The sequence below is a fragment of the Phodopus roborovskii genome, unplaced genomic scaffold, assembly GCF_943737965.1.
Source record: "Phodopus roborovskii unplaced genomic scaffold, PHOROB, whole genome shotgun sequence".
Taxonomy (NCBI): Eukaryota; Metazoa; Chordata; class Mammalia; order Rodentia; family Cricetidae; genus Phodopus; species Phodopus roborovskii.
The window spans coordinates 3,672,705-3,816,883 of record NW_026125543.1 but is presented as its reverse complement, the minus strand read 5'-3'; the positions used below and the strand labels follow the sequence as shown (position 1 = coordinate 3,816,883).

The following is a 144,179-nucleotide window of genomic DNA, read 5'->3' as shown; positions in this document are numbered from 1 at the left end:
ATGTCTTAGCTTCTGATTTAGACATTTGGCCTTCAGGAGTCAATTGAAGCAAATTAGTACTTTCATGTCAGTTAGTTTTGTGTTCTGTGAGTTTTGTGGTAGTTATCTGTTTCCCCCCTCTCCAACCTCTGCTAACTTTTGTTTACTTACTGCCTTTGTGTATCTGCCTATTTTAGAAACTGCAATACAGGAACTATATAATAATCATCTTCTTTGTGCCTATCTTATTTGTACAGTTCATTGGCTAACCCTGAATGGCCTTTGCCCAGCAAGGATAAAGACCATATTCTGTCCTGAAGTGAATTGAACTGGTTACACCATGCCAAAAATGTCATTGTGGGAACCAGGGGCCACCACAGAATGTTATCTGTCTCACTTTTGCCTTCCCAGCCCCAAGATTCATGAAGAGAAAACAGGACCATAGTATTTATATAATGGGAAAAATGGTCCATGCATGAGAAACATTATATTCTCCCCCTAAGAGGATTTTCACCCTTTTTCTACACTGAGCCTCTACCAGGAATCATGCTGCTGGGTTAGAAAGGAGCGGAGACTTCATCTTGAACACAGCCCTCTCACATCAGAACCCATTGCTGAAGAGACCTTTAGACAATATTCTTTCTTATTTAGAAGATTTCTTCCAGGGGTCAAAACAACTGAGAAGACACAGGTAAAGCACACCACAATTGGAAATGTTATTAAATACCAACAAGAGTAATGACAAACATGCATACTTATTTGGAAAGATTGGAGGAACAAGGAAGGAAAGAAACAGAAGAAAAATGGAGAATCTCTTCCTGGTGGCAGAGCCTCGAGACAATGTCCAAGTGGACCTCATGAGGAAAAAGAAAAAAAGGACGGACATACCATCAGCTTCAGAGCTCAACTGGCCAAGAAAAGAATGTATTTGGGGTCTGCCACATCTTTGCATCCTTCAATACCTTTATCCATGTCAATGATCATTCCATTGAAGAAGCCATCTGCTGTGCAAGGGGTGGAAAATGAGAGAGGTTGGATGAGATTAATTCTCCCTTCATGCTGCCAAATTAGTTTCCCAGTGTCCTCATTTCTCTTGCTGTGCAAACAAACAAACCCTGATGAAAAGCAACAGCATTCATTTTAGCTCACAGCTCTAGGCTTCAGTCCCTCGTTAAAGGGAAGTTAGAGCACAGGAGCTGTAACCCAGCAGTTATGTCATGTCCACAGGTCAGAGCAGAGAAAACTAAATGCACTTATGCTTAGTACTCAGCTCACTTTCTCTGCTCTTATACAGCCTGGGTCCTAAACCAAGGGAATGGTCCTGCCCACAATGGGCTGATTCTTCCACCTCAGTTAGCCCAATTAAAAAATCCCCAGCATGGCCACAGGTCAACTTACTGAGACAGTTCTTCATTGAGAATCTCTTCTTAGGTAATTATGGGATTTTTGAGAGCAAATAAAAAAAGTCCAACAAGTAGAATATACAACAAATGGACAACCTGAAGGAGTTGACTAAGGGTTGGCAGTAAGTGTCTTTTCCTGCCAAGCTATCTTGCCAGTGCCTCTGACCTCATTTTTGTTGACCAAAAATCGTGTAACAGAACAGATGAAAATGAATCAAAAGGGTCTGGGAAAATGTCTCAGTAAAATACTTGCCACATGATCATGAGAACCAGAATTCAGAAACCCTAGCACACACATAAAAGCTTGGCACAATACACCCATCTATAGGCAGTCTCTGTAGACCTTTGCCCAGCTAGCCCAGAGAAAATGACTTACCAATGGGTGTTTTTAGATTAGGCTGTGCCCTACTCTAAGTTACTCCACAGCGTAGGGAATACTAGCAATTATTTTCTGCCCATGCCTTGCCTGAATAGACTGTATTACAAGTATCATTTTACGCCATTTTGAATGTGAACATGGAACAGTGGTGGGCATGTACTCAATACCATCTGTCTGACACTACCCACAAGATACAGACTGGTAAATAACTTATTTCTAAAAGAAAAAATGATGATACCCTATAAATTTATCAGAGTACATGACCAGACTAGACTCACATCAGGAAAACCAAGCCTGACAACACCAGACTGAGACAAAGGTACAACCCTGTCCCCAGACCCCACAGAGAAGAGGACAGCTTAGATGACTGCCTGCTTTGTGCAGAGAACTCCCAGCTCAGTCCCCAGTGTTGATGTCACCTACTCAAATTGGTGCCTGAACAGCCCTGTCCATCCGTGCACCCATTCATTAGCCTGGATGGACCCTCCTGCCCTGAAGCTCCCTGGCCTTCACTGTCATGAACTTTGCTTCTGAAGCTCAGCGTGACTCTCAGCATGTTACCAGGGACATGGTGACTGAAGCTGAGAATAAATGAGGGGGAGAGGGTCCATCCTCACCAACCTTCAAACCTTCCAAACCCTAGGTAGCAACCTAACAGTAGGGCCCTTACCTAGTACCTACAGGGCACAAATTAATCCCCAGCCACCTAAACTGAAGAAACAAACAGAACAAACATCAGAGCAGGTGGTCCCTTGTTCCTGCCCAGCCTGCTGTCCACTGCCGTGCATTTAATATACTTGTCTTTCTGCTAATGAAGGGGGTGGGAGAAGCAAATTGACGAAAGAAAATGAACTCATTTACAGTTGGGATAAAGTGAGGCGAGAAAGACATTCTCTCTGCCTTTGCTGACCAGGAAATACCCATGTGTTAAGTTTTCAGAAGAGTGTAAGCAAAAACCTTTCCCTTCTTGCTAGCACGGCCTGCTGCTTCATTCCTTCCCTTCCTCCCGCATGGGATTCCCGTGGAAAATTTCCTTCTCTTCGGTCCCTGGTTTCAATAGTCTGACAGATGAAGGGAGGAGGGCACAAGTGTTTCTCTTTGGAACACCTCATCCTTTGCCAGGACCATTACACCAGCATTCAGTCCTGGGAGCTGGCCTATTGACTGAATTCAAATGTATCCTGGATCTCCTCTCTCCCTCCAGTTTTAGCATCCCCATGGTGTGGTCTCTCTTACATCTTCTGGCTGGATTGCTGGAATATGGTGAGGTTTTTTGTTGTTGTTGTTGTTTGTTTGTTTTATTATTAAAGTAATATAGAAAGCATGACTCACAGCAGCTTGCCCTAAAATCCCTCCACAGCAGCCATTCAGAAGGCCCTCCTGGCTCCCCTCCCCAGGCTTTCTTTCGAACTCTTGTCTGAAGTCCTCTGAAGTTGGCTGTTTCCCACTTCCCTCCCCATCACTGGCTGCACAGCCCTTCACTAAGGAAACACAGCTAGCTTTGCTAGGCTTCTTTGAACTCATTTATTCCAAACAGCAGAACAAAGCCAGCACAAGTCACAGCACAAAACCCATTTCAAAAAGGAAGGGGGAGGCTGCAAACATGTGACAGATGATGCCTTTTATTTAACCGGGGACACAAACTCACTGAGAGGAGGAGTGTCATTGTCCTCTGAAAAGAAGATAGATGTCACATCCCAAGCTGGAACCCCTCCCCCCCAACCCCTGCCCAGTACCTCCCCCAGCTGATTTCCCCTTTTGATTGATCTATATACTTTTCTGACTCTGGACAGGGATAAAGATGGAGTGAGAGATGCTGAGGCAGTCCACCAGATTTTCTTCTGGAACAGTAACTTTGGAGCTGTTTTAGAAATACATTTTATGTTACAGACAAGTTTATTAGGTGCATACACTCTCATACAACTGAAATGAGAGTTTAACAAAGTGTGACTTCACCCTCACTATCAATCATTTTTCTATCCTGCATGTATCTTTGGAAAATGGCACTTGGCATCTTTTAGTGTTAGTTACATATGTACAGATAAGGTGAGAAGAGGTCCAGAACTTGCTGGAAAATGCCGGGGAGAAGAGATTGGGGTTCAGTTGGAAGGAGATTGGGCTGTAGCTGGGTGAGAGGCATTTGAAAAAAGATTTGAGTATTCTCTCCAATATTATATATTTGATGTTCTCTATAATAAAAAAAAATTTAATGGAAAGAAAAATATTGGTTATGCCCTCACTAAAACAGCTTCATAACCCACTAACAGCCCCAGAAGTGAAGTTTGAACACTACCTTTTGGAAACTGTGGGAGCTGGAAAACATAAAATAGATGCAAGAAGTACACTAACGTCCAATTTAATCTATAGCCTTCCTTTCCTCCCCCAATAAGGACTATTTTCTTTTAGTGTTGAGGGGTGGATATTTGTCAAATGTTTCTGAAAAGTTTCTACATCCTGACAAGCCTCTCCACTGATGCAGCAATCCAAATCAGACCACATCAAACCGAATTAGAAAAAGCCCATGTTTAATGGCTACAATGCTCCCAGATGGCCTTCCAGTCCCCCAGAGAGGAGATGGGAAAGAGAGACTGGAGAAACACAAGTCTATTTGGAGGGCAGTTTAAATGCCCCATAGGAGTGGTCTTGAGCATCTTGGGGGAGGGGCCATCATTTGGCAGGCTTTCTGAGATGCAGCAGGGTTTAGAGGGAGATGGGGGAGGGGACTTGGGTAGAATTTCCACCATAACATCCCAGGCTCTTTGGGTACATGGATGCCAGGGCCTGGGGTGAAGCTTCCTCCATAACAGTTTCTTCCCCTTGGGGCCAGCTTGGTATTAACTGTCACTCTTGAGGGAAAACCCTAAAATAGAGAAGCAATGTCCACCCCAAAGATCAATGAGTAGGGATACAAAGAAATGACTAGAAGACTGACCAAAGTTTTATGTGGTGTTGATTTTGAATGGGGAAGTTTAAGATTTTCATAAAAAAACAGCCCCATAAAATAGTGTGGATCCTATCTACTATAGTAACTATGCCTAATGGATGATGTTAACCCTATTAAGAATGGATGATAGCTGGACAGACATTAGAAGAACTTGGTTTTTGAGGCTATTGTGGGGCTATATAGTAAGATCCTGTCTAAAAAAAAATTGTGTGTCTGGTATGGTGGTGGTAGTGGTGGTGGTGATGGTGGTGGTGGTAGTGGTGGTGGTGGTGTGTGTGTGTAGGAGTTAATATTAAATGGTAAGACCATGTTATCAAGGTGCTGAATAGAATATCCTTCACCATGTTTCCTCTCTCTACTCACACTGCCCTGAGCTTCTGCTCTCAGCCATGATTAAAGTCTAGACATACAATTCACTTCAGAAGATGAAAGTATGCATAGGAAGTAGCATTTCCCTTCTAACCAGGTATGTCAAGTTGAAAATTGGAACTAACTATGACACTGGTACAGATACCATTGATTTAGCCAGAGAAATGTCATTTCAAAAGCTTTGAATGCTTGAAAAGCTTTGAATGTTTACAAGCAATCTAACAGAAGTGGGATGCACTATCATTCTATATTTTTAGCTAGTGAGTTATTAAATATCCAGTTTTATAATACACCAAATGTGGACCTGTGTAAGATTGGCAGTGGCTCCTATAACAGTTTGCATTTGCCATTTCAGAACAAGAGACAGGTTATTATAATTCATTAGTGTAGTCTAATTTACCTTTCTCTACTTTGTTCTACAGATGGTCAAACCCAACATGAGATCCTGAAAGACTTCCAAACATATTTTGTTTCATTTATTCTAACACAGAGCTTCCAAGCAGCACTCTTAGCAAGAGACTCTCTGTCTTCAAATAAGGGTGGAGTGTCACAAACCAGAATCTGAAAACTTCTGCTCTTACCCTTTCCAACTAAGTGGATTGAGTTATTATCTTAGAGAATGTTAGGCAGACTCGAACTTGCAGAATAAGCCTGACCAATTGCCTATTTTTACACAGTCCAGGAAATAAGAGTGATCTTCAAATCTTTAATGGTTGAGGAAGGGAAGACAATATTTAGAGAGGTGAAAATTATGTAAAGATCAAATTACAATGTAAAAGTATTTAATGACATGGGGAAGTTATATGGAACTCTAATTCTAGTACACATAAAGTATAATTTGGAACATAAGCAGTGAGTCTGTTTACAAGTCATCTAGGCATTGCAGCCAAAGAGTAAAGATGAGTATTAGCAGTAGAAACAATATGGCCCACAAAGCCATATTTACTATCTGCTCCCCCCTTTTTTCTCTCATGTAATATATCCCAAACACTTTCCATACCATCCACTCCTCCTACCCCTCCCACATTTCCCCTCTCCCCCAGATCCACTGCTCCTCCATTTCCCTTCAGAAAAGAGAAGGCTTCCTAGATATAGCAACCAAATACAACATAACAAGATGCATAAACCCTCATACCATGGCTGGGTGAAGAAACCCAGTAGGAGGAAAAGGGTCCCAAGAGTAGGCAAAAAAGTCAAAGATACTCCTACTCCCACTGTTAGGAGCTCCACAAAAACTGTCAAGCAAAACAACCACATAAATATAGAGGACCTAGCTCAGACCCATGTAGGCACTGTGATGGCTGCTTCAGTCTCTGTGAGCCCCTATAAGCCCTGCTTAATTGACTCTGTGGACCATGTTGTCCTGATGTCCTTGTCCCCTCTGGCTCCTACAATCCTTTCTCTCTCTCTTCTGTGGGGTTCTGCCTAATGTTGGCTGTGGGTCTCTGTATCTGCTCCCATCAGATACCAAAGGAAGCCTGTCTGATGATGACTGGGCTAGGCAGCCACCTGTGGGTATAACACAATAACATTAGAAATCATTTCATGGGCTTTTTTCCTCCCAGTCATGTATGGTTCCATCCTAGGTATCTGGGCTATCCAGCCTCTGGTTCCTGGCCATACAGGAAGTGTCTAGCATAGACTCCCTTTCATGGTGTGGGCCTCAAGTTAGACCAGTCATTAGTTGTCCATCCCACAAACTCTGAGCTACCATTACCCCAGCACATCTTGTAGGCAGGACAAATTGTAGGTCAAAGGTTTTATAGCTGGGTTAGTATCCCAGTCCCAGCAATGGAAACCTTACCTGGTTATAGAAGATGGTCCGTTCAGGCTCTGTTTCCTCCATTACTAGGAAAGCTCCATAGGGTCACTGCACTAGGTTTCCACATAACCTCCAAATATCTCCTAATTCCAGTCATCTCTACCTGTACTCTCTCTGCCCCATCCCTCCTCCCTGACCTAATCCATCCTGTTCCTATCCCCACCCACCATCAGTCCACTCTAAAAACCTATCCTTTTTCCCCTTCCCATGGAGATCTATGCACACCCCCATTCCCCCACCCACTGCTAGAACCTTCACTATTACTTAAATTCTCTGGGTCTGTGCATTGTTGTGTGAGATCCTTTATTTAGCAGCTAATCTCCACTTATAAGTGAGTACTACCATGCTTGTCTTTCTGGGTCTGGGTTGTCCCAGTTGAGATGTTTTATTCTAGTTCCATCCATTTGCCTGCAAATTTCATGACATCATTGTTTTGAACAGCTGTGTAAATGTATCACACTTTCCTTATCAGTGCTTTTGTTTTGGGACATATAGGTTGTTTCCAGTTTCTAGATGTTATGAATAAAGCCACATGAATAAATTACAGTTGAGTAAAGTGTTCTTGTGGTAGGATGAAGCATCTTTTGGCTATCTAAGAGTGGAAAAGGGGATCTTATGGTAGATTGACTCTCAATTTTCTGAGGAACAGCCATAGTGATTTCCATGGTGGCTGTACAAGTTTGTACTTCCACCAGCAATGGAGGAGTGTTCCCCTTGCTCCACATCCTCTCCAGCATGAGCTGTCATAACTCATGTTATTGATCGTAGTCATTCTGATTGGTGTAAGATGGAATCTCAAAGTAAATACTTTGCATTTCCCTGATGATTAAGGATATTGAACATTTCTTGAAGTGGTTTTGGGCATTTGAGATTCCTCTATCGAGAATTCTGCTTGGATCTGACCCCACATTTAAATTGTATTACTTGGTTTATTGGTGTATAGTTTGTTGACTTCTTTATAGATTTTGGATACTAGCCCTCTATCGGATGTGGCATTAGTAAAAAAGCTTTTCCTATTGTGTAGGCTGTTGTTTTGTCTGTTGATGGGAGTATCCTTGGCCTTACAGAAGCTTTTCAGTGTCATGAGGTCCTGTTTATTAATTGTTGATCCAATTTATTAATTGACAATCTTAATGTCCATGCTATTGGTATTCTATTTGGGAAGTCGTCTCCTGTCCCAATGCATTGAAAGCTATTCTCCACTTTCTCTTCTATCAGGTTCAGTGTATCTGGATTTATGTTGAGGTCTTTGATTCCCTGGGACTTGAGTTTTGTGCAGGGTAATAGACATGAATCTATTTGCATTATTCTACATGCTGATCTACAGTTAGACTAGCTTGATTTGTTGAAGATGCCTCCTTTTTTTTCCCATTGTGTATTGCTGGCTTCTTTATCAAAAAACAGGTATCCATAATTGTGTGGATTTATGTCTATGTGTTCTATTCAAGTCCATTGATCAGCATGTCTGCTTTTATGATACCATTTGCTTTTTATTACTATAGCTCTGTAACATAGCTTGAAATCGGGGATGGTAATATTTCTGGAAGTGCTTTTATTACTCAGGATTGTTTTAACTATCCTGGGGTTTTTTTTTTTGTTTTGTTTTGTTTTGTTTTGTTTTTCCACATGAAGTTGAGTGTTTTCCTTTCAAATTCTGTAAAAGTTGTGTTAGAATTTCAATGGGGATTGCATTAAATATGTAGATTGCTTTTGGTAGGATGGCCAATTTATGTTAATTCTACTGAGCCATAAGCATGAGAGATCTTTCCATCTTCTGATGCCGCCTTCAGTTTTTTGTTTTTTGTTTTTGTTTTCTTCAAAGACTTGAAGATTTGTTATAGAAGTCTTTCACTTGCTTGGTTAGAGTTACCCCAAGATATTTTATATTATTTGTGGCTATTATGATGGATGCTGTTTCACTGATTTCTTTCTTAGCTCTTTTTTCATTTGTATATAAGACAGCTATGGACTTTTTGAGTTAATCTTGTATACAGTCACTTTGCTGAAGATGTTTATCATCTGTAGGAGTTCCCTGGTAAAAACTTTTGGAGTAGCTTATATAGATTATATTGGTTTATATATAGATTGTCATATCACCTGTAAATAATGATACTTTGACTTCTTCCTTTCCAATCTGTATCCCTTTGATCTCTTTCAGTTGTCTTATTGATCTTGTTAAAACCTCAAGTACTGTATTTAATAGCTATGGAATGGACAGTTTTGTCTTGTCTTCTTCCTAATTTTTCCAGTTTATTTATTATTATTTTATTTGCATTGATGTTTTGCCTGTAAGAGAACCAAATCCCCTAGAATGGAGTTACAGACAGTTGTGAGCTGCCATGGGGGTATTGGGGATTGAACTCAGGTCCTCTGGAAGAGCAACCAGTGCTCTTAACCTCTAAAGCCAGCTCTCCAGCCCTTCCTGATTTTAGTGGAATCACTTTCGATTTCTCTCCATTTAATTTGATATTGCCTATTGGATTGCTGTCCTTTATTATGTTTAGGTATGTCCTTTGTATCCCAGATCTTTCAAAGACTTTTATAATTAAGGGATGTTGGATTTTGTCAAAAGCTTTTTCAGCATCTAGTTAGATGATCATGTTTTTTTTGTTGTTGTTTTTTTTTTTTTTTTTTTTTAGTTTTTATTTCAGTTACTTTATATGGTGGATTATATTGACAAGTTTTCATATGTTGAACCATTCCTGTGTCTCTTGAATGAAGCCTACTTATAATTAAGTGGATGATCTTTTTGATGTGTTCTTGGATTCAGTTTGCAAGTATTTTATTGACTATTTTGCATCTATGTTCATGAGGAAAATTGGTCTGTAATTCTCTTTCTTTGTTGAATCTTTGTGTGATTTGGGTATCAGGGTGACTGTGGCCTCATAAAATGAATTTGGCAATGTTTTTCCTGTTTCTATTTTGTGGAGTAATTTGAAGAGTATTGGTATTAGCTCTTCTTTGAACGTCTGGTAGAATTCTATGTTAAAACATCTGGCCCTGGGCTTTTTTTTTTTTGGGGTGGGACATGGGAGGACACTTAATAGCTGCTTCTATTTCCTTAGGTGTTATAGGTCCAGATGATGGCTATGGGCTCCTCTGGGAAAGTCATGGAATGTAAAACAGATCCAAGTGTGGGATAAGCTCCTAGAGGAAAGGTCACAATTATCTCTATCTAATCTCTGCCTCTGTCTCTCTGTCTCTGTTTCTCTCTCCTCAGTAGTCAGATAGAGGACCATTTTGGTGTATAGTAACTATCTTTAAAGGGCTTTTAACAAACCCAAACGAGGCACTGGGTGGTGAATGGAAGTTACTAAAAAAATGTTAAAGGTCCAGAGTATAATTAAAATTGCTATCTTTAATACCATTAAATGATATTGTCAACTTCTGTATGTAACCTAACATCTTTGTAACTACTAGATAAATCCTTTGAAACACACAGATTCCTAGATTCCACCAATAACCCCAAAGCTATCCAAGGTATAGAGTGGAGATTTCTCCAAAGCTATCCAAGGTATAGAGTGGAGATTTCTCCACTCTGCTCTAGTCTGCCTACCTGACATGCCCACCAATATATTTGCAAAGTGTGTTGGCTTATGACTTTGTTCTGTTACCATAAAAGCTTCACGAAGCAGCCATCACATTAGAACATAGAATTTGTTCATGCCCACAAGCACCCATATTTAGCTCTAGCATAAACTACCTCTTGTCCCCTTTGAAGTGAGAACTGTTTCTTCCTCTGTTGCTCACCACCTGTTTTTAGACAATGTCTTTCACTGAATCTGGAGCTCATCGATTCAGATAGATTGGCTGACCATCAAGCCCGGGGACTCCAGTGCTGCAATTACAGATGTAATCTATGGAACGAGGCTTTTTATGTGGGTGAACGTGTTCTGAACCCTCATGCTTGCATAGCAGACTCCTTACCAACTGAGCCATCTCCCTTTTCCCTGGTCCCCAGGTCCATCTTCTTAACATCACTGCAGCTAGAATAGAGGGATTTCCTATGAGCCGTTTTATATCCAAGTTATATCTAAATTAACTCTTATGGGAAGGAATGATGATTTTTTTTTCAATCTTGTCATCTTTTGAATAGTTTACATTACCATCATGTAATCGTCTGGCAAAAATTATGTAGCAGAGTACATGCCAAAGAAGTAAAATTGAATCTGTAAAATAGCCACGTTTTTACCTGAAGTAATAGATTCCTCTTTTTGTTTTTTTTGAATATATAAATTTAATTAATCCAGCAGCATTTGTTTTAGCAGTTGTTATTTCCTCAGCAGTCAAATGATACAAAGACAATATAATACCGTAAAGTATCCAGATTCTTTCTATGCTTTCCATCTTTTCTTTTTATTTATTTAATTTATTATTTTACATGTCGATCCCAGTTCCCTCTCCTGAAACGTCAACCAAGGTGCTTCCTCCATGTTTCTCCACATCACAAGGAACTTTTACATCTTGCGGGGGGGGCTCTACAATGCTTCCTCCCTCCCTCCTTTCACATGGTATTTTAAATTCCAAAGTAAGGAATTATGATAGTCTCCTCTCCTAAAAAAATAAAAAAAAGAAAAAAGAAAAGGCAGCATTTGGGGAGTTTGATTCCTAGCACCCACATGGCATCTCACAACCATCTGTAACTCCAGTTCCAGGGGATTCATCTCCCTCTTCTGACCACTGTGGGCACCTATGCAGATGCACAGATTAAAAACATTAAAAATAAATATTTTGTTTAAAACCAGTGTTTTGACAGAAATTGAGAAGGGGGTCCACAGCTAAATGAGGGATCCTATTTTCAATGACCTCAAAAAACCAGCTAGTGTCTACCTAATAAAGGGACTGAAAAATTAATTTGAAATCAAATGCATTATTAGTCTAACATTTGGGGACAGTGCTATCCTGTGTTGAGTTAATGTGACTTTAGTTTTTTCTGAACATCTAACATGGATGGACACGTTGCATTCCCTCATGCCTAACAATCCAGTGTGCATGCCATGAATTTCAGTGTTTTCCTGTTATATACACCATTTTCTGCTCTCATGGGAACATAATGATTTAATTATGATGAACAAAGTCTCTTAATTTTTTGTCATTCTTCAGCCTGTTTCAAATCGGGATATTTTGTCCTAGAAGATTCATTTTAAAAATCACTGTTTTGAGTTTTTCATTTGAGTTCCATTTTAAAGTCTTTAAATGAATTTCTGGCTCTGAATAATGGTAAATCTTCCAACAATTCCTGAAATGATGTTACCCATACTTCTGTCTATTTATGCAAACCAGTGTTTTTAGCACTAACAATTATAAATCAAATTATCAATCAATTCTGAAAAGATATTGAAGATTCTCTAGGCTGTATTAAATATTCAGCCAAAATTTAATTCTTACAGAAAAAGATATAAGCACATCCATTTTGGTCTAATGTAAATCTGCCCTCATCTTTACTAAATGGTAAAATTATATATGCCAAATAATTGCTTTAAATAAATTTCTTTATGTTTTATTTGTATACCTATATGCCCAGAATCATGTAGAAATGGCTTAGGCTACTGCGGATCATAAGTGGGGCAATTTTAAGAGGCCCTTACAGATTTTAATCCCATGCCTGTCTAATGCCTGCTCAAAGGGAGTAAAGTATCTCCACTGTCTGTACATGGAAATCTCCACTCTTCTTCAGCCTGGCTACTGTTCAGCTTGGTTTGATTTGGTTTCATTAAATGCAATGAGCAAAGCAGCACATATTTTCAGGTTCAATAAACTGTCAAAGCAATGCTTATTTTCCTTCCCCATGTCTTTCTGATGAGAGCAGGAGATTAAAAACTAGTCAGGAAGTTTAGGGCTGGAAATCCAAAAGCAGCAGCTCTAGAAATGGCCATGGTACTGTCAACAGTTCCTTCCTCACTGGAGGCCAGAACAGAGTTCCAGTTCCTGGTTTCTTCCTATCTCTCTAATAAGAGAGCAATCTTGCCTGGGAGCTATACATGCTGAGTGACCCAAACTGAGAGGAAGAGCTCTCATGAATGCGCCAACTGGACTAACTGTCCTTCATGCTTTACCCAATTTCTGTCATCAGTCCTATAAAACATCCCTAGACCATAAGCTCAGTTATCCCCTATTCCCTGGCACCTGCTCCAGTACCACAGAGTTCTGGCTTCTTTCTTTCTCTGAAATGTCTTATAACAAAACTTCTTTCTAAAATTCAGCACTGTGATCCGTAAGTTTCCTTCTTCACCCAGGTTAACAGAGAAAGCATCCACTGAACCCAAGTGTGTCAGTGTGCGTGTGCGTGTGTATGTATGTATGTATGTGTGTGTATTGTGTGTACATGTTTATATACATGTATGTGTGTATGTCTGTGTGAGGTATATGTAGGCATGCATCTGTGTGTACATGTGTTTATGCATGTATGTCTGTGTGGGGTGTATGTATGTGTGTGTCTATGAAGGATATGAATGTGTGTGTATCTCTGTGTATGTGCTTCTGTATGTGTCTGTGTCTATGTATGTGTCTCTGTGTTTGACTGTGTGTGTGTGTTTGTGTGTCTGTGTCTGTGTCTGTATATGACTGTGTGTATTGTCAAAGCCTGCCTGTTGAAGGAGGGAAGAATTTTCAAATATCCTCCCAAGAATACAAGATCTAATCTTAGAATTGAAAGCCAACAATTTGCATGAGTTGTAACTCCAGTTATGTAGTGGGACAAAATAGACACAAAGATTAGCATAAAAAAGAAACCCCTGACAGAAAAAGTGGGACCTCCCATCCACCAGGGCTTTTATATGAATAAGAGATAGCATGTCTGAGAAAATCCTGGGGTAAATTCAAGTGGGGGAAAGACAGTGCGATGCCAAGGATCTGTACAGAGGTCATGACTTGTGACCCGGCCCCAGTGAGCGTCTAACCTCTCTCCAGCCCTGGCTCACTTCCGTTCTTGGGTGTGCTTTTCTCTCTTCATAGACTACCTATATTTTCACCACTACCCATGTATCCCTGTTGTACTTCATTCCAGTACACAAATGGATACCTTCAGATCTTCATGTATCCCTATAACACATTTTTTTTTGCAAAAGATTTCCCTTTATTTTTATGTGTATGGATGTTTTGCCTGCATGTATATGTGTACCACAATGAAGAGCCCAGAAGACAGAGTCATATCCACTGGGACTGGGGTTACAGGTGGGTGTGTGAAATCAGATTTTAGTCCTCTGGAAGAGCTGCCAGTACTCTTAATCACTTAGCTCTTACACTCTTTCTGCTTCATCTTATACAAGCCACGAGAGGAGGGCTTCAATAAAGATATCTCACTTAGAACTAAGAGTTTCAAAGTTTCTCGTTCTCTGCATCCTTTCCAGGTGTGGGTCTCTGTACTTGTTTCCATTTGCTGCAGGAGGAAGCAGACACATTTCTTAACAATCAGTCCCTCACATCACAGGGGTTGATACTGCCACCTGAGCAATGTAGACAAAGCAGCTCTTAAGGCTCCTGCTTTCTTCCATTTTGTTTGAGACAGGGTTTCTCTGTGTAACAGCCCTAGCTGTCCTAGACCTTGCTCTGTAGACCCGACTGGCCTCAAACTCACAGAGATCCACCTGCCTCTGCTTCCCACGTGCTAGGATTAAAGGTGTGCGCCTCCACTGCCTGGTTACAATATTTTTATTTCGATATATTTGACTATGTTTCTGTTTCGGAAAATCAGAATACTGCCTAGAACTGTGAGAGCCACTTGTAATTCAGATTTGTATGTGATGGCTATTTTGGTTGCCAACTTGACTATATCTGGGATTAACTAAATCCTAGAAATGGCTGGGCATACCTATGAGGGGTTTTTTCTTAATTAAATCATTTGAAAAGAGAAGATCCACTTCTAACCAAGATCTTTGAGGTGGGAAGACCCATTTCCACTCTAGGCCACACCTTCTGCTGGCAACCTATGTAAAGTACATGGAAGAAGAAATCCCTGCTCTTTGCCTGCTCGCTCTCATTCTCAATAGCAGCCCATTCCTTCACTGGCATTACAGCCCACTTCTTTTGGGTGCCAATGTTTACTGAAGACCAGTTGAGACATGCAGCCTCATGGACAGAACAACTGCTGGATTCTTGGACCCTCTGTTCATACCCAATCATTGCTGGATTAGCTGGACCACAGCATATAAGTCATTCTAATAAATCTCCTTTCTGTATATAGAGAGTTTTGTTCTATGAGCTCTGTACTCTATAGAACCCTGACTAATACTAACTCTGGTTGTACACAGAGTTTCTAACATGGATGTTTTTTCCTTTTTCTCTCCTGTGAGCCAGGCTCACTCATCCAGTCAGCTGGCTCCATGTGCACCAACTTTTCTCAGTCCCTTTCTGGAAAACCTAAAGAAGTTCAGCTACTCTTGCTGTTCAAATTATTCTTTTGTTTATTTGTTTCTGAGACAGGGTTTTTTTATGTAGCTTTGGCTGTCCTGGAACTCACTCTGTAGACCAAGCTAGCCTCAAACTCACAGAGATCCACCTGCTGCTGCTTCCCTGAGTGCTGGGATTAAAGGTGTGCACCACCACTTGGAAGCTCAAAATTTTATTGTCCTATGATTAGTTTCACTTTATTATGTTTTGTTTAAAAAATTGGTTTAAAAACTGAAGAAAAATGCTTTATGACAGGTTTTCAATATCTTTTTCTTTCTTTTTTCATTCTTTTATTTATTTATTTGTTTATGGAGGGGGGTGTTTCAAGACAGGGTTTCTCTGTATTGCTTTGGAGCCTGTCCTGGTCGCTCTGTAGACCAGAATAGCTTTGAACTCACAGAGATCCGCCTGCTTCTGCCTTCCCAGCACTGGGATTTAAGGTGTGTGCCTCCAGTGCCTGACATGACAGGTTTCCAACATCTTAAGACAAGCAAAGTGAAGTGGACTTCTTCTTCTTCCGACCAAGTGAAATAAATATGTGTGAAAATTATTAATTATGATGTAACTGTGGTCCTTATTTTTATAATAAATGGATATAAGAAATCTATAGTGGACTTAGTGAGGATGGCTGGGTAGTAGAGCCTTTAACTAGCATATTGGCATCCCCAGATATGGTACACACACACCACTATGTAATGATAAAATATAAATAGAACATGTTTATTTTTTTTTCTACAGAGCCCTCTGGCATAGAATCTTGTCCTACCTAGAAAATGAATTTTAAAGTCTGTAGGCAGGATGAAAGCTACATTTAATTTACATACTCTATAAAATAATCAAATATAGTATTCATATCTTTGTTTCTAAAATTCTTTGTGATGTGTACAAGATATAGGAAATACAATGAAGGCATAAATGCCAAGTTTGCACAAATGTGTTAATTCCATTAGGAGGAGAAGCAAATAAGAACTACAATATGCGTGCAAAATGCAACTCTTTTGAGTCTCATTTCCTTTAAATACTACTAATGATGATGATGTGTAGAGTAGGCACTGTGGCTCCCAGCAGACACTGTAGTAACTGAGAAGTCCTGCTCAGATCTCTTTCCACATTGTTCGGTCAACCAAAGCCAAAATCAATATAGTGCCAGCTCATTTCAAAGGTACAAGCATATCCCCAATGTTTCAGAACAAGAGTCAACTCAAACCTCTAGTGCCAATAGTCCATTTCTTCTCTTGCTTTATATATAATTTTCTATTATTAGCGATACCTCTCAGTTAGTTTTACCAATGGTCTGAGATAGGACTTGGCAAAGACAGAAGACACTTTCTTTGTCATTTCTTCCTGAAGTCTCTCATTCTCCTTGAGCACTTTGAAAGGTGACTTACTCTGGTTCTGTCTTTCCTTTGTTGACTTCAGACTTCCCTCTATCTCAGCCTCTTGTGTGTTTTATAAACAGTGAGAGAACAATAATAACAATCATAATTCTCATCTGAACTAGCCAGCTGTGGTGGAACATAGTTGATAATCCCAGCAGGGGGATGGTAAGCCTGGGGCAAAACCCATCTAAAATGAATAATAAAACAAAGTCACCAGGATTGGTGTACTTTTTAAATTAAACTCTGGACTTAGTAAAGGTAATCTTACACATTCCTTGGGTGCCAGAATTCCACAAAGGAGCAGCGAACCTAGTGTTTTAGAATGGATGCAATTTTATTAGTAAAATATCATATGTCTAGAAACAACATAAACTTAGTAGTGGAGTTGTGTTGAAGAAAATCTGGAGGTGGGGGTTCAAGGCAATTGCCAGAAGCCCAAGAACAGTGAGTGGATCAAGATGTCTGCAAAACTAGGAGCCCAGATTGAAAAGAGCACACTGCCCTCAGGCTCAAATGGATTCTTGAGAACATAGCCTGAAATCAGTCTTCACTTTGTTTACACTGAAAGTAATCAGCCATGTCTGAGGCCTGTTTCAGGATAAAGTCCACAAAACTAGCAGGGATGAAAGTCTAATTAGTGCTTTTCAACTATGGGAAAAAAACCTGAATAATGTGAATTCCTAATTGTTCAATTACCTATAATAAAGTTTTATAAAACTGGAAAACAATAATATATGGTCTCAAGCCATTTTTGATCCTTTAGGAGTCACAAAATGCTTCCTACTAACTAGAAGGATACCCTGGATGGGTACTTTTAATATATTAAACATTCAAGTAACCAGAGGCAATCCTCCATTAGACCAATATTCTTTTGAAACAGGATCTCTGTAGTCTATGTGGGAATCCACATTGTGATGTGTAAGTCACATTTGCTATATAAAAGAAATGCTTGAAAACCCAATCCATTTTAAAGATTTATTTTTGCTACTTTTCAATTATGTGCATATGTGTATGCCTGTGGGTGGATGTATACATCTTGGTGCTGGTTGGTGCCCAGGGAATGTGGAAGAGAGTTAAGTGTCTTGGATGTGGACTTAAAGGAGCTTGTGAGTCACCCAACATGGGTTCTGTAAACCAAACTCAGATCCCCGACAAAAGCAGTATGTATTCCTAACTTCTGAGCCATTGTTCCAGCTCTCCAACCCATTCCTACATATCATATAGGTCAAATTTTGAATTAAGGGGCAATAAGCTGATGCACAAGCAAAAGAAATATGCTCTAAAACTAAGAGGAAAAGCTACCAATCCAAATGACCCATAGGAGTAAATATTGGACTACATAGAAAAGGAGCAGGGTGTTATAAAAGGACCAAAAGGAAATGTTGTCACAATAATTAAATAGATGAGGAGTATAGCAAAAGAATAGACACTATAGAAAAAAGAGCCAAATGGAGATTCTATATCTGGTAATGGAATATCATAAATGAAAAATTACTAAATAGTACTGAAAACAAAGAAAAGAGGTAAATAAAATAGAAGACAAATAGAAATGATTAAATCTGACAGATGAAAAATGACCAAAACAATGTATTTTTTAGGTTTATTTTAATGTTTTATGTGTATAAGTGGTCTGTTGTACGTATAGGTGTGCACCATTCACATGTGCCTGCTTTAGAAGGTCAGAGGAGAACATCAGATTCTCCAAGACTGGAGTTAGACAGTTGAGAGTTGCCATGGTGGTTTTGGCAATTTAATCCAGATCTTCTACACTAGCAACAAGTGTTTTTAACCACTGACCCAACTCTCCAACCCCAATCAAAATAATTCCTAAAAGGTCTTAGTGTGGTGAAAGGGCACAGATTTGGAGGGGGCAGGGTGAGTGGGTGGGTGAGTAGATGGGAGAAGACATGGGCAGGGTTGCAGGGAGAGAGGGGGGGAGGAAATGATACAAATACAGTGCATATATATGAATGTTTTAAAAATTAATTTAATAATAATAATTTGAAAAAGCCTTAGTGGCTTATAGGACAATATTAACATTTCGAACTCATGTAATAAGAGTCTAAAGAGGCAAAAAGATCAATAGTTTAAAATGTTATTTTAGAGTTTCAAGAACTTAAGCAAACTCCAAATATACACAATGAAAATCACACATAGAAATATCCTAATCAAATGATTAAAGTCCAAAGATAAAAAGAAAAATCTTTAAATTAGCTAAGACAAAAGACATCTCATACAGGCATGAAGCATCACAAATGACAGTTTATTTCTCACCAGAAAAAAAAGTAAAGAAGACAATTGGATGACATATTTAAAATGCTAAATGTTAGTTTGTACTAAAATGTTAGTACAAACATTGTCGTATATACAGCACTTGAGAGAATCTGTCACTAATAAACTTGTAATAAAAGGGAATTAAAGGGAAGTAGCAGTATACAGAACTGTCAGTCTATATAGCAAGGAATGAAAAACACAATTCGTAATAAATATATTTTAGAGTGTTTTGGTTTGGATCTTAAGTGTGCAACAAAGGCTCATGTGTTTCATTTGATCCCTAATGCACTGAGAGAGTGTCTTTGTGAGGTGATTGACTCATGAATAACTCTGTAGGTGACTGGGAGGATGTAAGAAGCCTTAAAGATGGCCTTGAAATTATTATTCTTGGGTAGTACCATTCTGTGGGCTGTGGTTCTGGAATGAATAAAAAGGAGAAATGGAGCTGAGCAAAAATTATTCAATGTCCTCTGACTTCTAATTCAAGATACTGCATTAGTCAGGGTTCTCTAGAGTAACAGAACTTACAGAATATCTATCTATCTATCTATCTATCTATCTATCTATCTATCTATCTATCTATCTATGTGTACACACACACACACACACACACACACACACACACACAGGATTTATTAGTATGCCTTCAAGGCTGTGGTCCAGCTAATTCAACAATGTCTGTCTATGAGCAGAAAGTCCAAAAATCTGGTAGTTCAGTCCACATGGCTGGATGTCCCGGCTGGAATTCAGTAGATGCTGGAATCCAGAAGAAGAGGCTCTAATGCCAGTGAGAAATGGCTTTTCTATCAAAATGAGAGAGGGCAACAAAGAGCAAAATCTTCCTTCTTCCATGTCCTTATATAGGGTTCCTATAAAAGAAGGTATGGCCCAAATTAAAGGCTTGTGTCTACCTCCTTCAGATCTGGATTAAAGGTGTATATCTTCCTACCTGAAGATCTAGATTAGAAGTAGATCTGCCTACTTCAAATTAGCAAAAATCCATCAAAGGTGTGCCCTTCAGTCTTGAATTTTAGTTAATTTCAGATGTAATCAAGTTGGCAACTGAGAATAGCCATCACAGACACAACACGAGCAGCTGTCTACTACTGCTGCTATTTCTTCCATTGCATGATCGGTGTATCCCTTGGAACTGCAAACCAAAATAAACCATCCCTTTCCTAAGTTTCTTTTTGTTAGGTATTTGATCGCAGCAATAGGACAAGTAACTGATATATCTGCCACAGCAGATAGCATAATATTAACTAAATGGGCTGATAGGTTAAGATGTAGAGAGTAATGCTTAGAGCAACCAGTAACAAAATATAAATACATATCTGTATTGATTAGCTTTAATTATCAGTTTAACACAACCTAGAATCATTTGGGAGTAGAGTTTTACTGAGGAATTAGTTAATTCAGTTTGGCCTGTGAGCATGACTTAGGGGGAGTGTTTTGTTGTTCATTGATATAGGGAGGCCCAATCCATTCCACCACTTCCTAAGCAGGGAATTCTGAACAGTGTAAGACAGAAGGAAGCTAGCTGAGAGAAAATAAGCAAAGAGAATATCTTTGCTCCTGACTGTAGATGTGATATGACTAACTGCCTGAGTTCCTGCCTTGACTTCCCTGGAATGCAGAATTATAACCTAGAATGGTTAAGTTACATAAACTCTTTCCTCCCCTAACTTGCCTTTTGTAAGAGTACTTTACCATAGCAACAGAAGTGAAACTAGAACAATTTCTAAATAGAATACTTGAGCATATTTGATATGAATTTAAAAGAATTTAGAAAATAGATATAAATACATAATAGGTATAAAATTGTAGCTGTCTAGACTGTTCAAAGTTAATGACAGGCTTAGTGATGATCTGTGTTTTAGGAACTGCGATGTTTATGGTAGATGTAATTAATGCAGGAAGCAAGCAGACTTTTTAGGGTGAGGGTCTGCAGTGTGTCGGCACTGTCTGGGCAGGAGCCTGTCAGGAATCCATAGTAGACTTCTACAAAATCCAGAATTATCTGTATCTCTACTTGATTCTTGCCTAAATTTAAATATGAGAAGTAGGTCCAAGAAATAGGATGCTTACCACAAATCCCAAAGGCCTGTGCACCCCTCCACACACACATAAATAAATGATAAAAACATAAATAAAATTTTGAGGACCATTGTCATAGAATTTCCTTCTGAGGTTTGTTTTGAATATATATTAGTGATGTAGAGATTTTAATGTTATCAAATCTTTCTAGTTAAATGTGTTTCCCTGAAAACATGACTAAGTTTGGCAATGCTCTTAATTTTATTACATTTCAGACACAAAGTTTCATTTCTGGTTTTTAAAAATATCTTTTCTTTATTCTTTGATAATCTCATATATGTAAACATCATACATTGATTTGACCCATCCCATTCTCTGACCCACCCCATTCTGGTTTTTAAAAATAAATCTGCATGAGGAATCACTACTCAGGTCTTCTATTTCTTTCTGTTATAACACAAGGGATGTCTGTCATTAAAAATGATTTCTGAATAACTAGAGTTCAGATTATAAACGTGTTTCTTATGAGATGTTCAGTTGGCGTTAAAATCTGAACACAAGCCTCTGACTCATGCTTCTTTCTATTACAATGAAACTACAACCCACTGATTTAAAATAGAATGTTTCAAGGCCAAATATTTTATTTGGATGTATTTGAAGGGCTAAACTATTTCTATTGAAACTGTCTGTAGGCAAACATTCCCAATATAAAACATCTGTTCAGGTCATTTCTGGTTAAAGACTAATGTTTGCATAAGGTAGAGAGGTCTGTGGAAATACTGTTATTCTAAGTACAATATTTCCATGATGCTGTGTTCCTGAAGTATGGTGTGGTGTTCACCCCATTAACATGGGGTCAAATAGCCCCAACATATTTGGTAATATGTATGTCTGCAAATATGTAGACCCGACTTTCTCACGTTCTCTTGTTTTGGGAGAGAAGGATGGAGATTGGAGGAAGTGTAGGTTGGACATAGTTACAGAAACATCATCTTCTCTGAAGTAGATTGGTGCTGTCAGGAGAAGACACATCTCATTGTCATTAAAACATCTTAAATGATATATATTCTGTAAATCTCTGAAGTGTTTGAAGACCACCTGCCTATCTAAAATATTCTGTTTGACCTTGAGAACACACCTAATATGACTACAAGTTTTATTGTAAGAGGTGACTATTGACCTGCATTTCTTTATTATCCAAGATAGTTTGTACAATCACTTTCAAGGACTAGAAATTTATATTACATTGTTAAAAGAGCTATATAGGTACAATACTTTGAACAAGAGTAGAAATGTACGTGCAATAGGCCTAACAAAAATAACCTTAAATTTGTATCAATATACAACAATCCTTATCAATGTAAAATATTTGACTGGTATTTGTTTTTTTGGTTTAAAAATAGGTTCAATAATCTACCCTTTTATCCTATCATTTCTATATCCCCCCCTTTTTTTCTTTTCAGAACAAGATCTCTGAATCTAATCTTTGTTTAGCTTTTTTCCTGACCATTACTAACAATAACTTGAAACCAACACCCCCCCAAACAATGACAAATATCTGTAACTCACAGAATGACCAAAAGCCTCCCATCCCACCTCTTGGGAATGTGGGCATTAAATTCTTAAAATTACTTCCTGTTCTCTGGGATCAATGGTATCTTTAGGGAACCCTGGAAAAAATGGGATAATTGTCAACTTCTGGGAGAGCTAGCTGCATCATCTGTTGTCCAGTCCCTGTATAATGGGAAAGTGCAGGGCTTATCTCAAGTCCTGGATAGAGTAGTCTGTGAGGCTGGACCATCTTAGCTGGCCACCTTTAAATCGTTCTGAGCAGTTTGTAGTCCAAGCTGACCTTCAGTAGAGCATGAGACTCTTAATCTCAGGGTTGTGGGTTTGTTACTCATGTTGGGAGCCAGAAGATTAATATAATTAATCTTTATCAATACAAAGTTAATAGTCAGAAATCAAAGCAATAACCTGAGAGATCAGAGAAGGAGGGGAGTAGCTATTAGTTACCCTGCATAAATTTCTGTTCTGACTACTTTTGATGATGAACTGTGGAAGAGTAAGCCAAATAAACCTTTTCCTTCCCAAGTTGTTTTGGTCATGGTGTTTTATTACAGCAACAGTGGCCCTAACTAAGACAGCTTATATCTGTATTTTCGTTCTATCTATATGTTAAGTTAGTACCGATATCTGTGACTCTAATCTGATATTATGGTTATTGTTTATTGATGTGATAAAACTCTATGCCCAAGGCAACCTTCAGAAGAGTTTCATTAGGCTTACCATTTCACAGGGTTAGAGTCCATGATGGTAGAATAAAGATGGCAGATGGCAGTCACAGTGGTTGGAGTAGCAATTGAGAACTCACATCTTGAACTTTAAGCATGAAGCAAAGTGAACAACCTTAAAAACTGCATGAGTCTTTGAACTCTCAGAGCCTACCTCCAGTGAAAATGCCATACTTCCTAAATCTCCCAAAGAGCACCGTCATTAGGTGACTACGTTCTCAAATGCCAGTGACTACGGGAATATCCAAACCACTACAGTCGGGTACATTTTAGCCTTTCTCCTTCACTTATTTTTCTCTCACAGTAAGTAATGGGGTTTTTGCTATTTAGAATATTTTTCCTTGTGTTGGTAAGACTCAAAAGATATAGGTATATATGTTAGCCTATAGAAACTGAATTTAATTTTATATGAAAAAATTTTATACAGACTTGCCTGTTGTGGTGATATTCACCAATCCTAGCATTCCACGGGGCAGAGATGGGAATATCTCTGTAAATTAAAGGTCAAAAGGGTCTTCAGAGTAAATCTATGACAGCCAGAGCTGCATAGTGAGATCTCATCTTTAAAAAAAAAATAAATGAACAGAAGAGAAATAAATCTCAAAATCCTTACCTTGAATGATCTAGGCAAACCATGAGTCCAATAACAACTGACCTTAGCAAAAACACAGAGAGTGGATGAGAAAGATAGGGATGGGGATGGGGGGGGGGAGGAAAGAGGAAAGGACCACATGACAATAAGGACATAGACTGGATTGATGTAATCTATTAGGGATCACCAGAAGTTAGAACCTCTGGGCCGTAGAGACCAGAAAGACTGAAGCCCTGAAAACCCATTCATGCTGGAATTCTGTTCTTCAAAATAGTGAGAATAAACTTCTTGTGTTTTATGCTACTACACATAGGACAGTTTGTTACACCAGGCCCAGTAAACTAAAATACATAAAAAGTGGCAATTCACAGAACTTCATTATAACCAGAATCTAGATCAAGAAACAGGACAGTGAGCACCCAGGGTACCCTTCAAAAGATCCATTTATTTTGTTCTTATTTTTAAAAAATATATATATATACATATTTATATGTATATATATATATATATGTATGGCAATTGTATGGCATAGTCATAGTTTTGCTCATTTATATTGAATCTATAATATAATTTATTAATCTATTCTCTTGGTGGGGATATGGGTAATTTGTAGAATGGAGCTATTATTAATTATGCTGTAAAGACTCTTGTGATATTCTGCAAGACATCTCTACTAATTATGTTTCTGTTGCTGTGATAAAAACACCATGTCCAAAGTCATCTTACATAAGGAATAGTTTATTTTGTGTTATGGTTTCAGGGGCGTAAGAACCCACCATGACAGGAGAGAGACATAGCAGCTGGTAGACATGGCAGCTAGGGCAAGAAGCTGAGAGACAGCATTCTTAACAGAAAACATGAAACAGAGAGAAAGAGGAGAGAGAGGAGATGGGGATGGGGAGCATGAGAGACAGCTGGAAGTGAAGCAAGGCTATAAACTCTGGAAACCCTCTTCCAAGTGGGTATACTTTTGCCTTTTTGCAAAGGTCCCATACCACCCTCCAAACACCAATCACCAACTGTCCAGACACCTGAAACATTCTAATCCAAGCAGCCATCCAAAATGCCTATACTACCCTACACTTCTAACAACAGCATAGACATTTTTCCATTTATAACAGTGGTTTCCTTTTTTAACTATTAGGTTTTTCAATCTTATAAGCATGTAGTTATGGTATAGTGGCTTTAAGTTTTGTAATAAAATACACATATTCAGCATCTCCATTATCTAACACAGACAGTTCAATGTGTTGTTGTCAGAACATGGTCCAGGGATGGAATAATATGAGAATTCTGAGTGCTTGTAAGAACACTCCAAGAAAACAACAGGAGGGTCTGTAGCCCCCATTTTTTGAAACACAGAATTGTTCTTGGGATGTGCTGTTGTGCTCCTCCCAGGTGTAGCAGGCAGGAGTGAGTTTATTTCAGACGACTCATTGCTGCTTACTGGTGTAGTTATGTTTAAATTTAAATGCTTAAATAATCCTCTAGGTGAAAACATATTTTTGCCATTTGCCACATGTGACTTGCCCTTGTTTGTGTATACAGCCTGAACTCAGGAGAACTTAACTCAAATACCTTTCTTAATCCTTAGAGGCAGACTTTAGTCTGCCTCATTTATTGGCTCCATTCTCCCAGGTCCCGGTGCCTTTAGAGTGGTGATATGTCAATTCGTATTTCTGTATTGCTATCACCAGTACCTGTTCACAGAACTCTCTTCCTCTCAAACTGAAGCTCTGTACCTATTTTTTTGTTTTGTTTTGTTTTGTTTTTGTTTTGTTTTTTGTGAGGCAACTTCCTGGGAACATTCCCTCCTGGAGGGAGTCTTGGGAAGAAGAACCTTAAATGATTTCCAAGGCCCATTCTCCAACAAACAACCACTGGGGAGGACTCTCCAAACTCTCAGCTCCCTGCAGGTTGTACAGGGAGCTCTGGAGACAAAGCCTTGTGAGTTATCTCACAGGATGGCTTGGGCTTTAGTTTCTTTATACTGCAGTGATCTTTGAGTCATCTGTGTTCCTGTAACCAATCCCTCACACCTGTACCACTGTAAATAATCCAAGGAACTCATTGGCTTGCCAAATTTGACATTTGGTGGGTTTGTTCCTTTGGTCTCTACTTGAGGTGAACAAACATTTGTTCATATTGTCCCAGGAAAAGTCAACAGTTAACATCAAGCATTAACTCCTCATTTCTCCCTCAATCCCAGGCCCTGATACCACCCTTCTGTTTTTAGACTATTGGCTGCTCTTAAGTATTTCATCTCAATAGGAATAGGAACCACACTGTTGTCTTTCAGATTGGCTTATTTCACTGAGAATGGTATCAAAACACATACACATCTAGTGTGTGTCAGGACATCCTTGTTTTGAGGCAAAATGACATATTGTATGGATGCATAGAGTAGTTTGTCTATTAATGCCAGTGGGCAGTTGGGTTCATTTCTCCTTTTGGCTGTTGTGAATAATGTGGCCATGAACATGGGTATACAATATTTGAGTTCTTGATTTCAAGAAAATCGGGGCTTAAAATCGTCTACACACTCATCAAAAATTTGTTTTTTTAAAAAAATAGCTATCCTGATGGACATTACTGTGAATTTGCCAGATGCAGTGGGGTATCTTCTCCTGTTGCTACCAGCCTCATGACTTCTTTTATAAAGTCCTAGCCATTTGGCTTACAAGTCATTTCCCACTTTCTACTACCAAAGTTTCTATTTATAGTCTATAGTGACTACAGTCTAAATGAGTATTCTGTCAAGAATGTGCTTTGTAGCTGCATTTCCTTAGTCTGTGAACTATATTTTCTGGTAAAGAGAGAATCTTTAGTTTATGATTTTTCCATGGTTTTGAAAATCAAATTTCAGTTCCAGCCATTCAGTAAATAGTTGAGTCTTCTCTATGAAACATCCCTTGTCTTCTATAATTTACACATATACTTCTATGATATAATGCAATTAGGCTTCATTATAGGTTATTCATCCCTTATAGCCAGAATACAGTGCCTAAATCCTTGTATACATTACTTTCCTGCTTCAGAAGGCAACAACCTCCTTTTGTGCTACAGTAATCTTTTGTGTCATAGTTATAATGAGTCAAACATGACTGTGGGTGGAGGGGGGGAGTTAATGCTACAAGAATATTTACTTTCACTAGGAACAGATACCAAATAGCTTAAATTAAGGGAATTTTATTAAAGGCATCTTCAAAATAGAGCCATAGTAATTATTAAATTAGCCTAATCTTCACAACAGAAGCACTTTTGACCTAGAGTTTGTAAGCTTATTAAACTAAATTTTATTGCTTGTCTTCCTAGACTGAGATGAAGAGGACTTAGATGTGTTATCTCTGGGAGTGTCAGTGATCTGATGGAGTGCCTGCATTCTTCTCACATAACAAAGAACAAGATGACTGTGCTTTTATAAGCTTTCTGTCCTTCCCCTAGGAATTATATAACAGATACCTCCAAGGTTCAAGTGTAACTTTCTTGACATGAAATGTTCCATCTGTGACGCCAGAATCTCTTCCCACATTTGATAAATCAGAGAAAGCAAGTTAAACCTCTACCAGTGTGATATTTAGAAAGGTATAACAATCCCTGAAGCTGCTAGGGCACTATTTAACGTATGATAGCCACAAAACTGACAGAGCAGTTTCTGTGACACGGTCACACAAGCCACTATTACAATAGGATGCAATAAGTATAAAAGACCTCCACAAGCATGGGGGGGGAGATGCCTTCCCCCCCACCCCCAACACCCAAGGCACATGAAAGAGCTGGCCCTGGGATCATAAGAGCTATCCCTGACACCCCAGCTACAACACTCGGAAAAGGAGGCCCAGCACCTTTCCTGGGCAACACAATCGAGCCAACCCTGTTAGCACAGGTGTGGGTGAGCCAACCCTGAAGTTGTGAGCATGGAGAGCCATCCCCATTTCTCATCTGTCTCTTGGCCTATGGGCAGGGGAGAGTTGCCCTCCCACACCCCATGCCCATCAATGCCCGAGGCAGCTGCCCTCTGGTCATAAGAATGGGGAGAGCTCTCCCTGACCCCCACCAACAATTGGAAGAGCGGCCCTGCACCTTGCCTGAGCAATACAATAAAGCCAAGACCGCTTACAGAGGTGTGGGCGAACCATCTCTGAAGTTGTGTGTGAGAGCTGACCTTAGAAAATAAGTGGTTAGTTGTGGTTAGCCTTAAATGATTTTCTAATTTATTGTTAGCCTTAAATAAGTTGTATGTTACTGTGCCTAACAACAATGATGTCATTTGTTCTATCTGGATTTACTTCAATAAATATAATCTCTAAAAAACTATTCTTTGTCCTAAATAAAAAGCCTTACTTAAAAGCTACAAAAGACACTCAGATTCAAACTGCCTCTGTGTTTGTTTCTGTTTGTCATCACCAAATCCTTACCCACTTGGTCTTTGAGAATCCTCATCCCAGGGACCCCCATACCCAGCTGGGATGGTTCATGACAGCCTAGCATTTACAGTGTAGCAGAAATCAGAGGCTTCAAACCAGACCAATGACTCTGCAATGAACACTTGCAAGTTATGATATAGGACAAAGGGGTTTATTGTGTGACTCTCTGTGTCACACTGCATCTTCCATAGCAAGATTTTTCATCCCCCCCCTTTTCCTTTTCCCTTTCTTCTCTTAAATTTTGTTTTATGTTGGGGGTTGCAGGGATGGAGGACAGATGTGAAGGGACAGGGAAATGAATTAGATCAAGATACATGATGTAAAAGACAGAGAATAATTAAAAAAGAAAAATATTTAAAAATTTTTCCTCAAGTGCTTAATTCATCATGAAAAAGATGACAGTGGATAAAATACAATGCTTAGGAACCTGTAGTGTGTGTGTAGGGGTGCATCGGGGGAGTTTTGGTTCAGATAGGCTTTGTTTGCCCATGACACAGGCTGGGTTTTGTAACTTAAAATCAACAAGGAGTTTACTTATTCACCACAGCAAAACTCTGAAGTCAGCCACAGAAATCTAGAGAAACTACCAGAGAAAACAGATGCCTGTCTTCCTGACCCACAGGACAGTGCAGGTACAAACGACTGGTTTTCCAGTGCAAGAGAGCAGATGGTCTGTGGCAGAAAGAGGGCACCACTGAATAGTCCTCTGCATCTGTGACTAGATACTGGACAAATGATTTCCCATGAAGTAACTTCTTCATCGAATTTACTGGCCAATGAACAAATGACTAGTTTACCTAGAAGGGCATTTATAGAAGTATTTTCAATCAGATTTGCCATTACTCCAAATCCATGATTCAGTTGGTAAAGAGTAACAGTTTATACTGGGCAAGCAAGTCAGCAGTCCTTCACATTTGGACTTGATGTTTTAAATCTGTTAATTTTTCTAAAAATTTATGCCAGGGAAAGAGCAGGAGAAACTACAAGGAATGGCTGCTCATCCCATCCACCAGACTGCAGAACCTAAGAGATCACAGAACAATAGCATCAAGGGTCTGAGAGAACTACCAGGGAAGGACCTGCAACACACACCCTCCCCAGCCACAACCACTAACAAAGGACTTGCACAGTCACCTACCCCACACAGCACCACACGGAGACTTCAAAAAGCTAGAGATCTGAGGACTTCCCCTTAAACTCAGTGCATCGGTGTCAATAACTCATTTGGATTACTAATCTTTTCAACTCTACACTGTTATTCAATCTCCACTCTGGCACATTCATCTCATGGTGTTTGCTTTTGTCCGCATATCGTTCAGTTATGTTTTAGGACTGTTGAGTATGTTTCCCCACATCTTACTCTACCTTTCACCTGTATCTCACACACTTCCCCGATTACTCCCACAATTCCCCTTTCTCTCGGCTTCTGGTATGTACCATCCAATCCTATATAGTGGCATTTTGATTTCAACAACTGCTTTGGGATAGATAACCAAGGGTAAGCATGGTGTATACCAGATTTTAGCTAATAAGATTAGGTGTGGGAGGGTGCTAGATGGGTAAGAATATGTATACTATTTGAGTGACTTTGAAAACAAACAAAAGGCTGTGTGAGTAAAGTGCTGGGAGTGGGAAGTCAGACCCCTTTAAAGTCCATAGATTGTACAGGCTGTTAAACGGTGCAAGGATAAAATTCATATGTAAAGAAGAGAAGTGATGAGGATGCACACACAGGCAGGCCAAATACCATACACACAATTAAAACTTGTAAGTGCTCCCAAACATTAAAAAGAGAGAAAAATATGAACTTGGAAAAAAAAGCTGAATAACTATAATAACCAAACAAGGATAACAGTAATGTACCAGCTGGAATTCCAGACATACATGGCACTCTGACAAGATCATGCCATCCAGGGAGGTATGAGTGTTAGACTACATGAAAGACAAAATCTGCAAGTCATGGGCATACAAGAAAAAAAATATTATTTTAAAGGCATAGAAAAAAATTGTCAAAAGAAGCATGACAGAAAATTTCCCATAGTTAGGAAAAGAGATACTGATGTGGATACAAGAAGCATTTAGGGAGCCAATAGGAAGATCGGAAAAGAACTTCCTCTTGTCATGCGATAAGTATACAGAATAAAAAAAGTACATTGAAAGTGTCAAGAATTACCACGTAGGAAACAAAACAAAACAAAAAACAAAAACCAGGCTCATCATATTAACAGCAGATTTATCACCTATAACCTTAAAAGTCAAGAGGGTCAGGACAGACATTTTCAAATTCTGAAAGACACCACCTACCAACTACTATAGCCAGCAAAACTATCATCACTGAAGAAAATTAAAATCTTTCTATGATAAAAATAGACTAAAGTAATTTATCATTGCTAGACTAGCTCTACAGAAACTATATGTAGGATCCTTGGAAAAGAATTTAAAAAAAAAATCTCCTCAGGAAGCCACAGGAAAATAATAGACCATGTTGGAATAATAGTTAAACAAGAAAGGAAGAGGGGAGGAAAAGACCAAACACCATAAAATCAACAAAATGTCAAGAATCAATATATACATTTCAATAATAACCCTGAATATTAATGCTTCCAATTTCCCAATCAAGATACAAAATGGTAGATTGTATTAAAAAGCAGGAGTCATCTATTTGCTGTCTCCAAGAAAATGTACCTCACCACAGAAGATAGATACTTTCTTAGCATGAAAGGATAGAAAAATGTATTCCAAGCAAGTGGCCATAGCAAACAGGTGCCACTCTGCTAATGTCTCAAAAAAACAGACTTCAAACCAAAACTAGTGAGAAAAGATAAAGATGGTCATCTGGGAATAATAGATGAAGGTGACACTGAGTCTAAAGATCTGCCCGGAGCATAGAAGCACCCAATTTCACACAAGTGCTACTAGAGGTGAAGTGGCAGATTAACAGAGACACAACAGTACTGGGTAACTTCAATATCTGGCAAGTCTTCCCAACAACAACGAGAGCAGAAATATATGAGTTAAACTACATCACACATCAAATGGGCTAAAGAGACATCCATAGATCACTCTATCCAATTCACACTTTTCTTAGCAGCTGATATGTGTCTACAGTAGATAATATATTAGGAACAGAGGTCACATTAAATACAGGAAAAATGAAAGAATCTTTTGTATTCCATCTGTTAAGAAGATAAGCCATAGAGAAAACATAAACCATGATTAAACCATGAACTACTGAATGATGACTAGTCCCTTGAAGAAGCTGAAAGGGCGGCTGGAAGTTAGTTGAAAAATGGCTCAGTGGTTAAGAGAATATATCCCTCTTTTAAAAAGACTCAGGTCTGGTGTCCAGCTTCCTGATTAGGCAGTTTCCAACCATCTGTAATTCCAACTCCAGGGTATCCAACATACATTTCTGGGCTCTTTGGACACATATATACATTCCTATACAAATGTAAACACATATACAGGATTTTAAAAATCTTTATATGAAATTAAGAAAGAAATAAGAAAGCCCCTAGAATCAAATGAAAATAAAACACAACATATCAAAACCCATAGGATACAATGAAGGAAGTCCCAAGAAAGCAGTTTATAGCTTTAAGTGCCTAAATTAAGAAATACAAGCTATTTCAGATAAACATCTTAATGGTATACATTAGGACCCCAAAACACTACAACAAGCCAAACCCCCAAATCAGTACACTGGAAGAAATAATTAAGATCAGGACAGAAATTAATAAAATAAAACAATAAGAACATAAAGAAATAAATAAAACAAATAATTACTTCTTTAAAGTGATAAGACTGACAACCCCTTACCTAAACAAAACAAAAAGAAAGAAAATATCCAAATTAACAAAACTAGAGATAAAGGGAAAACATCTATTTCAACAGTTACTAGTGAAATTCAGAAAAATCATTAGGTTTTACCTTAAAAATATATGTTATACTAAAATGGGACAGATACATTTCTGTACACATATGATCTAACAAAATTAATTCAAGATAAAATAAATAATTTTAAAGATATCTATTATAATTATAGTGAAACAGTAATTAAAAATCTTCCCATTTAAAACAAGATCAAAAGCATGGCCAATCCTAGATTGATTAACTGGTGAATGTTACCAGTCTCTCAAAGTAGAACAAATACCAATGCTTTCTAAACTATCCCCATCAACAAGAAAGGGAAGGTACCAAACTAGTGTTACCTGATACTGAAAGCATAGTAAAGACACAATGACAAAAGGGAAATTACTAAATGACTAAAGACTAAATCCCCTGATGAACATGACAAAAAAAAAATTAACAAAATACTTGCAAACTAAACTTAAGAAGTCACCAAAAGACCATCTATCACAATCAAGTTGTATTTATTCCAGAGGTACAGGGATGCTTCAATATATGCAAATCAATTAATATTGTTAATTGCATTTATTGAATGAAGGACAGAAATCATATGTTCATCTCCAAAGACACAAAAATGAGTTTCAACAAAAATCCAGCATCCCTACATATTATAAATCTACAGAAAGTCATAATAGAAAGTATTTATCTCAGCATAATAAAGGCTACATATGACAAACCTACAGCAAAAACTGGATGGTAAAAAGGCAGGATCAAGAAAATCAGGATCATGAAATTGTATGTTTCCACCACTCTTATTCAGATAGTACTGGAATCCTATGCAATAAGACAAAAGAAGAAAGTTAACAAGGACACAAATAGGAAAAGGGGAGATCCAGTTATCTCCATTTACAGATAATATGAGTCTATATGTGAAGCCTCAACAACTCCACCAAAAATCTCTAAGAACTCATAAACACTTTCAGTAATGCAGCAAGGTACATTACATACAGAAAAAGAAACATGATGAGAAACAAATCAGAGAAACAACTTTTTCATAATAGCCTAAAAAAATACATTGTGGTAAATCTAAAATTTATATGAAAGACCCTTATAAAGAAAACTTTGAGAAGAAAACAACTGAAGATGGAAAGACCTCTTGTGCTCTAGGATCTGCATTAAAACTGTGAAAATGCAGCCACAGATCTAGGGTCTGCATTAATACTGTGAAAATGGTCATACTATGAAAAGCAGCCTACAGATGCCATGCAATCCCAGTCAAGCTGCACTGAAATTCCTCACAGAAATAGAAACAACACAAGTGGCACATTAAAAAAAAATCTCAGGATGGCCACAAAAATTCTAAGAGGTATCACCAGTTACCATTGCTGTGATGAAACACCATGAGACAAAAGCAACTTGAGGAGGAAAGGGTTTGTTTCATTCGCAGTTCTATATAACAGTCCATGTTCAAAGTAAGTGGGGGCAGGAACTCAAGCAGGGCAGGATCCTGGAGGCAGGAGTGGATTGATGCAGAGGCTTTCTTATAGAACCCAGACTACCAGCCCAGGAGTGGTCCTACCCATGATGGGCTGGGGTCTCACACACCAATCACTAATTCAAACTACAGGCTTACCCACAGCCTGATTTTAACTGAGGCACTTTCTCAATTGAGGCTCCCTCCTCTCTGATGACTAACTTGTGTTGACCTAAAGTAGCCAGCAGTCCTGATTTCAAGTTATACTACAGAGCCATAGGAATAAAAATAGCATGGTACTAGCACAAAACCAGATGAACAGATCACTGGAATAGAAACAGGGCCCAGACAAAGCATAGTCAACTGATTTTTTTTTATAAAGATGCCAAAAGTACAAATTGAAGAAAGATAGCTTCACAAATGATGTGGGGAAAGCTGGACTTCTACATGTAGAAGAATGAACCGAGAACGTTAACTCTCATCCTGTACAGAAGTCTACTCCAGATGCAGCGAAGACCTCAGTGCAAGGTGACCCAGAAATTCTTAGAGGAAAACGTAACAGGACATTTCAAGATATGGGATAGGACTCAGACCTGGGTTCAATTTCCACACCCACACGGTGTCTCACAACTGTCTGTAACTCAACTTCCATAGGATTTTCTTCTGGCCTCCATGGGCAATGGATGCATGTGGTTCGTAGGCACACATGTAAGTAAGCAAAAATGTCCATACACACAAAATAATTTTTCAAAAGAAGGACATAATGCCAAGTATTGGTAGCAAATGAAAACTTTTACATAGCAATCAGAATCCCTTATCTACCAAATAAAAGGAAATAAATTTCTCAGAGACACTACAACAGCAGCCTGCCTGTAAGTAGTACAAATGCCAACACCAACAGGTTTTTGAGAGCACACCAGAGAGGGGCTGAAGGAGTACCAGGTGCCCAGCATCCCAGGACGTGTAGCAGAAGCAGAGGCAAATCTTGTTTGAAGAGAAGTGCCTTCAATTTAGACCACTAGACTCTTCAGATAGTAAGGATGTCAGGTGTGGTGCCACACTCCTACATCTCAGTATATAGCAAGAGGCTTACCATTTAAAGGCCAGCCAGGCTTACAGAGGAAGGCTCTGTTTCAAAAATCCAAGGGCTAGTATGTAGCTTACAGGCATAGTACTTGTCTACCAGGCAAAAAGCCTTGGGTTCCATTCCCAGTGCCATAGAAGCAAATAAAAACAAGAATAAATATTTACTTAGAAGCCAGTATTGGTAAAGAGGAGTAAAGTCAAAATGCACAGTTATTTAGAGGTAGAAATTGCCAGATAGATACAAATTATTCTATAACTAGATAACAGATTTCCAGAGAAATGATCCAACTAGCCACAAAGATAACAAGCTAGCCCAGGACCACCAGGGGTCATGTGAAAGCGAATGTTTAACAGTGAATTGTAATTTCAAAAATGAAACTACATAAAGTTTTAGAATTAAAAATATTGGCGTTTAGGAGAGGAAACAATTTAAAAATAAGATGGAATGTGTAACTAAAGAAATCACTCAGAAAACAGTCCCAAAGCAAGAAAGTGAAAAATATGGAGAAAGTGTCAGCCTTCATTAATAGATGTAATCTATTTTTTTCAGAAATGAAAATAATATGAAGACATTTTCAAAAAAACAAAAACACAAAATTTACCAGTAAAGACCAATATTAAGATGTAGTTAAAATCAAAGGAAAATGGTAATCTGAGACGTGACAAGTAAATAGCAAGCGTGTATGTATAAAGATAAATGTCTGTGTAAACGGTCTGTGGAACAACCAGACTTCAAACACTCTGATTCTTGTACTGTGTTCAGAGACCCTTTATGATAGTACTTAAAGTTCTACCATGTTAAACATAAAAGGCAGAAATCTTCAGAGTATGACTAAGATAATAAAATTAAGCATATAAATTTCAAATGAAATTTTAAAAATACCTAGAAGAATAAAAGATCCTCTTCACACATTTCTTTAAATGAAGAGAAAAAAACCATAAAATGCCACTAATAGATTCATTTACATATGTTCAAATATATGTTAGTGATTACAATGAATATGAATGGAATAAATTTGCCAACTAATGGATATAGTTTTATATTTAATAAAATAACAAAATTTCACAAAACACTATGAAATTTACATCTAGAATGTAAAGATGGAGAAATGTTTAAAAAAAAAAAAAACAAGCTGAACGATGATGGGGGATGTCCTTGTGTATACTGTGAATTTATGTTTCTCTTACTAGTTGATGAGTAGAGCTGTTTTGGCCAATGGAGAGGCAGAATTTAGCCAGGCAGGAAATCCAAACAGGGCTAGATAAAGGCAGTAGGTGAAGACACCATGCAGCTGCTGAGGAAGCAAGAGATCTGGACATCACTGTTAAGCCAAGGCCCATTGGAGATATGCAGATTAATAGAAATGGGTTAATATTAAGAGAGACCTAGCCAATAAGAAGTCTGAGCCATTGGCCAATTTATAATTAATTTAAGCCTTTGTGTGTTATTTGGGACCAAAAGGCTACAGGACCAGGCAGGACAGAAACTGTCCATCAATGTGTGGCACCCAACATGGAGCCAAATTTCTACATAAAACCTGACAAAAGCTTAAAAGGTGATTCTAAAACAAAAGAGCAGAGTCAAGCACAACTTCTTGGTAGCAGCATTTTCTCTGGTGGGCTATGTTTGCTAGAGGCAAGCAGAGGCTCAGTTCCTTTAAGAGAGGCTTCCTAACTCAGCATTAGCAGCAAAAACCACACAGCTCTTTTAAGAGGCCCTGCTACCAAATATCTAAATGGTGTTTATGAGCAGCCAGCAGCATGCTTCTTGGTGGTGGAACAGACCTAGAAAATCCACAGAGTTGTGGCAATAAACATGGCTCCCACCAGTACCTCCATCATGAAGTTGGACTCTCAGGAAGCCAAGGAATGGGGTGGATATTCTTTGTTTTTGTTACTTGTAATGCACCTTTCAGAATTTTGGGATTTGATGTCTGAAATATACAGTTGTTCTGTATATTTTGGGAGGAGGAAGAAAGGATTAGGAGTTTGGGGTCATTGTGAAGTTGGCTAACTATCAAGTCTTAGACCAGCCTGAGCTACAGTAGACCCTATATCAAAAAATCATGAAACAGAAAGAAGTTTAAGCAATATATATATATATATACACATATATATATGTGTATATATATATATATGAATGATAAAAGCTAATAGAAAAGGCTGAGATAGCTATGTCAATAATTTAAAAATAGATCTTAAGACTATTGGCAACATGCTAGGGAAGTTTGCATTAAAGAAAATAAGCAGAGGACAACTTTCACATAGAACTAAAAACACAGCCACAAATGTGCTCTTAGTATACAAGCTTCAATTTAAACTGTAACTAACAGCATATAATTTTCAGAGCTATTTAAAATTTACTCTAGGCATTTCTAGAAAAATAGTATCATGTTGGAAAAGTAAAACTAATTAAAATGCATTGTTACAGTTTGGAAAATATGAAAAAGTGACAGGCTTGAAACTGTTTTTTTTTTTTTTACATTTGATTTTAGGCAAAAATAAACAACAAAAACAACTGAGATGCAAATAAAGTTTATATCTTTGGCAACATACATTTTTAGAATCTATAGATTAGCATTTCCAAAATACTAAGTCCTTCCAATCCTTACAATTTTTAAAGCCATCATCAAAAAACTGTAAATGAAGTAATAAAGTCCAGAATTAAAATCTTAAAAATGCCAGAGTGGCTCACAGATGAGTACTAGGGGAACCATGAATCTTAAACACACAGGGTTGTCCCTTCAAAGGGAGGGACGCATCTATGACCTGTTTTCTGTCCAGATGACTGGGAGTGGACATGGTTGATAGCCTGGAGGCCTTTGCACTATCCTTGTGGTTAAAAACACACCAGATCCTCCCAGAGTCTTGTCATGAGCTTGTCAATCTATATAACCCATCTGTATGGAAGATGTCACATGCACTGTACAAAGAGTTTTGATGTAGTTATGTATTAAGCTTTATTGTTTACACAGAATTGAGTTACTTATGAAGGAAAATTTTTGCTAAATATGTTTAAGCTACTCAGGGCTAGAGTCTCCATGTTTGAAGCAACACCTGCTGCTTAGTTGTGTTGAACAGACCTGCCTTCTTCCCTCTGGGGGATCATTACCTCTGGTGGCCAATCACCCCCTGCTCTGCACCAGAGTAATGAATAAAACATAATTTCTATATTTATGTAAGTTATCATGACCTTTTCTCTTATTAAGTGTTTGATATTAAATTATTAAATGTTATGTGTGTTTATAACACACATAAAGAAGACAAACACTAAACATTATCACTTCATGAATTTTCACAAACTGAGCATATCCAATGTTATTGGCAAACTATACCCACCATTAACTTGACAGTTTTCACTATGCAGCCCTGGCTAACCTGTAACATACTATGTAGACATGGCTTCAAATTTAAAAGTTCCCCCTGAGTCTGTCTGTGCTGGGATTAAAGATACATGGCACCACACCACACCCCATCCCACCTTTAAGTTTTTTTAAGGATTTATTTATTTTATGTGAATGGGCATTTGCCTGCCTCTGTGTGTGTGTGTGTGTGTGTGTGTGTGTGTGTGTGTGTGTGTGTGTACCACAAGTGTGCCATGGATCACCTGGAACTGAAGTTATAGACAGTTGTGAGCTGCTTTATGGCTGCAGGAATTGAACCTGCATCCTCTAGAGGAACATCCAGTGCTCCTAACCACTGAGCCATTTCTCCAGGTCTCCTTCTCCCATCTCTAATTTTTAAGCTGATAATAAAAGTTAAGAAATAATGATTTAAATGGTTGAGACTACAAAAAGGCAGAGTGATAAATAGAAAGGAACAAAGGGCAACTAAATCAGGTGGGGACCACATTGTAGAAGCGGAAGGGTTTTCGTTATAAGGAACAGGATTCTCTAACTTCTCAACACGAGGAAGCACAGTCTCAACCTGACAGCTGCCTAATCTATAGCTTGTCCTACTCTGACTTCCACAGTTCTAGTCCTACTTGTGCTGGTTTGAATGAGAATGACCCCCACAGGCTCCTATATGTGAATGGTTAGTCATCTGAGAGTGACACTATGTGAGAAGGATTAGGAGGCGCGGCCTTGTTGGAGGAAGTGTATCACTTTGGATTTGAAGTTTCCAAAGCCCAAGCCAGGACCAGCGGTCCTCTGTTCCTACTGCACTTGAATCCATATGAAGAACTCTCAGCTACTTCTCCAGCACCATGTCAGCCTACATGCCTCTATACTCCGCACCATGATAATGGACTAAACTGAAAATGTATGCAAGTCCCAATTAAATGCTTTCTCTTATAAGAGTTGCTGTGGTCATGGTGTCTCTCCACAGCAACAGAATACTAAGACAATACTTTTATCCTTAAAAGTCGAGAAAAAAAAAAAAGATAAAAGTTCAGCAATTTTATTATAAAAATTGTCAGCATACTCCACAACTTTAAAATTGACAATAGTGTGCAAAGTGTTGGGGTTTTCTTTCCCTTAATTGGCAGATGAAGTGTGTTATCTAAAGCTTGTCATTGTTAGGAAACATCTGATTCTGGGTTTAGACCCAGCACCTAAACCTAATAAAGATTCCACCCTGTTAAATACAAGCCTTTCTCAGATTTAGATTCTGTAACCTTTTCAGTGTTTAGAACAGTGGTTCTCAACTTATGGGTCATGACCCCTTTGGGATTGCATATCAGATGTTTACATTATGATTCATAACTGTAGCAAAATTATAGTTCTGAAATAACAAGGAAAACAATTTTATGGTTGGGGTCACCACAACATGAGGAATTGTATTAAAGGGTCACAGCATCAGGAAGGTTGAGAACCAGTGCTCTAGAACCCTTCCCTAGCTTGGTTACTCTGTATTTTCAGTGTTGTTTGCAATGCACAGCATCTTTTCCAGTTACCAAGTGCACGCAGGTCTGTTTCATTTAAAATTTCTGGGCAATCCAGCCCCAGGCATGATTAGCAACACTGGGCTCAAGGCAAAGGTTCCACAGAACCCCAGGCTCCTGGTACCCAAGGAGGCAGGCAACAAAGGGCACGGAGCGCACTCCCTTGCTGCGGCTCTGATTTCAGTAGCATTCTGGCGAGCAGAGCAGCTGGCCGAGGTCTTCTCCAATATTTCTGCCCAAGCGTGGGCAATCCACACTGGCCGCTCCCACCAACCACAAAGAGTAAACCCTCCGCATCCGTCACCAGGGCAACCCAGCCACCAAGGCTGTCAATACCGCATCCAGAGCCAGAGCCAGCGCTGCAGAAGGACGCATGGTTGCCGCGCGTGCACACCACGGCATCCACCCAAGCTGCCTCGCCGGCTCCGGCGCCGCGCCCCAGCCAGCCCCGGGGGCTAGCCCGCTCGCCACCCGCACGTGTCAGCCGTGATTGTCCCGGGCGGTATCCCTCCGCGCCCCCGCCTCGGCTCCCCCGCCCTTCCCGGGACCCTCGCCGGGCCGGCAGCGCTGCGGAAGGATCGCACGCACGCGCGCTCACGTCCCGCTGGCCGCGGAGAACGGAGGGAGCCGCAGTGAGAGTCAGCCGTCGCCAGCCCCGCTGCCCGCGTCGCTCCGCCGCCGCCGCCGGCTCCTGAGCCCCGCGGCCGCGGCCGCCCCGGCGCGCCCCGCTGCGGGTCCTGTCCCCGCCCGCCGCAGTTCCCCGGAGGAGAGGGGCGGTCGGTGCCTGCGCAGAGCCGCCTCCTCCCCGCCCCCGCCCCGCCTCCGCCGCCGCCGCCGCCGCCGCTGCGCCTCTGCTCCTGCCGTCCCCGCTGCAGTGCGAAGGGCTCGAAGATGGCCGGTTGGCAGAGCTACGTGGATAACCTGATGTGCGATGGCTGCTGCCAGGAAGCCGCCATTGTCGGCTACTGCGACGCCAAATACGTCTGGGCAGCCACGGCCGGGGGCGTCTTCCAGAGCATCACGGTGAGGCCCGGGGGTGCAGAGCTGGCAGGTGTGCGGCGGGCCTCCGAGGAAGGGACGCCGCCCGCCAGGAAGGGGACGGAAACGGCCGGCCGGGCTTGAGGAAGGGGTGCTGCCGGCTGAGGGAGGGGATGGATGCGGCCGCGGCTCTTGGGCCGCTGAGACTGGGGATGCTGCCCGAGGCCGCGCGGGGGCGGGGCGGCCGACTCTCAGCCCCGGCGGCGCCCCGGGCTTTCGGCTGCCCGGGTGGAGGAGGGGACGTCTCCCCGAGAGGCCCCTCGGCGTTCCGGGAGCCCCGTGGGCTGCAGTGCGGGGTCCCCGGGTGTGGGTGGGGGTCCTAGGCGGCCGACTGGCCCAGGCTCGGTGGTGAGCGCGGGCTGTGGGAGGCGGCGGTGGCCGGGTCCCGGGAATTAATGGAGTGACTTTGCGTAGGCTTGCCTGTACCCAGGCCTCCTGGGCTGGCAAAAAGGGTACGCGGACCACGTAGGTGGAATCGTGAATCTACTTCATCTGTGGCTCTATAGTTTTTTTTTTTTTTTCCCTCCAAGATGGCGAACTGCCATTGATTTCTCTTCTCCACCTATAGAGATTCATCGATATACCGTTATCCCCAGTTACGCAACATAGCTCCAAAAAGAGGATGGTTTTAGGGTGATTAAAATAAAAAAGAGATTATCTGGAAGTCGCGGGATGGGTGACATTTCTTCAAGTCACTCCCCCTTTAGTGACGGTAGTAGAACTAATACCGATTTATGCTTCACCTTGCCTCATATTCATGTCTTGTTGGCTTTTGACTTGGTTGCCATACATTTGGGAAATATTCGTCAATTAGCCTCCAGTACCGCTTATTGTTATGCCCATTACTATGTAAGGTTCTTTAAAATGTTGACACCAGTATCAAGTACAAGACCCTTAATTTCATAGCCCTACATTCCCACTCTCCCCATCATACTGCAAAATTCATGTCTCATATCACAGGTACTCAGCATTTTACTACTTTACATGGTTTAACACAATAGTGTAGACTCAGTCCTTGATAGGAGTGCTTTAGGATCTCCTGTCCTAGTGTGGGAGACTACGATTCCCATAGCAAATTGACATTTGGTGATGAACTTTTTTTTTCTGCAGTCTTGTCTTTGTGTGTGAGTTCCCGCTGTCTGGCTAAGATTGCGGGAGTATGCTTGGAAATGGCTGGGGCCTGCTATGACTTTGCAGTTCTGATGGGGGCGACGCCTTCCTTCTTATTCATGGAATGTTAGAATGCACGTTTTCTCTTTTCCGGTTCTGGTGGCTACCTCACTTTCTTTACCAATGCCCCTCCATTTTCTCTATAATTTTACTATCACCTATGGCAGTGCTGGAGACAGAATCCACTCTACATTTGTCCAGAAGGAAAGCTGATTACTGAATGAAAGGGCAAGGCAAGTTGGAGAGAAAAGAGTAGTGGCTAGAAAATAGGAGGGAAATACGAATTTAGAAATGTCCGGCAGTCTGATGATTGATATTCACTACACCAGGGATATTTCAAGCTGCTCCAAGGAGAGAAGTGAGCAGGTTTATCTGGAGGGACTTTTGCCAACTTTAAATTTGTTGCAACATTATTAATGTGGATGAATATGATAGGCAAGCTGTTGGAGAAGCTTATAGCTGAACCTTTACAATTACATAAACACCTTCAAGCACCACCTGACGTGATATAGTTTATAAATAACTCGTTTTCAGTTTGTACTTAGTGTCAACTTCCAACTATTTAGGGAGACTCTTTGTATGGTTGATATTTCACTAGCATTTAGTTAACAGACTTACCTTACTGTTAAATTGCAAAAGACTAATTAATGTTTAAAGTGTGTAATAATGTAGGAATAGACAATAACAGGAAATGTTATCTTGATTTTACATCAGGTCTGTTTGTTGTATTAAATTCTGAAAGGAATTAATTGCATTTTTTTTTCTTTATTTTGGGTGGCCAGCCAATAGAAATAGATATGATTGTAGGAAAAGACCGGGAAGGTTTCTTTACCAACGGTTTGACTCTTGGTGCAAAGAAGTGTTCAGTGATCAGAGATAGTCTATACGTTGATGGTGACTGCACAATGGATATCCGGACAAAGAGTCAAGGTGGGGAGCCAACATACAATGTTGCTGTTGGCAGAGCTGGTAGAGGTAAGCAAGCTATTTTTTATTTGTGTGTATGTGTGTATGTGCCTAAAAGTTGCATGCCATGTTACAACTTGATGTCCTTTAATGGTTTACATTAAAAATGAGTTTGTAATGTCTGTGAAGATGGTTTTGTGAACTGCTGAGCACTGAATGGAGGTACTGCTGTCAGTCTGTCTACAGTTTTTATACACACACAGCCTCACTTCTATCACCCTGACGTACTCTAAATTATTAATGTCAACTTTCCATCTTCAGCTTTAGTAAACTAAAATGAAAAGTTGCCTCTTAAACAACCCAACATGTCATAATCCAGCCATATATATGATGGCTGATTATTTTGTCTCTAATGAGTCTTATAGATCTTTCGAGTTTGCTTAGATTTGAAATCAATTCAGAGCCTCTCATATAAAAAAAAAAAAGTCACATTGGTTCATTTATCTGCCAGGAACATTTCTGAAGAAGAGAGAAATAGCTAAATGAGGGTTTTGGAGTACACTCTCTATTTACTGGGCTACTTATAAAGATTTCAGTTTGAAAAGTAGAAAACTGCATGTAGTTTACATATTTGGCCTACAAACTATGGTGCTTATCTCCAGACTTGATATAAAAATTCTGGTTTCAACCTGGCAGTTTAAATTGAAGTTTTTTTCTGACTTCTCACTGACACATGAATGCATTTAAATGTATTAACTTGTATAACTGCCTCATTTGGCAAAGTTGGCACATAGAAAATCTCTATAGGCAGATGAGCCTACAGTGAGTTATAATTTAATGCTGTGGTTTTATCCAACTCCCTGTGGGCCTCTGATTCAGGTATGATTTGCTTATGGGTTTCTGTAAAACAAGATGACTTTAAAACAGACAAATCTTAAGTTTTAGCTGCTTCCAGTTATATAATATACTTTTTTTTTAATGCATCAGCTGAAGGGCTAGTGATATGGCTCAGTGATTAATAGCAATGATTTATCTTCTATAAGACTGGGGTTCTATTCCCTGCACCCACACAGCAGCTCCCAGCTGTCTGTAACTACTGTCCCAGGGCCCAGGGGCTCTGATGCTCTCTTCTGGCCTCCAAGGACACCAGACTCACACAGTATAGAGATTTGCATGCGTATCAAAAAAAGCACCCATACACATTTTTAAAAAGAAAGCATCAACACTTATGAAGCCAAATGAAATTTTATATCATAGAACACTGCTGACATCTAGTGGCAAGTTTGTATAACATTTGACACCTGTACATATATTCGAGATAGACCTTTAAAGTACAGTAAACAGTTTTTATGATTTTTATAATGGAAAATGACTAGCAAAGACAAGCATCTGTATAAGACAAATACTATTAACGTAGCATTTTCTGACTAGCAGTGGAATTCATTTAAAATTTGGTTTTCATTTTCCTCTGGAATAGAGGTATTTGTTCATATTTATAGTCATATGACTAAGACATTTATTAAACACATTTATCAAGAATGTTAGATTTGGAGAGAATTTGTAAATGAAAAAATATCAAAGTTTGTCAAGTATATTTTAGGAGATATATCACACAGACTAATTTTCCCTAGAATGCAAGGAAAACCATCACTTTTCTCCTAGCTCTCATAAAGATCCCTTTGTGGAACTTCTCTTGTTGCTTTCCCAGGTGCATCCAATAGTGTGCTCTGATTTTAGTATATTACTAGCCTGAAAGCTCCATTCTGGGGACTTCATGGATTTCAGTGCTTGACAGTTCACAGAAAACTAACTTAATGTTAACTTATTAATTGGGGCTCTGTCTGCTTAAACTTATGTGATTTTCTTGATTAACACTTCTTTTGAAACACTTTTCTCCTTTTTCTTTCAGTCTTGGTCTTTGTAATGGGAAAAGAAGGGGTCCATGGAGGCGGATTGAATAAGAAGGCATACTCAATGGCAAAATACTTGAGAGACTCTGGGTTCTAGCTGCTAGGCAGACTGTTAAGTATTAGGGGAAAATTGCTCTTAAATTTTCCTAGCTGTAAGCTTAAGTCTTAATTCTGGAAATTTTATTAGCAATGCAGGGTGATGGGATATGAACCTGTGTCTCCTTTGTATCCCTCTGTTGGTGGGGAAAGGTGTCTTTCTTTCTGCCCCTTCCCCTTAAATAATTATGTTCACTTTTGTTTTGTTTCCTTGTGTACTCCAGCATTGGTTATAGTCATGGGAAAGGAAGGTGTCCACGGAGGCACACTTAACAAGAAAGCGTATGAACTTGCTTTATACCTGAGGAGGTCTGAGGTGTAAGCAGCCTCTCCCATCTACCTACCAACTGTCTTCATCACCACCCCAATTACTGTCACAGTGCTACCGGACTGTAGATGGTAGCTAGTTTTCCTTATCTATTTTCTAATGTCACAGTTCCCAAAGGCTTATTTGTATGTTAACCACTGTGTGTAACCAACCTTTATCTGGCATCATAATTGCAGCACAATAATGATTTGCATGATATCTTGAAATTGGGGAAGGGAGCATGCCAAGTTGGGCATCACTTTGTCTTAGCAATTAATGGGATACTGATTACTAAAATAAGTTAATATTAAGCAAGGTGCCGGTTGTACAATCTCTAATTTGATCAGTGTCTTTTCAGCACTTTGAGCATTTACTTGGCTCATTTAGTCTTCCTTTTGTAGCGCATGGTTGGGAGGAAAAAGTGCATGCATCTTTACTTCTCTCTTTTCTCATCCCCTCCCTTTGAACATGAGGTATTTGGTTTGCTTCCATTCTCTTTTGTGTAGTGCCTGGTTTATTTAACCTAATTAATACCTCCTTTATTGGTGAGCTATTGAGAGCTGCAGTGATTTGCTTTTAATACTATGATTGCACTTGAGACAGACTACTTGTAGTGTCTATAGGATATGAAGAGTGCAACTGTCAAGAGCAAACGCACTTCCTCCCATGACCTTACTACAGTAACCATACCGATCAAATTCCCAGGGACATTCTGTCATTGCAGTAGCTCAGACTTCTTGTCTTTTCTTTGCACACCAGCTCTATTCTTGAGTAAAATTGTAAAAGGCTGCCATTATGGATATTAGGTATCCCAACATAACCATCTGGAGTGTGTCCAGTTTATTTTTCATAGGACCAATTTTTATTTGCAGCTTAGGTTTTTATATGAAGTTGCATTATTGTGGACTTGGCTGTCTTGTGATGTATTTTTTTCATATGTATTCTGTGCCATACTATTGTTAAAATGAACTGTTGCTATTGTGAGATGGATTTTCTTTCGAATGGCACTACTTTAGGGACATTCTAGTATTTGCTTCTATTGTTTGGGCATTGTGGATAATGTACAGATTTAAAAACAAATCTTGTTGCTGATTTGTCCATTTCTTTCCCTGCACTTTGTTACATCTGGGATACAGTCTAACTCATCTGATTTAATATGCATTTAAAAAAATGCCATAACTATTAAACACCTTGTTTACAGACAGATGAAATAAATTTATTCCAACCAAATACTTTATAGACTCCTGTTGTTATTATAAATTCTAAGTTGCTGGCTTTACTGTTAGTGTTGATTTGAGGGTGGGATGGGGGGGGGAGGCTTAAACTCAAAATACTCCTGCCTAAGCCTTCATAGTGGTGGTGTGTGTCATCACACCTAGCAATAGCTGACACAAGGGAACGTAAGGAATGGGTCAGACTCAACTGTAAGCATGTAAGCTTTTTTTCCATTAAGCTCTGGTGTACTAAACATGGCTTTTGGTCATTCGTTACATGATCATCCTCAAACTTACATGAAGAAAGCAACCTGCTAGGAAGTAAATGTGTTAGGTTGGTCTCTTGATATGCTCTCAATCTCATAAGCACTTATAGACCCCAGCAACAACAAGAGTTTCTGTGGTACCCATTGTTGAGGGTTCTTCTGAACTGAACTGTCAGTGACTTTAGATTGGCAGCTCTGCTGTCAGCCTGTGAGTCTCATAAAAGAGCAGAAGCCATTCCTCAGGCAGCACTTAAACTTTCACATTTTCTGGTTTTCAGGGTAACATGGTGACCACAGCTAAGTATTTTAATGCTAGAGTTTCTTAATTATATATTAAAGTTCAAGGCTATTGAGACAAACCATTTACTCAGCAGTAGGTGCTCAAGTTACCCTGAGTGAAAGTGGGGAACTAGTAACTGTGTGCATGGGCTCCAGGGTTCTGCCCTAGACATGGGGCATAGTCCAGATAATCAGTGTTTTGAAATAAGTCAGTGTGGTTTTTATCAACTGACCTGCATACTACCCTTAGAAAGAGTAGGAGTTCGTCTGTCCCATACTTAAGGAATACTGGACATGATGAATTTTCCTTTGACAAGTTGTTAGGTATTATGAATTTCATTTACATATAAGATGTAAGATAGAAGGCATAAAAATACCCTAAAAATTACAAAAGTTAAAATTTACTATCAGTCTTTGTCAAGAATAAAGGGTGAGCAAATGAAAATTTAGTGGTAAAGTGATGATTTGAGGTTTTTGAGTAATAATTCACATATTAGTTGTAGTAAACCAAATGGTGAAACCCTTAATGTACCAGTAAGTCACGGTGTATGCTGAATGTGTGGTAGATGGCGGTTGCTACACTAAAATAGTAAAAGATTAAGTCATTGGCCCCTGTTCTCTATTTGAATAGAAAATATACTTGGGAAATGTATATGGGGTGGAGTGTGGAGGTTTATGTGTATGCCCATTTTGTTACTTACTGAGAATTTAGTATAAGGAAATTTAGCTTATACAGACTTGTCTAACAAAATATCCATCACACTTAACAATAACCAAACTTGGAAAACTCTATAGAGCTTCAGCAATAAGATTGAGTAGAAATGTCCTTGGACAGAACTGTTATGGAAGAATGATACAAGATGCTGCTGCTGGTGAATGCTATAGATAGGCATGGTACGTAGCATGTTTGTATAGTTTACACTTGAACTTGGAAGGCACAGAGTCCAGTTTCTAGGTGATTGAACTGATTACTAGTGTTTTATGTTTAATATTAGAATTTTAAAGTAGACCCTTTAATAGAAAATGGATATTATTTTATTTCATGCTAAATTGAAAATGCTTAATAGCTATAACCATGAAATTGTAGATTTTAAGTAAATATTGAAAACAAATGCCAACCCTCGCCAGTGTTTTTAAAAGATAACTCAGAACTCCTAATTTATATGTAAAGGTACCAGGTTGTTGCTCTGAACCGTGCTTTAATGACTAAAGGTAGTCACAATCTAATACATAGCTAAAGACATATGACTTTAAACTTTTCTCTTTTGACATACCCCACTGGAGGTGTGATATTTTTACTATTTTAACAGCTATTTGCTGTGAGTTCATTAGTAGAAAGGGAGCTCAGTGTTATGCAATCTTCCTTATCTTAGGTTAAAGTTAAGGCCTGGGTCTAGAGAGATGGCTCAACAGTTAGGAACACTTCCAGAGAACCTGGATTCATGTCCCAGCAACCACAGGGAGGCTTACATCTGCCTTTACTCCAGTACCAAGGGATCCAACACCCTCTCCTGACCTCCCCAGGCACTATATGTACATGGTGCCCTGACAGATGCAGGCAAAACAACATGCACATGGAAAAAAGAAAACTTAGATCCAGAAACTAATGCCACATTTTAACTTCTACCTAACTACCACGATAAAGAATTTCCCAGGCCTCTCCTTTATCTTAAAGGAGTAGGAGAATATCATTAGCATCTAATAGATGTTGAACTGAACCTTTTACTTTCTCAAACAGAAATAACATTGTATTTTCATATCCAGAACAACTTTATATTTTACAAGAAAGTATGGTGTTGCCATTGCTCTGTCTGTAATAAGCTTATGACTTTAGTTTGTGTTTTTACATATTCTGAAATTTCTAAGGTCAGAGTATACAATTTTATTACAAAATAGTTTATTGAATGAGGAAATATATTTTGAAAAAAATCACATAAGTATAGGAATTTAATCTAATTTGGGTAGCATTTTTCATAATATTTAAAGTATTTCTAGTAAAAAATGTCAATAGAAGAACTGCTATAAAACCTAATTTAAAATTCTAAGGGATTGAATATTTAAGCTATTCCTCAAACTATGTCTGCTAAGTTAGCAGTGACACTTAGTGCTGTCAGTTAGCAAAAGGCAGAGGAATTGCATTATGGGTACAGTCATCCACAAGGAGACCAAAGCTCTGGTATAATTACTGTCCAGTAGTAGTTCAAAGGGATTACTAGAAAATCATAGTGGCTCAGCCTTAACATCACTGTTAGTAATGTCTGTCAAGCTACCAACAAACAACTGGTGTGCCCGAGGAGTTCTGGATGGTTCATCTCCATCTAAAAGTCAACACATCCTGTCATAGATACACATTTGTCTGAGATATACACACTTAACTGGATCAAGACCTCTAAGTACTTCAGTCTTGAAACCAAATAGCCTCCATCTAAGTTTTTTTGTCCCGTTTATTCGTTTTGGAATGATGGCTTAAATTTTTTTTTCTGTGAATTAATCTATGAATAAACTTTCAGACTGCCAGGATATTTTGTACATAAATTTATATACTGAGTACAAATATTTTTTACTAGAGATCTCAAAATTTGAAACTAAATCTAATTTTTCACAGTCAAACTTATTTTAAGAATCTTATATGAAGTCCTGTCTGGCAGCCTGCCTGTCCCTCCTAGTGCTGGGATTAAAGATATGTGCCATGCCCAGCTAGCATTCTGTAGTCTTTAAGGTTTTTTTTGACAGTTTCATACATTTATATAATGGACTTTAGTTGTTCTGGAGACCCGTTCCCCTCCTCCACTGGAAACCTTAATAAGATCCTCCCTACCTCCATATCCCTCCCTCTTCAAGTTTAGTTTCTTGATTAAGCATAAGTGGGAGGCTACTTATTACTGTTTACACCACTGGAGAAAATTACACCTCTCCAACACTGTTGATTGCCAGTAGACCCTCAGGGAGGGATAGAGCTTCAATAGGTCCCCTCCCCCGACCACAGTAAAATGTTGCTGGGCCAGTCCTGTGCAGATAAACCAGAGCTGCATTGAGTTCATAAGTCTATCCAGAAGTCATCTTTTTGCTTCGACTCTCCCCCATTCTCTGGCTTTTAACAGTCTTTCCACCCTCTCTTTCATGATGTTCCCTGACCCTTGAAGGAGATGGCATTGGCTGTTCCATTTAGGACTGAGCACACACACCACTATCACTTATTCTTAGCGTTTCGGCATTTAATGAGTTTCTACGTTAACTTCTCTCCTCTGCTCTAAGCTTCTCTGGTGAAGGCTGGGAGCAGCACTAATGTACAGCTATAAACATGAGTATTTAAAAGCCAATTAGACAACATGCCCATATAGTAAAATAGTAGGGCCTGTGCCCTCCCCAGCCATGGGCTCTTGACCAGGTTTACAGAACCAGGCACAATTTCCCTCTTGTACAGTAGGCCTCAAACCAGCAGTTGGTATCCCCATAAGTCATGGGACTACTTAATAAGTTGGCACATCTTGCCCAGTAGCTCATTATGACAGCACTCAGGATTCATAGCTGAATAATACTATTAATGACTTTTCTCCCAGGCAGCCTACATAGCACATTCTTGCAGTAGGGGAGAATCTTCCAACTCAGTTCCAGCCTGATTCTCTCTGTCTTATGCCCAGAGTGTGTGCTATCTCCAGCAGTGGTCTTAATCAGGTTCAGGTGAGCAAGCAGGATCAATATCAATGACCTTGAAATGTTTGAGCTCCTTCCCCTGCCCCAAGTCAAACTCTTAGGAGAGGTATCCCATATCTGGCCCTGATATTTTTATTTAATAATTTATGGCTTTTGGAGGAACAGCATCCATCCATAGAGGATGCCTATGACCAAACTTTTTTCTTTTTTTAAAATGACCTCATAAAACTAGTACCCATATGGGTTTTCTATATATCCTTAGTTTGGGCTATCATTCCCTGTGCCACCCTCCTCTTCCCTGTTCTCCCATGCCCTCTCCCTGCTCAGACCTTCTTAGCCCTAGTAACGCCACTTAACTTTCATGCCCATTGTGTTTGATCCTCTTTAACACCCACACACCCCTCTTCCTTCCTTCCTTCCTTCCTTCCTTCCTTCCTTCCTTCCTTCCTTCCTTCCTTCCTTTCCTTTCTTTCTGGCCTTTACCAAGACTTAAAATTAAGCATGCTGTTTTAAAATTCCTAGCTAATTATCACCATATAAGGGAGAACCCACAGTGTTTGTTTTTCTGCACGTGGATAACAGTTTTCAGATACATCCATTTTTTTTTTTCTGAAAGTTTAAAAATTTTATTCTTTACTGCTGAAGAAAATTCCATGTGTATATTACATTTTCGTTATCCATTCATTCTTCAGTCACTGACATTTAAGCTGGTTCTATTCTTCAATGTTATGAACAGAACTAAAAATAGGCAAGAACCTACAAGTACTTCTGCTGGAGGATATGGGATCCTTTGGGTAGGTGTCCAGCTGGGTCATACATTACAATTCTGTTTTTAGGTTTTTCAGACACTTACACTGGTCTTCATAGTGACTGCACCAGTTTTACACTCCCACCAATAGTACATAAGTTTTCCTTTCCCCCAACACTGCCAGCATTTGACATCATTTGCTCTTGATAATAGCCATTCTGACTTAAAGTACTTATTAACCATTTGTGTTTCTTGATGACTCTGTTCCCTAGACTATTGTTTGAATCAGGTTGTTTCTGATTTTTATTTTTAGCCTTTTAAGTTCTTTATATATTCTATATACAACAATCCTCTATTAGATCTCTGACAAAGATTTTTTTCCATTCCTTAGACTGCCTTTTCACTTGATTGACAGTTTCTTCTGTTGGCCTTATTTCCTAACTGGAGTCTGTTATAGACACTCATCACCTATTCCTATATCTAGTTTACTCTGAACTTTATCCTCTAGTAGTTCAGAATTCACTCAAGGCTTCACTATATTTGGAATTGATTTTTATGCAGGGTGAAAGATAAAATTCAAGTTTCCTTCTTCTGTATGTGGGTACCCAGTTTTCTCAGCCCATCTGTTGAAAATGCTGTCCTTTCTCCAATGTGTATTTGTGGCATCTTTCTCAAATAAAAAATCAGATATCTGTAATTTTGTAGTCTTATACCTGGGTCCTCTCTTCTGTTCATCTATGTATATTTTTGTATCAGTTCCATGTGCTTTTATTACTATAGTAAATAATCTGTGTTTTTGTTTGTTTTCTGTTTGTTTGTTTGTTATTTTAAGGGTAGTGGTGGTAGCTTTAATGCCAGCACTCCAGAGGCAAAGACAGGAGGATCTCTGAGTTCGAGGATAGCCTGGTTTACAGAGCAAATTTCAGGACAGCCAGTATTACATAGAGAAAACCCTGTCTCAAAACAAACAAATGAAAACAAACAAACAAGGTACAAATTTTTTAAAGGAAAATTAAAAAATTAAAATGTCTTTTCCTAGTGCAGTCCAGGCATGGTAGTGAATGCCTTTAATCTCAGCACTTAGGAGGCAACAGCAGGTGGATCTCCAAATGCAAGGCCATTCTTGTCTATATAGAGTTCAAGACCAATCAAAGATAAGTACTGAGAGTCTGGAGAAAAAGAAATGGGGAGATATTGAGTGTGAGAGATGCTCTCACGCAAAGTGTGACACCTGACTTGTCAAGGGTTAGCTATCCTGAGGTGCTGCAGAGCTCACACCCTAGAAACCTGCAAAGCTCACCTAACTCCCAGGAAAAGGCTGAGTCAACAGAACATATTCTGAGAATGATAACTTATTAAATATGCATGATTATGCTTTTAAGGCTCGAATGGTATGTGTGTAACCTAACAGATTTACTAAATTCCTTTTTCACTTTTGGAAGAAAATACATTAAAAGGCAGTGAAGAAAGGTTATTTTTATAACAAGTTATTTTTCTATTTTATTTGATATTTCATTGCTCTCTTCAATAAATGCTCCATTCTTCACTTTCCCAAGACATAATGAGAACATTAAGATGCAAATTTTGCTTCAAAAAGAAAAAAAAACTAGACTCTCAAGTTTCAAAAAATAAATAAATAAATAAATAAATAAATAAAATGTCTTTTCCTAGTCTTATATTTCTCTTAAAATACATCATTTTTAAACAATAACAAAAGGCTCATACACCTGATACACTTATTCTATAACGTGATTTTATTCACTTTCCCATGTCACTAGATAATCTACTATAAAGCATGTGCCACAATTTACAACAACCCAAATTTACACTACTTATGTGATGATTTTGGCTGTATTGTTAACTTTCATGGATGAGCCTAAAAGCTTGTGAATAATTAGAAATTAACCTTGCATAAAATTGTAAGGTGATGTATGATCTCCTTCATTTTCCTTTAGAGCACCCTGCATATAAGGCTAATGTGGTAAAAGTTCATCAGAACAAATACTTTGTGGCTTTTAAAATGGAAAACATTTATTAACATTGAAGCTTCCATCAAACAAGGCCATATAAAAAGTCTTAGCATTCTGATTATATTTAAGTATATTTTCATAGTTACAGTGTTATATAATTTAGCTTTTCATAATACATTGCCTCAGTACATTAGTTCTGTTAAGCAAAAGCACTTATTTTCAAACCCAATACTTGAACGATTTCCTCTGCACATGGTTCAGCAGGGCTAACTAGCTTAAGATGCTCTTTATGAAGAGGTATATGATCTCAGTATTAACAGTTGCTGAAATTTGGTATTTTTATGCAGCATTTTTTAATTGCAACACAAAAGGATACTGAAGTATGGAAAAGTAAGGTCCAGAGACGTTCCTGTGGAATCAAACTCAACACTATAGTGTTTTTAAAAACCTTAAAATGAAATATTTGAAGTCTACATTAGATCTTTCTTATGAGGAGAAACTTGGGAATAGGAAGGAAAATGATATCTTTTAGTTTCTCTGTGCTTCTAAGAAGCAAAATCCTAAATTGCCCATTGTCATTCACTAATTATGATGGGAAATATCAGAACAGACATGTGCCAACCCTACAATTCTAGGCAACTTTATAGAAGTGGGCATTGTTTTAGCTCATGCTAGATGACCATAGCAGACTTCATGTGTAAGACATTTGCATACTGTGATCTAGGTCTTCATTTCAAGCTACACTGAAGATTTTAAAAGTGTCTTGGCTACATTTCATCATCCCCAGAGAGCTAATTTGATGCCTGAGTTACAGCACCAGTGTGTTACTTGTTAGTGAAATAGATATATACTATTGGAGATAAGTGTCATAGATCAAATAGCCTATTTCAGGAACGTGATTATACTAGAAAACTAAACAATAAGTTATTTCTATAGAAACTTCTAAGGGAGCAGGAAAAAAAAAATCAAATCATATACCTAAATAAATGTTTTAAAGAGAAATAAACCAACCATCTGAAAGTCACACAGTATTTGCTATGTTGTAATCCTGTTCACCATTGGGCTGCAGCTGGACCACAACACTGTGTTCAGTAATTTCATTGTCTGCATCACTGCTGTCGGTCTCATTGTCATCTTCCTCGTAGTCTGAAGACTCTGTCATATTCTGATGTGAGTGGGATTCTGACAAAGACCCAAATGACTGGGTCCTAACAGAAGCTGAAGGTGGGAGTAAAGGGGTGTGCTCTGACACCTCATTTTCCTCCTGACTGCTGTCTGTGTCAGAGTCCGAATCACCTTGGGAAGGAACAACTTTTTGTTTGCAGACTGGACAGGTTTTTTTGGTTTTAGTTAGCCAGGGATCTACACACTTGCAGTGATAAGCTGTTGAAGCAAAATATACATCTTCAGTACAACCATTCTGTTCAACAAAAGACTTAATTTTCAAATTCAGTACTTGATTTGATTCGGCAGGGCATAAGATACTCTTTATGAAGAGGTATATGATCTCATTATTAACAGTTGCTGAAAGCTGGTATTTTATGCAATATTTTCTATTTATCACAACACAAAAGGATACTAAAATACGAAAATGAGTTCCACAGACATTCCTGCAGAGTCAGTCATGCCCAACACTATAGTATTAAGAGGCTGTTACATTTAATATCTTGCTGTGTTCATTTAGTGTGGTGATTTGTATACACTGAGTACACACATAAAAAGTTAGTACATTTTTAGAATCGCATCTATCCATTGATTTTGTATTTCAGTGTCTTCTCCCTTGATACGGAACTCAAAATCAAATTATAAACTCAAGGCAGTATGTGATTTACTCATACCATGGGAACAGGGAAGAATCCTTAGCTTATCTCCATCTTCGTATTCCTCCAAACAAATAGCACATACATCATACTCATCTCCTGTAACAGAAAATTGTAAATATAAAATTGTAAAATAAAAATGTAAATAAAAACATGTAGACATAAGCATTCAAATGATACCTTTGAAATAACTCTATACTAAAGAACAAAATTTCACCAAACTTCTCAAAGTCTGAGTCATTACTACTGACCTGCATCCCTACCCTACCCCACCTTCACACAAAAGCACATCAAAACATTCAAATACTTATAAAATGTTAATTAAAACAGATTTGAAGTGGTTTTGGTTTCAAATAACCAGTATATGCCAGTTCTGTGGTGCTAAGACTGATAGGCAAGCTAATGGCCAGGGAACTAGGTATCCACTACCTGGCTATTTAATATTAATACAATTGCTACTTTGTTATTGCCTTATAATATATAGTTTCCATAATCCATAGCTCTTCTGGGATTCAAAACATACATTTATAAAGGAAGCAAGGCAGCATTCTTTTAAATATAGGTGCTTGGGGAGGGAAGTTAAAAATACTTTGTTACCTCTGACTCCTTTAACTCAATGCTTTCCAGATTCTTTAAAAAATATAATAACCTTAGTAAACAAAAGAGGGTTGCACTGCCTGACATACAGCACTGAGGAAAAACACATAAAATTAAGTACCTATTAAGAATAATAAGTTTGGAAGCCAATGGCATGGCTCAGTAGCTAAAGGCACTTGCTACCAAGCTCTTGACTTGAGTTTGATCTGCAAGCTCATATGGTAGAAGGAGGAAATAAACTCTTACAAGTTGTTCTCTGACCTTTACATGTGTCCTGTGACACCTGTACTCCCCCATAAACAAATAACAAAATAAATGTAAAAAGTGGAGAAAAGATGGTTTTTCCTCTTTTTAGCAATGACCTTGGAAGTAGAACAGGGCTTTAGTGGATTTACTGAGCTTCATGGCAGAATGTAATCTATATAAGGTAGAGGGGGCTCTGGTAGATCTTAATTGTAGCCCAGCATGTAAATTAAATGTAAAATTCTACAGTGATCCAGAGGAGACAAGAAAGCAACACAAATAATGGGGTCTTATCTGGGCCATTCAGAAGATTTATGTGGCAAATGTGTAATGTGTCTCTGGAGTTCCTGAGCAAAACATTAACAGAGAGACAAATGGTGTGTTAGTTTCGGGGCGGGGGGACGACTGTTGCCTAAGCAACAGTTCAGGGAAAATATAAATGATAAAAATAGTGCAAATGAAAAGGACTAAGCTTTCCTAGGGGGTATATATTTCTTTACACATGCATATCTCTGTCTCTCTGTCTCTGTCTCTGTCTCTCTCTCTCTCACACACAGACACACACACACACACACACCACAGTACTCTGTATATATTCTTTTCCTGTTTTTTAAAAAAGTGCATTGGGGTTGGAGGTTTATCACCAGCCTGGTGCTTTCAGCGGTCAGTTGTACCAGTGAAAATGAAAGGGACATGATGCTAGCTTGAGCTTATCAGAACTGGGGAGCCAACTGCAGTGGCAGGCACAGGAGACTGTTGTTCTTGCTTCCCCTTGGGCCTGATCCAGGCTAAGCAGCATAAACTGGCCTCACCAAGACTGCTGGGTATTTAGGAGGATACACAAAGACTCCATAGCAGATGTAGCAACATACCAAGATAAAGCTACCAAACGGCTCATGAAAAATGACTGTTGCAGAGAATTGGATGGATTAGTACCCCTTCTACGCTGCTGTACAAAACACTGCTCTTCTGACAACACAACTGATTCAAGTGAGGATCTTTTCATGCAATACTGGACCTTGTGAACACTTTTTAAATAGCAGTCCAAGACAGGCAGACCTTCAAAGACCTTACCTACATTCTGTAAATGATAACCCATGTGTGTTTTACAGATTTGGAACGAAGTCACCATGCATGACTAGGAAAAGATATTCCCAGGAGCCATAAGGTTGCTAGGTAAAAACTTAAGTCCCAGGAGTAGGTTGCCTTCCTATTACTTGCTGGCAAAGGAATCCCCTGATACTCTACAAATGATAAGGTTATTCCCACTGCTGTTGGCTGCACCTAGAAATAGGTAAAACCCTATTTCTAAAGATGACATACATGTTGGCTGCAGGACATAGAGAAATGATACTGAGACCAAGGTGAAAGTCCCTCCTTTCAGACTATGCACATTCCTAAGGAAGAATTATTGCTAATAATTCTGCTCAGAAATGGATGCTATGTACTGTACTAACAGCACACCAGGCAAGCTGAGCATACTGGTACAACAGTGGCATAATGGGTACAACTAAGTACTTTTCAAAATTAAATTTAAAACCTACTCCATAGGACAGAATCAGTGATTGATATTATAAAACAAACAAACAGCAGCAGCAACAACAAAAGCACAGACACAAACATGGCTGAGACTAATCAATGATGGGGAAGTGGGGATAGGGGAGAGTGGAGTGAACCAATCGAAACCACTACTTTTATTTTTTTTCAAAGATTTATTTATTATGTATACAGTGTTCTGCCTGCATGTATGCCTGCAGATCTCATTATAGTTGGTTCTGAACCACCATGTGGTTGCTGGAAATTGAACTCAGGACCTCTAGAAAAACAGCCAGTGCTTTTAACCTCTGAGCCATCTCTCCAGCCAACTTGTGATGGTGCATACTAATAGGATTTGTTAAAGGATGTAGAACAGGAGAAGCCAACTACTTTTAAAGTAATTTTAGAAAGTAATGTGAGGAAGGAAGAGGAGGAAGAAGAAGATTCAAATACAGTTATTCTGCATGGGTGGACAATGATTCCCCTAGAAGACATCAATTATTAAATGAAAACTGTTGGCTAGAAGTGGGATACCTCTCTGAGTTATTGGTCAGGGAGGGCCAAAGCACCCCCCCCCCAACAACAACAACAACAACAACAACATGGGCTATTGCCATTGCTCTTGGTTACCTAGCAGAACTAGACAGTGAGACCTCGTTGCTGAACATAAAAAGTCAGGTTGACTTGACCTGGAAACACCTCCTAGACTGTTACCTCTTATAGTGGCATGAGGTGCTCTACATGCTGCTGGGGAAGAAAAGTCATTAACAATCTCCCCTAGTGGTGAGATTGCCTGCCTGTGACGATGCTGACTTGCTAGGCAAGATGTGTCTACTGGTAAAACAGTGGTACATCCATAAAGGAGAACAATAACCACTATTGTATTGGATTAGAGGCCTTCTCCACAGGAAGGAATTCATGCCTGGTACTGTAAACTTGGTCAACTGCTCAAGAGGTCAGAGGCCCTAATGGAGATCCTAATATTGTTGTCTTAGTAAATAGACATTTTATCAAACTGCCTTCTAAATATTAGTGTTTACTTATGTAGACCAGTGCTGTCCTCAACCTTGAGAGGTTTCTCTCTGGTTAATGGTAAATGCAGGTTTATAACTGATCAAAGGTTGTGCATAAGTGAATAAGTATTTAGTCCTAGGTGGAACATTTACATCATCAACTCCTGCTTATTCCCCCAAGAATATTCCAAGAAAACATCTTGGAAGAGGGGCAATAGCATGTATGAGCCAGAGAATGGGGAAGAGCATTGTCTTCTGAACATGACATGGACTCTGCATTCAGGGACGTATATGGCTATAGTTATCATACAAGATCAAACCAATAAGGACCAGTCAACATTCCAACAGGTAGCACTAATCATAGTCAGTGGGTTTTAAAGGGGATGGGGAGCAGTGATGGATAGATGCACATGTTGGCATGGCTCGGAGAGGTAAGAGGGAGTAGAGGGGATACATACAATCAAGATAATTGCTTACCTATATGAAATTCTCAAAGAAAACAAGATATTCCTCTTTTTAAAGGATTATCCAATAAGACTATTCTTTTCAACAAATGATACTGGATAACTGGATTTCCATATTCCAAAAATAAAATTGGAGCCCTACTTTAGACCAAATACAAAAATTAAATAACTTTATGTGAAATATCAAGATGAGGGGAGATTTAAGTTGGGTTTTGGCTTTTATAGAATAAATTCAGACTTATACAATGAAATCAAGAAAATGTCTTGTGAAAATATAAGTTGCAAGCTAACAAATGACACATAAAACATGTAAAACCAATAAAAGTCTGGTCTGCCAAACAACCCCAGAAGGGGCTATTGAGAATATATAAAAATTCTTGCTACCCATGAAGTGGTGGGATATTCTTCCAAACTTGACTTGCCATAGATTATCAAGCCTATTTCTAATTTAGGATCTTTCTCAAATAAAAGCCTGTTTGTCCTTTTTCTGAAGCAAGAAAGCAAGCAAACAAACAAACAAAAGAGCAGCCTCCTTCCTTTCCTACTTATAGTCATTCAATAAGCTGACTGCATTCCATCTTCCAGTGTATCCAAAATTAGAAGGCATTACCTCCCTAATGGTGACCCAAGCACATTTATAATTAATGCAGTAACTTACCATCTACTATTTGTTTATATCCATGACTCTCTACATCCTATTATTAATGCAGCAAGAAAATAAGAACTAAGAAAATAAGAACTTTTTGTTTTGTGTTTTTTGAGACAGGATCTTGCTATGTACCCTTGGTCTGGAACTCACTGTATAGAACAGACTGGCCTTGAACTCATCTAGATCTGCCTGTCCCTGCTTCCCAAGTGCTAAGATTATAGGAATGCTAAAAGAAGGAAAAAAGGAAAAAAGGTGCTACTTATGCTCAAAATCTTACAATGGCTACTCATCTTAGAAGAAAAGGCAACTAAGCAAACCCCTTTTAAACCACTTTAACCTAAGGTAGTCTCAATATCCTCCTCCTTCTTGTGTGTGTGTGTGTGTGTGTGTGTGTTTGTGTGTGTGTGTGTGTACATGTATGCAAATGTGCACATTTGTAGTTAACAGATGAGCTATCTTGCCAGCCCTCAACATCATCTTTTAAAAAATACTTTGTTATAGGGAGAAAAAAAAAAATTAAGTAGGTCCTATCGCTGAAGGGGAAAGTGGACATGGGCCCCCGCCCCTGACCAAGAAACTACAATTAACAGCCACTTGTAAAGGAAATAATTGTTTTCTCCAATGGAATCTCATTGGGTCTATTAACCACACTTAAAAACAGGCCTCATGCCCAGAGGTATTTTTGTAGACTTTTTGACTAACATTGCTTTATTTGGATATTTTTATCTTATTGGTTTTGTACTTGTATATTTTGTTTTCCTGTGTGTGTGTGTGGGGGGGTGAGTATGTGTGTTTCTTGGGGTTTTGTTTTAGTTTAAAGAAAGAAAGGGCGGGGAGGTGGGAAGATCTGGGAGAAACTGGAGGAGGGATCAGAATATAAGAAAATTTTTTTCAATTAAAATAAAAAGATTATCTCACATTATTCAAGAAAAAGTCTTTAGGAATTAAGAAATTTGAAACTAAGCATACAAAATGGAGCTTTAAAAGTAATTCATACAGCCAGTCTTTCACACAGGGTCTGATCTGCAAAGAACTTCTAGATAGCTCACTTCACATGCTAGTAGTTTTATAGCGTCTATATCCTTTTAAAAATTGAAATATGTTTTCTTTATTTTCTTATTGGTATATTTATAATTATAAATGGCAATAAAACATTTAGCTATGTGGAAAATGAAATTTTGCTTTTTATTAATCATTCATTCATTCATTTTATGTACATGACCATATTTTGTCTGCATGTATGTCTGATGCCTGGTGCCCATGAAAGCCGCAGAGGGTGTTGGAGTCCCAGGGAATGGAGTCACAAATGGTTGTGAGCCACCAAGTGGGTCCTATGAATTGAATCCCAGTTCTTTGAAAGAGAAGCCAGTGCTCTTAACCAGTAAGCTATCTATCCATCCCCTAGAACTATGTTTAAATGACTTTTCTATTTTCACATGCTGTTCTTTACACCCTTCAAACAGAACATTTTAATGGTATAAAAAACAACAACAAATAAGAAGTCTGGGAAGTACTAGCCCAAAGGATTAACAAGTATATACCTACATTAGGAGCTCAGAAGTACAGAGAAAGGAACTATGTTGGCTGTAGTATAAAACCTAGCTAGACTCCTATCCAGCTCTGTCAGTAGAGTCCAAGCCTGAGGGAAGTTCTGTTTCCTTGTGTATAATGGAAGGATAATGATAGCACTCATTTCATATTAATGTGAAAATTAAATGACATGCAAAATGCAAACATACAATAGCTACCCCTGGTTTTAACAGCACTGTAGTAGTATATAACATAGCAGATAAGAGCATAGGAGGAAGGTCAACTAGGGCAGATTACTGTGGTACAAGGAAGTATGGTTTTTTCTCTGACAGTGTCTAGAACTACTGGCATATGGTGGTAACAATATTTTCCCCCATTTTCACTATTACTTTTAAGTTTTCTGCCAGCCCTATACCCTCTTCCTGCCTTTAGCAAGCTACCAGAGCATAAAAGTATCTCTCATAAATATTCCTTATTAATGTTAGTGTTGGACATCGTATATAGCCAAGACTCAGAATGTAGTATAAGTCATCATGTATTCTGAAACATACTAAATGTCATCATTCAGAAAACAACTATTTTCACTTACCCTTCTTGAATTTATGTACAGGGAGTTTTTTAAGTTGATCTTTACGAAGCCTGTTTCTTCTGTTTCTATGTCTGTCCTGGACAAATTTTGTGATCTAAAGATTAAAGGAGGGGGGCAAGTCAGATACAATTAGAAAATTGGTACTGAAATAAAATATCTTTTTAAATGTATATGAGTCCTCTATCTGCATGTATGCCACTATGCCAGAAGAGGGTATCTGATGCCCACCATAGATGGTTGTGAGCCACCATGTAGTTGCTGGGAATTGAACTCAGGACCTCTAGAAGAACAGACAGTGCTCATAACGAATGAGCCATCTCTCCACTACAGTTTCCATGATGAGGTTCTCCCTTTCTCCACCCCGCTTCTTTCACTTAAATTCTAGTTTGTTTGTGTTTTGTTTTGTATTTTTTTTGGGGGGGGGGTTGATGAGATTGGGAGGCATGGTGAAAAGACACAAAGAATAAAATAAAGAAAAATCCTAACAATGAAGCCCAGAAATAACAGTTTTGGAGGGGAAAAAAAATCTTTTAAGTTACTGGATAACTACTATAAAACCAAATCAATTTATCCAATCCTAATGACAATATTATTTAAAGCAGTAAGTTAAAAGTGATTAGTTGACTTCCAAATTATTTTTTGATTTATTACATTTATTTACTTATGTATATATGTGTGTGTACATACATGCATGTTCCAACATAAACATGTGGAAGTCAGAGGACATCTTGGAGGAATGGATTCTCTCCTTCTACTGTCTGTGTCCCAGGAATCAAACTCAGGTCATCAGGCTTGGCAGAAAGCCTTACTCTATGAGCCATTTTGCCATCCCAAAGTTTATCCTTCATTTACTGATAGTGACATTATAAATAGTCTATCAGTATTGTTTGCAAAAATACAAATAGTAGGTTACAGATTATGAATACTTTAACTGGTCAGACACAATGGGAAATTGGGGCTGGAGAGACAGCTCAATGGTTAACAGCACTTGCAGCTGTTACAGAGGACGCAGGTTCAGTTTCCGGCACCCAATTGGATGCTCACAACCACCTGTAACTCCAGGTCCAGATCATCCAATGCCTCCTTCTGGTATCCATGAGCATTGGGCAAACTAGAACAGAATACAACTCAGAAATAAAAAAGAATTAATAATCAACATACTCAATAATTTACATAAATCTCAATTCCAAAAGATGACACAAAAGACCACATAGTTCATAATTCCATTGGTAAAAAGCTACTGTAAACAAATTGTAGTGAATAAAATCAGGTATGTGGTTATGCAGGCATGAGAGTCAAAAGAGACATCAAATAGAAAGGGATTGCCAAGGAGCATAGGGAAATATTTCAAGATGATGATTATGTCATTATCTTGATGGTATTTTTATACTTGTGTGTGTTTGGATACATATACATGTAATTATATAAGTGCTAAAATTTATTAAGACATACAACTTAAAGATGTATGACTTATTTTATGTCAATCATACCTTAATAAATATTTTAAATGTTTTAAATAATCATTAAAACATTAAAAGGACACTGAGAAAAATACATGCCTGCAATTTAAAACTTTAATAAAGCAATCTGTGAATCACAAAACAACTCACAATGGGTAACAGGTTTCTGATGAAGCCTCTTTACCACCTAGAATCTCAGCAACACAGAAAAGACCATGAATTATGGAGGAAGGTGAAACACTACCTCAATGGAGAAAGAAAGCTTTTTACTGAGCCACTCAAGTGTCTGATGGCAGCTTTGAGATGGTGTGGGCTACCACAGGACCAACCCTGGGGAGCTGAACAACAGCTGCAGCTGATAGGAGGCTGGAGTATAGCCAAGTGTGCCTATGTACTCCTTCAAATGTTACACAGGGACAGAAGGGGCAAAAAAACGGAGAAAGGCTGGAAGGAAAAACCAAAGCAAAGGGAAGTGTCTTAGATAGTGATGAAGCTTTAAATAAGTTGTGCAACCCAGTCCCAGTGGATATATCTATACACACTCCCTCACCAAAGTCTCAGGGAACACTGTAGAAGAGAGGACAGAAAGATTTTAAGAGCTCAAGGATTAGGGAGTTTGCTATGAAATTATGTTTCCTAGTAATACCAGAAGGTACACCCATGAAATCTCACCAAGACAACTGCCCAAATGTGAGCCGAACAACGATAACAACAATGAATATACCGAACTGGATGAAGAAAAACCCAAACGGCTCCACAAAGAATTACAAGCAACTGAGGAAAGCTGGGAACGCGGTCCTCCCTAGGGAAGGGCACACTGATTGGTTGTCCAATACCAAACAGATAGCCCTGAAAACACACACATGTTAGGTAGCATTATATGGACTGAACAGGTTATCTTTTGTAATATATATATATATATATATATATATATATATTACAATTAGTTGTTTTTTTTAAGAGGCCATGAATTTGAAGGAAAAAAAGGTTTGAAGGGAGGAAAGGGAAGAATTACATCAAATTATAATCTCAAAAATAAAATACAAACCTTTTTCTGAGAACCTGCATGGGACCAAACTAGACCCTCTGAATGTGTGTGTTATGTGACTTGGTCGGTTAGGGAGGCCCCAGGCAGTAGCACCAGGACCTATCCCAGGGGCATGAACGCTTTTTGGAGCTCATTCCCTATGGTAGGATACCTTGCTCAGCCTTGATACAGGGGGGAGGGGCATGGTTCTGCCTCAACTTGGTATATCAGATTTTATTGACTCCCCAAGGAAGGTCTTACTCCCTAATGAGGACTGGATGGGAAGAGAGGAGGTAGGGGGCCAGAAGGGGAGAGAGGGGGGAACTGGAGTTGGTATGTAAAATTAATTTATTTTTCATTTTACATGCCAATTAAATTACCATTTACATACCAAATTAAAATTTAAAAAAAAAAAAAAAAAGAAAAGAAAACTTGACTTAAATCCCCTAAAGGTATAAATAAGGGCAATAAAAAGACTTCAAGGAAAGAAAAAAAAGAACTTTTAGACAGGTGTGATAGTACACTTGGGGAAGCAGGGGCAGGTAAATCTCTGTGAGTTTGAGGCTAGCCTGGCCTACAAAGTTTATTCAAAGATAATCAGGGCTACTCGGAGAAGCCTTGCCTAAAAAAGTGGATGAATGAATAATAATTTTTATGTACTTTGCTCACTCATAAATGTATAGTTCCCAAATCAGTGTGGGCCTGGATTTTATGGATGTAGAATGAAACTCTACTTCTTTGAAAGACAAATTACATAAACATCCAGCAAGGCACAGCTGAGAAGAAAGGGAACTGATTCCACATATGACAGAAATTCTCCTAAAACTGTTAGTCAAGCATATGAACAAATGAAATAATTTTCTCTCACTATACTGAATAACTTCTTTAAAAATATCGAGTTCAAGGCCAGCCTGGTTTACAAAGTGAGTTCCAGGACAGCCAGAGCTGTTACACAGAGAAACCCTGTCTAGAAAAACCAAAAGACAAAGAAAAAAATATATAATTTAGTAAGACATTCTTCCCAGAAAAATGGAGGACTTTAAGCTGCCTCCACGTGACTGGTTAAGGAGAGATATTAGGACAAGAAAGAGTAGAGCTGATTCCAAAGAAAAGAAGTAGAAATTGGCTTCAGAAACTCAAAATGGCAGTGACAGGACCCAAGACAATGTAGAGAAGCAGACAGATACACACTGACAAAAGGAAGTTCTGCCAAGCACAGTGCCAGCCATGGCTGACTGGTGGGTGAGAAAGCACAACCACCTCCTCTCCAAATAATAAGCTGGGTGACCCTGATAAAAGGAGACTTGTCCTAAGGGACAGACTTATAGCCCTCAACAGCCTCCGATGCAACTTCTGGTTTAGGTAAGAATGATTCCTCTGGCAACCAGTGTAGTAGAGAAGAACCCCATTTTATTACTCTATGACTGGTGGGTGAGATCATGACAGGCAATCTGTTTAAAACTGTGCTAGATTAGGGGCCTGAGAATAATAGACAACCACCACAAGCCAGGGAGATATAATTTAACATGGCACAGCCATGGGGCAAGAGGCAGTCCTAGAAGACACTTATAAATGTAGGAGGGCCAGGTGCTAACAAGCTGAAATTGTAAGCGACTCAGAGGATTGAGAGAATAAGCCCACCTTTGGTGGCCAAAACAGGTGCACTGATGGAAATAACCATGCTGTCTGGCAGCTCTGGGCGTGGGATCCAACTCTGTAGTCACCTATCTACTATTCATCACTCCAGAGCCCAAGAACTCTATAAAGTGCATCACCAGCATGGGGACTAACACTTAGATCTTGAACATATGGACACAGGTCCTCTCTCTATACACATCTAAAAGCTATGGTTGCTTTTTATGCATTTGACATATTTGAGAGATGCCCCCCTGCTAGAACATCAGCTACCCTCTTAGATATAATCTTGGGAACCTCTAGAGAGAAAGAAAACTTGCTTAGCCGACAGACTGCCTCCATGGTACATGAAGTTGTATTAGTAGAGACACTTTTGGTGGACAATGGACATTTGAACAACATACTCAACACCAACAGAAATCACATGAATGACAAGAGACTACAAGTTCAACTGATCCTCTCTGCACATACCCCCCCCCATACATGTGTATGCTTCATGCATATAATTAGTAATCTCCAAGTTTAGGACTCCAATACTTCATCCTATGCCCCTGCCACCATGCTTCTAATTTTTCTTTGTGGGCTTTTTTTCATTGTGAGATAGTCTTTTTCGTTTCCTAGCTTTCGTTTCCTACTACCATGTTTCCTCCTCTCCACCTCTCTACTATACTTTTAATAGCATTTTATCTTACAAAAACTCACGTGTTTGTATGTGTATGTACAAGTGCACGTGTGCATTTATGTTTAAGCACACTCATGCTACAGTGTTCAAGTGGAAGTCAGAGGACGCACGACATGGGTCCCAGGGATCAAAATCAGATTGTCAGATTTTGCAACAAGCACCCTTACTCTCTAAGCCATCTTGCCCACCCAAGCTTTCACATCTTATTTCTTTTATCTAATTTTGTCATTATTGTGGAATTTCTATGCTCTTGAATTGTTTGTAATCTCATGTTCTTTTCCTTCTATAACATTATTTCCCACTTGTCTCTTTTCCTTTTGTTTATCTCATCTTGCTTCTCTCCTCTATTTTTCCTTTTTCCTGGGTCTTTTCATTTCATTCACTTATCATTTTTATAATTCTACACAGCACATTCAAAATTAGTTTCCCCATTCAGTGTTTTATGATCATTGGTGATCAAGTGGAGTAAGAGTTTAATCTATTTTAGTGCATGTCTGTATCTTATGAGGTTTGATGCTGTTTGTTTTCTCTTCTAAGCAGGACTGGGGATTGAGCCTTCAAGAAAAAAAAAAATCCCCAAATAAAATTAGAAATCTAAACAAACAATGTATAACATACACACAAGAAATGTTAAAGCAACAAGACTCCATTATCTCAAATCATCAGCCATTGAATTTAAAATGCTGAATGAAAATGTCAAAAGTTTAGTGTAGAAATGATCAGTAACCTGAATATAACACAAACATGCAAATTAACTCAGTTCAGAACCTGGAAAGGAAAATCAGCAAGACAGGTAAAGTTAACAATATGGATGAAAAGCCATAATATGACAAACAGGGTCAGAAAAAAAAAAAATCTAGATTTCAGAAACTAGGAATAATTGAAGTTTTCAAGAAAGAAAGAAAACACTCAATGGGAAGCACCAAAGCAACCAGAAGAAAAAATGTAAAGGGTGAGGACACAGTTGAGCAATCAGTACATTCAAACACCATGAGGAAAAAATAAATTAGCATGACAATGTTCAAGACTGCTAGGATACATTCAGGAGACTGGTCTAAGAGTCCACAGGATAGAGGGAGCTGAGATAAGAACCAAAGGCATAAGGTATGTAATGTGTGCATACACTATACGCACACACACACACACACACACACACACAAAGAATAAAACACTTAAAGAAACTGAGAAATAATACTGTAAAAATGGTCATCCCACCAAAAGCAACCTACAGATTCAATGTGATCCTACCAAAATTCTAACACCATTCTCATTACTCACAGGAAAAAAAAAAAAAAAAAAAAAAAAAGACTTAAAATTCATAGGAAAACATAAAACAAGAAGCCAAAGAAATCCTGAGAAAAATAAATAATTTTGGAGGCATCATCATACCTGACTGCAAGTCATACTACAAAGCTATAGCAACAAAGACAACATGGTACTGGTATAGACAAATACATCAATGGAATAGAGGACCCAAATATAAAGCAATTATATGACTTTAGACAGATGTCTTAAAAACAATACTGGAAAAAAAGACACCTTTTCAACAAACAGTACAAGGAATGTGACTACCCACATATAGATAAATAAAAATAGATATCTTATTTCATTCTGCATAAAAATCAACTCTAACTGAATCAAAGACTTTAATATAAAATTTGAAACTCTTACAAAAAAGGAGGGGGCTAGGGAAATGCCTTAGTCCAGTGGTTCTCAACTTTCCTAATGCTTTAATCCTTTAATACAGTTCTTCACGTTGTGGTGAACCCTAACCATAAGATTCTTTTGTTGCTACTTCATAATTATAAGATGTGCTCACTGTGTAACTAACACTACTATGGGGGAGGGGGGGACTCACCACTTCCTCACTGGATGGGAGGCCTATTCCCTAGGAGAAAATTCATGTCTAGTACTGTAGACCTGTAAAGCTGGTAGATAAGGACTGGTAGCTTAGCAGTTAGAGCATTTGCTATGCAAGCATGAGAAACTGAGTTTGAATACCTATCATCCATATAAAAGCTACAGACATGTTGTATATGCCTGTAACCCCAGCATTAGTAAGCAGAGAAAGGCAAATCTGAAAGCTCACTGGCCAGCTAAGGTAGCTAAAACAGTGAGCTTTCAGTTAAGTGTGAGACCATGGCTCAAAGCAGAGAGTTATAGACAAAGACAGAACATCTTCCTCTGATCTCTACATGTGCACATATGGGAGCATGCACTCACACATTCACATACATGTACTACACACATACACCCACCATTCGTACATCAACATATATAACAAAACAAAAGAAGAAAAAGCCCATTGCTAGGGAGATCACGACTCTAGTGGGGAAGCTATGCTGTTGTTTTGCTGAATAGACATGATATATCTACCAAACCACCTTCTAAATCTTTACACTTATGCCAGTGGTTAATATCCTGACAGCTTTGGCCAAAGAAGCTGCTTTTTTTAGTGAAGCAATTATTGCAGGGATGTTCAAAGTTCTGACAATAGATAACTTTCCTTCAAGGCTTAGGGGCATAGAAGAGAAGTTTTTTGGAAAAAATGTAGGAATTAGAGGAAGAAGAGCGACATGAAATGTTAACTTTGGGACATGACATGGCCATGAAACTCATGATTAAGTGTTACAGCTCTGAGGGGAAAGGTTGGCAGTCAGGAGCCAAGAAATACCACAATCACATCACCCAACAAACCTCACACAAAGACCCAGGAGGGAGGGAGGCTGCCACTTCTCAAGAAGCAGCAAAGAACTGGGCAAGAGACAGGGTTTATATAGTGTTTCTAGGGGAACAGAGCTTTCCAAGATGGACTAGAATTGGAAGAATTTTGTATCCCGATCTTGGGCTTTTTATTTATTTATTTTCCTTGCAGGGCATGGAGGGACTAGAAATGACCTATGGCTATTAGAGAAGTCTGGGGGCTAGTCTAGACACTCATGTCTTGATGAACTTACAGTTATCTCATATTGCTATTGTTACCTTCACAAGACCTGCCTATAAATATTCCATCATGGATGAGGGTGAGGCTCATGAAGCTAAAGTGCCCAAGCTCCAGTAAATAGTATCCATCCACACTACACAAACTCTAATTAAGCTCAGCAGGCCACAAAGAGAGAGGCATGAGGAAAGGGAAAACTACATGACAGTAGGAAGGGGGCTCCCTGGGATTAAGGGGACAAAAGGTAATTGAGAATAATCAAAATGTATTATATACATGTGTAAAATACCACAGAATTAAGTAAAAACCTTTAAATGAGGAAAATAATTTTTAAATGTATCTTTATCAAGTACCACTAACGTACCACTAGTTTGGCAAATCTGGTTTATATATTACTAAACATGGATATATACAAAAGCTGTTAACACTTTTAAACTCTAAGACAAATGAAGGGAAAGAGGGTGTTAGTCAATTCTTGAGTGTTGCTATCTAGTACTATAGCAAGCCAATATTAAAGCTGATAGTGTATTTTGAAGAAATTCATTAAGTTGATTTTATAATATATATTTATATATATTTATAATATATATATATTTATAATATATATATAATGATGATAGTGGTAATGGCAAGTCCACAGAACAGATCACACACAGAGCTATGCACAGTAAATGGCTAAAAGTTTACATGTGTTCTACCATAACTTTTAAAACATGAACACAATTATACAATCATAATCATTGTAGCTTCACACAGTTAAAGCATTTTCTTATTTTATATTTTTTAAGATAGACAGTATGTTTTTAAACTTAAGGGTATCTATTACTTAAACCTCTCTTTTTCATGTCCTACACCCCTGATCATTCTTCCCTATGCTTACAGACCCTGTTCAACTTTCATGTCTTTTTGTTATTGGTTTGGTGAATGACTCAATTTAATAACTGTAATTTTACATGAGTATAGGTAAAGGCTATTTCTAGCAGCATGTACAGTATGGGTAACATAGAAGCGCTGAAAGAAAAAAATTCTTCATCCTTTAACTGCCTACAAATCCTCAGGGAGGGGAGATACCCAATGAACCCCCCTCCTCTAACTGCTGTCTATAAATCCTCAGTGAGATAAGACCACCACACTCCATGGTGGAATGCTTACAGCCCCAATCTTGTACAGGTAACCATAGCTGCTGAGAGACTAAAAGAACAAGAAATACTTTTTATAACTTGAATTTCTGTTAATTTTTAATAAAATTTTAATTTTATTTTATTTTAATAAAATTTTTATTTAATAAAAATTTTATTTTAATAAAAATAACATATAGAGTAATTATATATCTTATTTTACAGAGCCTCTAGAAATTTCCCCAACATAATCCAAAAAGAATTAGGAGTTAGCCAGGAGTGGTGTTGCACACATTTAATCCCAGCCCTGGGAAGGCAAAGACACACAGATCCCTGAGTTTGAGGCTAGCCTGGCTAGCCTGGTCTACATAGTGAATTCCAGGACAGCTAGGGATACACATGTCTTTAAAACACTATCTTAGAAAGAAAGGAAGGAAGGAAGGAAGGAAGGAAGGAAGGAAGGAAGGAAGGAAGAAAGAAAGAAAGAACGAAAGAAAGAATGAATGAAAGAAAGAATTAGGACTGACACAGGCAGATATTAGCTAAGTATCATTTTGAAAATAACTTGGACTTCAAAGACCCTCTACAGTGCCACAACCATACTCTGGTTATGATGGTCTTAGAAAAACAATGTATCATCCCTTTACCTCAAGCCCTTATGATATTCTTTACATTTTAATATGAATTTTTCAAATTCACTTCTAGGTGAACTTGGAGAGAATTTGCTGATAATACCAATATACCACTACCCAGACTCTACAAATGACACTTCATTCGTATTCACATCTTACTTTTTTTTCTTCATATGTTTTATTTATGTTAAGTGTATGAATGTTTCATCTATATCCTTGTGTGTGTGCCACATGCATGCCTGTTGCCTACGAAACTCAGAAGAGGGCATTAAATCCCCTGGAACTGGAGTTACAGATGGTTGTGAACCACTGTGTGAATGATGGGAACTAAATCCAAGTCTTCTGAGAAAGAACAAGTGTTCTTCATTACTGAGTCATTTATCCAGCCCTCCTTAGTTTTTAACAATATAGTTCAAGCTAACCTATAGATATCAGTATATGTCCCCCCAAATACTATGTGTTTGTATACAATTTAATAGATTCAAACAAATGCTATGTATTTGTGTACCCCAAATTTCTATCTAGATACAGAATATGGTTCTCATTTGGGAACGTTCCCTCCTACCTTTCCAGTTATCCTTTACCCATCCCTATGTCCCCATACACAATTACTGTTATTTTTTTTTCTTCCACACTATATTTGCCTTTTCTAGAACTTTATATATATATATATATATATATATATAAACCATGCTCAATATATACTCTTTCATATAAGGCTCCTCTTACTTAATTTTTCAATAATTTTTAGTCTACTCATAGTACTTTTTATAATTACTGGACATTAACTGACCTACCATAAAAATGACTATCAGAATGAGGCAGATGCCCACTATGATGAGGAAAGGGATCAGATAGTACTCCAAAGGAAGACTCAGTTCTGGAACTAAGATAACGTGGCCCCTGGAAGAAAGAAAAATTAATAACTAAGAGTTAGTAACAATGATCAAGTTATGTTATTTTAAAAAATGACATAAATCTACTCAAGATATGATTGACATAGTTTAAGGCAGTGGTTCTCAACCTGTGGGTCAAGACAACCCTTTCGCAGGGGTCACCTAAAACTATCAGAAAACACAGATATTTACATTACCATTCATAACAGTAGCAAAATTCAGAATAACCTGTGAAGGAATATTACTGGATGCAGTAAACTATGCAAACGTTATATTTTACAAGAAACATCAGCATAAAAAAACACAACAACAGTAAGGTTGGAGAGATGGTTCAGTTGTTAAGAGCACTTGCTACTGTTGGTGAGGACCCAGCACCAACAAGATGGTTCACACCAAACATAACTCCAGTTATAGGGGATCTGACACCGTCTTATGACCTCCATGGACGCTGAACACACACATGGTGATCATTCATACGTAACTTAAAAAAAAAAAAAGAAACAAAACTTTACACAGAAAATACAATAAATAAACCTTAAAAAAAGCACCTCCAGTAGCACATAATAAGAACCTCTCCCTCATTTATTATTTCCATCAGCATAAAAACTATAGTCTGGGGCTGGGGAGATGACATCTAAATGCTTAAGAGCACTTGCTGCTCTTGTAGAGGAACAAGATTCAATTCCTAGCATCTACATCGGGTGACTCACAACCACCTCTAACTCCAGCTAGAGGATAAAATGCCCTCTCCTGGCCTTTGTAGGTACCAGACATGCACATGGTACAAATACATATATGTAGGCAAACACTCATGAGTGTAAAATAAAAATAAATACATCATTTTTTTTTAAAGACACTCTAGTGGTTCTCAAACTTCCTAAAGCTGTGACCCCTTAATATAGTTCCTCATGTTGTAGTGACCACCAACCATAAAATTATTTCATTGTTACTTTAAAAGTATAATTTTACTACTGTTATGAATCATAAATATCTGATATACAGGATATCTGATATTCAAACTCAAAGGGTTATGACCCATGGATTGAGAACTACTGTTCTAAATTAGCTACCGAAACAAATTATACCCCCATCCTTATTATATACGTATATACTTCACCTATTGTACCTGGTACAATAGACACAGCCCCAGTACACTTGCATTCGTCTGGAAGACATGGCATGAAAAAATGTCAAGAAATTCCTGGCTGAGATTTCTCCTATACTTTCATGTTCTCCACTATCTGGCTGAAACTGTTGCAAAAATATGTACATTGTGGGGATGGGAATCAGACAGTATTACATATTTCATTCCTCTTTGCTGTAACCATGCTGTTGGTTGTTGTGACATCACTATTACAAAACAGACAGAACCCTATCAGATGAAAACAATGATCAGAATTAAGTTCACTAACTGTATTTCATGAATAGCTATACCTCACGTGGTATGAAAGCATTGCTCTACAAGTACCCTTAGTCTAAGGAGGGGAATACAAAGCTCAGCAGTATGGATGTTCTCTTCATTGGGAGGACTGGGGTACTAGACCACAATAGTGTCAGCCATGTTACCCTACTACTCACTGCTAGGTGATTTTTTTTTTTAAAAGATGGTAATGCCACATGCTCAGTCCAAGGTAAAGTAATAACTCTTAGAATAAAAGAAAATAAGAACAAGTTGCTTCTTTTCCCACTAACAGAGGTCTTTAGGATTTCACAGTAGTTGTGAAAAAAATTGAATATTGTGCTTCCAAGCTGTTTTTACTGCTTTCATTTGTCAAATTTGCATCTAAGGAGTTCAATTAAGCTACAACAAACACAAACAATACCAGAGATTTCTCCAAATTAATACAAATACCCTCCAAAACCTTGCTAGGGTTGCTATAGTACAAGGGTAACTTTTCAGCAGAATACAGGATAACAAATTATTTTGCATGCATGTTTGTAGCTGTGTAAAACATACCTAAGTGATAATAGCACTGCTGTAGAAAGGAGAAAGCAGCAGCAGGCTTTGGACTTATTGGTCATCTCTTCTATCAAAAGACCATTTCAGAAAATAATTTTCTAGTTCTGGGCATAAACCCTCAGCACTACAACAATGGTACCATTTGTGTGAGCCATTGATCTTCTGGTACGTCATTACCACACCCCACCTACATGTTTTTAATTAACAGTACTGGTATCCAAAGGCCAGACTATTCTATAACTAATTTAAACAATTATAGATATAGAATTTTTTTTTTTTAGACAGGGTTTCTCTAAAGCTTTGGAGTCTGTCCTGGAACTCACTCTGTAGACCAGGCTGGCCTCGAGCTCACAATTATAGCTACTTAATTATCACCTTTCAATAGGAAGCATATACTTATTCTATTCTGGTTTATCTTTTCTTAATGTTTATGACTTACACAGATACATTTTCCCCAGTGACAAAACAAACTCTTCTATGATTTAACACTATGAATTGCTTGGAAATAACTTAGTAGGCAAGAAGAAACAAGGTTAAAAAGCAAATAAGGAAGTTCTGATAAAGCAAAAACTAAAACACTTTAGACTAAAAATGGTCTGGAATTCATTACAGACATTCCCAGATGCACTGATGGAATTCAGTGATCTAAATTCTAAATCTAAAATTCTGTATGTCCTATTCATATTAGCCTGCCACATTTCAAATCATTTTAGCTATAGTCGAGACATATTATGAGAAGTCTAAACAGTCCAAAATTGATTTAAGTTTTTTAAGGATCTTGAATTATAGGTCGTCATGGCTACTTTATTATCAACTTCATACAAGTTAGAGTTATCTGAGAACAGAGAACCACAATTCAGAAAACGATCTGTAAAATTGTTCATAGGCAAGCCTGTGGGACATTTTCTTAACTAGTGATTGATGTAGAAGGGTTCAGGCCATTGTGGGCAGTGCCACCCCTGCTGGGGTTAATAAGAAAGTAGATTGGGTTAGCCATGAGGAGCAAGCCAGTGAACACTGATGCTTCATGGACTCTGCTTCAGTTCCTGCTTGCAGGTTCCTGCCATAACTTCCCTCTGTGTAGGACTGTTAGAAAATAAACCATTTCCTCCCCAGATTGCTTTTCATCATGGTGTTTTAATCACAGCAATATGAACCTAACTAAGACACAAGTTCAATACACATTCAAAGTACTGCTCTTTCCTAGCCAAACTACTAATGCTAGAGGTGGTGACAGTGACTAACTACATATGGTTGAGAATGCTTTCCTATTTTGTATCTGCCACAGCCGAACCTACAAGTTCACCCCAGATTAATCTCAATTAGGGGAACAACAACACAAAAAACAGGTGCTTAAACAGTTTTAGTATCACATCATCTGCTGTGATATCTACATGTAAACTCCACAGGGTTTGAAGCTAATATTTGATCTTTGAAACAGACAAATGTGCAATGAAGGAAACAAGGTTTATTCGTGTGTGTGTGTGTGTGTGTGTGTGTGTGTGTGTGTGTGTGTTCAGGTTAATTTCAAACCTGATGTCAAGGTCATCAAATCAAAACAATTTGCTAATTTCACAACTCCCTTATTGGCACACATAGCCTTGCCTCATCTCTTTCTCACAATCAACATCAGCCTACTAAATACACAGCCTTCAGAACCACACACAGGAGTCTTCTATCCATTCAATTATCAAGGACAGCTTGTGATCAGCTCAAATAATGGATACTAATGTGTGTGCTAGAAAATGAACTCAGATCCTTCACAAGAGCAATATACCCTCTTACTCTCTGAGTCATCTCTCCAGTCCCCCAACATGCTATTATTTTTAACAGTAGTTAAATAGACAGGACTGTTAAAAATATGTAATAAAGTAAAACTGATTCTTAATATGATTAAAAGCCAGAATTCTACTTTGAAACAAATATCTCATAATGAGTAAGGCAAAGATACCCACTATCTCTGTTGATTAGTTTGGTGTTAAAAGCATTGTTAATGCATTTAGATGACATAAAGCAACTTGAAGTAGAAAAATTAGAAAGGAAAGGTGAAGCCATTCATAGGTGTAATAGAAAAAATATTATCAATCATAACATAATTTTTGCAATCAAAGATTGACATCATCATATAAAATAAGCTTTCATTTATGCAAATTAAACTTTCCTTAGCAACTGTAATGAAAGAATGAAGTCTATCCAATAATTGTAAACAATAAAATATCTCATAAACTTAAAAAGAAACTATAAATGGAAAATTTGTTCTTAGTAACACTGATGCCAAACTCTCCATAGCATGAACGTAATTTTAATACATGATCAAACACAAAAGAAACAATTGTTTGTATTAAGAAGATGTAATTTAGCACAATTTATTAGCATATTATAAAACAATCTTTTTCAGGCAAGCTGTGGCTACATAGTGAGACCTTATCTCTAAATAAATAAATAAATATTAATGTAGCTAAAATTATATAATTATACTCTATAAGGAACAATCTGAAGTTAAATGATTTTTTGATATTACTTACCCTTTTTCATATGTGAATCCATCTTTCAGGAAATTAGCTGATGCTTCACCAATAAAGACAGATGGAATGTCAATTTTCTTTAATACATCAACTGTGTAAAAGAACAGTACATTCATTTGTAAAAAGCCAACATTTATGGTTCTCTCTAACAGCAGTAAATGCAATTGGAAACAATCACATCCATATTCTGAGGCCTACTGGCTGGTCCTTCAAACTGCAGATTAACACTTTGCATCACAGTGTTCAGGAGCACCAACCACATGACATTACAAGGGTGGTTTCTCACATACACATTCACTCAGTTCTCTCAATATTATTATGAGATAGAAACATAATTTTTCATCTTTAATATTTCCATTTGACATAGTCTCCTATAGATAAAACTGTAACTATCAAAAAACAAAGAAGAGGGCAAAATTTTAGTCTTCTTTCCCACAATATACCTAATTCCTAAGTAAGAAGAAGAAATTTTACTTTACATACCCAATTCCAAGACAGAAACAAGCCACCAGTATAAGATCACTTTAAAGGAGTCTAACAGACAACACAATGGCTCTGGCTCTCTAGAGGGAAACTGTGGCAGGCTTAATTGGCATGAGACAAGGAGCTACAGGAGTTCTAACTTCCTCCTAAAGGTCACAGCAGAGCTAGCTTCTGACTGGTGTCACAAGAAACTTGACCCTGACCTCTGTGTTTAAAGCCAAAATAAAATGCCATCAAAAAAAGATTTTTGTTTTTAAGATTATTAAGATTTATTCAGGTGGTAGTAATAATAATAATAATAATAATCAGAAACACAAATAAATACAACCTTCTTAAGGGAGGGTTTTGATAGGGACAGCCCACTTATTGATTGATTGATTGATTTTTGTGAATTTTAAATTAGAAACAATCTTATTTTATATATCAATCCCAGTTCCCTCTCCCTCCCATCCTCCCATACCCCCCATCCCATTCCCCATCCACTCCCCAGGGAGGGTGAGACCTTCCATGAGGGATCATCAAAGCTTCTCTGTGGAAGCTTCTCTGATGATGACTGAACAAAGCACTGATCTATGAGTATAACAAACTATCATTGGGAGTCATTTTATCACTACACTTTTGTATTATTCTTTTAGACCAACATTATTTGGGTTTAGCCTAGGTCCCTGCCTATCTAGTCTCGGGTTCTTGGGCACACAAGCAGTGTCAGGTATAAGTTTCACCTCGTGTAGTGGGCTTCAGTCAAATCAGTGACGCCATTCATTCCCACAAGTTTTATGGCACCACTGCTGTAGAATATCTTGCAGGCAATTTACCATGTGAGGAGGTGGGAAAAGTATAAGACCCAGAAGGGATGGACGACACCAAGAGAACAAGACTCTCTAAGTCAACATAAGCAAATTTCATATGAACCCAGAGATTGAAGCAGTATCCACAGGGCCTTCATGGGTCTGCAACAGTTCATGTATGTGTGTGTGTGTGTGTGTGTGTGTGTGTGTGTGTGTGTGTGTGTGTGTACATATACTCCATCTTGGCACAAGGACAGAGTTCAAAGCTGTCAGCAACTCACAAGTCAAAGGTGTGCCTACAGTAAGGATTTTTCGGCCATCTTAGTCTAAATAACAACATACCTGAATCTGAGATGTGGCTACTCCTTACTACCAAGGCTAAAGAAGGAGAAGTCGGATCTGAGGTGTAGCTATGCCTGACCTCAAGGCTAGAGAACAAGAAGTTTAGAGCTAAGGTGTGGTTACTGAACCTTTAGAATAAGGGAGGAAGAAAAGTCTGTTTGTTCCATATACATGATACTGTGTTCCCCATTTGGTTAAGGTATATAAGAGTGCCAAAAAATAAACTCGTGGCATTTCAGTATTGACTGATCTGCCCTCCTGACCTTTATTCTTTATTCTGTCTCTCTTTCTTTATTATATATAGCTAGCCTTTCCCTCATCCACACTTCCCCACTCAGGTACAGACTTAGGGCCGCTCGGCTGGCTCCGATTGCAGCCCTGCAAAGACTGCTCCCGAAAACATACATACATACATACATACGTACGTACATACTATTGTAACAGGACTCCAGACCTTATTAAGCACCAAGACCTTAGCATAACTGACTCCATGATGGAAGCTCCATTCAGGCTGTAAAATTCAACACATAGAAAGCATCACCTGTCAAAACTAAAACAAACACTGGAAGTCTCTAAATGTACTAACCTTGCCTTTTGGCTTCAGTAGTTCTGCTTCTGGCTAACGGTTCTTGTTAACTGAAGTATGTTACCACAGAACATGTTTTTTGTGCTTAAAAGCCCACGCTGGGAAAGGCTCAGGACTATTCTTGAACACCCAGTGTTGTCACTGACTGGATAATAAAGACTATGTTGGCTTAAACTCATCTTCAAACAGTCTTCTCTAGAGAATTCCCCACAACAATTATGGCTTCCCATTTGTGTTTTCATGGGATTCCTGAGTGCCTGAACAAGTGGGTTCCTGGTTCGTGTGCCTTCTTTGGGGCTCTTTTCCTACTGTTGGTTTGTGTTTTCCAACTTTGATAAGACAGTTTTTGTTTTATTTTGTTAAATTTTTCAAAATGAATGAATGAATGAAAACCTAGTTACCAGGGAAAAGGTTAACAAGTGAATTGTTACTTAAACCTGTTGGGAGAGGGAGAATCAGTTTTCACTGGGTATATCAAGCACTCCAGGACAGGCTTCATGTTTATGAACAGTTGATCAGCATATAATTGGACTACACAGTTTTTCTGTCTGCTTTTTTTTTTTTATTTCAGTTTGATAGTGTTTGGGGGGGATTTCATTTTCTTGGGTTGTGGGGGTGGTTAGTGTATCAGGTTTTTGTCTGTCTTTTGAGAAAGGACTTAAAGTTAGGTGGGTAAGGAATGGGAGAGGGGATGGAATGACTTGAGGGAGGGAAAAATAAGAACAAAATATATTTAAATTTAAAATTATTTTAAATAATAAAAGATATAATAATAATTAATCTGATTGCAAAAACACCCATCTTTTTAGTGTTACTAATGAAAAAATCAGCTTCATTATCTGTGAGTTAATCTAGAGATAGTTCATGTTTTCATCTGTCTGGAAGAAGGACATTTGCTCCGTTTGACTGATTACTCTCATTCTCACTAGCAAGTCCATTCCTTCACTGGCAGTAGAGCCTATTTCTTTGGGATTCCAGTGTATACTGAAGACATCTACCCAGCCTCATGGACTGAAATGGATTCTCAGACCTTCCATTGGTAGACTGCCATTTTTTGGACTAGCCAGGCTAGCCTGGATTCTAATAAATCCTCATTCTATATAGAGAGGGATTTATTCTTTAAGTTCTGTTCCTCTAGAGAATGCAGACTCACATAATTCTCTTTCCCTTTATTGAGGCAAGGTCTTTCTTGCTATTTCTGCAGAGCTGTGTAATTCAGGGCTAGCTGGTTCCTGGGCTTCTGGTTGATTCTCCAGTCTCTGTTTCCCATCTCACTGTAGGAGTGCTGGGATCACAAACACATTATCACAGCTGGCATTTCACATAGGTTCCAAGGTTTGAACTCAAATGCTCAGGCTGACAAAATACTTTTATCCAATGAGCCATATCACTATCCCCTAAATTTTATTTTGACAAAGCTTAGAATTATATTCCCTTTGTAAGAGATTTTATTCTTTCATGTAGATATTGTGATAAAGTGAAGGAGAAACTTGACTTGAAGCTATTGACTTACAATCATTAGAAATAACATCTACTGAGATGTACTATCGAGAAAGATACAAAATACTTTAATAAGAAACTTGAGTTTGATTTATAATTCTGGCAAAGTAAGCCTTCTTCTATTTTACAAATAATGTACACAGATCACAAATGTAGTTAGGATGTATCAACTGAGAGTTCAAAAAAAAAAAATGAAGCAAGTATTTTAAAGAGGGAAAAGAAAACAGTCAATCTACAGTCTTTTGCACAACAATGGCACATGTATCTAGGGAATAACCAAGAGTTCTCTAATGGGACTTAAAATCTACTCAGTAGGACAGACTTTGTGCCTAGTACTGCAAACCTAGCCAACTAGCCATGGCTGGTGAGGTCATGGACTCTAGCGGAGAACCTACCTTTGTCCCTTCCTAAACCAGCATAATTTCTAACTGCATTCTAAATACTCATCCTTATATCCACTGGTAAGTGTAGCTCTCACTCCTTAGCAAAGAAGCTGCTTTTATAGAAAATGGAGGCTATTACAAGAATCACAGCTGGTCAATACAGAGCATAAGCGACAGTGGAATGCCAAATCTCAACTGACACATCCACAACAAAACCTCTACACCTAAGGTTCAAAAAAACTGAGGAAGATGGAGCAGAAAGATTCTAAAAGACAGAAGACCAGGATGCCTGCTGCAAGACAGTATGTTCTAGACAAGACCGGAAAACTGAACTCATGAAATAATGGTTGTCCAAACAAGACACGCATCATGACAACACCAGCTGACATGTCAACACTGATGGGAAATAATTCACAAGGCCCCACCTGTACTTGAAAAGCTATAGACAATCAATGGCTGCTGAGAGTGTAAGTTTTTTCCAGGATGAGGCTGATAGGCTGTCCAATCCTGAGTGGTCAGCAATAAACACATGTACATACAAACAACACTAAACAGACTCAGCAGGGTGTGTATGGTGTGTGTGTGTGTGTGTGTGTGTGTGTGTGTGTGTGTGTGTGTGTGTGTAAAAACAACTAGAGGAAAGAAAATTGTGAATTTAAGAGGGAGGGGAGAAGAGACATTGGAGAGAAGAGAGGGAGGGATAGAAACTGATGTGGAATAATCCTGTACACTGTGTGAATATAAGTCACTGTGATTGGTTTAACAGATAAGCTGAGTGCCCAATAGCTGAACAGGATACAGTTAGGTAGGAAAGCCAAACTGAGAATGATAGGATGAGGAAGGGCAGAGCCAGAGGGAGTCACCAGTCAGATGGAGAATGAATCAAATACAGAAAATGGGTTAGAAGTAAATGCCATGTGCCCCAGGGCAGCATATAGATTAATAGAAATGGGTTAAGTTGTAAGAGCTAGTTAGTAACAACCCTGAGCTACTACCCAAGTATTTATAATTTATATTAAGTATCTCAGTCAGTTATTTAAGAAGCGGCTGCCAGTTATTTAGGAACAGGTAGTCGGGGCAGGAAAACTACACTAACAAGAAATAATTTAAATACAGAACTCAAATATGAAGTTCTCCAAAAAAGTAATTAAAAAAATACATGATAGTCCTGAGTTGTGAAAACTACAATGAGTTAAGGATATAGCTTTTTAAAAACTCACTGGGTAGCTGAGCATGGCGGTTCACACCTTTTAATCATAGTAACCTGAAGGCAGAGACAGACAGGTGAAGATCTATATGAGTTCACTATGGCTACATAGTACCTTATCTCAAAACAAAAACAAATAAAATCAATGAAAAATGGTTGTTAGTTCCTAAAGGCTGGCTCATTTTCCTTGTGAACTAATATTTAGAATTAAAATATATTCTCATTTCAAATAAAAACATGGATTATGCATGTGATGTAAAAGACCATCTGATACATAAGAAAGTACATGGGAAGCTAGGCATAGTGGCACATGGCTTTACTCCCAGTACCTGAGAGGCAGAGGCAACCAGATTTCTGACGCTCTAGGCTAGCCTGTTCTACATAGCGAGTCCCAGGATAGCCAGGAACACATAAAGACACCCTGTCTCAAAAACAACAATAATTTAAAAAAACGGGGGGGGGGGGGTGGTGGAGAGGGAGAAGGGGAAGAGGAAAAGGAGGGAAGAAGGCAGGCAAGCATGTACGCATCCATCCATCCATCCATCCATCCACACAGGGCCTGGTGTGTAGAGAGCTCTAAGTTTCGATGACCTGCATCTATATTAAAAGCCCAATTCAGCACTGTAATTCCTGCAGTAGGAGACAGGGACAGAAGTATCCCTGGGACTTGCTGGACAGAAATACAGCTTATCAGTTCATTCTGGGATCAGTGGGAAATCTCAGAGAAATAAGATGAAAGGGCTAGAGAGATGGCCCAGCAGTCAAGATATTTGCCTGCTCTTCCACAGGACTCATTCTATTCCTAGCACCCATGTGGCAGCTCACAACTGACTACACTCCAGTTCCTGAGGATCCAATGTCCTCCGATGCCCTCTTCTAGCACATGTGGACACAGTACAGACATGGTACAGACACACATACATCAAAACACCATATTTCTAAGATAAATACAGTAAGAAGCAATAGAAAAAGACACCTGATATTGGACTGTTGGACTACCCACACACACATACTGAAGCATGCACTGCACAAAACATAAAAAGGATATAATGTACATAGCTTTGAAATTTCACCAGAATACATGAGGTACTTTATCCATACCTCATAAAATTTAATGTTGTCTATATTTAATTATATTACAAAAATGGTTCTACATTTTCCTTCATTTTTATTACATTCCTCTCTCTCCCCCTCCTTTCCCTCCCTCCCTCCCCTCTCCCTTTCTCTCTCTCTCTCTCTCTCTCTGTGTGTGTATGAAGGTGAAAAGACAACTGTCAGGAATGAATTATCTTCCTTACGTGGTTTAAGAAGACTGAACTAAGGTCATCAGTCCTGACAACAAGGCCTTCGTTCACTAGGCTATTTCACAGGCCTTCCATAGTAGTCTTAACATCTAATTAAAGCACTGTTTATGGCTTTTGAATTCATTTTTTAAAGAAAATATCTACAAATTAATAAATATACACATAAGCTAAAACCAATCAACAACAAAAAACCAACCTTAACTGTTCAGAAAAAGAACAAGTCAATTCTACTTCAGTTGGGAATTAAAATTATACTAAAACAGGGCCCCAGACTTTAGTAAACATTGAGACCTCAACACAACTGACTCCATAATGAAAGTTCAGGCCATAAAACTCAGCACACAGACAGCACACCACTTGCCAAAGCTAAAACAAACACCTAATCCATCAAAGTCCAACCACAGTACTCAGAAAGTCTCTAACCTTGGTGGTTTTTTTTTTTTTTTTTTTTTTTTCTTTCTTTTTCTTGCTTACATACTTCTGCTTCTGGCTAACTATTCTTGTTAACTGAATATGTCAACCCAGAACTTGGTTTCTGTGCTTAAAAGCTCATCCTCGCCAGATGGTGGTGGAGCATGCCTTTCATGCAGGCAGATCTCTGTGAGTTTGAGGTCAGCCTGATCAACAGAGTGAGTACCAGGACAGTCAGGGCTATACACAGAGCATCCCTGTCTACAAAACAAAAAACAACAATAACAAAATCTCATCCTTAAGAAGGGCTGCACTGGGATCCAAATACCCAGTGTAGCCCCTGGCTAGCTAATAAATACTTTCTTAAACCCATGCCTGAGCAGTCTTCTCTGGAGAATACCCCACAACAATCCCATGAAAGGTAACAACTAGGGATAATTTGATAAAAAAAAAAAAAAAAAAAAAAAAAAAAAGAAGCTTCACTGTTTGAATGGAAAATGAAGGGAGAAATTGTTAACTTTAATTTCAAATTATCTGTCAATCAGGAGACAAGAAAAGTGATACCTGTACTTACTGTCGTTGGATCCCATGCTAATCAGGTCATCAGAGTCTACATTGTGAACTATGGCTGCTTTGTATCCTGCTCTCTGTGCATTTAAAACCTGCAGATGAGAAAACAGTCATAGTATGAGGAAGATGGTCGTGAGTCTATGCTATTTGCCTAGGAACATCTGTAGGAGCATCTGTAGGAATAAAGCACAGATGTTCATGAAACTCATGAGTGTCTATAGGTGACTACTGAGGAGCTCTTTGGATACTTTCTTAATTCATTCAGGGCATTAAGAGAATTTGAAGCAAATAAAGGTTGAAGATGTGGCACAAGTATGAAGAGGACCCAAAGCAATAAGGAGTCTTATTTCCCAAACAGAAACTTGCTGTGATCAGACTGACTAATCACTAGGGCCTGGGCATTCAATTACATTCCATCTCAATACTTACTAGTGGTATTAACTCAGGCACATTACTTTCTCCATATGTGAGGGGGTGAATACAGTAGGTTTGTGTGTGTGTGTGTGTGTGTGTGTGTGTGTGTGTGTGTGTGTGTGTATCTGTGAATGAGTACATCTTGAGATCAGAAGTTGACATCAGTTGTCTTCCTTGATCACTCCATTTACTTATTGAAGCAAGGTCTCTTTTTGATCTCACAGCTCACAGATCTAACTGGCCTAGGTAGCCAGCTTGCCCTGGGGAGTCTCTGTCTCCTCCTCCCCAGGGCTGGGATTACAGGAAGGCTGCCTCCCCAACCCAATATTTAATTCATGTGTATGCTTGAGATCAGTCTTCATAGTTGGGGAACAAGGACATATCTTTTAAGCCATCTATCTACCCAGCTCTACTTTCTTTTTTTAATCCTCAGTTTCCTAAATTTCCTCATATGTAAAAATAATATTTTTAAATGCTTAAAACCATGCTTCATACACAGAAATGTGGCATATAAAAACAACTTAGATCAACTTGCTCAACAATCTCACATTAAACTCTTTTCAAAAAATTAAAGATAACCTCCAATCAGATAACCTCCAATTCTAGAGAGCTACTTAGTCTTTTCTAAAACCTCTAAAATAGTAACTGATGACCACATGGCAGAAGTTTGCAACAAGAAAGATTTGAAAAGTGTCCAACCATCCTATTAGGGAGAACGATATATGAATGATAAATATGATATATATCTTATATATATTTTCAATATTTTGGATGTTTTAAAACATAAATTACCTTTAAAACTATAAACATTTTTATATACTAAATATTTAATACAGTAAGAAACCATTGAAATATATCACTTTATCATTGAGGCTTCTATAAACAGGCTAATTGATTTTTTTTTTAATTTCTAGGTCTAATATTAGGTTTATTTTGTTCAGCAGGACTATAAAAACAGCAGGACTACTGAAAACTGCTGTAATTTAATAGAAATAAAACCTATAACAAGTTCCAAAGAGTTAAGGAAAGCCTAAGGTTGAGTTCTCAGGAATGCCTTGTTATTCATTCTCTGAACCTGACAAATGAGCTAAGCAGGATGAGGCTCTGTGCTCATGGCAAGTCAGCTTTGCACAGCACAGTCTCTCCTAGTTGCCCACGACTTCTCGAAAACTACCCAATGTAAGCAGGGGAAAGTCTGGATAGTTTTGTCATCTTAGTTTTTAAAAAAAAATCAATCTGTGGGAGTATGAGTATCTTAAGCCAGGAGTAATTTGTTCATATTTAGGGCACCATCATCTATAAAATAGCCCAACACAGAGTAGAACATCACTAAGTAAAATGCTACTGAGTGAGTTATTTAAGTATTTGTTCGGATTAAAAGTTCAAAAAATTGGAAAAACTGGGTAGAAAGGTTTTTTAAATAACTAATTAAAAGAAATAGCTCACTGATTCAGGACCCTTAACACTAAGAACTTTCCCTCCTTAACATCAGGATGAATGTCAAGAAATCAAGCAGTTAACAAACCTGGCAAAATATTCTGTACTCATGGAAAGAAAAGATAAATAATTAAGAGAATAAATTTATTATCTTCACACACAGTGCAGCATTCTATTTTCAGATGGATTATTACCTTCTAATTTATCATCTAACTGAAACTAAGAGGCCACGAGAGTCTCTTCCTCACAGAAGCCACTGCTGTCCAAGAAAGAGCAGGCAGCTCCTGGGAAGAACACTGAGGTTTCTGCCCCTCACTATGTGTTAACTTATTAAAAGCTAGGGAAGCTTTTAGGGGAAGTGTTCCTTTTCATATCAAAAAGCACCTTTTCCCAGACACAACTTAAGAAACAAAAGATTAAATCAATATCAAAAGCCATTTCCTGCTGATCTAAAACACAAGGTTTAAATTTTTTAAAGCTAACTGCTTCTCTAAAAGCAAAGATGTAGCATGTTAGGGCTGACAAAGCCACCATGGAAGCCACAACAAAGAGCAAGTAAGACACCATATGTTGTGCACATAGAGATCAAAGATAATCAAAAGCACTGTCGTCCTTATGGAAGCCTCAGTTTCCCAGTCAAAGAGGGTAGATGCTGTTCTGCTTCTTACCATTGTCTCCAGCAAGCTCCATCTTGTGGACACCTTAAAGTCTACACTAGCTATGGAGTGCACTCTGCCTTGTGTCGTAGTCTACACACCTCCTCCACCCACACCAGTCATTCTCTGCTTAGAGCACTTTCATCAGTCTACCTACTTCTCAAGCAGTAACATGCCACATGTTAAATTTATGCATACATGTATCATCCCAATTCCAAACAGGCTACCAAAGGCTCCTTGAAGATTTACATTCTACCTATGGCATCAAAATATCATCAGGTTTGTAAAACGCTTTCTCATCTAAAATTATTTTTGAAATTTACTTCTCGTTGTTGTTGTTGTTGGTGGTGGTGGTGGTGGTTTGTGAATGTGGAAGCATGACACCAAGAGCATTTCTCTTCAACCTTTATATGGGATCAGGGAATGGAACTCGGGCTGCCAGGCTTGTACAGCAGGAAAGAGTACCTGCTCAGCCATCTCTCCAAACCCTCACCCTCAAGTTACTAATACACATCAACATGAATGAATGGATTAACAACAACATGCTAGGTATACACATGAATAAAGCAGCCATTAAGTTGTTAAGACTTTATTAAACAGTTGAGGGGAAAATATTTATTTCATATATTTAGTATGTAACTGTTTCCACAAGTAAAATGCAAAATTATATTAATTAACAAAAGCTGTTTCTGCTAACAAAATAAAAGTTTCTAAAATAGAAAATGGGAAACTACCAGAATGGGAAAGATTTCTGAGTTTAAGTGTGACTGTTTTTTTAAAAAAAAATTAACAATTTCCCTCCAAGGTTTTTTTTTTTATTGTTTTATTGATTTTTAAAAAGAAGGGAAGTGAAATAAAGAAACACATTAACATATGAACCAAAATGCTTATGAAAACAAACAAGGAAAATATATTCATGTTTAGAAACTACAAATCTCAAGTGTCAGTCAAATTAAACTATATTTCAACTAAGCAGCAGCTGGTATTTTTAAAACCACATGAGACAGAAATAAAACCTAAATCATTTAGTAATTATGTTCATGGTTTTACATTCATAAAATGCAACCTCAAACACATGGTGTCAGATGGAAGCAAAGGATGAAAAGATTCATGAATAAAAAGCACACATGGTAAACAAAAACCTAAATCCAAAACAGCCATCAAAGCTAAAAATGCATGAAAGAACCTACTGGAATATATTACCAATCTACCTTTTAAGGGACTGGTCAGAGCTATTAGTTCAAATTGCAGTGAATATATTGAATGTTTTACATGAAGCCAACAAACTAGATGCAAATGCATCATGTAGACCAGGTGGCATCTAACAAAGAGTTGCAAGAAAATAAGGAACTGCTGACTTGTTGTTATAAATAGGCAACGTATCAGAAGATGGCACAACGCTAATGACATAGGCATCAGTGAAGCCGGGTGTAAAAGAAAGGAAACAATAGTTCACCTTTTCAAGTCTAAACAAATTGGTAATAACCTTGTAAGAAGACAGAAGTGATTGTGCTCTCAATATGACCAGGAATGAAGGACTCATAGGCATTAGAAGTTGAGAAGTTATTAATATAACATAGAGTTCTGGAACAAAATATGATAAGAACAAAAAGGCACCACTACCTCCAATGTTCAGCGTGGTACTAAATCTAGATATTCTTTTCTACATTTTAGACGCCAGGCAACATAGGTCCCACACTTAAGTAGAGCTGATACGGAAAGTATTTTATTAGGTTAGAGAAACTTGGGGCTATAGTTTGGATCTACAATATCCCAAAGGCCCACATTAAAGGCTTAGATCTTAGCTTGGCACTATTAGAAGGTGGTAGAAATTTAAGATGAAGATCTTTTTTTTTTTTAATTTAAATTAGAAACAATCTTATTTTATATACCAATCCCAGTTCCCTCTCCCTCCCATTCTCCCATGCCCTCCACCAGCACCCATCCCATCCTTCTTTGGCTCCATAGAAGTCTGTCACATCATCTGGGGCAGGGCCTAGGCCCTCCCCCATGTGTCTAGGCTGAAAGAGTATCCCTCTATGGGGAATGGGCTCCCAATATCCATTCATATACCAGGTATAAATGCCGTTCCATTACCAGGGCCCCATAGACTGCCCAGGCCTCGTGACTGACACCCACGTGCAGGGGAGCCTGGTTCTGTCCCATGCTGGTTTCCAAGCTGTCAGTCTAGGCTACATGAGCTCCCCTTTGTTCAGGTCAGCTGTTTCTGGAGTTTCCCCAGCATGGTCTTGACCCCTTTCCTCATCACTCCTCCCTCTCTACAACTGGATTCCAGGAATTTAGCTCAGTGCTTAGCTGTGGGTCTCTGCTTCTGTTTCCATTAGCTACTGGAAGAAAGCTCTATGATAACATATAAGATAGCCATCAATTTCATTCTAGGGGAAGGGCATTTAAGGTAGCCTCTCCACTATTGCTTAAATTCTTAGTTGGGGTCATCCTTGTAGATCTCTGGGCATTTCCCTAGTGCCAAATTTCTCTTTAAACCTATAATGGCTCCCTCTATTAAAATATAAGATGAGGATCCTAATTGGATGTTTTAGGTGAATGGGGAGCTGACATTGGGAGGACTATAGGATACTAGTCTATTTCCCCAGCTCTCTTTGCTTCCTGCCCACTGGCAATAAGCAGACTGTTTAGCCACATGCTCCCCACCAAAAGCAACAGAGCAAAGGAATCATGGACAGAATCCATTGAAAGTATGACGATGATGATGATGCATTTTCTCTTCATAGACTTCCTGTAACATGATTAATAAAAACCCAAAGACAGATATTCAGGTTCAAGCTTCAAGCTGAAGATCAGAAAAGCAAAGCAGCCAGCCAGTAGCTCTTACCTCATACTGAAAGGGTGATCTGGCTAGCTCCACAAATCCTCAGACTGCAATCCTAGACTGCTGTCTCTCCTCAACATGACTGGAGATGAAATCTTTTTAAAACTGACTTTGCTTCTTCCTTTTATACCTCTCAAATACTGAATTAAAGGCATGTGACCACAAATGCTAAGATCATCTTTGTGTGAGCTGTTTCTCTTTAGGACTGGATCAATTTTGTGTGTCTCTGGGGGCCGTTGAACTAACAGAGATTGTCTGCCTCTGGCTCTTGAGTCCTGGGATTAAAGGTGTGTGCCACCACTGCCTGGCTCTAGGGCTTGCTAGTATGGCTGCTGGGATTAAAGGTGTGTATCCATTGCCTGGTTCTATGACTTGTGGCTAACTTTGTTTTCTGTACCCTCAGGCAAGCTTTAATAAAACATAAATAATATACCATCACAACTGCCTATCTCAGATAGGTACCTTATAAGGCAACAGAGAAAGAAAACTAAACAGCACAATGAGATTTGCTGATGGATCAGGAGGAGGGTCAGGACCACCACCAGCACTTAGCATCTTACCAAGGTTGGAAAGGGAAACTGAAGTGAGAAAGACTTGAATGCATTAATATTAGGATCCTGTAGGAAAAACAAAACCTACTAAATAAACAACGTGTACCAAGAAGAAACATGTTAAAATACTGGGGTAAAGTAAATAGAAACTTAAGTGAAGAAAATATTATGGTACAAAACCTATGGCAGATGTTATGGCACTTAAATCTCTACAAAAGAGAAAATCTGATTTAATGGTAGTTAGAAGAGATTTTTCTTGCAGAGAAGACCATAATAACAAGCCAATAGCATACTAAAAACAAAATTAGAAACAGAAAGAGCTACTTGACTTGAAAAGAAGGGTGCCCCTGGAAGGCAGGACACCCAAGAACAGAATCTCATGACTATATAACCTGGCTTTGAGTGCTTCTCTTATTATTATCAATTTAGGGAAGTTCCACAATAATTAATATAATATGCCCAACTGAGAAGGTTGTTCTGAGAATCTAACAAGTTAATATGCATAAAGTTCTTAAAACAGTACTTATAAAGCTCCTAGCACATAGATAATGTGTTCTTGTTATGATTAATGCATGGTAATTCATTTTTATTATTACTGATAGAGTCAGAGGTTGAGGAGAGATAGGAATAAGACAATTAGGCCACTCAGAACAGCAGGCTTATAGTTTCAGCAAAAAAAGATTTTCAGCAAATAAATTCATTTATTAACTCAGTGTTTTAAATAAAACTAGCTATGTTTTTCAAGACAAACTTCAAAGAAAACATAATCCACATTTTTATCTTTCCTATCATTTTCAATCTCCTTTAACGTCTATATAGAGTTGAATATAATTTGTTACTCTCCCAAGAGACGAATAAACAAACATATATACACATCTATATTATAAACCTGCAAAAATCATAAAAGCATAACAGAGGTGGAAAAGAATCTTTTAAAGGTGCAGTTACTGTATTAGATAAACAAACTTAGAAACATTTTTGCTTGAATGCAAGCCAATATTTCATATTTAAAAGCTGTTATATGAAATATGATGCATAGACAATAATTTCAAAAGAGACAAATTTTAACAAGCAAGGGGGTGGGGAGGATCAGAAGCAGAAGACTACCTCAAGCAGGCAGACAGACAGACAGACAATATTCCATGTACATTATACATCCAACCCCAGAGCCTACAATGGCTTCAGACAACTGGCAAAGGATGTCTGATAAAAGGAATAGTTACTATAAATGTACTCTTTTCTAACTATAATGTTAGCACAATTCTTAAGTATAGGCTATTACTTCAACATGTTTTGTAAGGGAATCCAAAACCCAGAGTGACTCCAAAACTGAAAAACAAACATCATCTTTCTGATCAACACTTAGGCAATAGCAAAGAACTACAAAGGCGAGACCAAAAAACAAGATCTACACCAAGAAACACCACAAATGTCATAACTCCAGATTTCTAAATGCTAGAGAAAAAAAAAAAAAAAAACGCAAACATGAGCAACCAAGGGGCAAGTCAACATGCCCCTTCAGAAGCCGGCAACCCTATTGCAATATATCCCAAGGAAAGCAATTTAGTTCCAGCACAAGACAAGGACTTCAAAATAGCAATTGTGAGTGCATTCCAGAATCTTGAAGAGGATATAAATAAAGACCATAAGAACAGAGTGGAATGAAATTAAAAAAAAAAAATCAAGTTATGAAAGTAGAATTTAACATGGAAATACAAATTTTCAGTTCTTGAAGCTCAATCAAAGAAAATGTTCAATCTAAAAAAAATCCAGGCAAAGGTCCTGCATAGTGGCATACATTTTTAATTCCAACACTTAGGAGGCAGGCAAACCTGCCAGGTCTACCAAACGAGACCTTCAGGCAAGCCAAAGATATATATTGAGACCCTGTCTTTAGAGAAGGAAAGAAATAAAGGAATGAAAGAATAAAGGGGAAAAAGGAGGGAGGGAGGGAGGGAGGGAGGGAGGGAGGGACGGAGGGAGGGAGGCACAGAACATCCAGAAAGCTGGGACACTATGACAGACCAAACCTAGGAATAATATGTATAGAGGAAGGCCAAAGTAAAAGGGGGCAATCAAATTTCATTAGGCATTACAGGACGCCAAATTAGCAGAACCAGAAAAGAAACTCCCATGATACAGTAATCAAAACATTAAGTGTACAGAACAAAGAAAGGACATTAAAAGCTGTAAAAGAAAAAGAGCAAGTCACATATCAACTGAGATCCTGAAAGACAAAGTTCTATAAGCCCTGAAGACCACAGATTCCATCCCAGACTACTATACCCAGCAAAATTATAAATCACAATCGACGGAAAGAATAACATTTTATGATAAAAACAAATTTAAGCAACTTCTGTCCACTAATCCAACTCTACAAAACACACTAGAAGGAGAAGTTGAGTATGAAAAGAAGGTTAAAGGATCTATCTTTCTGCTCCTTCCAAGAAAACACATTTTACCATCAAGGACAGACGGCACCTTGGGTAAAGGGATTAGAAAAGGTATTCTAAACAAATGGAACCAATGAGCAAGCAGGTGTATCTGACAGAGTAGACTGCACACAAAAACTAATCATAAGAGATTTTAAAAAGGCACTATATACTCATTAAAGAAAAAAATCACCAAGAAAAAATTATAATTTTAAATATTTTTGCATCAAATACAACAGCTCCCAATTTCATAAAAGAAATACTACTACCCCTAAAACATTGATCCTAACACAGTGATAGTGTATAATTTCAATATTTCATTCTCACCAACAGACAAGTCAACCAAACTAAAAAAAGAAAAGACAAACCAAGGCCAAATGGGTTCAGGACAGAATTCTACCACACCTTCAAAGAATTCCAATACTCCTTAAATTAGGAGTATTCTACAAGACAGAGAAACAATGCCAAATTCTTTTTACAAAGCTACTATTATCCTGCTGTTGTTATTTTGCAGCAGAGCGGGGTGTTTAAGATGAAGTGCCACTATGCTGCCCTATTTGAAGGCAAACTGTTAAGTTTAGTCAGTCTTAACTGAGGAAGTTCCAAGAAACTACAGGTTCACAGCTGTCCCTGCCTGCAGTACTGTGAATATGAAACTTAAAGTTTCATGATAAAGGAATAATCCTGACTACCTACCTACATACATACATACATACACACACACACACACACACACACAAACACACACACACACACATATATATATTTATACATACATACATACATACATATATATATATATATATATATATAATTCTAGGAGAATATCTACTACACAGCTGCTTAAAATGCAACTAAGATAACTATTTATTCAGCTCTTATCCTACTGGATACAAGTCAGGAAAATAAAGTTCCCTTTGCTCTGTGGTTTTGTTCCCCTGCCAGAGCCCTAAAAGTTTTCTTCAATCATTGTACACAAAAATATTCCTCATATATATTGAAGTTTCCAAGCTTTGTCAAAAAAAGGGCACCAACTATGACTTGAACTTCTCCAGTTAGTCACGGTGAACAAGCAGGACTTCTCTCCTCAGTGAGTGCCAAATGTTAGCGCCTGCATGCTTCAACCCTCACTACTGGCACACTGCTAAGTCATCCATCTCCTTCTGCCCTCACCTTCTCTGCAGTAGACCTAAAACTAAGAACTAATCTCCTAGAAAAATAAAAATAGTTAGGCGGTGGTGGCGTATGCCTTTAATTCCAGCACTTGGCAGGGGCAAGTGGATCTCTGTGAGTTCGAGGCCAGCCTGGACTACAAAGTGAGTTCCAGGACAGCCAGGGCTACACAGAGAAACCTAGTCGGGGGTGGGGGCGTTGGTTACCATCATAATAATAAATAAATAAAAATAAAAGTTCATGAAAAGCCCCAAGAAATGCAGCCAGAAGCATATTCCCTTACTTGAGGTCATGTTTTCAGACTTGACCTTCTGCTAAGTGATATATCGCCCCTACTCTGTATGTTTTTGGAGGGTTAGTAATGAAGTAGATTTATCCTGCTAGAACATATTTTTGGTAGAACTGTTGAAGCTTCTTAAAGTTATTTATTCATTTTGTGAAATCCAGAAAGAAGCTGGGATCTACACAACTTTTAGAAAGTCACATGCTATATCCTGACACCATACTTTGAAGTCAGAACACAGCACATGAGCAAGACGTTTTAGATACATACACACACACACACACACACACACACACACACACACACACACACAAGAAGCCAAGCCCTTTCACAACCTGACATTTAGAATTCAGCAACTTCTCAGCTGAATTTTTTAAGTGAAAAAGCTGCCCAAACATTCAAGTGCTAGGATTGCAATCAAAGTTTTAAAATGGTATTCCTTAGGTTATTATGTATATTAAAATGCATATTAAAATTCAATTTCTATTCTAAGTTTATATTTATGTTACGTTTTGTGTGCTGACAAGATTCAAATTCCAACTAATCTTACTGTGTCTCAACCTAGCACAGCAAGCTGGAATTCCAACACACCACTGAACACACGGTTTCTGGAAGTTTGTTAACACAACCTAAAGGTATCTGTATTTCCTATCCGTGCACTAGGACAGTCTCAGATGGCAATGATTCCACTGTCCTTGACAAATAACAAATAACTGTGATAGAGCAATTATAATCAGAATGTTGGTTCTTAGTGCCAGCCAGTGATAGATCTTGAGTACAAATGTCCTTTAATGACTACTCATTGTTCTAGCATCCCAGACCCTCTATTTAAGGCTTAGTATCCAGATCTACATAATATATAAGCTCTAATGCTAAGAAGTTAAATTTAGAGAGAAAAAAAATCCATAGACTTTCAGGACAGCATCAAGCAAGAGGGGGGAAATATTGTTATTGGACAAAGAATAACTTTATCCACAAAAAAGTACAAGAGGACCAGCTGTAATGGCTCATGCCTTTAATTCCAGCACTCTAAAGGTAGAGGTAAGCAGATCTCTGAGAGTCCCAAGCTGGCCAGAGCTGTATAATGAGACAGAGTCTCAAAACAGAAGCAGAATATGCTTTGTTGTGGTTTTCCCTGGTCTGAAGAAATAATGTTTCTTTTCATAAGAGTTTCAAGCACAAGATAAAGGTGAAGGCAGGAGAGTCACTACAAGTCCAAGAGCAGCCTGGACTGCATAGCAAATGCCATGCCAGCAGGGCTACACAGTAAGACCTTACCTCAAGGAGAGGCGCTTGCTTCCAGGCCTGACAATGAGTTAACTCTCTAGAACCAACATGGTGCCAGATGAACTAACTCCTACAAGTTGTTCCCCAAGAAATCTTGGACCCATCCCTAATAAGCTTTAACAGGATGTTTTACTCCCATTGACAGCTTGGTGACATAAGTCATCTTTTTCTTAGGTTACATACTTTCTTCTTGCCTAAACATTATTATTATTATGAGGCATCAGAGTAATCTGAGTGTACTGTGGTTGAAGAATATGCAAAAAAGTTAGTTTTCTAACATTTGCTTAAGCTAATGCATTCATATAAAATTACAAATAGACATAGATGGACCACTATTGACTACTTGAAATATATTTATGTAAAATTTAGAAAAAGGTTCTGTATCTACATAGTAAATTGTTAGATTCTATATGTAATATAAAGTTGTATATAATAATCGATCTGGAAGCTCAGAAAAATACAGTAATCAAAGACTAACACTTATTCATCAGAAATTATCTGAGGTAAAATTACACTTGTTCCTCCAGAAACTAAGATGATTTTACCCTTCCTTAAATTGCTTTGATACGTGGTCCATACTTATTACTATTAGTAATAACCTGCATTTTCTTTATTACATGCTAATGAAACTAAACTGCCTTTTTTAATCAATAGCAGAATTTTACAAGTGATAGATACTGAGCCACTAAATCAATGTCCTTTATCAATAACTAAATTTCTTTAAAGCTATCACTTTTGCTGTCTTATTGTATTTGTCTAAAATGAAAAAAAAAAAATCATGCAATACCGACAGCTCACACTTATTGTCTGCATTTTACATTCACTGACAGGCATTTGGGATTCAAATGTATGTGACTTTTTTTCAGATTTTGATTATAATCATTTCTTCCCCTAAATTGATGCCCCTGTATTTAGCACAACTATGAAGAAGATAAAATCAGTAGAAATCACTGAGTTATTAAGTTATCCTTGAAGAAAAATTAATAGTTAAAAACATGCACAATCAACTAAAATTTCATCCACTAAGACTGTGTGTATATGATAAAATTTAATGTGGAAAAATGCTAACATCTTCCTTTCTAAAATGAAAATGGCTTAATTGAAACATTTCTACAAGTTTTCCACACTATATTCTTTTAGATTTAGTTTAATTTTTAAATATATGTATGTGTCTGTGTTTGGGGTATGTGTGTATGAGCAATGCTTCTCTCAGGCCAGAGGCATGGGATCTCCAGAAGCTAGAGTTACAGGCAGGTATGAGTTTTTCCGATGTGGGTGCTGCGAATCAAACCCAGGTCCCCTACAAGAGCCATATGTACTCTGACTGCCGAGACATCTCTCTAGCATCCCAAATATGTTGTCTAAGGATGCACTGTGCACAAAAGCAGAAAGCTGACTAGATTTAATGGCTTGATTTAATAGCCTTGATTAGTGACCCAGAGAGGGAGGATAAGGAAAAGTGAGGCCTCCAGAGGAAGTAGCATGTTTGTAACATAAATAATCACATAAATGAATGATAACAATCATCCTGGACATAAATCTTGGACTGAGAAAATTATGTAAACATAAAGGTGCTGTCAACATACCCACAAATGGAGAGGCTTCAAAAAGGTAGTGTGACTGCACACAAAATTAAAGGCAGCTGATGGAAAGCAGGGTACCTGTTAGAAACACTCAGATTCATGGCTGGGGTGCATTAAGGCACAGATATTAGACAGTAAGCTAAAAAGCCTGCCTGCCCTTCCCATCCTGACACATGAACACTTGTCTCCTGTCTCCATCTAACAAGAAAAGTTAAAACCAACATAACACCCTAGCTTCTTCTTACCAAAGACTGTACTGAGTAAGAAATTAATAAATGAGCCAACACCAATGGTTTAGTTTTAATTTCTTCATAGCAAAAATTAATGTGTTGTTATATCATATTTTGGTTGTGACAATATGTACTAAGTTTACTTCTGGGTCAAATATTGAACTGGTTTAAGTTAAAACTACATAAATAACTCAGAAGAGGCAATCCAGATTTGACTCACACACTAACTGGTTTCTCACAAAAGAGAACTAAGAGTCTAAATTTGGAACTAATGTACAATAGCAATGAGGCTTATCCTGACCAAAGTTCTTGCATTTTCAGGTTCCTTTACAATTATTATCTTATTCTTTCAATGAGTTTTTTACAGAGGTATCATTTCTTCCATGTAATGAAAGTTAAGAGTCAAAGTTCAGAATGGCTTTTCTTATTGAACAGACCAAGTATGATCAAACTATGTAAAATATATTAAAATAATACCCCGTGTCTACTCTGTGAGAGTTTTGAGTGTGTCTAGTTATAACATCGAGATTTTGTTTCACACAGGCTCAACAAAATTATTCTCCCAGTTGATCCACAACAGACTGAAACTACACCTAAGCACACCACTGGTAACAGAGCTATAAGTGAAATCAATGGCCACTCTTTGCTCCAAGATCCCAACTGGATCCAGTAGACCAAACAATATGGAACTCTATCACAGTACTGAGCTCTGTGCATTCAGGAGCCCTGGAGGCTGACTAAGCTACCTTCAAATAACCAACTGACTAACTGTAGCCACTTAAGCAGCTTCCTTTGCCTCACTTCCCTTTATTATGGCTGACTGATAGTGGCGCTGGGTAGCATTCTCAGAATCAGCTGTAACTCCGAAGGTAAGAGGAGACCACGTGAAAATACATAGATTAGCAGAAATGGGTTAATACTTAAGACAGAGCTAGCCCATAAGAAACTAGTACCTGGCCAACAGCATTATATCAAATACAGAGTCTCGGTGTGTTAACTGGGGCTGGCGCGGCGGCAAGACAAGACCAGCGGTGGGCGAAAAAACCATACTCCTTACAGTCCCTGACTCACATATCACATTTTTGTTCTACTTTGCTCAAATTAACTCTAGCTGACAAAATTGGCCTAAGAAAATTTCCTTTTAATAATAGTGAGAACAAGATGTACTGCTGTGTACCTTTAACCCCAGCATTCAAAAGGCAGAGGCAGATGGATCCCTGTGAGCTTGAGGCCGGCTAGTCTATATAGAGAGTTCCAGAACAGTCAAGGCTATATAGAGAAATCATGTTGTATCTTATCATTATTGTTAAATAATAAATACAAAAGAGAGAAATTCTATGTGAGCTCTGCTTTACTATCTGAAATGTCAGCTTTCCCCCCCCCCCACCCCATTGTAGGGAGACAAAGCCCAATACAGGGATAGACTAAGTGTACAAAAGAGATCTCCATGTCAGTGTTTATAAAGGTAAAGGATAAGCATTTTGTCTGCACTGTAAAAGTTAACTAAAACTAAGCCTCCTAAAATGGACAATATCTTCCTTTTCCCTTTTTCCACCAGCCACTAAATGGTTGAAATGCCTAAAGTTTACTTTGTAACAAATGAGACTTAAATAAAAATTCTCCCTAATCTTCTTTTCAATGTTTGCTTGGTTTTTTTGTTTTTTTTTTTTTTAATTTTATTTCCTTGGACTGGCTTCATTCTTATTTTAATCTGAATAATATCATACACTGACTTTAATCTTTCCTAAAAGGGGAAGAATTTAAATTAGATAACTAAAAAAAATTAAGCTATCATAAAGAAAATATTACCTTTATATCAAAATTACAATCAAGTCTTCTAATCAATACGATGAACGTGCTGGATGAGTTGTCTTTCAGTGGTGGAGGCACTATGGGTTCACAAGCATTCTCTGGTTTCGAGTTAATCAAAAAACCCTGAAAAGGAATCAATAGTAAGTCATTTCTGTTTCACTCAATAGGTCAATTAGCTTACCCCTACAGATGGCATAGTCTCCTATGCTTTACACTATTCTGTGTGTACTTTCTGGAAGCTATAGTAGTTCACAATCCCAGAACTTTTAAGGTATAATCTGGGTTCATAACCATTTCATTTTTAATATGTTCAACTTTTCAAAACATTAACATTTTTAGGATAACACATAAGATAATTACACCAAAGATAGACACTCCTAACATGTTGGTACTATTTCCAACAATAACATTTCTAAACAAGAAATTTTTAAAGTTACCTTTTATTTTTTACATTAACAAACAAGAAAAAGGCACACATTACACTATAAATATATTCCCTATATCAGTGTTCTCCTGAGTATATAGGCATATGTACAAATACGTCAATTTCTTTTTTTGTTGTTTTTGTTTTGTTTTTGGAGACAGGGTTTCTCTGTGTAGCCTTGGCTGTCCTGGAACTCACTCTGTAGATCAGGCTGGTCTTGAACTCAGAGATCTACCTGACTCTGCTTCCTGAGTGTAAGGATTAAAGGTGTGCAGCACCACCACCCAGCTTTTTATATTGCTTTTACTAGTTAAACAAAAATTAAGCTCATGAATAAGGTAAATATTTTTAAAGTCATACTATATAAACATGAGAGAAAAATTATGCATTCGTTTAAAATGAAGAAATAACAATGAAATTTCTTCAGCTGTATAGAAAAGCAAAATCCTGATATTTTCAGGATGATATTATATTAAGCAAAATAAGACAGACCTCAGAAATAGTCCATATTTTTTTCCTCATATGTGGAATAGAGAACAGACAGACAGACAGACAGACAGACAGACAGACAGACACAGACACACACACACACATACACGGAGAAGGGGGGATAAAAACAGTAAGAGGACCACGATGGAGGGAAAAAGAAATGTGACAGGTTGGAAGAAGGAGAAAGAGAGGGTAATGAAATATGCATGACATGAACACAGAAGGAAAGACTACTTGGGAGACAGAAAGAGGACAGGCAAGAAGATATCAGCAGAGATGGGAATCATATATATATATATATATATATATATATATATATATATATATGAAAATATATATATATATAAATAAAAATGAAATCCATCAATGTATATATGAACTAAACAATATTTTAATTTAATTAATATTGCACAGGGGTTAACAAGATAACTATTTAAAAATTTAAGGAGAAAACAGGAATCGCTTTCCCTAAAATACACAATGGTCTAACATTATTGTATTAATTTGGAAAGCTATATTAACAAACTTAAATACAAAAACCACATGATCTAGACATAGTGAATTATCAAACTCATTTTTGAAAAGAAATAAGCAAATGAAGCTATGACATGATATCTTTGTAGTTCTGCATGGTGTCAGGATTTGTCCCATAAACTAATTCTTAGGATTTAGGGATCTCTTCTGCCTTAATCTGTATTGCTTGGCTTATGATAAAACAGTGCTTGCACTTGCTTCAGGAATGGAAAGTATCAATCCTTCATTCACCCACAGAATAGTTCTCTTGACTACTTACAACACTTGGTTTTGAATGTCAGAGAAACAGAATTGTGGCCATTTTCAGAATGGCTATTTGCTTTAGATATGTTTATACCCTGAATCTTCTTCTGGATCCCTTTCTGCACACACTTTAATCTAAATCATGAGGCAGTAATTTCTTCTCAACTCACTTATGACAGCAACTAAACTCAGAATATACTAAGAAGGCACAGAACTCAAGAGAAGACCTATAGTTCAGAGCTCCAGGAAAGCCTGGATCCCAACTACTCAGGGGTTTGAAGGGACCAGGAAAAAAAAAAAAAAAAAAAAAAAAACAGAAAAAATGAAAACAGAAAAAAAAAAGTTTACTTGTAAATCTTTTATATATGAATCTAGTATACAGCATACAGCACGTAATTTTTGTTTTGGTTTGGTTTGGTTTGGTTTGGTTTGGTTTGGTTTGGTTGGGTTTCTCGAGACAGGGTTTCTCTGTATTGCTTTGGAGCCTGTCCTAGAACTAGCTCTTTAGACCAGGCTGGCCTCAAACTCACAGAGATCTGCCTGCCCCTGTCTCCCAAGTGCTGGGACTAAAGGCATACACCATCAATGCCTGGCAGCATTTAATATTTTTAACACAAGAAATATATAAAGCTCAAAAAACACATACACTAAAAGTCCTTTAAATAATTTTTTTGCTTTAAGTTATCTGGCATGTCTTAAGTTATTAAATGTCATCTTCCCTATGGGTTATACTGAAGAGAATAACTTGCTAAAATAGCTTACTATTGCTAGCCTCAAATATGAGCTCCTTAAAATTAAATGCAAATTGAGTCTGTTTCATCCACAAAGCCTACCAGAAGCAGAGTGATCTTGGTCAACTGGGCAGAACTATCTGGCCCCTAAAAGAGGAATGGTCAAGAAGGTGCACCATCAGCCAGATCCCATGCTTAGTACCAGTCTCCAGGTCCAACCTCTCCTCATTAAATGAATGTTTCCTCTTGTCTAAGGGTCTTCTCTCACCTTGCTTCTAACAGGAATACTTTAGAGAGCTACTTACCATGTAGGAAGCCTAAGAAACGGCTAAGACCTAAGAAATGTGATGCCCATTTTCACCTCGTTGTTATTTTAATCTTCTGATAAGTAAATGAGGATGTAGAAAATAATAGTGACATCCCAAAATCAAATATATAATTAAGTGCATAATACAATGTAGTTATAATATATGCATATGCTATAACAGCTTTTAGTACTATGATATTCATAAAATGAAATGCATAAATGTCTTTTAATCTGATGAGCTATCCCATACTGAACACATCTGTATCAGAAAATAAAACATTAACCACTTCAGAAGCTTCCTCAACCCTACCAGGATTTCCATTAGGACTTTCAACAGCTTATATTTGGTTTTGCCTAATTTTACATTTGACACAAACAGAAATATACAATACAGTAAATGCTTTTGTAGACTACTTTCTGTACAGTACTTCTGAAATTTACCCTACTGTTAAATGGGTGTGTGTGTATCACTTTCATTTCTACTTAGTACTCAAATGTGAAATATAGCACAAGCTATTCCACTGGTTGGTGAATTCTGAGTAGTTTCTACTGAGCTCAGGGAACCTAGGAAGAATTGTAGGAACCAAATGGGTCAAGGACAACAGGAGAACACACCTCATAGAATCACTCAAGCACCCCTACCCAAGTAGGGAAAAGGAGAGATGTTATATTAGCACCGTTCACAGCTTTCCTTAACTCTAGTTCCAGGGTATCTGACACCATCTTCTAGCCTCCATGGGCACTACACATATATGCAGGCTAAACACCCACATACATAAAAATAACTTTAAAAATTAATTACACGTTACCAAAAGAGGAACTGGTAGTATAAAAGCACACCATCTACAAACCCTGTCATATAACTTTTACTTTATTTCAGTACTTTCATTCCAATTAACAAGGAGAAAAAAATATTGTTTTTAAGAGAAGATTTCTCACCCTGCCAAGGAAACATGGAAAGGGGCCAGCTGCTTTGAGCTCAAAGACTAGACCCTCAACAGTACTTCGAGCAAAGTCTAACCCATCAATAATCCCAGCCCCCACTGAGATTAGAGAGCCTCAGAGAAGCCATTCAGAAAGCCTGTCAGCTTCTGAGGGCAGAGGTCAGTGTTCCACAAGACGCTGGCACCTCACATGCAACCAAAGATGCTAGAAAAGCACCTGTCCACTTCTGAGATTAGAGGCCATCACTCAAGCAGACCACAGGACCCTACAATCTGCTGAGGAACAGTGCAGAGTCTGCCCACTTTTGAGATTAGAGGCCATCACTCAAGAAGACCACAGGACCCTACAATCTGCTGAGAACAGTGCAGAGAGTCTGCCCACGACAGGAGTCAGCCAGAGCACCAACTGACTTTGGCAGCCCATCTCTTGCTGCTTACCATGCAAAAAGCATAGCCTGTCTGTCAGGTGGCCCCCATCCCACCTTAGCACCCCAGTACCATATGCATTGCTGAGGTCACACTGACCACAACAATCCCCAGTCTGCACAAAGCATCCCCTAGTAAAGTCAGAGGCTATGTACCACCTAGCCACCCAAACATCAGTATCATTTTACCCCCATAAATGAACTCCAAGCATCATATAGCCAACTAACTAATAAATAAATAACTATGAATAAATTATTAAGCCCTAGTAATACCAAGCATAGGAACACTGACTAAAGTCAAGTGGGCCAGAGACTCCTACCAAAAAACTCAACCAACGACCCAACTCCAGATGTACAAGCCATAACACACACACCAAAAAAAAAAAAAAAAGGAGGCAAAAAATCAAGACAATAGTACCAAAATTATCCCTAAAAGCACTAGCCCTACAGCAATGGTCCCCAGTGAGACACACTCAGACAAAATTCCAGACAGAGAATTCAAAGAAACAATGTAAATATGCTTGATAAATCCAAAGAAGCCATGAGTAACATTAAGAATGAACTTTAAATGCGTAAGAGTAAACCGCTGAATGAATTCTATGACATAAACAGATTAATGAATTCAGGATGTCAATTCAGGACACAAAAGAAGACCAAAACACTGAAGAAAACACAAACTGAAATAAAGCTAGAAATGAGAAATGCAGTGAGATAAAAAGCTGAGTTGAAGGGAAAGCCTCACCAACAGATCATGTGAATGACATGACACTGTATCTGAAGACAAGATATAGGAGTTGGATATTCAGTGAAAAAAAATGATAAAGTTTTAAAGGTGCTAAGCAAAACATGCAAAATCATTAGGACACCACAAAAAATCTACATATTATGGGCACAGAAGAATTCTATGCTAAAGGCACAGGATTTTTTTTTTCTTTTTTTAATTATAAAAGAAGCTGGGCACACACCTTTAATCCCTGCACTCAGGAGGCAGAAGCAGGTGGACCTCTGAGTTCCAGGCAAGCCTGGTCTACAAAGAGATTTCCAAGACATTCAAGGCAACACAGAGAAGAACAAAAAAAGAAATACATACATATATGGATGTAAAGGGATGGCTCAGTGGTTAAGAGCACATATTGCTCTTGCAGAGGACCCAAGTTCAGTACCTAATACCTACACCAAGTGGCTCACAACCACCTGTAACTCCAGCTCCAGAGAGGTCCAACACTTCTAGTCTCCCAGGGTACTTGCACTTACATGCACATACCCATACATAACTGAAAATAATAAAGATCATTAACATTTGAAATTGTAGAAGAAAATTTTCTGCATCTAGAGAAAAGGAAGGCCATGTAGAGACAAGAGGCACATAAAACTGAAAGCAGAACCAGAAAGGAAGCTCTCTCCTTCATATTGCAGTCAAAGCACTAAATACATATGATAAGGAAAGGACACTGAAAGCTGTAGGAGAAGAGGTTCAGGGCATATACAGTGGCAGGCCCGTCACACTAACATCTGACTTTTTAGTCAAAGCTCTAACACTCAAGAGTTTGAAAGAGTATTTCTTGTTCTGGAAGACTGTATCTACCAACCCTGATTGCTGTACTCAACAAAATTATCCATCATGATTGAAATGGAAATTAAACCTTTTTGTAATTAAAAAAGTTTTTAGACTAAAATAATTTATGACTACAACGCCCACTCTATAGAGAACACTGAAAAGAAAATTGGATGCTGAAAAGGATAAACAAATTTAAGAAGCTACAGAAAAAAAGAAGTCTAAGAAAACACCAAACACTGAACAGCTATCATTATCAACAACAACAACAAAAACAAGACAAGAATTAAAACACACTTTTAGATAATAATTATGAATAGTAATGGTCTTAACTGTTCGAGCAAAAGACACTTATTAGGAACTCTTTTGCAGAGAGATAGCTTTCAGACTCCCTTACAAAGATTCTCTTATTATCATTGGTATGCCAGAAATCACAAGAAATGTATGTTTTGTAAATATATGATTTTATTCAATGCTGTAAAAGTATTCATGAACAATTGTGATTCCAGTTATAGTCCCTCTAATATCAAATGCCTGTGGGAAGCCCTGCACGTTTAGCCTACGTGACACATTCAATACTTAAAACAGAAATAAACTAAGCAAGGCATCACAGTAAACACAAAAGCCAGGGTTAACAGCAATCTACTTCCTTATATTCAATATTCTTGAGATCTTGGGAACATTATTCTCAACTTTCTATACACACACACACACAGTGACCATTTACTACTCTTTAACTTACTACAAATAAATAAGTTAAATTTTTGAACATCTACCATAAGGCAAGCATATGGCAGAAAGTCCAAGTATGGTGAGGTAAAGATTACACCCTTGAGACACTTACATCCTATGCCAGGAGATCTACATCAGAAACCGTGAGGTATTGTTTCCAGAATCCCAAGTAGACAGCAAATCTATAAATATCCAAGACTCTTAAATGGCATAGTTGGTATGCAGAATGTAGGCATAGTCTAGGTTTACTCAAACATGATGCAAATGCAACAGAAATATCTGTTAAATATCAGACTTTAATTATCAGGATGGGCATCCAAGTGCTTTATCTAACACTGATCCATCTCACTGGCCCAGATACTATTTCTGCAAGTGTTTGATCCATGTATCTTAGTCACTGTTCTACTGCTATAAAGACACCATGGCCAAGGCAACTATAATAAAAGAAGGCATCTATTTGGTGGCTTGCTTACAGTTTCAGAGGGTAGTCCATGATCATCATGGGGGAAGAGGGGACAAGCAGGAGCAGTAGTTAAGAGCTACATTTTTGTCCATTGACAGAAGAGGAGAAACACTAGGCTTGGAGTGATACCTCCTCCAACAACAGCATACCTCCCAATCTTTCCAAAGAGCTCACCAACTGTGAACTAAGCAAGCAAATATGAACTCATGGGAGCATTCTCATTCAAAGTGTACATGGTTACTTGACTCCATATGCAAAACTCATGGATATTGATACAAAGGGCCATTTATAGCAGAAAGATATTAGAAAAAAGCTTCTGTCCCGGGGTTGGAGAGATGGCTCAGCAGCTAAGAACATTTGTGGCTCTTGCAGAAGACCTGGGTTTGGTTCCCAGAACCCACAGGGCAGCATACAACTATGTTTTAATTCAAATTCTATGGGATCTGATGCCCTCTTCTGGCCTCCACGGGCACTGCACACATATGATGTACATACATACATACATTCATACACATAAAACAAAAATTAATACCTACAAAGTAATGTTCCCCTTACAAGTTTTAAGTTTATAAATTTAGTAGTTTATAAATAATGAATATAGCTTTTATATCCACTAATGTTGGTAAGATTGCTCCAATAGAACTGTGAGGAAACTACTTTCAGAAGCTGACAACTGTTTTAAGTGTGTAGTTAAATTATAAATGAAGAAGTATGAGGACTGGAGAGATGGCTCAGTGGGGAACATGCTTGCTGTGAGAGCATAGGGACCTGAGCTCAGATCTCTAGCATCCAGGTGTGATGGTTGGTTTTTCTCAACTTCACACAAACCTAGACATATCTGGGAAGGGGGAATCTCAACCAAGAAATTGCCTTTATCAGAGTCTCATGAACAAGTCTGTGGGATAAGTTTCTTAATTAATGATTGATGTGGGAGGACCCAGCCCTTTGTGGGTAATGTCATTCTTGGACAGGTGATCCTGCATTGTATAAACAAACTGAGCAAGCCATGAAGAGCAAACCAGTAAGCAATGTCCTGCCATGACCTATATTCCAGCTCCTGCCTCCAGGAGCTGCCTTTAGTCCCTGTCTTGACTTGGGCGTGTCAGCCAAATAAACCCTTTCTTCCCAGGTTGCTTTTTTGGCCACAGTGTTTCGCAACAATTAAAAGCAAACTAGTATACTATGTAAAAACCAGATGTGGCAGCACAAATCTATAACCCCAGAACTTGGGGTAGAGGGGCTATATAAACCAGAGGATCCCAAGAAATCACTTGACAGCAAAAACAGGCTCCAGGTTCAGTGGGAGACATGTCTCAAAAAATAAGTTGGTTAGTAGAGCACTGGCTGTTCTTCCAGAGGACTAGGGTTCAATTCCCAGCATGGCAGCTCACAACTGCCTGCAACTCCAATCCCAAAGGATCTGATAATCCACTTCTGGCCTCCTTGGGTACGATATTCAAGTGGTGTACAGACATACATGCAGGTGAAAGACAAAATGTAATTTTAAAAAATTACACAAAACATAGTTTAAAAAGAAAAATATCATGAGGATTCTGCTTCTTGAACTTTCACAATTAATTTTTGTAATAACATGAGGAAAAGCTTCATGACAATGTATTCATGGATATGATAATAACAACACAAACAAGACTAAAAAACTGAATATGGGCTCCATGAAAATTAAAAGGTCTCATTCACTGAAGGGACTGATTAAGAGTGAAAAAAAAACAACCCACAGAATGAGATAAATATTTTGTAGTTGTATCTGATTTCCCCCTGTAGGCAATGGATTTAAAAAAAAAAAAAAATCTGTCAGAATATCTGCTACAAATAACCTTTATTTTACATAGTGGAAGAGGAATATCAATATAATATGGGTGTTAAGAATTAAAGGAACTGAAGCTGGAAAGATGGCTCAGTGGTTAAGAGCACTTACTGCTCTTCTAGAGGACCAGAGTTTGAGTTCCAGCACCCACACAGCAGCTCACAACTGTCTATGCCTCTAATTCCAGGGAACACAACAACCTCTTCTGATCTGTGTGGGTACCAAGCACACACGTGTCATAAAAGACAAGTATGCAGGCAAATCCCATACACATAAAATAAATAAGTAAATAAAATAAATTAAAACTCTTTAGAACAAGCCTTTAAGACAAGTAAGTTCTGAGGTGACTCCCTCTCACCCCTTAGGCTGGACAGTTCAAATTCCTCAGCTATCAGAGGAATAAAAATTGAACATAATCCATGCTGTCAAGGGTATGGTGAGAAGTATATTATCATATACTACTAGTGGGAATAAATTGTTTGGTATTATCTGTGAGATTTTAAAATGTATATACTCATTCTATTTCAAAGTCTTTAAAGATATAGCTGAACTTGGAATCAGAAACTAAAATAAGATCTACAACACAACTCCTGTACCTTAGGTTCAGTAAATACCTCAGCAAAGGGGGCAGAGGCCCAGGAAATCTTCTGTGAGATTGTATCAACTAGAAATGACAGAAGCTTCACTCTTGATATCTCAACAATATGGCTACTTAAGCAAGACTTGAAGAAGTATAACACCATTAGATATGTTAGCATAGCATTTAACAGGTCCTGTGCATAGGCAAAGAACTACAGGTAACTCTAATAGAGCAGAAGAAAGAGCCATCCACAGGAATGAGCCTTCTGATTGGTTATCCAATATAAGTAATCAGCCCTGAAATCATATGTATATACAGATGACACCAAACATATTCAACTGGTTGTACTCATAAATGTAGGCATTTGTATAGACATGCCACTGTAATAACAAAGAAAAAGAGGAAAAGAAACCAGAATATCATGTAATAGAAAACAGCTATGATCACTTATAACACAACACTCACAAGACAAACTATTTATAGGTACTGCTATGGAAAGATCTACAAGACATAGGAAAAGTGGGAAAATTAAACTGCAAAGTAATTAGTAAAGTAGGTTTCTGTCGTGCATGGTCCACAAATATTCTAAAACCCCTCTCCCTACATGATAATTATCATCTTCTCAAAACAGACTAAAAGTAACAACAAAAATGCTACATAATATTCTCCAGCATTCCTGTCTGGTAAATAAGTGGTTAATAACTATATGGCCTACAGTCTGTTAATCAACAGAAATGACCACATGAGCAGACTTTGACAATAATATGTATGTGTGTGTGTGTGTGTGTGTGTGTGTCTTTAAGTAGCTTAAGTCACAGCAGCAGCAGAATATTCTTAGTTAAGACTGCATAGGTATTCTGATGTAGTTTGAGTTTTTAATAGCTGCATTTCCTGGTTTGTTTTAACTGTCAACTTAACATAGCCAACAGTCACCTGAGAAGAGTCTCAATTGGTGGAGTGCCATGCCTGGGACAAGTGGTCCTAGGCTGTAACCATGAAACAACAACTGTACTCCTGCATAGTTTTACTTCAAAGTTCTGCTAGGAATGCTGCCCTGACTCCCTCAATGGCTATTACCAGTAAATTGAAACACAGTCTCTCTTCCCTATTTGGTCGTGGTGTTTGTCACAACATAAAAGGAACTAGAACATCAGTCCTCTTTGAAGCCTCTACATTGGTTCTGAGTTTCACTTGTGAAGCAGTGTCGTCATCTTTTCATACATCCCCCTCCAAGTAAAACCACAGAAGAAACATTTCATACATGCAAATAATATATTTTTGAAATGTGTAACTTCATAAATTTATGAACAGAAAGAAATAAAAAAGGGGCAAGTGAGATGGCTCTGTAGATGGTGCTTGCTGCCAAGTCTGAAAACCTGAGTCCAATCCCTGGAACCCACATGGGAAAAGGAGAAAACTAACTCCTGAAAGTTGTCCTCAGGCCTCCATATGCACACCATGGTACACAAGCGCACACACAAGCACGTATGCATCCATGCACATACACACACAAAATAGATAAATGTAACAAGTTTTTTTTAAAGAACTAAAGAGTGCTACATATTCAGAAAAGGGCCCAAGGTATTACCTGTAAGTCACTGGTAATACTTAACTATGGAGAGAGAGCATATCCCCTGTCTGTGTAAATATCCATTGCAATGATAATCACATAACATGACATTGACAGTATTTTTTTAATAATTTAGATTCTTAAAACTAAAAGCCAATGTGCCCATTGCAGAGTTGCATACCATGCTGATTGAAAAGTAGAAACACTGTGTTTGTGTATTCTAGCTTATACAACAAAAACCTCACCCTGTCTTAAAATGAGGCAGGATTTTCTAACTATTATTGAAACCCAATTACTTAAACTCAAGAAAAAGTATTTAAGCTCAAGAAAAAAAAAAATGCTCAGAACCATATGTAAAAAACAACTAATACTTCCAATAAGCAAAAAATTCTGACAAAATACAAATGTATTGGTTCTTAAATAGGCATAGAGCATTTATAGTCAACTAACTCTCTTAACATGTCTATATATGCATGTGAACATATGTGTTACACAAGCAGAAAAACTAAGATGTTTAACCTTACTAATACTTTTGGCAAAGTAGTGAATGTTTTATATCTAATATTGAAGATATTATAAAAAGAGGATGGCCTCAGACATTATTTATAGAATTTTAAACTGCCCTTAACTTTCTATAGGGCAACCTGAAACCTATGCCAAAATTTAAAACATGTAAGCCACAAAGAAAGCAATTTTATATTTCAAGACACATGCCGTAGAAATAAATTCAACAGGATGAAAACATTGATTAAGCCAGGACTGATAATGCATACCTTTATTCACAACAATCAGGAGGCAGAGGCAGAGGCAGAGGCAAAAGGATCTCTGTGAGTTTGAGACCAGCCTGGTCTATATAGCAAGCTCTAGGCCAGCCAAAGCTACACTTAAACAATCACTTAAACAATGTTAGCAATAGGCTAAAAAAAAATGTAGACATACACCTCAAAAAGATAAAATGTCCAAAATCCATAGCATTCATATTGCAAAACAAAGAAATCATTAAAAAATAAAAATGGAGGTCTCTTGCTATCAGCAAGAAAACTTGACATAGAGAAACAATTTGGGGGCTACAATCAAGCAGCAAGTTTCTATTAGTATTAAATATAGCTTTATTGTATACATAAATATTTAACATAAACATATATACAGACATATAAAAATGCATGCATAGCACACAATAGTTTGAATAACTTCATCTTTTCAAATGCCTATCTCAGGTTTTATGATAATAAATACTAAGAAATGTTTTCACTCAGTAAATGACCACTAAAAAAGCACCTTATTAAATCACATATCCCTCTACATTTGTATCTTCTCACCTTTAAGCCTTCAGCTGGTAGTCTATAGCCAAATCTCGCTGGAAGGTCCTCAAATGTCTGAGATGCATTTTCAAAATTATACTAAATATAAAAATGTAAAAGAATCAAGTTAAAATCAATTTATATATTATATTGTAAGAGTTTATTAAATCATATAAATTATCATTTCTGTAATTCTGATATACTACTTGAACTTATCACAAAATAAAAAAAGCATCAATTAAAATAACAAGAATATAACTTACATAAGCCATTTAAATTTGATTCTAACTTTATGTATTGTCAAACACCAACAATAATTCTGTATCATTACATATCTACTGTTTTCTGGGTACAGATAATCCCCTAGCAAGGAATTTTATAGATTATATAAATCTATATAATCTATATGGTTATAGATTATATAAATCAGCAGAAGAGTTTCATTTTATTTTCTCAATATTTTAAGGGTCTGATTTAATAGAAGAGATTTACAGAATTTCTGGTGATAGCTATAAAAGCTGACATTTGCCCCCAGAAAAAGCAACATCAACTCATACTCTTATGAACTGTCAATTTTTATAGAAGAACACTTAGGCAGTGGTTCTCCACCTTCCTGATCTTTGACCATTTAAAACAGTTCCTCCTGTTGTACTGAACCCTGAACACAAAATTATTTTTGTTGCTACTTTATAACTGTAATTTTGCTACTGTTACGCGCTGTAATGTAAATATCTGTTTTCTGATGTTCTTAGGTAACCCCTATGATAGGATTGTTCTCCCCCCCAACAATGGGTTGCAACTCACAAGTTGAGAACCAGTGACTTAGGGACCAAATTCAGTGTAGCACATAATAGGGAAAGCTAAAACTAAGTATTTTGATTTAATTTGTTATTGTTGGGGATAGTACGCACACGCCATAATGCACATACATAAGTCAGAAGATAACTTTATGGAGATGGTTCTTCATGTCCACTTTGATGTGGGCTTCAGGCATTGGATTCAGTTCTCAGACTTGTAAGGTAAGCACTCTACCCATCTCACTAGCCCAAGTTATTCAAACAATTTCCATTTTACATGCAGATATTGGTTCTTATATAGTATTAAGAGTCTTCTACTGTAATAAAGAAGTGTGTGCTTTTAGAAGATAATAAGAAGGCTAGGGACATAGCTCAGTGCCTTACCTACCATGCATGAAGCCTTGAGTTCCATTTCCAACACCACACAAACACACACACACACACACACACACACACACACACACTGCTCAGTACTGACCTAACTGAAATATCTGCTTTATCACTTAATAATGATTAATATGTTATATAGAAAACAAGAGAAACAAGAGCATTGGCAGAAAGCATAGACAGTAAACAAGTAACTTTGTAACAGATGAAATCAATGCTATAGTAGAAGTTAAGATAGTTGTTCATAACCTATAAGTCAGAAATAAAAAACACATTTACAAAGAAAGGGAGTTACATGACACTAATCACAACACAAAAAAGGCTGCAGGGGCTGAAGAGTAGCTTAGAGGCTAAGAGTATTTACAGGGGACCCAGGTTCCATTCCTAGTAGCAACCAGATAGTAACATAAAATCACCTATAACTCTAGTTCAAGAAGATTTGACATCCTCTTCTGGTCTTCATGGGTACTATATAGTACACATATATACATTCAGGCACTCACAAATATACATAAAATAAAAATAAATAAGTCCTTTTAAAAAAAAAAAAGATATAAACATCAAGTAAGCCTTAGGAGTCACAAAGCACAGAGGTCATCCAGATAGATAGGTATGCTACCCTGAACAAACCACCTGTTGAACAATCCTGTTCTTGCATCATCTGCCAGAGGTATGAGATAAGTGGTACTGCAGTTTAGCAACATTATCCTCATAGCTATGCTAAGGCACAGACATCTCTCTCGCCTACAATAAGCACTATTCAATCAGGACACCTGCCAGCTGCTAAGACTCTTGACCTCGCCCTCAGCTCATACATCACTGTCAACAATGAAAGCTGATTCAGGCAGCAAACAAGAAATCAAGCTAACATAGCAGACAGGACCAAGGTAATGCAGTGCCTGAATGTCTTAATACACCAGCTTTTCCCTTTGTTTCTCACTATACAACTATAAGGATTCATTCTGTTGACTTGGGTACCCAGCCCAGAATCATACCTGGGAGCCACCAAATATACATAGTGACTGTTCCTCCTATTGCAACAGTAATTCATACTTTTAGAATGATTTACAAAATACTTTAGACTCGAAATGCATTCAAATCAACTAACACAATTCACATTTAATCTCCTAAAGTATCATTATTTTAGTTACTCAACCATGGTCACCTCAACATTAAATCTGAGAAAGTCATTTAACACCTCCCAAAGACACAAATGTAAAATGAGGAGATTAATTTAGATCAATGTAGAAAGAGCAATGGAATAAAGAAGATGTGGCACATTTACACAATGGAATACTACTCAGAGGGAAAAAAAAAACAATGGAATCTTAAAATTTGCAGGCAAATGGATGGGACTTGAAGTTTCTTTATATTCACTCATATATGGATTTTAGACATAGAACAAAGGATCACCAGCCTATAATTCACACCATCAGAGAAACTAGGATACAAGGAGGAACCTAAGAGATTCATACAAGATACCTCGCAGAAGGGGAAAGAAGCAAGATCTCCTGAGCATATTGGAGTATGTCGGGGGAAAGGCAGTGAGTGGAGAGGGAGTTAGGAGAAAGAGAAGGGGAGGAGAGGAGAACATGTGGGACTAGGAAGATTGAGTTGGGGGATGAATAGACAGGAGAGAAGGACGGGGATACCATAATAGAGGGTGCCATTATAGGTTTGAAGAGAAAACTGACTCTAGAATAATGTCCAGAGACCTACAAGGATGACCCCAACTAACAATCTGAGCAACAGTGGAGAAACTACCTTAAATGCCCTTCCATGATAATGAGATTGATAACTAACTTATATGCCATCATAGAAACTTCATCTAGTAGCCGATGGAAACAGAAGCAGACACCCACTGCTAAACACTAGCCAAACTCCTGGAATCCAGCTGCAGAGAAGGAGGAGTGATAAGAAAATGAGGTCAAGGCCAGCCTACAGAAACCCACAGAGACAGCTGACCTGGACAAAGGGGAGCTCATGGGTCCCCAGACTGATAGCTGGGAAATCAGCATCAGACTGACTCAAACCCCTGAACGTGGGTCTCAGTTAGAAGGCCTGGGCAATCTAAAGGACCTCTGACAGTGGAATCAGTATGTATCCCTGGTGCACGAAAAGACTTTGGGAGCACATTCCCCAAGGAGAGATACTCCCTTAGCCTAGAGGCAAGAGGGAGGGCCTAGTCCCTACTCCAAAAGACTTGATAGATTTTGAAGATTCCTCCTAGAAGGCATCACTCTCCCTGTGGAGTGGGGGGGAGGGGAGAGGGTTGGGGGCATGGGAGGGAAGGAAGGAGAGGGAACTGGGATCGATATGTAAAATAAGAAAAAATAATAGATATATATTTTAAAAAAAGAAAGAGCAAGGGAAAATGCAAGTGTCTGAAAGCAGCACTTTAAAATGTATGCTTTGAAAACTAAAAAATAGAACAGTCTACAATTAAGTGTTCTTTGATCTCTTATGACTAAATCTTTGGAAATAAGACCTTTAGCTTAAACAGTAATTGTAGCATCCATTGGGGCTTACATGATATACACAGAATACTAGAAACAACTTATTCCATTAGAGGGATCAGGAGTCTAACCAAGGCAGTCTGGCACCAAAGCCCCAACTCTTAAACTACTGACCTACAAAGTACATCTATACTTCTACTTTCATCGTCAGTAACCTATGAACTGAGATGTTAAGTAATTTGCTCAGGGTCATCTCATCACATGAATAAGAATTTAACTCAGCTTGTAACTCTATTACCAAAGCTCCTGACTACCATTACATATACTCTATCAACCCATGCCACTTCTTACTATGTGATTCTCTGATGCTCACTTTGCTGACCATCAAGTAACCAATTCTCTCTGACAAATACAAACAATGGAATCAAAGGCAAATTGGGATCAAATAAAATGATTTCATTCAACTGTAATTAACAAAATAATGCAAAGTGGCACATCCATGTTTAATGCTGCTATATTCACAGCAGCATGGTGTTTGCTACGAAAGGAGGGAGGGAGGGACAGAGGGAGGGAGGGAAGAAGGAGGGAGGGGACAAAGAAACCAGGTGTGGTGGCACACTCCTATAAACCCAGCACTCAGGAGACAGAGGCAGGTAGATCGCTAGGCCAGCCTAGTCTACAGAGCATGTTTCAGGACAGCAAGAACTGTCTCAAAAGAAGGAAATAAATGATACTAGATATTTAAAGAAACCAGTAAGATTCTACATAGAACACAAGCATGTAGGTATTGGCACACAGTTTCAGGAATAAACACACCATTTATCAGGTATTTAATGTACATGAAATTTACACTGAATATTAAACGAACAAAAGAAAATAAGACACACCTAATTTTCAAGTAACTGTATATAGTTTGGCATGTTTATAAACAGTGTAAGATCACATCATTCATGGCTTCTTTAAAGCATTAAGTGATGTTTTCAGACATAAATAAATTATACTTACTGCTAAAATGTTTGCTTCTACAGGCAGCAGGTTCAGGAATGCAAAGATCTGCACAGTCAAGATGGTGTAGACTTGTGTGGCGGACAGCATGAGCATCCCTATGGAGAGCAGCATCTCGTAAATCACCTAGGAGATAAAGAAAGAATAATTGGAAAAGCAGGTGCTTTCTCTCCAGAATAAATCATTTCCCACATTAATTCCTAAGATCCAAAAATATCCATTTAATTACAAATGTGTTAATATTAAAACTAAGACATACTTTGAAGCCAGGCATGGTAGTTTGATGTGGGATGTCCTTTTGTATGCTGCAAATATGTGTTGCTTCTATTGGCTGAAAAATAAAGCTGTTCTAGCCTTAGACTGGGCAGAATATAGCTAGGCAGAAAATCCAAACAGAGATAGGAAAAAAAAAGAAGAAGAAGACGGAGTCAAAGAGATGCCATGTAGCCATCTTTGAGGTAAAATGCCAGAACATCACTGGTAAGCCACAGCCATATGATGACACACAGACTATTAGAAATGGGTTACTTTACAAAGTAAAAGCTAGCCAATAACAAGCCTGAGCCATCAGGAAAACAGTTATATTTAATATTAGCCTCTGAGTGATTATTTTATAAGCAGCTGTGGACCAGGCAAGACACATAAAAGCTTCTAACTATATAACAGTGCACACCTTTAATCCCAGCACTAAGGGGGCAGAGGCAAGCAGATCCCTGTGACTTCGAGGCCAGCTAGGTCTACATAGTGAGTCCCAGAACAGCAAGGGTTACAGAGAGAGAGAGAGAGAGAGAGAGAGAGAGAGAGAGAGAGAGAGAGAGAGAGAGAGAGACTCAACAAAAACAACAAAAATCAAATGAAACTAAAGTATTTCAAAATCACAAGAATTTCTAGGGACTAGGACATTTAGTTAGTGGATACAGGATGACAGATGCACTTCAGTGGTAGAGCATTTGCCTAGCAAGCACAAGGGTATGTTCCATCCCACAGTACTGGGGGAGGGGGGAAGCTAGTTTTAAAAGACAGCACACACCCAGTGATTCTATGTTCTGTATTTTAAGCACAAAACAAACATTTCTCCCTCAGTGCTAGATTATAGCCCAACTTATTCACCAACCCAGTTTTTGGAGAAGAAAGATTTCAACCAAAATATGGGGGGAAAAAAAGAGAGAGACAACTTTGCTTTAAAATTTAATGTTTTTCTACATTTCTAGAAATCACATCTTTTGTTCATTATAAAAATTCATATACATTTGTTAAATACAAATTCGTGTAATTTGAGATATGCTTTACTGTATGACCCTGGCTGGCCTCTGCAGACCAGGCAATCAGGCTGGCTTAGAACTCACAGGGACCAGCTATACCTAAAAATGCATGCCACCATGACCACTTACGTACTTTTCTCTTTTCCTTCCTTATCTTTTCTTTCTTTTTGAGACAAGGTCTCACAATAACAACAGCTGACGTACAGCTTAATATGTAGTTCAGGTTGGACTTGAACACATGGTGATCCACATACCTCCCAAATGCTGGGATTTAAGGCAGAAGATACTTTTGTGTGTTATATTGACATTCAAGAAAAAACAAAAAACAAAAAGAGACTGGTGACCCTCTCTGACTCTCTGATCTAGAAATCAAAAAATTCCAGATTTTGTAGCATTTCACATTTTGATTTTTGGATTAGGAACATTTAACTGGTGTAATTTGCAGAAATACTTTAAAAGTACTGGAACACTTCTCATACCAAGGACTTTTGTAAGGGGCATTCAATTTTTTTTACTTGATCTCCTAATAACCTATAATTTTATTTTCTCTATCTCTCTCTCTCTTTAGAGAGAGATATCCCTTCTCTCTATATATATATGAGACCCTTTCTCTTCTTTGCACTCTTGGAACCAGGCCACAGTGATGTCATGGCTTACCTGCAGACCTCATATCTTTCCCTTCATAAACTTCATCCTTTGGGGCCTGCTTCTCCCAAATTATTCAGTTCTCTAAGTTACTCTCCAGTCTATGTTATAGCAAATCAAAATCCCAGGATAGGCTGAATAGTCAGTCAACAATAGGTAAAATCTTTATTGGCAAGTCGCAAAAGTATAGCATACTTTTTATGAAAAAAAAAATGAGAACAAGATTAACAAAGACAATAAACTTTATAAAGAACTGTATCATTTAATAGTACCAATTTACAAAGGTTCAACATTAATGATATTGAGTGTCCTTGGTGAGGAATGATACAGAATCTGACTCACACACTGAAAGCAGAATAGCTGTACACAGTTTTTTGAAACACCATTTTACAACACTATCAATATTGGCAATGAAAGTGTGTTAAAGTTGACTGGTGGTTGACAGAAGCTATGACAAAACAAGGGGGACAGGTGGGAACAGAGAATGACTACTCACAGAGACAGGGAGAGAAGATTAGATAAATGTCCTAAACTAGATTTTGGTGTTAGTTGCACAATTTTATATATATATATTAAAATCGCTGCACTATATATCTGAAGTAAGCTTTATATTGTGAATTGGGATATAATAAAAATGTAAATGTGTAACTTTGTTGAAATTACTTTTTAAGGTAAAGTATCTTTACTGGTGTGATAATCAGATACTAGGCAGCACACACATTCATACGATCTCTATGGTGTGCAATAGTGAGGGCCAATACTCAGGGACGGTACAGCCAGCCTATGAGCTGCATCTTCAGACATTTGCAAAATAGATGTCAGACTCAGATTAGGCTGTGTGAGCAAGTCAGTATGCCAACGGAAGGACAGACTGTTGGCCTTGATGAGCACACAAACCTCACATGAGATAATACAGAACAGATTCATAAAACAAAGTCAAGAAAAAAAATCTGAACAGAGACAGTACTTCCAAAGCATGTCTTCACCTTTACCTTATTTTAATGACACTTATGTTATTATCAGGTGATAATAAATGCTGTGAGGTTTTCTTTTTAAGAATTTGGAGAAAAACTACAAATATGATGCAAATATTAATTTTGTATATGTATAACTATATGTAGTTTCTATGAAGAAAGTTTGTTACGCTGGCTAGTTTTATCAACTTGACACAAGCTAAAGTTATCTGAGAGGAGGGAACCTCAGTTGAGACAATGTCCCCCTAAGAGCATAAGGTAGGACTATAGACAAGACTGTAAGGCATATTTTAAATTAGTGGCTGATGGGGGAGGGCACAAAACATCGTAAGGGATGCCATCCCTGGGCTTGGGTTCTATAAGAAAGCAGGTTGAACAAAACCATGAGGAGCAAGACAGTAAGCAGCACCCCTCTGTGACTCCTGCCTCCAGATTCCTGCCCTGTTTTGAGTTCCTGTCCTGACTTCCTCCAATTATGAATAGTACTGTGGAAGTATAAACTAAATAGACCCTTTCTTTCTGAAGTTGTTTTCGGTCATGGTGCTTCGTTCCAACATTAGTAGCACCAATTAAGACTTTCATGATTAATAAATGTTCAAGAAAGCACAAAAGTTTTTTACATTTTAGTTTAAATTAACTTTGCTTCACCAGAAAGCCTTCTAAAGGGAAAAGTCTTAAATTCTTTCATTTTTCCTCCTAGCACTTAACCTACTGTGTGAAGAGAAAGGCAAGTTGTCAATCATGTTACTAAGCAACATGCAGATACATATGATTCTTTACTGAAGAAAAGCATTCAAGTAGAAATTACTCTGAGTTTGCTATAAATCCTTTCCCAAGCAAGGACACAACCTGCAGCCCCAGCTTCTTAGAAAGCTGGTATGACAGGATGGCTTGAGCTAGGTAGGGCTTGGAGACCAGCCTGAACAACAATATAGTGAGGCCCTCACCCCTCAACACCCACAGTTACCCCACAGTCTCAACCCTTGTAGGGAGGAAGAAAAAAATAATGACATTTAAAAAAAAAAAAAAAAAAGAGGTTTGCTTGCCTATGCCATATATTTCTCAAAACTGAGCATGATTTCCAAGGAAAATCTGTTACTGGCTGTTAAAAGAAGCTGTTCCTTTCATCTGGATAATGGGAGACTTCTCCAGAGTTGCATATTTTACATTGGTACACTGAGCTTCCAGTTTGTCTACTTCTACAGAGTGACTATAATGCTACCCACACAATGTCTTTGTGACAGCACATATCTGAAACTCCAACAGTGAGGGAGGTAGAGCCAGGCAGACCATCCCAGGGCTCACTTGTCACCTGTCTAGCTATTCAATGAGCACCATGTTCAGTCTGAGACCCTGTCTCAAAAAAGTAAATAAATAAGGCAGAGAAAAATAGAGGAAGGCAGAGATATCAACTGTCAGACTCCACACATAAACTCACCAACAACACTCCCATACACAGAACATATGCATGCAAAATAGAAAAATCTAACAAACCAGACTCAAGAACCCATTAAAGTGCCATATGCATGAAGTTGGTTCAACATATGCCAGTCAGTAAGTATAATTCAGCACATAAGCAGACACAAGGGCAAAAGCACACGATCATCTCAATCGCTGCAGACGAGCTTTCCACAAAGTCCAGTATTACTTCATGACAAAAGCCCTAGAGAAATGAGGAGCAAAAAGAAATAACACAGTAAGTTATGTATGACATACCCATAGCCTGTGACATTCAAAATGGGGAAAACAGAGCATTTCCTCTGAAATCTAGAACAACAAAGGTGCCCACTTCTGCATTTATTCACTGTACAACTGGAAGTCTTGGCTAGAGCAAAACAACAAGATTGAAAAAAAAAAGGGGGGGGGGAGTGATACAGACAAAATGAAAAAGTAAAACTATACCTACTAGTAGACAACACTTACTTACAAACTTTTAATACTCCACCAGAAAATGCTTAGACCTAATGAACATTTTCAGCAAACAGGATTAAAAAAAAAAAAAAATCAGTAGTTTTTGTTTTTTTTTTTTTTTTAATGTACCAATACCAAACTTGGCAAAAATGAAATAAAGGGGAAATTCCATTCACAAAAGAAAAAAAAGGGTTAAAAAACCAAAAATCACTAAAATAATTCTTAAATTATATTCTTAAATTATATTATAAAGCCATCATAACATAGTCAAGATGGTACTGGCACAAAAAATTGACATCATTGGAACAGAACAGAGGACCTAAAAATAAGCCCACACAGCTACAGCTGTAAAAAACATATATCAGAGAAATAATATATCTGGGGAAACTATTCCCACATGTAGAAAGCAAAATCAGATCTGTTCTTCCTCTTTCTCTCTGAAAACTCAATTCAAAGTGGATCAAACACTAATGTAGACCTGAAACTTTTCAACTGCTAGAAGAAAATATTGGTGTATACTTCAACATGTAAGCATAATCAAGGACTTCTGAACAGGATTCTAATAGCAAAGAAAATAATCACTAGACTCATGAAACCACCTACCGAATGGGGGGAAAAAAATCTCTGCCAACTATATATCACAAGGGGGATAATATATAAGATACAAAACAGAAAAAGTAAACACCAATAAAATCAATTGAGTCAGCCAGTACCTGAACCAATGAACTAAACGGACAGTTCTCAAAAGAACTACAAATGGCCAATAAGTACCATACGTGTGTATTCAACATTTTCAGTCACTGAAGGCATGCTAATTAAAACTTAAGGGTCCTTTCTCATCAAACTCAGAATGATAACATCAAGGAAACAAATAACAAGAGCTGGCAAGCAGGTAGGAAATAAAGAGCCCCTACCTACTGCTGACAGGAATGTAAATTTGTGCAACCAATTTGCCCAATCAGAATGGATTTTCCTCAAAACCCTAAAAATAGCTGGTCAGTAGTGGTACATGCCCTTAATCCCAGCATTGAGGAGGCAGAGGCAGGTAGATCTCTGTGAGTTCAAGGCCAGCCTGGTCTACAAAGCCACACAAAGAAAGCCTGTCTTGAATAACAAAACAAAACAAAAAATAAACAACAAACAAAAAACCTGAAAATAGAGCCATTAAGATAGATGACCAGGTGAATGCACCTGCTGGCAAGGCTGACAACCTGTATTCAATCTCCAAAACACACATGGTGGAAGGAGAAAAACAACTCTTTTGACCCCCATGTGTGTAATGACAAGTTTACAAGCACACATGCATGAAGACACTTGAACATACACACAGATACAGTACATGAATAACCTTATAACCTGGTTAAACCATTACTGGGTGTACACCCGAATGATTCTAAGTCAACATCATTGAAATGCTTGTACATTCGTGTTCATGTAGGCACTGTTCACAACCAGGAAATTGAAACAGACTAGATGGCCATCAACAGATGGATAAAGAAAATATAGCACATATACAAAATGGAGCTTTAGGTGGTGAATAGGAAAAATGAAATACTGACATATTCAAGAAAGTTGATGCAATTGGAAATCATTAAATGAATAAAGTCAGTCTCAGAAAAGCAATAATATGTTTTCTCTCTTATGCAAAAACTTAAAATTACCTATGTGCACACATGTGAGCATGTGTGCAAAAATGTATGCAGTATACATGTAAATCACAAAACTTGAAAGGAGAAGATCAATGGGAAACAGAGAGGGTAATGGGATGCAGGTAATGAGAAGAAGAAAGAGAAACTAATAGGGGGAAGGGAATCAACTAGAGCGGACAGGAGGAAGACAGCTGAGGAGAAAAATGAATGGAAACAATGTACAGTGATGCAAATGCATGATGATACCAGACAAAGCCTATTGTTTTTATTCTCATCTAAAAAATTAATTTAGAAAGAATATTTTTCAGGGTCGCAGAGATGACTCACCAGATAGACAAGCCTGGTAATCTGAGTTCCAGGCACAGGACCCACAGTGATGGAAGGAGAAAACTGATTCTTATAAGTTGGCCTCTGACCTACATATACATCCGACAGCATGCACACACCAACACATACATACACACACATACAATAAATAAAAACAAAATGTAAATTTTGGTTTTTAGCTTTTAAAAATGCTTTTTCTCCTCCCTGCCTTCTTCCCAACAATCTTCCTAAAACATTCCATATTCACTGAGTGTGCCTACAATCACAAGTTATACTATTCAATGGAGGAAGTTGATCTTCCTAAACACTTCCATATTCGCTGAGTGCGCTACATCACAAGTTATACTCACTCAATGGAGGAAGTTCAAAAGTGAATGCACAAGAAAATCTGCTTAGCAGTTTTCTCAAGATATGACCATCACATGTTCTTTTCCTTTATAAAGACTTATTTTTCTTTTATGTATGTGGATATTTTGCCTGAATGTATGTCTGAACACCACATGTGTGCCTGGTAGCATTGGAACCCCTGAACAGGGAGTTACAGATAGCTGTGAGTTATCATGTAAGTACTGGCAATGACCCTTCTGGAAGAGCATGCAGTGCTTTTAAAACACTAAGCCATCTCTCGAGCCACCAGCACCATTTGTTACCACAATCTACTCTCCATCCTTCTTTGAAAGAATTCTAATAAATATTAATAGACATTTTATCTGAAATCAGCTTCCTGGTATAATACAAAGTCTTCCAATTCTCACTCTATTTTTCTGTCCCATTTATGCTGTATCTTGCCTAAGAAATAACCTTATAAAAAAATGTCTTAACTTGATTCTAATCTGCAATGATTTTCTTCTCCCTAACTTCAAGATTACGGGAATTAGATGAAACACAAGAAATAAATTATAAGACAAGATGAGTGTCTAGCTTAAAGGTCAGAATTTCTACAAAATTTAGTAGAAAACAAAACAAAGGCAGTACACGGTAACAGAATAAGGAAAGGGCAAGAAGTTATTAAAAAATACAGAGATCACCCAGGCATAGTGGCTTATGACTGTAATCCCAGCACCAGGGAGGCAGGAGGATTGCTGCAAATTCAAGAACCAGGGCTTTATATATCAAGACCCTGCCCCCAAAGCATTTTCTTTTTAATTTTAAATAAAGAGAATAAAATGTTTAAAAATAATGACAAACACTAATTACAACACAGTCTCATCAAAACAACAATAAAATGACAGTCTGGAGGCAACACGGACAGGGTAGCTATGAAGGTTAGCTTTAACTGGCTATTTGACAAAAACTAAAATCACCTGAGAAGAGTCTCGGTCACAGAATGTCTATATGGACAGACTTGTAGGTGATGAAGAGGTCTTCTGGAAGTCCATCACTCTCATTTTTGGTGCAATATACATAAAACTTATCATTTCAAAAATAGTTCAGTGACTAACTATATTTTTACAGTCATGCATTATATCATCAACATGCATCTCAAGGACCTTATCCTTATCCTAAAAATATCTTATCCTAAAAATAATGAAACTCACAGCCTTTAGGAACACTTATTCTACTTCCTGTCAGAATTTGACAACGTGGGATAGCATATAAGTGGAACCATTCAGCATGTCTTCTGTGACTGGCTCAGTTCAATAGCATGTCTTAAACACTGATCTGTGCTATTGAAGTATAAAATCTGCTTCCTTTTCCCGCTGAAGAGTGTCCCATGGCTTGTACACACTACAGCTTGTTTACCTACTCATCCATTAACAAACATTAAATTGCTTCAATTTCTTAACTAGTTAAACATTTACCTGTGTTCCTTCTTTCAGTTTGGATAGATTGCCTCAGTTGTAAAAACAGAATTCCTCTGAGATTACAGCTGGCTTAGTTCAGCAGTCATTGGTCAGCCCAGATGGGAATATTTGCTAAGACATGTGTCCCATGACAGTATGTCCTGCCTGAGGTTAACAATTTCAGAAAGGAAAGACCACAGAGCTGCATATAGACCCCCCCCCCCCGAGCTGCATCAAGTTCCTTATATCAAAGCCCTACACCTATAAATGGTCCCAGACAGAATTTTCCCTCTGCAGGGATTCGGAGAGAGGTTGCCCTTTGCTGTGTATGGTAATAAATGCAAACATGTGTTGAGGTTGGACTCTGCTCCCTGTGCTCCAAGTCTAATGCAGTACATACCAAAAGTGGAACTGAAGGATCACAAATTAAGGCTGACTTTTGGAGTATTAAACCCTTTTCCACAAATGCTGAAGCATGTGTGTCCCACCAGGAATGCACAGGGTTTCCATGTCTTCTCATAGTCAGCAATACCTGCTATGTGCTCTTTTGACATAGCCACCCTAAAGGGCACAAAGTTTGGGTTCCGATTTGCATTTCTCTATGAATTAGTGATGTTGAGCACCTCTTCTTGTGCATCTTCTCTGGAGAAATATCCACTCATCCAATTTTTAATCAAACTGTTTTGTTGTTGTTGAGCTATGGGAGTACTGACACTTTAAATATCAAGCCTTGCCTAGTATTAAGACTGAAAATCTATTTCCTCCCATTCAGTGCATTATCGCTTCACTATGTAAAAATTAGAAAAGTCCTCTAATGTACAAACACTTAATTTTCATGGAATCCAACTCACCTATTTTTGATTTATTAAAACCTTTGCTTTTGGTATCATATGTAAGAAATCCAATGATGCAAACCTTTTCCCTGATTTCTTTATATATTATTTCTATGTTTAGATCTTGAACACATTTTTTGTTAGTTTTCACAATAAACAGTAATATAAGAAATGAGTCCAATGTATATTTGGAAAACACTTCTTTGATCAAGATTTAAAAGTGACATATCGTGCAATTATTCATTAGCTTCTTACAAGTCAAAGGACAATGAATAGATCAAAGTAGACATGAAGAAAAGGCAGGAGTAGAAATGGAAACAAAAACATACTTCATAGTTCTGTCAATGCCGCTATTGTCAACTATATCACAGGTTGTCAACCCCAGCAATGAGTCACACAGAAAACAAGAAATGAACAATTGACAATGAAACCTTTTTCAGGGATTTTGAAATCGTGAGCATTAGGGAAACACAGTAGACAATTCTGGTTTCCGTGGTTATCAAAATATGCGTGTACTTCAAAGTATATCTCTTAAACCAGAATGTCTTACTGTAATGATTTTCCATACAAATGTGAATCCTATCACTATAACTAACACTAAAAGAAAACTTGATTTTATGCTAAGTTCTGTGTTAATGATCTGACAGGAATGTTATTCCCTCTAGAATAGAACAGGAGAAAGTGGCTTGTACTGTTACACTTCTATGTGTAAGTACTAGGAACTAACTGAGTAGAAAACGAACAACTCGGTTTACTCTGTTCATCCCTCATTCTTTATCTTTTGTACAGTTCTTAGATGGAAAACAACAAAGCAACCAATGATATACAGGGAGTGTGGGTGTATAAATGTGGAAGCTTTCATACTGTGTTAATGTGGCAGACTGTCACACACCAGATCTTATACCAGCACCATTGTTACAACCTGTCTCTTTACATTTTATTTTAGTTATGTGTATGTGGGGAGAGGTGCACTTGCGTACAATAGCCTGCAGAGGCCAAAGATACCAGATCTCTCATGGAGCTAGAGTTACAGGAAGTTATGAGCCACAGGATGTGGGTGCTAGAAACAAAATTCCAAAAGTGCTCTGAAATGCTGAACCACCTGTGCCCAGGCCCCATAACCTGCTGTTTTACAGTATTCCCCCAGCTATGGTCTTGACCTTCTTTTCTAGAAGCCAGTGTTTGCAGTCAGTTTACACAACTCCTTTAATCTCCTGGGTTTTTTTTTTTTAAATGTTCATTGCTTCCTGTCTTAATTTTTAATTCTTATTTTCATTGTTTAGTGTCCTTATTTGCTGAAGAATATGTACTTCTCAAGGACATCAATATTTACAGATGTGTAAAGAGCACTTGACAAAAATTAGGTGCTTAACACTTATAAAACAAATGCACACACTACTTCTTCAATGAGACCTTTAATGTAATTGCCTGTTAACCTCTCCTTAAAAAGTTTTAAGACTTTAACATTAAAACTGTCTTAAGGCTCAGTAGAAGAGCAGCTGCCTACCATGGGCCTCAAAGAGGCACTGAATCCCCAGCACCACCAAAAGCAAACAAAAATCCTGTTTCCATTAAAGCCAAGTGTGGTGGTTTCAACAGTAGTCCCAGCTGCTCAATGGAATTCAAGACCGACATAAGCTACACAGTGAGATACTGTCTCAAAAAGATTAAGTGAAAAATGTCTCATGCATGTATTTAAAATGTACATAAATATACATACTATGGATGCTGAAGAGATGGCTCAGCAGTTAAAGGCAGTTGATCTTGCAGAGGATCCAGGTTTGGATCCCAGTATCCATGTCAAGTGGCTCACAAACCTCTTCCAGTTTCCCTCTTCTATCCTTTGAAAGTACCTGCACACATGTGGTATATATCTTTATACGGTGTCACACACATATACATATAAAAATAAATGATTCTTTAAATATTATGAAACAAAATAATCTGTAAATAAACAGTAACTCTAGGTGGTTGGTCTTTATATCATTTTTGGTTTATTCTTCATACTTATTTCTGAAGTCTATTAATTTATGGTGGTGCTCGCCTTTAATCCCAGCACTCAGGAGACACAGGCAAGTTGATCTCTGTGAGTTCAAAGCCACCCTGACCTACATAGGGAGTTATAGGATAGCCAGAGCTACATCAAAGATCTTGCCTTTAAAAAAAAAAAAATCAAAAAATGATGATGATGGTGATAATGATGGTTCTGACACATGACTGCTGGTGGGTTGCCCATACTCCACAGAGGCCCTGTACCCACACACATGCAAGCAGCACTAATTGTACCCAGTGGAGTTTACAAAAAGAAAGGACATGAGGGTAGAAGAAGGGCCCATTGGGGGAGTTCTATGGGGAATAGGAGAGAGACTTGGGGTAAAGATGATCAAGATTGTACACATGCATGAAATTGCCAATGAATAAATAAAAATATTTTAAATATTTTTAAAAATAAAGAAAAAGGCAGATCTTGGGCAGAAAATTAAATTTTTTTCCATATAAGCACTCAATTATACACAAATCTTCCCTTTTTTAAAGATCACTTATTTTCATGTGTATCTGTGAATACTTATATATATGTATGTGCATGCTATTGTTGTCCACCAAGTTCAGAAGTGGGTATAAGATCTCCTGATACTGGAGTTACAGTCTAAGAGAAGATTGAATGAGGTATGTTCCCCGATAATCTTGGGCATTTTAACCCAACTGGTGGCACTTTTGGTGAGGTTTAGGCAATGCAGACTTGTTGGTGACTGGATGCAGGCTTTGAGATTAAACACCTTGTGTCACTTTATGTTTGCAGTTGAAGATATACACTCTCAGCTTCCTGTTCCTGCTGCCTGCCTTTGCAGCTACGCATCCCTGCCATGCTAGACTCTTATCCCTCTGGAATCATAAGTCTACATAAACCCTTCCTGCTTCTAATCATGGTGTTTTGTCACAACAACAGGAAAGTAACTAAGACATTGGCAGTTGTAATCTCTTACCCAGGTGAGTTATGGGTACTAGGAACTAAACTTAGGCCCTCTGCAAGTACACAATTGCTGAGTCACTAGCCCAGCTCTACTTCCAAAATATTCTATCCCACACAATAGTTCTGAGTATGATTGTCATAAAGTTCAAAAGCAGCAGGCATGTGCATCAGTAAACAATACATCTCAAACAACTACTTAGCTTTGTTAACTACTGTGACTGCTAACATCTAATTCCAACTGGCAAATGGCTCAGCACTGTCCTCACACTGAAAGGGAAATCAAACCAAAAAAACTAAACAAAAACAAACAAACCTCAATTTTTTAAGTATCCTAGAACTATTCCAGGTACCAATACCAATTTTGTGCAAGGAGAGCTATATCAGGAGACATGAACCATACAATACACTAAATTATGGTATGATAGTAAGTACAAAGATACATATTACAGAGGCAGGAAAGTGGGAATCCTATGGGCTTGAGAAAACCGCTAAGAATAATGGACAAGTTTGATAACTTCATTATTGCAGTTGTTTCGTAGCTATATAAATGTCAGTGTTTATCAGAGTTTATACTCAATGTCTGTAAGTTTTTTCAATCAACTAGTCAAAAATCTGCTTTTAATATTTTATGAAAAAGATTACCAGAAATGGCCCTTAATCCCAGGACTCAAGAGGCAGAGGCAAGAGAATCTCTCTGAGTTCAAGGCCATGCTGATCTAAACAGCAAGTACCAGGCCAGCCAGAGCTACCTGTGAGACCCTGTCTCAATAGACAGACAGACGGACGGACGGACGGACGGACGGACGGACGGACGGACAGGATAGATAGATAGATAGATAGATAGATAGATAGATAGATAGATAGATAGATGATACATAAACTATGATAGGAGATTAAGACTGAGGCTTCCAAAAGGATAAACGGAGAAGAGGGACCCTTTCTCCACAGCTGGGATGAAGTCCTCAGTTGAATAGGATGAAGAAAAGCAGGCAATAGATAATTCCACTACATTGTCCAGATAGAGTTGATCCAATGCTGCCAATAAAGCGGGACACAACCAGAGTCTTTGCCATAGGCAAGGGAATTTCGGAATACAGATACCATCAGGGACTTGCTGCAGAACACAGCTTGGAATGGGCAGTATTTGTGAGAACTGGTTAAAGAATCCTCTTCCCGTGTCTACAAAGACCTAGGGGCCCTTGTAGAGAGCTAAGGGTCCTGCTCCCCAAGGCCTGTGTGAGGGCTCTAACACTAAAGGATGTCATCTGCTATTACACCCACCTGCCTGCTACTTTCACTCACTGCCATCACAATTGAGGGATACGAAAGCACATGGCTTCTTTTTGCCCCTCAGAATGCACAACTGCACACATAAAAACTGTTCATGAGGTTTCCGGTGGGAACGACAACTCTATCAGAAAATGGATGTGTGCAATATTCTGTTAAAGAATTTATCTATATTTTGTCTATGCCTTGGGTAAGACTGTGTGTGTGTGGCTTGATTTAAAGGTGACAAATTAATTGACCTGGCAGAGGAAATTTCAACACAGCCCAGCACTTAGGTGGAATAGTACCCTTTGTTTACTAAGTTGATAATTAGGAACAAGAAGTAAAACAGAGAAATTTCAAAAACTTGCAATTTGGCCAAGAAAGAAATACTTTTAAAGGTGAGGTCAAGGCAGTATTATCCCAAGCATAAAGAAGCTACAGACTCAACAGAGCAAAAACATGACATGAAGGCATCTCAGCTATTGCCATACCACATCCATCACTTATCACCACGTAAAAAGGAAACTCACTTGAAAGCCTTTGCTTAAAGAAGAGATCTCCAGGATGCCTGCTTACACAAGGCCACCTAGGGAAGTGCTGCCCAGGGACAGCACCCAGGCAGTCAGTGGTAAATGCGGCCATGGTCCAAACAGGTCAAGCTTAAGCTGGCAGACACTGGAATCATCCATGTGTTGCAGCTTTTACAGCAATGCAGAATACAAGAGTTATGGGGTCATAAAAGCATCCACTCCTATTTTAAAGAAAACCTGGAAACTCTAGCAAACACCAAGAGGACACTGTATGAGGCTGTGAAGGTGAAGTGGATGAGGCAATGGAAATCTGAGGGCATGAGAGGTGCCAGGAAAATTGAATGTCTACCAAGACAGGTAGCAAGTAGAGCTGGCTCAGCAAAGAGGCCACAGGGCCTGTGACAGGCAGAGCTATGATGCAGCGTTGACCCAGTCCTTGAAGGCTCATGCCATGTGTACAGAAGCCAGATTGGGAGCTACAGGATTTAACCTCTGCCCTGTTGCTTTCAGTCATGCTTCAGTCCCACTTCTGCAGGCCTTGATTCCCGCTTTTTATCACAGTAACTTCAGGCACTCTTTTTTACTTTAGTGGGTTTTACAGCTAACAGTCTAGCTTGAGGCTCAGAGAAGACTATAGACTCAGACTACAGAGCAACACTGGAACCAGTGAGCTTTAGAGACTCCTGGAAATGACTAAGTTTGCAGTTTGCAGTATGAGATGGGCATGTGACTGTGGGGGAGCCAGGTGCAAAATGTGAATTTGACTAAGAAACATCCCTCACAGGCTCATGGGTTGAAGGCACGGCCCTGTGGCAGGTAGCTACGCAGCTGACTGTGATGGTATAATGGTTAGCACTCTTCATTGTGACGGTTGGGCATAGCTGTGGCTGCCACATTGGAAGCTGATGGAAATTTTAGGAGTTGGAATCTGATGAGAAGTACGTTAGCGTGATGTCTTCTTTCTAACACCACTGTTTTCTGGATCTCAACATGTCCTCTCTACAAAGCTACAATAGCAAAAACTGTATGATGCTTCTATAAGCAAGCACACAGAGTTAGGCAGCAGAATCGAGCACCCAGACATAAGTCCATGTACCTACTTATGGACAAATCATCTTTTTAAAAGGTGCAGAGCCCAGAGAGTACCATCCTCAGCCAGGGGTCCTGGCAGAAAGGGATCGTCACATACAATGACAATGAAGCTGTAACCTAAACTCACACCACACCAAAACAGTGACAGAAAAATGGATCAACGACCTGAATATAAGAGCTCAAATTAGAAAAGTCCTTGAAAATACAGGATCAAGCCAGATATGGCAATGCACACCTATAAATCCCAGCATGTAGAAAGATGAAGGAAAAAATCACAAATTCATGTAGCTTATACTAAATATTGAAATATTATTTTAAAAGGAAAAAAACAAAAGAGAGCCAGGTAGAGTGGGACGCCTATAGACCTAGAGTCTAAGTTGTGAGGCAGAGGCAGGTGAGTTCTGTGATTTCAAGGCCAGCCTGGACTACACAGCAAGTTCCAGGCCAGCTAGATCTCAAAAAAAAAAAAAAAAAAAAATGTTTCCATGTTAGCAATTAATTCTTAAAAATGACACCAAAAGCATTAGTAAAAAGATATAAACTGGGATCCTCAAAATTGAAGGCTTGTATGTATCAAAGAACATTATTAAAATAGAAACCACACAACAAAAGGAAGAAAAGATCTTTACATCTGTGTATCTGATAAGGATCTAATATCTGAAGTACAAAAAGGAGCTAGAGTGAGGGCTCAGTCGTTAAGACTGCTTATTGCTCTCTCAAGGGACCGGGATATAGTTCCAGGTTCCCAGCATCCACCTCAGACAGCTCACCACAACCTGTAATCCCAGCTCCAGGGGATCCAACACATTTATAATACAGAGACACAAAAATAAAAGCAAAATAAATTTCAACATATTATAAACCACTTTTGCTTTGTTTTCTGAGATAGCATTTCTTTGTGTAGCCTCGGCTGTCCTGGAACTTGCTCTGTGGACTACGTTGGCCTCAAACTCAGAGATCTGCCTGGTACTGCCTCCTGAGTACTGGGATTAAAGGTGTATACCACCACTGCCTAGCCATATAAACCACTTTTTAAAAATTCAGTATCAAAAAGATATTTTTTAAGAGACAAAGAACTTAAATAAACAAGTCTTCAAGAAAATGTGCAAATAGTATATAAGGGTATGAAAAGAAGTTCAAAGTCATTGGTGTCAGGGCAACATAAATCAAAATCATGAGCAGGGCTGGGCATAGTGCCACATACCTTTAATTCCAGCATTTGGAAAGCTGACAGATCTCCATAAGTTTGAGGCTAACCTGGTCTACATAGCAAGCTCCAGGCATAGTGAGACCTTGTGTCAAACAAACAAATAAAAACCATAGGTAGGTACCACTTCATACTCACAAGGTAACAATAATATGTTTTTAAGATAGAAAATAGGAAGCTGGAGGATCCAAGTCCAGATACCCAGCACTCGGAAACTTGGGCATGTTGGTGCACAACTGCACCCCAGTGCTAAGGACAACACAAACAGGAGGACTCTGGAGCTTACTGATCAACTTGGCTTGCTGAACCAGTGTGACACAGATTAGTGAGAGACTGTCTCAAAAATTAATGTAGAAAGAGACTAAAGAAGACACCCAGCATCACACACATTCACTCTAGCATACAAACAAACACATGCACAGGTATAAACCAGATATATACACACCAAACAGATTAATAAATAATAATAATAATAATAATAAAAACAGGGAATGGCAAGTGTTACAAAGACATAGAGAAATTAGTACCCTCATTCTCTGCCAGTGTAAATACAGAATATTCTAGACACTATGGAAAACAGTTATACAGGTTCTCAAAAACCTAGACATAGGCTTACCATAAGCAATTTCACTCTTAGGATATACCTAAAGAAATGAAATCTGTTACCCAAACACATCCTCATTGACGAATGCTAACAGAGACACTAAACACAACAAGCAAAGGGTTAAAACAATCCAAATATCCATCATGACTGAATAAATTGTATTTGTAAAGAAATTTGTAAAGAAGTAGTAGCTTTTGGTTCAGAATTTCTTTCTTTTTTTTTTTTTTTTATTTTATTTTATTTTACATGTCGATCCCAGTTCCCTCTCCCTCTCTCCATCCCTCTCTCCTTCTTACCCTCTCTCCCCCCTCACATGCACCCTGACCACCCTCCCCTCCCACTCCACATGTAGGGCTTTGCCATCCAGGTGGGGTCATGTAAATCTAACAAGTCATTTGAAGTAGGGACTAGGACTTCTCTCCTGTCTCCAGGTTAAGGCAGTATCCCTCCATGGGGGATGTGTCTGCAAGGTCCTTTTGTGCACCAGGGGTACATCCTGGTTCCACTGTCTGAGGTCCCTTAGACTGCTCAGGCCTTCTAACTGAGACCCATGTTCAGGGGGTCTGAGTCAGTCCCATGCTGGATTCCCAGCTATCAGTGTGGGGGCCTATTAGCTCCTCCTTGTTCAGATCAGCTGTCTCTGTTTCTGCAACCTGGTCTTGTCCTCTCTCTCTGCATCTGGATTCTAGTTCGACTCAGTGTTTAGGTATGGGTGTTTGCTTCTATTTCTAACAGGTACTAGATGAGGGCTCCATGATGGTAGATAAGTTAGTTGTTGATCTCACTATCCCGGAAGGGCATTTATGGTAGCCTTTCCACTGTTAGTTGGAGTAAGTCTTGTAGGTCTCTAGACCTTTCTTTAGGTTCAGTTTTCTCTTCAAACCAATAATGGCTCCCTCTTTTATGTTTGTTCTCTCTCTCCCTGTCTCTCTCTCTCCCTCTCCCCCCTCTCTCTCCTGTCTTCTATTCCTACCCTGACTCAATCTTCCTAGTCGTACTTGCTTTCCTCTCCTCCCCTTCTCTTTCTCCTACTCCTCTCTCCATTCACTGCCCCCTCGCCACTTCCCAGGATTTCTATTTTGAAGTGGTGAAAACATTTTTAAAACTAAACAACATTGAAAATATACAAGATGCCACTGAAATGCTACTTTCTAAATGATTAGATCTTTTTGGTGTAAGGGGGACATTGTAAGTGTATGGTGCATGCATGTGAGTGTGCTGGTATGCAACATGTGCACACATATATGGAGGCCAGCAGAGAATATGGGATGTGTCCTCTATCTTATGATTTACTGCAATAGACACGGTCTCTCGCCCAGCAAGCTCTCAGAATCTCCTCCTTATTTACAGCCTTGCCCACCTTTTTGTGTGGATGCTACAAATTTGAACTCAGCTCCTTATGTTGCAGCACAAGTGCTACCTACCCAATGGTTAATTTTGTTAGGTGAATATCAATTCTTAACCCCCCCCAAAAAAAAAATCAATTAGCATTTATAATCCACGAGCATAAAGCACTTTCTTTCTAAAGGTCACATATGGAAATTACAAGAACAGTAACCAGATAATCTTCAACATTAATGAGGTGCTTTATATAAGAAAAGCTAAAGTCCAATGACTGCTTTCTGTCTCAGGGCATCACTCGGAAATGGTCCTCTTTCATCAGCTCAATAGAATTTCTTCCACAGTGAGAAGTAATTCTATTGAGATTCACTCTCTCTGCAAAGTTTAAGTGGATATTCAATCATTAAAAACAGAACTTTCACTAGACAACACTTAAGCAACAAAACATTAACAGATTTCTAACTTCCTTAGAAATTATTCTAGACCAAATTCTTTTACCCAACCAGAAGTCCTCATATATTAGCAAACAGAATTATCCCAAAATATATTTCTCTTTTAATTGTATAAATGTGGCTATGAATATTTACATGTTTTAATGTGTATATGTTTCATGATTATCAGCACCATAAAAATACATGATATTAACAATATTTCTTAGACTTTGCAGTAAAAAGACTGATTTCTTCTAGAAGGTTTACGATCATCATTGAAAAAGCATAAATGTCTTCTTCCAGTCTCTCCCTCTTGTAAGAGGAAGGCAAAGTTACACACAAAAATGTCTCAACAAGTAGGAATGGGGGCAACAAGAGAGAATAACAGTAAATGAACATGATGAAAACATTTACCAAACATGAATGAAAATGTCACAACAAAACCTACTATTATATGTAATTAATACATGCTGGGAAAAAAGAAAAATGCCTTAGCAGCTCACACAGATGTTAAATATAGTTTGTGACTAGCTTGAGACTCAGCACAGGAGCCGTACACACACTCATTCTCCCTGAACTCAGTCTCTTGCCATCTCTCTTCTCTGCTCACTGTCCACCAGCAGCATCTTCTCCTGCTCTTTGGCTGTACCACCACAAGGTAAGTAAGCTAACTGTTCATCATTCTTGTGTTACCCCTCTTGCTGGGGATCCTTTTTCTTTAAACTTCTTTAGGTTAGGAAGGGACATTCTCTGATTCTGTGTATCTAGCATCTCATACCAGGAATAACACAAGTCACTACTGTGTAAACTTAAAACATGAAAAGATGAAAAACTACTATGACCTTACTACAGCTCAATATAAAGTACTACAGCTCATTTTCATCTGTATGAAAGAGCTGGCAACTACATTTTACCCTGTTTTTAAAAGGCACACAGGAGTTGTTAGTAAATTGTATCAAAACATAACATGAATTTGGTAAAAATCTAGTCTTAAATCTATTTTGTTAACCAAAAGCAGCTATTTAGCTTGATTTGTATTCAATGGAAATTTATAATCAGCTCTATTTTATCTATGTTAGCAAAGCAAAATATTAATGCAACATTTTGTAAGACATCTCAAAAGTTAAAAAAAATTCCAATTACCTTGCCAATGAGAAAATTAACTGGAAAGTAAATATATGATATATATATATAACTGTTAGTGAATAATACCCAGATTCCCTTAATGTTGATGCTTTTGTCTCCAACAACCTTATTTCCATTGATCTCTTAGATCAGCAAGAAATACAATTCAGAATGTGCTTCTCTTTGTTCATTTAGTGAATGTATATTCCTTAATACTTACTGAAGTACAAATTTCCTTCAGAACCTGGTCCCTGCCTTAGCACAGCCTCTTCCTATCTATCATAAGCATTTAATGTACACTTTTCCATGCATTAAGAGATTTCTGACTTTGAATGTTTTATCTAAGAGAAGATAACAAAAGTAAAGTTGGAGACAGAACAATTTAACATTCAACATATGAATAACACTTGGCACTGTTCAAAAGGCAAACCATTGTTGGGGGGCGAGTATAAGAAAGACATGATTCCTTCCTTTAAAGTGCTCTTCACAGCCAACTAGGACCTGGTATCATAATTCTCTTCTGATTAAAAGTGGCATGACTTTAAATACAGTATAAAAAATCTAATTACCATTATAAATAAGTACCCATTTCTCCCACAAAAAGACAAGCCTCAGAAGGACATGGCTTCTGTCCCTTCAGTTGTGATGCTCACTAAGTGCGTAGAGCAGTATATGACAAAAAAAGAAAAAAAGTACTGAATAAATATTTGCTGGGTGGAAGAATGCCAGATAAAGAGAAAGAAATGCAAGCAGCAGAGTTCAAGGAATGTTTTCTACTGAGGTGACATACACACAGACCTGCTCTGTCTTCATGCTCACCAACAAACACACTTTTGTTTGACTAGCCAGTTACTGACATCAGAGAACTAAATATAATTCGGTGACAAAGTCCACAGCATAATTTAAAATCAAGCAATTTCACATAAACTCTAGAAAATCTACAAGAAAAAAAAATGAAAAAAAAAAACCCTATAGGCCCTTTTTTTGCTTAGTCTTGAGCCTTTTTTGGTGTTAAAGAGGGCTTTAAGACATTGATCCTTCTTTCTTACCACAGGTCCCATTAGCTGAGAGTGTTATGATGACACAAGCATCTCAATTACTATTACCACTTTCCACATATTAAATAATTTTCAAAACAACCCTAAATCAGTACTGTTATCATTATCAGTTCACTGAATGGGAAAACTGAAGCCAGAGAATGGGGGGCAATAGGATTTACTCACAGATCTTTATTCTGCCCACCATCCCATGTAGCCTTCTTACCCTTTTAAGTTCTTTCAGTGCAAACGGGTACAGATTGCACTCTTCCTAATTGTACACCCCCTTTGTTGTCCCAAGAAGTCTCACCCCATCTCTGAATCAGAGTTTTGCTATAATCAATTCAAGTTAATTAACAAAGAGATCATAAGATTCAACATGGAAAGGTTGCTGAGCACATTTAAATGCCTTGCAGAATACAAAAATCAAAACATCTTCCAACATTACTGTGAGAATCTCTAGTCTCCAATTTACTGTTCTTAAGAAATGAGAGGCTTATACATTTACATGACTTTTCCTTCCTACTACTTTCCTCCTGCTGCCCCAGAACACTAATAAAATATGCTACAGGAAAACAATCAGCACATTCTTACTAAGTGAGGAATTCTTAATCCTGAGGAATATCCAATGCCCCAAATAGGAATGGCAGTTTGGGCCATTTCCTTGTGGTGTGAGCCTCACTCCTGTGCTCATGGAACACAGAGCTTCCAGTATCCAGCATCCATTTTACCTTTCCACATGCTGACCATCTTCTCCATCATTCAGTCTACTCCTGTAATCAGTCCACTAAAATGTGTTCATCGTCATATCCCTTATTTACAATAATAGCATCAATATTCCTCCCAGATCTGCCAAAAGTCATGTCAAGTCCCAATGTTATTTTAAATGTTTCAAACCAAACATTTACAGTGTGTTTTAAAATATACGTAGGCTTGGGGGGGGGGGGGATGGCTTTAAAAAGACAGAGAACAGCTGGGTGTGGAAGCACACACCTTTAATCCCAGCACTCGGGAGACAGAGGCAAGCAGATCTCTGTGATTCCAAGTAAACCTGGTATGCAGAGTGAATTCCAGAACAGATAAGAGTTACACAGAGAAACCCTGTCTCAAAAAATGAAAAAATAAAAGTAAAATAGAGTAATAATAAAGCCACGTAAAGATGAAAAGCTCAAAGAGAATCTGGTTACTGTATGCTATTGTGTTGTCTCTGCATTGTTTGACTGCTGAGAAAATAAAAACAACTGATAAAGGAAATGCTGCTGCATTAATTCAATTTATATATTTTAAAAATGCTTTGACTCAAAAATTTAAGTTCAAGGACAACTTACTGGGGGAAAGGATTTCTATTTTTGTTTCCACAGAAAATAAAAAGCTGTGGATTCCTTCCAGACTAATGTAGGTTGATCAAGCCAGACCCCCTGAAACAGAGTCGCTGGTGATCCAACATTCAAAACAGCTTGGACAAAGCAGCCTTGCAGACTACAACCAGGATTTCTGCATCTTCTTAGGATTCCCCCATGACAGCGCCCCCTATCAGCAGGAAGTAGTTTGGAAGAACGACACCCAAATTCCCAAATATTGTTTATAAATGTTTGTTTTCATTTAAATGGACTTGGTTATAAATGGTTAATGATCATAGCCAATTCTTTTTAAAGGTGAAAAGGGATTATGGTATAGATATGAATACTTTGTTTTGGAATGGATTTTCATTTATTGATACAATTTAAGGTCAATTTTGTGATATGTATATTTCTCCTCTTGTTTAGGTATTGTTTATATAGCTCATTTAAAAATGTAATGTGTAATTTAGTACAGATTTTAGATAGTTACCTATAATAGTAAAAACTTATATAGCTAGGTGAGTTAGGTTTTCTAGATATATAGATATATTTGAGATAGATAGGAATTCTTCAAACCTTTCAAAGACCTACAGAAAATGGCATTTAAAATGGTTTAGGGTTTTCATGGCAGTGAGACATAATTGCTCTTGGTAATACTACCTGCACCAGAAAGGAAGATGGACATTGAAGAAACGCCGTTATGGAGTTTGCTTTCAATATGGCAAGACTAGCCATTTGGACAAGATATTGCTCTTGTATGGACTGTTTGACTTGATGCTATATAAACTGGACATGCACAGAAAAGTGACTGCTAATTCAAGAAGGACATTGCTACATAGTTCCTGCTTCATGGAAGAGTCTGCCAGACAGTCTGCAGGCACAGAGAAAAGTGACTGATAAACTGCCAATACAAGAAGACAGTTTAAAGTCTCCTGCTTTGCTGAAGAGTCTGCCAGACACACTATGGCCTATGGGCTGAAGATGGAAGATTACAAAAGAACTTCGGGTGACCAGGCAGTGAGATGTCTCTGTCATTTCTAGAGCTTATATTTTATCCTTCTGTGGTCTTTGAAGGAGTTGAAGACAGATAGTTATGGTTATAGTTTTCATTAGTTAGGATTAAAGATAAGTTACTTAGACTTTAGACACACAAAGATAGAATAGATGATGGAATATTTTCTTCAAATCTTGCTAAATGTTAATGGACTAAATATTGTTAACTGTGATTCTTATTTGATAACTGTTGTGTTATATATTTTGCTATTTTAAGGTTAAAACCCTTCTTTTTATTTAGACAGAAAAGAGGAGATGATGGGAGATGCCATTATGTATATATGTTTCTCATACTGGTTAATAATAAAGCACTGTTGGCCAGTAGGAAAGGAAGATAGGAGGGACTAGGAGACAAGGAGGAAAGAGGAAGTAGTAAGGAGGAGCCAAGATGGAGAGTCGGGAGAAAGCAGTATGCCGGCCAGCTCCCCGGTAAGAGAAATACATAGATCAGCAGAAATGGGTTAATAATTAAGGTAGAGCTAGCCGATAAGAAACTAGCATCTGGCCAATAGCATTGTATCAAATACAGAGCCTCTGTACATTATTTGGGGCTGGCATGGTGGTGGGACAAGAGTCGGCAGTGGGCGGAAAAAACCTTACTTCTTACAATCCTTCATTACAATCTTTACTTTTGTCTTAACTCTGTGGAACTCCCACCCCAGGTTTCCACTTCTCTACTGGACCTCTGTTCCCAAAATAATGTTCATAAAAGAGGGATTTGTCTCAACTAAAAGCCAAACTCAAAATCCTTAATCTGGCATTTGAAGGCCTCCAGACTCTACACCATTTCTCTCCACTAGCCTGTCCCTTAAATATTCAACCTTGGCAAACGTTGACTTTCCTTCCTCTATACCTCTGCTTTGATCATGTCCTCATAGGACCTGCTGTCTCCCACTCTCCTCCATTTACTAACAGCTATGCAAATTGCCACATCCTCAATGGAAGAACAAGATTGAGGCTTCTCATTCACTCAACACATTCTCTCTAGTGATTTACAAAAAAACTGCCCCAGTGCCCAGACATTATGAGTAAAGAGTTAAACGAACTACCCAAAGTCATCAACAAGTAAAAATTCAAAACACCCAGGAGTATTTTATGTGGTGGAGTGGATTATGATGGTATGTATATGCATGTGTACATATGTGCGTATACCTTTTTGAAAAGGCCAGAGAGGAACGTTGGATATCATTTATTAGTCTACAATTCTATACCGTATTTCCCTGAGACAGGATCTTTTACTACAGTTTTTTGCTAGCCTGATGGCTGGTCAGCCCCAGTCATCGTCCTGTCTCCCGCCATCTCCAAAGGCTAGGGTTACAGATATGGAACACTCTCAGATTTTTCACATGGGTTCTAGGGAATCTAAAGTAAAGTTTTTATGTTTATGCAACAAATGCTCTTCACCCACTAAAGCCACCTTCTTAGCCCTGTCGTATGAGTCTTTTAAGGAATGTGACACAGAGACAAGTTTTATATAGTTGGGAGGATCAAATTAGGAGGGGTTCAATTCGATCTGCTCTACTACATGCATGATGTAGTAGATTGATTGATGCTTTAGCATCTGTAAGAAAGGTGTATGTAAGTGGCACTAAGGAGACCACTGAGCAGTGCTTCCTGTTCTTCCAGAAGACCTGAGTTTGGCTCCCAGCACCTAGATCAGGTGGCTCACAGCCACCTTAATTCAAACCTCAAGGTATCCAATGCCTCCTTCTGGCCTCCACAGTCCCCTACACACGTGTGGCATACACTTACACAGATACTCATACACAAAAATTTAAAAATATAGAAATGTAATTTGAAATAATTTGTCCATACAAGATAGCACATGTCTTTAATCCCTGCACTAAGGAGGCAGAGGTAGGGAGAGTTCTGTGAGTTTGAAGCCAGCCCAGTCTACACAGCAAGTTCTAGGCCAGCCGAGTCTATATAGTGAGATTCCCCACCACCACCTACAGTAATAATAATAATTTTTTTAATGCTAAAGGTATATTTGGGCAAGCAAGATAGCTCAGAGTTAGGAAAAGACATTTGCTGCCAAACATGAAGACATGAAATTGATCTCGGGATCTAGCACCATACAAGAGAAGCAACTTACACAAGTTGTCCTCAACCTCCACATGTGCACTATGAGTGTGTGTGTGCACACATGCAAAAAATAACTTTAAGTCATAATTGTACTATCTACCACACTAATGAATTTGAGAGTTGTATATGATAACACAAAGTAATTAGAAATCTATTGGACCCATAGTTAATAACATTAGCTATTATGTTTTGTTATTTGTATGCTATAACATAACTTTTGACACTAGCAATCACATACTTTTATTCTTCTCAAATCAATCTTAGTGCAGTGCAAAATCTTCATAAAAGCTTAATTCTACTTTGTATATGTATTCAATAATTATCTACAGAATATGTGAATTTAAAACCATCACCATATTTTATTAAAATGAATCACGTGTCTGCTAATTCTGTTTCTGCATCTGAGAAACTTAACAGTGCTAACCAACTGCCTTCCTCTTTCTATGTCACAGGAAACCACCATACTGGCACCATAAGATAATAGCAAGTCAAACAGTGTAAATCACTATTTTGATTTACTCATTTGCTTTCAGCTACACATTATTAATTCCTAAATTTAAAATTTCAAAGTCATCCAATTATTTTCACTAATGCTAACATAAGTATACCATAATATTTTATCAAGCCAGTTAATACCTATTCATAATAAAAACTACAAAACATAAAGAGTCTTGCTCATCACTATAAACCTACCCCTAGAGTGAACCTACCCCTACTCTACCCTCACTTTGCTGAAATTAGTGCCTGAAAGCTGATATAAAATCTGTTAGTCTCGGATGTAGGAACATCCAAGTAAGCTGCATGCTAACAACAAGGCTCCTCCAAAATCCTTCAAGAAATAACAAGGATAACTGAGAAGTCAGCCCCAGACCCTTCCATATTCAACTTCCCTAACCATGGTATTTACACACGCGATTTACACTGTACATCAAGACATCATGATGACTTCAAGAAAGATAGAGAAAAACACACCCATGCTAGTAAGATAACTGTCATTCCTTACATAGAGACAAGTATGGTTCTATACGATCAATTCAATGTAGCAGACATGCTTTGTTTCACTCAATCTTCACAACTTTTCAGTTTTTTTACTCTTTTACTTATTGTGTGTATATGACTTAGAAGGGAAGCCACACACTACAGAGTTCTTGTGAAGGGCAGAAGATGGCTTTGCAGAGTCATTTCTCCCCTTCTGCATCTACGTGGGCTCTGGAAATCTAATTCAGGTCATTGGGCTTGCACAGCAAGCTCTACTACTCACTGAAACATCTCCCCAGCCCTTTCCATATTTATTGATGTCCCAGAACACTGCAGAGTTAAATCTAGTCTGACTCCCAAATTTGCAACCCCAGTCTTTTGAAACATTTGTTTCTCCTGAATTCTACAATAATACATTTTACAACTTCCTCTTAAAAACCAAAAGCTGAAGCTGGTTTTCTTCATAAACTACTTTAAAGAGAAAAAAAAATCAGTTAATGAATCCCTGTGGCCCTGCACACTCAAGTCCAGCTGCGTTTCTCTGAAATGGAGGTATCTTCTTTGACCCATTAAAAACTGTCTTTAAACAAGGCTTAATGGCCCAGTAATTCCAGTCCTCAGAAGGCTGAGACAGAAGAATGGCAAGTCTGAGATCAGTCTGGGCTACACAGAGAGATCCTGTCTCAAATAAATAAACCATGACCCCATGACTGGTTTAACTCTCAAACGCCTTTCCCTAAATCTTTGAATGACCTGTTTCCACTGGCTCACTGGAGGCACGACCATTTCACTGTATTGTATGAGAAAGTGCAGCTGCCTTCTAGTCGCTGCTGAAAGGAATGCAATTTTCACCCTAACTGCTGCATCACTGGTAGGGCACAGTAACACCCAGGTTTGGGGCAGACATCAGCCCATAGCAGCTGCCCACGGTGCTGAAACTGAGGATAAAATGGGAGTTACGGAAATTAACTATTGCCAGATTAAGATAAAATAGAGCAATTTACCAAAAGCAAGCAGAGAACATGCAGCAGAGGCTACCAAAGTTGTTCCCCTCTTAGGAACTATCAATTTATAAGCATCCTTGCTGAAAGTTTGGGCTTCAAGATTAGGGGTGGGGGGTGGGGGAGAGTAGCCCTAGCAAGGTCACGTCCAAGCCTGAAAGCTGAGCTTTTAGGGAAGGAAGGGGTAGGCGGTGAGAAAGAAAGGAAGCGAGCGATCGAGGTTTTGGGGATTTTGTTTTTTCTTTTCTTCTTCTTCGTTTTGTTTTGTTTTAAGACAAAACAGACGAAGACTTAAGAGTCAGGTGCTGGAAGAGAAGTCTTCCAAGTACCTTTCCAGGCCACAGACACCTCTGGAAGGGAACGTGGGAAGCAAAATCCATAACCCGACAACTTCAGACCTACAAGCCCGCAGGACGGGGTGCTAAGGACCGGTCTCCGGCATCGGCCTGTACTGTCACAGCACTCAGCCTAGGGGCCATACAAGTCCCCCCGCCGCGGGCCACCGCACCCAGGCCGGAGGGGGTGTGTTCTCCCCAGCCAGGCCCGGGGACAACCTCCGCCCACCGCTGCCGAGCCGCACGAGCTCTTACCTGAAGTCCGGCCCCGGAACCCAGGCTCGCGGGCACCCGGGAGAAGTCGCTACCCGGACTTCATGACTGAGTATCGGCACCGAGCCCCTACCCAAGCGAGTCCGAAAAGGGACGACAACAGCGGGCGAGCGGAAGTCCCGCCTCTCACGCCTCATTGGCTTACACTCGGAGGCAGAGAGATGCTATTGGGCCGTGGCATTGCTCGTCAGGGCCCCGCCCCTCTCTCAGAGTCGCGCCGCCTGCTCAGGCTGGGGTGGGAAAACTGCCCAGTTGTTGAGTGTCTTTCTGAGCCGCGTGATCCACCCTATCCCCAGTGTGGAAAGGAAGATGAGGGAGGGGCTGCTTTGGGAAGCCTTGGATGCGGTGGAGAAGCCACCCTGGACTGCCCCGGGCCGGTTGGCAGAAGATTGGCGTGCGGAGTGCGAGGCCCAAGCCGAGGCTATGTATCAGAGTAGCCCATAGCTCTTCCCTGCACCCATCCCGGGGCAAAGAACCTCAAAGTGTCCGTGCGGCCCTCCAGCTAGCAGACGGACGAGGGCGGGGAACGCCGGGTGACGCCTGGCTTTGGAATCCAGGTCGGGTTGGAGCGAGCTGCCTGAGGTCTGGGCAGGAACCCCTGAGGCCTGGCGAGGA

The 144,179-nt window shown here is 38.4% G+C and overlaps 2 protein-coding genes across 4 annotated transcripts; one reads left to right on the top strand and one right to left on the bottom strand.

Annotated features, from left to right (window-relative positions):
* Window positions 1-40,339: 40,339 nt before the first annotated feature.
* Window positions 40,340-46,240, top strand: Pfn2 (profilin 2). 2 transcript variants are annotated; one of them, XM_051176987.1, is made up of 3 exons: window positions 40,340-40,604; window positions 42,572-42,764; window positions 44,926-46,240. In XM_051176987.1, the coding sequence occupies exons 1-3, from the start codon at window positions 40,473-40,475 to the stop codon at window positions 45,021-45,023; spliced, it is 423 nt and encodes a 140-aa protein (XP_051032944.1). In that variant the 5' UTR covers window positions 40,340-40,472; the 3' UTR covers window positions 45,024-46,240. The 2 variants fall into 2 exon arrangements, with proteins under 2 accessions (XP_051032944.1, XP_051032943.1); XM_051176986.1 differs by having other exon boundaries at window positions 40,377-40,604; window positions 44,605-46,240.
* A 6,660-nt stretch (window positions 46,241-52,900) lies between these two features.
* On the bottom strand, window positions 52,901-143,687 carry Rnf13 (ring finger protein 13). 2 transcript variants are annotated; one of them, XM_051176985.1, is made up of 10 exons: window positions 143,547-143,687; window positions 115,508-115,633; window positions 110,881-110,961; window positions 98,737-98,862; window positions 84,035-84,122; window positions 76,457-76,547; window positions 71,873-71,978; window positions 61,581-61,674; window positions 54,978-55,058; window positions 52,901-54,522 (listed from the first exon to the last, which is right to left on the bottom strand). In XM_051176985.1, exons 2-10 carry the CDS (start codon window positions 115,619-115,621, stop codon window positions 54,161-54,163), a joined length of 1,143 nt encoding a protein of 380 aa, XP_051032942.1. In that variant the 5' UTR covers window positions 115,622-115,633; window positions 143,547-143,687; the 3' UTR covers window positions 52,901-54,160. The 2 variants fall into 2 exon arrangements, with proteins under 2 accessions (XP_051032942.1, XP_051032941.1); XM_051176984.1 differs by lacking the exon at window positions 143,547-143,687 and adding an exon at window positions 126,613-126,745.
* Window positions 143,688-144,179: the final 492 nt, after the last annotated feature.

What these genes read in the sequence shown, in the direction of transcription:
- Pfn2 (XM_051176987.1), top strand. Translation starts at nt 40,473, where the DNA reads ATGGCCGGTTGGCAGAGCTACGTGGATAACCTGATGTGCGATGGCTGC. An exon ending in GCGTCTTCCAGAGCATCACG is followed by an intron (nt 40,605 to 42,571) that starts GTGAGGCCCGGG and finishes TTGGGTGGCCAG; the next exon opens with CCAATAGAAATAGATATGAT. An exon ending in TGTTGGCAGAGCTGGTAGAG is followed by an intron (nt 42,765 to 44,925) that starts GTAAGCAAGCTA and finishes TGTGTACTCCAG; the next exon opens with CATTGGTTATAGTCATGGGA.
- Rnf13 (XM_051176985.1), bottom strand. Translation starts at nt 115,621, where the DNA reads ATGCTGCTCTCCATAGGGATGCTCATGCTGTCCGCCACACAAGTCTAC. An exon ending in TACCAGCTGAAGGCTTAAAG is followed by an intron (nt 98,863 to 110,880) that starts GTGAGAAGATAC and finishes ATTCCTTTTCAG; the next exon opens with GGTTTTTTGATTAACTCGAA. An exon ending in TGTACATAAATTCAAGAAGG is followed by an intron (nt 55,059 to 61,580) that starts GTAAGTGAAAAT and finishes TTTCTGTTACAG; the next exon opens with GAGATGAGTATGATGTATGT.